The 127,474-nt window shown below is 48.5% G+C and overlaps 2 protein-coding genes across 2 annotated transcripts; one reads left to right on the top strand and one right to left on the bottom strand.

The window, feature by feature from the left end:
• Window positions 1-8,823: 8,823 nt before the first annotated feature.
• LOC141982002 (uncharacterized) lies at window positions 8,824-89,426 on the top strand. The gene is made up of 24 exons (XM_074943654.1): window positions 8,824-10,231; window positions 16,872-17,097; window positions 30,539-30,751; window positions 30,893-31,099; window positions 34,577-34,758; window positions 37,445-37,562; window positions 38,546-38,635; window positions 47,087-47,206; window positions 47,737-47,953; window positions 48,374-48,507; window positions 50,834-51,034; window positions 56,904-57,052; window positions 58,214-58,373; window positions 58,621-58,729; window positions 61,339-61,472; window positions 63,240-63,351; window positions 64,083-64,312; window positions 66,411-66,444; window positions 67,280-67,420; window positions 67,973-68,178; window positions 69,276-69,511; window positions 78,367-78,520; window positions 78,978-79,026; window positions 87,735-89,426. The coding sequence occupies exons 1-24, from the start codon at window positions 8,994-8,996 to the stop codon at window positions 87,875-87,877; spliced, it is 4,803 nt and encodes a 1,600-aa protein (XP_074799755.1). The 5' UTR covers window positions 8,824-8,993; the 3' UTR covers window positions 87,878-89,426.
• A 10,820-nt stretch (window positions 89,427-100,246) lies between these two features.
• On the bottom strand, window positions 100,247-118,276 carry LOC141983506 (NFX1-type zinc finger-containing protein 1-like). Its single transcript, XM_074946706.1, is given in 13 exon segments — window positions 100,247-100,357; window positions 100,837-103,481; window positions 104,430-104,721; window positions 106,042-106,137; window positions 110,375-110,485; window positions 110,941-111,086; window positions 112,837-112,991; window positions 113,566-113,685; window positions 114,281-114,413; window positions 114,973-115,066; window positions 115,660-115,794; window positions 116,430-116,575; window positions 117,940-118,276. Coding segments are annotated over 10 exon segments (3,891 nt in total). The 5' UTR covers window positions 115,055-115,066; window positions 115,660-115,794; window positions 116,430-116,575; window positions 117,940-118,276.
• Window positions 118,277-127,474: the final 9,198 nt, after the last annotated feature.

The following is a 127,474-nucleotide window of genomic DNA, read 5'->3' on the forward strand; positions in this document are numbered from 1 at the left end:
TGGTGGTGGTGAAGAGGGATTAAGTAGATATGAAATGTCAAGTTATCCATTCTACATGGGTTTCTGTTTTCACAATTAATATGTAAAACCAAAGTTCATTCCTTTTCAGTTACTTATACTTAGCATTTTATGGTGCCGTGACTCTTGTCTCTTTTCTACAGGTTCAGTTACCGCTGTTGACATCTCCTGAAGTACCACCAGTGTACAACACAGGTCTGGTCTTCGAGAACAATGTTGGCCTTCCCATTATATCCCAGCTGGCATGGACTTCTCAAGTAGTCCCAAATAGTGGAGCTCCATCTAAATCTAGCACACACTGTGGTGATATGCAGCCTCCCACGGTCACTGTGACTCTGCCATTAACATCAGCTGGCTCAGTACTCTCTTCAGCGAAGTCTTCTCTTTGTACAAATTCTGTTAATGTGACTTCAAATAAATTAGAAATGCCTGCAACATCTACATCAGCTGCAACAGCAGATACTTCTTTGGAAGACTACACTGGACCTAATTCTCAGATTGTACGTTCTTCTTCACCTGAATATGTCCATCGGAAGGACTCAACAGTCACCACAGAGGCTCCTCAACAAAGAGTCTTTGAAATTGCACAGTCTTCGTTTCGGGAAAATGCTGCAAGGACAGCAGAACTGGCTAATTCTGACGTTCTCTGTGTGAAACCAAGCGGAGCCCAACCATGCACATTAGGAAGCATGTCAAAGTTTTACAGACCATTCCTGGATGAGAGACAAGACAGTGGTGAAATAGAAACACAACCTCCTATAACTTATAATCTGGAACCTTCACCACCTTTTCCTCACTCAAGAGGTGCTGTAGAGACACATTACAGTGACCCGAGTGGAAAAGCAATTGTCAGAGCTAGTCTTTCTGATAACAGTCTAGATCTTTCAGACACTTTTCAAGTAGAAAGTGGAGGCAACCTTGATTCCAAGCCACTAGTTCCTGTAGCTGATAAGTCAGTGCTTGGAAGTTGTGCAAACTCTGATGACGATGACGTAGTGATGGAGATCAACGTTATTAACAGCACTGAAGAAACAGCTAAACATGAAACTTCGGGGCATTCAGAACCTTATATTCAAATGCAAGTCACAGAAGTGATAAATGAAGCTATGAAAAATGTTCAGGTGCCATCAGTCAGCGATTATAAGGCGAATTTAATGGAAAAGGAAAGTTCAACAGAAGAAAAGAATAGGTATTCATTGGAGCAGCATATTGTTGATGCTTGTGTACATGAAACTCCATGTGTGGCTGTATCTGTTACTGGTGCTGAAACTTGTGAATCCCATTCAAAGAAAAAGGGTCGTCTTCATGTAAATAGCCTGTCAGAGTTGGTTATTGTTGAAGTAGAAAACTGTTCAGAAAACAGTGACTGTATGGCAATAAGCATTGTCCCAGAAGACATTGCTTTGGGTAAAGATCCGGATGGTGGGTCTCCTGCAAAAGAAGTGGTGAGTCCGAAAAAACTAGTGAATGCAGATGGTAAAACCTGTGTAGAAGAGTTGGATTTGCCTTCTGAAACTGCTCTGACCATAGACAGAACTCGGGAAGTAAACATATCATTTGTGCCAGACTTAGAACTTCCACATAGTGTTTGGCATTCTGAGATGAAAAATGAGATCTGCAAAGATGAGCTGACTTCAGTTATAAAGCAAAACAGCCTTATGCCAAATGAGGAAGCAATAAAAGAAAGTAGTGATATTGTAGAACATGAAAGTTGTTCCTTGGCTGACGGAGAATTGGAAACTTTAAATAATACCTTACATATGGAAACTCAGAAGCCTGAAACTACTTTGGACATTCAAGAAGGAGCTGAACCTAACACTGATAAAATCATTACGATATCAAACAGAGAAGTGAGAGAAATACATAGAGATCATGTTTTTGAGGACAAGTTGCAAAATGCTTTAGATCAGGACTATATGTTTTCAGACACTGGAATAATTAACCTAGAACATCAGAACTCTTCTGATGCTCATAAAATTCTGACAATGTGTGCAGCAAAAGAAATGTCCGGTTCTGAGTGTAATATTGGTTCTGCTAAATTCCAAGAAAATGAGGATGACCGTGTCAGTGGGGTTGCCTTATTCCAGAGCTGTGTTACAGAACAAGTTGTCTCTAGAGCCAGTGGAACAAATATTGTCCAGTGTCTGGATATGCTTCATTCAGAAGAGGAAGAATCATCAATGGATTCTCATGTGGCACTGGATGGGCTTGTAACAAAGATACTTCAAAACAATCCAGATCCCACAGCACCAGAGAACCTGCCCTTGCGTACACAGAATATCTCAGACTATCATGTACATTCTCCTTCTAAACACCATATCCTTTCTCAAGATACATACTTGGAAGATGTAACTTATGATTCTCCCTGTAATTGTGTGCCGTCTTCCTCTGGCTCTTTGCACAGTGAGAGCTCACCTCACCAACCAGCTCCAAAGGAAGAGGAATTACGTAATTCAGGGGCAGTTGTCAAACCTTTGAGTGGAACATTTTGCAGTTTGCAGGCCACAGCAGTAGAAATGACTTCTCCTGAGTATCCTTGCAGGTATGAAGACTCTGGAGCTTTTACATCTGTCAAGAGGTCCATCAGTGAAACAACGAGCCAGGAAACAAACATCCAGCCGTTGTCTCAAAATGAAACTGAAACTTCTGTGGAACAGAATGCATGCAATAAGGCAAATATTTCTCATGCCACTGTGTGTATAGAGTCTGAAGGCTTTCAGTCAGACCATGTATATATGACTACATCCGTATCTACAAAAGGTGTGCCACAGGAGGTTAGTGATTTTGGTATCAATAAAATACATTTGGAAGTAAGTGCTTCTGAAGGGGATGAAGAGCAAACAGATATGAATGTAAATGCCATCTCTTTAACAATGGGTAGTCCTGTTAGATACGGAGACAAAGATGAGAGTGAATCAAAGATGGATTCCATGGATACAGAGACGAGAATATCTTCAGTTACAGATTGTGTTGAAATATCATATGCAGAAGTGGGAACTCAAACTAGGCTAATAAATGAGAGGGCCATAAACTTACTGGCTACAAAACCTGCAGTAAATGGAAACAAAAATAGTGTGTCAAACACTAGTATCTGTGAGGAAGAAGTAAATATGTCTGTGGACACACATTTGAGTCTTCAACAATTTTCAGAGGCATATGAAAGAACTATACTGTTTAACAATGCAAGTAAAAATTCCTGGAGAGAGTTCTCTAAACAGATGGAGATAGATTCCAAAGCAAAGGAAAAGCTGTCTTCAGAAACACGGATAAAAACCTGTGACGAAAAAACAGTATTTGTAGCTTCGTGTTCTTCTCCAAATAAAGTGACATTTTGGGAAAACACAGAGAAATTGGTGGAAGCGATGAATCCTGAGTCACCGATTAATGTAGGTGAAGAATTTCTTGATCGGTGTCTTCTACAGAAGAGTGACCGTACTTTGGAGAGAGAGAGGTCTCCAGGGAAAGAAGAGGACGAGTCATATGTCTCTGTGTTTTCTTCCAATTCTCTTTCAACCACTAACACCAGGTGTATTAAAACAGTTGAAATCCTTGTCAGACATACTTTGGATTCCGCTCTTACCGATAACGATGAGATGTATGATACTGATTGCCAGGAACTGAAAACTGCTTGCTCAGTAGTGGATGATACAGCATCAGGGGAGAAGCAGCTTGATCAACCAGCTAGTATTGAGGATACATTTTATAAAAAGACAGATGAAGATAGTATCAAAAGCAAAGAGATAATGAAAATACCAGGAGAGAGACATGACTCAGGAACAGCCATTAATGATAGCATATTTGAAGAACAGAAAAATATAGAAAACAAAGGTATAGATAAAGAGATGGAGATTATGGCAAATGTGCATGTTGGACAAACCAATCTTAATCATAGCAGCGTTACAAAAGCACCCACAAACAGGCTGGAAGGGAATACAGCATATTACTCTTCAGAATTAGAGGGAGGAATAGCAAATGATCTTTCTCCATTATGCTTATCCAAACAGACTTCTCTAGTAGCAGAAAGAAGCTCTGACTTTAATGATTATTCCTGTTCACAAACACAGTCCCCTTACTATGTGAATAAAAGGGACATGGGAAACAATCCAGAACCTGTAAATGACTACATCTTGCCCCAGCAGGACACCAGAAATGAAGAAGGTATGAAGTTGAATGATGAAAATACAGGTGAGGCAATAAACTGTAAATGGAGTGTAAAATCAGTTACATTGGAAAAAGATAATGCTGATGCACATTTTAGTGAGCTTGATTTGGGAACACTGAATAATTACCAAGAAGATAATGAGAACTCTTCTGTTAACGCTGCCCATTTGGAATTACGACAGCAGTCTAGTGCATTTCATGACCAGCAGGAGACAGATTCCCATGCCGTGGAGTCCCAGCATTTGGAAAGTAACATAGACTTGAAATCCAAAGAGGATCCTATGAAACAATCACTTTATCCAGAGGACTTTGTCATAGACTGTGATTTGAAGAAGCTATGTGAACAAAATATGACTACTGAAATCTTGACACCAACTGGTTTGGAAAGGAGTAATCAAAAAAGTATATGCCAAGAGGAAGGTGGAATCAAACTGCAAACTTCTGAAATGGACACACAACCATGCAGTGTAGACAAAAATGATCTTGCAGTCGGGATGCAGGCTATTGCATTTGGAAAGCCTGAATCTGCCAAAGAAAATATAGCTGAAAACCACCTAAAGGAAATTGAAAATGACCCTACAGAGGGGTCTGAGTTATTCAGTGCAGAGGAGCTTAATTTATATATCTCAGATTCTGAAGTGGAAAAGGAAAAGGAAGAAAACAATAGCATGAGAATGAAAAATGCAGTTGAAATGCAGCATGATAGAAGCAAAATCCTGAAGGAGAAGGATACTGTCATCTCTGATCCAAACAGTGTTTCTGGCAGCATTATTCTGCAAGCTGACCTGGACTGCAAGCCAAATGAAGATCAGCTTGAGAGAGTGATTGAAACGGCTGATATCAAATCAATGATAGGTACAGAAAAGTCAACAGATAGGAGTTTGGAGGGAAAATGCTATTCTCTTTGCAATGCAGAATATGATCTAAGTGAAGTTAGAATTGCTGGACCTGAAAATTGTAGCACAGGTGTGGTAGTTGGTGAATTCAGTCACTTAGTAAAAAGCCCAACACTGAGACAAGAAAAAACAGAGAACCAAATAACTGCAGAACGTGATCTTGGATTTTTACGTTGTCCATATAATTCTATAGAATTTCCCTGTGTACCGGGAAGCCAGAGAGAAATGGAAGCAGTAAAAGGCAATGCAGAGGTTGGTTTGAATAAGGGAGATGCAGGTTGTTCAGATGAACATATAGGAAATGCTGATTCTAATTCTATCCAAGCTGGAAAAAATCTAGAGGAGAATCCGGAGCCTGAGCATAGCTTGCTTGATGTTTGCATTCAAGAACTAGAGGTGGGGACACTAGCTGCGCCTCTTGGAGCCCTAAAAACTGTTAAAGACTCTCCAGTAAATGAAATGCTGACAAGCCTTTGTGCAGAAAAAGACAAATTTAATCAGAAAACAGAAACAAATGAACTGGTATATATGCAGCAAGAAAGCAAAGATTCTGAACCCCTAAAATCCCAAGCAAAGATACGCCAGCCCACAGGATGTGCAGACTTTTCTGAAGGCAGTAACGAAGATTTAACTGTTTCAGAGTCTAACTTTACGAACAGAGTGGAATCTCATAAAGAGGAGAATAAAGATTCTCAGAATAAAGAGGCAAACAAAAATAATTCTTTCAGGACACTAAAAAGACACATTAGTAGAAACGAATATTCTGGAACTTCAGTTTCTGAAGATGAGCAGTGCTGCTCCCAAAAGAGAAACTGTCCTTTGGGGTCTCTTTCCATGCAGGAGTTTGTATCTGACCTGCCCAGTCCTAATGTAATCTTGTTTTCCATTCCCACTGATTTGAAGGAGTGTCATGATCAGTTTGTTAGCAGTAGTGTTAAGCAGTTCTTTAAAAAATACCCCATTCTTCAAACAGCTCAGCATCGTGATGAAGTGGAGAAGGAAAACAGTAAAAATATTGCCCAGTTGGTGAGAGAATTTTTTAAAAAAACAAATGACTCTGAGAACCTGGTAAATGAAAACACAAAACCTGAAAGGTTTGTGCCATCCATTAAAAGTAAAGTAGAAGAAGACACTGACTGTAAATCTATAGGTGAAGTAGACAGTGAAAAGAGAGATGGAAGCAGTTTACTTCTGTTTTCAAGTATTGAACCTCAAGTAAATGGAAAACAGTCAGTTAAATTAATATCTGAATCTCAGAGTCTCCCCTTTGACAGTCAGTCCGGGTTTACTGAACTTGCTGCCAGTTCAGAAGATTCGTGGACTGATGTACTAGAAAAAGATGTGGTAAGTAAAATTCCAGAAAGCCCAAGTGCAGATTCCCTGTCTGAAGAGGAACAGTTTCAGTCTAGGGTGTGTTTAGCATTAGATAATCTATATACTTCTGCTAAATCTCCCCTGAAGTCTCCTGATATAAATTCTGAACAGAGCACCAAAATCAAAGATTTGGACTTCATATTCTCTGACATATCGAATAGCTCTGTTGAAAGTGAGCATCATCAACTTACCCGAAAACTAAGTAGCAGTAGTTCTAGTGGAACAGGTGACGGGCTCCATGAAGGTATTTGCAGTGACAGTTGCAAAGCAGCTGGTCTTGACACACAGTCAGGTTTTTCATGTAACTCCTTAGAAGCTTCAGCTGTGTATTGGAGTGATGAAGACACAAATATAACTTCAGATCTCATTGAGACATCTAGAGAGAGCAGCCAGTGTGTTATAAGTAACTTGGCGCAGCAGTTGGAGTCAGAAGACCATGTTGAAAGCATCAAAGACAAAAATTACATGCCAGTGCTGCACCGGGCTGAGAGAACACTTGATGGTGTCAAAACACCCAATATAGAAGACTTATCAGTTCCTGCATTCTGTGTGAATTCAATAACTGGGGCTGTTTCTAGTTCACAGAAGATCATCTTGAAGGTAGAAAGTGATGCAGACCAACATGAAGTCCCTGAATTTGATGGTCACAACAACACACAAAATAGTGAAATCTCCACTCTTCCAACAAAATCTGTATGCTCTCCCTGCAAAGGTGGTAATTTTTTTTTAAAAGCATAAAAAATACATGTCTTATGGCAGAAAAATGCATTTGAGAAGGCATATGTTGTGGGCTGGGTGTGTGGCTATGAAAACTGCCAGAAATAAATTAATTTGGCTATCACAGCACGTCATATTTATTATGGCGCATAGTCCCTATTGTATAGAGAAATTATAGTTGTCTGATTTCACACTGATAAACTTCCCTTTTTGTGTGAGGAATGTCTCTCACAGTGTTTTGGAACCAAATTTGCCTTATCCTACAAACTTGGAAGTAGCTTACATCAGTTGCTCTGGCTCCTGCATTTCAGTTATAAATTTAATGTGTTTATATTTTTATATAGACACACACTCTTTCCATCTTCCAGCGTGGTTTTTCTTGCATTCCTCGTGGCTGTGGACAGAGCAGCCTGAGTGGTATGGCTAATGCAGATTGAATTTGCTGAAAAGTTTACAAATATTGTAGTTCTCTAGCCTACTAGTGTTCTGGAGCACTGGCTTCCGTCTAAGGGTACATCTACTCTGCAGTCACGGGCTTTTGAGTCATCTTGTACAGTCCACACTGAGGTGCACGCTGCTGCAGCTTCACTGCTCTGGTACCTGAGGTAGCTACACTAAAGATAACTTAGCTATGTCTTCCTGAGCTGTGATTACAGCCTGGACCTACTCTAGCACAGATGTAACAGATGTGCTCAGCTGGCCTCATATTTAGGCAGACACATAAGCACAAGGCCCGTATGTTTCTCTATCCCAGAATTCATCCCTTAACTTGGAATTGTGCTCCAGAATCTCAACTTTCATTAAAAAAACAAAACAAAACAGTTTATAACCCGTATGGTTGTGAAGATAGCCTAAAAAATGTAAACCAGTGCCCCGTCTGAGTCTGTAAAGAGACAAAAACAAATAAAGTTGATCCATTTTCATCCTTAAATCTGAGGGTAAAAATGATATTCTCCACTAAGGAAGCCTCTATTAGTAGAGTCTAAACAAATGAAGTTGCTCACTCTAAAATGCAGCTGTTCTCTGTTGGTGCAAAACTAACATTGAATCAAGGGGTGAGGGTAGAGGGCACCCAAATGTTTCAAGTTATATTTTTTATTTGTTTGAACAGCCAGAAACGTGCCAGAGTACTCCACAAAAGCAAGTATACAGTCCCTGCCCCAGAGCGTGCAGTCTAAACTTGGATATGATGACAAGTGTGGGACATGGATAAATGAAATAGCGGAATTTAGGAGAGGAAAGGGAGAGGTGAAGCAAAAAGATCACGTGGTTACACAGTAAAGCAGTGATCCATTGTTGGCTTTAAATCTGCCTCGGCCTTTTGAGAGACAAGTCATGGGGGTGGGGTTTGAGAGTGAGAGAGAGGGAGGTGTCCTGGTAAACATTAAGGAGGGCATTCCACGTATGGGGGTGGCTTGGAAGAAGGCAGAAAGTAGCAGAGTGTGAGCGAGATGAAGGGGGTATCTAGGCTGGCATCATTGGCAGAATTCAGGGCACATGGGAGGGAAAGCAAAAGGAGAGAAGGTTGTAGCTGAGAAGCAAGTAGCAGAAGCTAGAATTTGATAAGCATATAAGGAGCCGAAGTGGGCATTGGAATAGTCTAGATTTCTGTGAATCCCAAATGAAATGTTTGGTGGTTTTTTCTTTTCACCTCCAGATTTAACACCTGCAGCCACAGTGGATTGGAATGCTAACTCACCTATACAAGAACAAATTACATCACATGTAAGACTAGGCGTTAATTCGCAGGCGCAGTTAAAAGGAGAGCTTTCTCATGAGGAGCATGGTGATAGTGGTAACAGAAGCAGCATTTCCTCTCCATCCAAAATGTGTCCCCCTGTTGTTGCAATTTCTTCAGAGTCTGCTGATGAGGAACCAGCACCAAATCAAAAGGAAATTGGCTCTCCTGATGCTTCAGGATCATGCAGCACTTCTCAGACAAGCCTTACTGAACATCTTACCCAAACGCCATCCAAGCCTGAAGCCAAACACTCTTTATCACTGAAGAAACTGAAAAGTTCATATGCATCCATCCCTCCTTCTGCAGTCAAAGTGAGCAGTTCTTCTCAAAAGGCTATAGATAGTAATGTAAGCAGATGTCTTCAGAGCTCTTATTTCAACAGTCAGTTGGAACTCTCTTCCTCTAAGCTTCCTCCTCCTGAGGCAAGTGATTCTGCTGAGGTGATTAATAGCCACCATGAGAGAACTGACAAAGAGGAGGACTTTGCTAAAGATAACCAGCATGGAGGCCAGCAAAACCAGAAAGGGCAAACTAATCTATATGATTACATGGATGGAAGACTTGCTTTGGAGCCTTGTATTGCAGTGGGATCGAAAGACCGCAGTTACTTACAGACTACTAATGATTTTAGTAGTATGAGCAGTGTGCCAAAACTAGAAGGTATGGATTTGTCTAGGTCAACATTGAACAGTTTAGCTTGTGAAGCTGCTGCCTTTCCTGGTTTCAAAGAAGAAAATCTGCAGTGTTCTCTGCAAGTACAGACGCTTTCTGACACTTCTGGTCATTGCAGCCTGGACTTCAAGGAGTATCCCACAACTTTCTCTCCGGTAATCTCAACTTTGCACAAATGTGGTGCCTCAGAGACTTCAGTAAGCTCTCTGCCAGACCATTTGTTTCAACCAACGTCTATGGCAAATCTTCAGATTCAAGACAGGGTCCTCTCTCCTTGTACGTTTGAGGCATGTACGTTTAGCCAACCAGCTTCAGAACATGTTTGCTCTTCGGATGAAGAAGCTTCCTGTCATTCCGAGGATTTAAGTGAAGATATGGAAGAATTTCCATCCATGTCTACAGAGAGTTCAAGTGCTATTGGCCTCTTGTCTGAAACCAAAAATCTGGGCAATCTCTCTGATGCTGAAAATTCTGCTCACAAAGCAAGTTCCAGTAATACAAATATAATGGAGAGTGAGCTTCAGAAAGCCTGGGCTTTATCAGAGGGAGACATTGAGTTCCAATTGAGTCAATGTCAAACTGTGCTTGATGACATTTCCCAGACTCTGTGTGCTGTGGAGGGCATTGATAAAGAGCACATGGAGGAATGGAGGTAAAGCTTTATTTTTGAGAGTCCATAGTTGTCAAACTCATGAGACCATTAGGGGGAGGCAGGGTTGTACTGGTCAAAGCATACTGAAAGGCAGGATTCATGACTCTCTGCATGACTTTAGGCAAGTCACTTTAACCTCTCTGCCTCAGTTTATCCATTTGTAAAATAGTGTTAGTAGCCACTTCACAGGGATGTTTTAGGCTACTGTGGCAAATTCGGTGTCATCCCAGTGGTGAATTTCTTAAGGAACTGTTGAGGAAATGGTATCCAGCCAATATGGGTTGTCAGTATGAAAACATAAATTAATGGGGTCAGGACAAGAAACTACTCAAATATCCAGGAACCTGTTGTCATGCTGTTCCAGTGTGCCCTCTTGTGGCCCTGTGGATGTATTACACTTAATGTACCTTGAGTCTTTTCAATTACAATTCAGAAACAGGTTTCAGAGTAGGAGCTGTGTTAGTCTGTATCCGCAAAAAGAAAAGGAGTACTTGTGGCACCTTAGAGACTAACAAATTTATTTGAGCATAAGCTGTCGTGAGCTACAGCTCACTTCATCGGATGCATGTAGTGGAAAATACAGTGGGGAGATTTTATATACACAGAGAACATGAAACAATGGATGTTACCATACACACTGTAACGAGTGATCAGGTAAGGTGAGCTATTACCAGCAGGAGAGAGAAACAACTTTTTGTAGTGGTAATCAAGGTGGGCAATTTCCAGCAGTTGACAAGAACGTGTGAGGAACAGTAGGGGGGGAGGGAATAAGCATGGGGAAATAGTTTTACTTTGCGTAATGACACATCCACTCCCAGTCTTTATTCAAGCCTAATTTAATGGTGTCCAGTTTGCAAATTAATTCCAATTCAGCAGTCTCTCGTTGGGGTCTGTTTTTGAAGTTTTTTTGTTGAAGAATTGTGACTTTTAGGTCTGTAATCGAGTGACCAGAGAGACTGAAGTGTTCTCCGACTGGTTTTTGAATGTTATAATTCTTGATGTCTGATTTGTGTCCATTTATTCTTTTACATAGAGACTGTCCAATTTGGCCAATGTACATGGCAGAGGGGCATTGCTAGCACATGATGGCATAGATCACATTGGTAGATGCGCAGGTGAACAAGTCTCTGATAGTGTGGCTGATGTGATTAGGCCCTATGATGATGTCCCCTGAATAGATATGTGGACACAGTTGGCAACGGGCTTTGTTGCAAGGATAGGTTCCTGGGTTAGTGTTTTTGTTGTGTGATGTGTGGTTGCTGGTGAGTATTTGCTTCAGGTTGGGGGGCTGTCTGGAAGCAAGGACTGGCCTGTCTGCCAAGATCTGTGAGAGTGATGGGTCGTCCTTCAGGATAGGTTGTAGATCCTTGATGATGCGCAGGAGAGGTTTTAGTTGGGGGCTCAAGGTGATGGCTAGTGGCGTTCTGTTATTTTCTTTGTTGGGCCTGTCCTGTAGTAGGTAACTTCTGGGTACTCTTCTGGCTCTGTCAGTCTGTTTCTTCACTTCAGCAGGTGGGTACTGTAGTTGTAAGAACACTTGATAGAGATCTTGTAGGTGTTTGTCTCTGTCTGAGGGGTTGGAGCAAATGCGGTTGTATTGTAGAGCTTGGCTGTAGACAAAGGATCATGTGGTGTGGTCTGGATGAAAGCTGGAGGCATGTAGGTCGGCATAGCGGTCAGTAGGTTTCTGGTATAGGGTGGTATTTATGTGACCATCACTTATTAGCACCGTAGTGTCCAGGAAGTGGATCTCTTGTGTGGACTGGTCCAGGCTGAGGTTGATGGTGGGATGGAAATTGTTGAAATCATGGTGGAATTCCTCAAGGGCTTCTTTTCCATGGGTCCAGATGATGATGATGTCATCAATGTAGCTCAAGTAGAGTAGGGGAGTTAGGGGACGAGAGCTGAGGAAGCGTTGTTCTAAGTCAGCCATAAAAATGTTGGCATACTGTGGGGCCCTGCAGGTACCCATAGCAGTGCCGCTGATTTGAAGGTATACATTGTCCCCAAATGTGAAATAGTTATGGGTGAGGACGAAGTCACAAAGTTCAGCCACCAGGTTTGCCGTGACATTATCGGGGATACTGTTCCTGACGGCTTGTAGTCCATCTTTGTGTGGAATGTTGGTGTAGAGGGCTTCTACATCCATAGTGGCCAGGATGGTGTTTTTAGGAAGATCACCGATGGATTGTAGTTTCCTCAGGAAGTCAGTGGTGTCTCGAAGATAGCTAGGAGTGCTGGTAGCGTAGTGCCTGAGGAGGGAGTCTACATAGCCAGACAATCCTGCTGTCAGGGTGCCAATGCCTGAGATGATGGGGCGTCCAGGATTTCCAGGTTTATGGATCTTGGGAAGCAGATAGAATACCCCAGGTCAGGGTTCTAGGGTGTGTCTGTGCAGATTAGTTCTTGTGCTTTTTCAGGGAGTTTCTTGAGCAGATGGTCCCTCTGATCCCACTGAGGGTTACCAAAAGAAACTACACCATCTGCTCAAGAAACTCCCTGAAAAAGCACAAGAACAAATCCGCACAGACACACCCCTAGAGCCCCATGCAGGGGTATTCTGGATGGGCCGCTCGTTTTTCTTCCATCCATCCATCCATCTCTCACTCTCCTTCTGTCTCTCTCTTTAGTATTGACATAATGTTGACGTTATGCTCAATGACCATAGCCTTCCTCAAATCAAAGGACTTCAAAGTATATCTCACTCATTAAAGTTGTATGAGTCCACTATGTTGCATTATTTTAATGGGGGAATATTTTTCTTGGGGGTAGATGCCTCCAAGGTGTGGATTAACTTAATTTTATAAATGCATGTTTAGGTTTCCTCAGATGTACGTTTGTTTCACACACAGCTTCCCTAAAAAGTTAAACACAAAAATACCCACCCTCTTGAAACCCAAGACTGGTAATTCAGTCCTGCACCAGAGACAGGTTTAAGGTCTGTTTATCTTGTGATATCTAAAAATTAGAAACAGAAGCTTTATATCACTGGAAATGCCTAATTAATGTGCATAACGAGTATGGCTGGAATACAGTAGTACAATATTGTGTCCCTCTTTTCCTTCCGGTAATACTGTACTCTGCCACCTCCACTCCCTCATACACTAAGACACACCACACACTGGCTAACAAAGTCTTTCCAATGTTCTGGGGTGCTTTATTTGGCATTCTTGTTCTGTGAAGGGCCTAAAGGCATACCATAGACTTCTCCTACCTATGCTTCTAGGCCAGTCTCTTTAACTACAGTCCTAGACCAACAACACCTGTTTTTTTTAAAAATGGAAACTTAAATTGCAAGCTCTTTGGGACAAGAACCATGTCATGAATTTGTGCAATCTACAGCAGACTGGAACACTCATCCTGATCAGGGCCTCTGGGAGCTACTGCAGGATAAATACTGCTAATAAACAGTCAAAACTGCAGGAAAAAAATCACTCCTCCTAACTCTATAGGCTAATGTTCTGACTGAAGCTCACTGGCTTGTCTCATTAAGCGTCTAAGGAAGGCTAGCAGCAGGTGTTATGATTCCTGCTGGGTTAATTGACAGGGCGCCATAGGTCACTTGCTAAAGCAAACCCACTTTGTGAACTCCTGCTAGTCCTTGGATAAATCCCTGCAATAGATGCAGCGGTAATGGATTTTCTTTCCAAAGGCTCATTTGGATTAGGATGCTGTTGTCACAGAAGATTCTTTGCTGAACCCCAAAGAGCTAGTACATCCCATCATACTTCATAAGTAAGCATAGTTCTGTAATTTGGAATTTATTAGATGCACAACTAAAGGAGTACTTGTGGCACCTTAGAGACTAACCAATTTAGTCTCTAAGGTGCCACAAGTACTCCTTTTCTTTTTGCAAATACAGACTAACACGGCTGTTACTCTGATAGATGCACAACTGTGATACTTTTCTGTTAGTCTGGAGCAGACATAAGTACCCTTTAGATAGTTGCAATTTTCAGTTTTCCTGTGGTCTCAGGAGCACTAAAATACTTAAAACTGTATCATGAATTGTTATATAAACCAAGAAAGCAATATATCTTAGCAAGGGATAAGCATAGAGGTCCCTCAAGATGACAGCACATAAATACTAGCAATAAGTTCCATGGGGGTGCGCTATCCAAATGCAATAAAAATAATTCTCCACTATATTGTATATAACTGCAGCATATATATATATACTGTATTCTCAGTGGTGCAGTGATGTGCTAGTATTTTAACAGAGCTCTTCAAATCTTAAAGAAAACCTGAGTTGAATCCTTTGCAGAAGATTGAGTCACACTTCTCTGATATTTATTAATTGCTTATTGCATCATCATCTTCATGTTCCTATTACGCCTCTGGCGTTTAGGGCAGTGACGATGCTCCTCCACTCCTGTCTGTTTCTGGCAAGTCTTTCCATGGTTCCCCAGGTTTTTCAGCTCAGCTTCCACAGCTCTTCACCATGTTGTTCTCTGGCAGCCTCGTTTTCACTTGTCTTCAGGTGTCCATCTTATTGCTACTCTGGTGATGGAATCAGTTTGGATGTGTCCTACTTTCTCATTCTGTGGATGTATTGTTTCTTGACTTCAGCAAAGCTTTTGACACGGTCTTCCACAGTATTCTTGTCAGCAAGTTAAAGAAGTATGGGCTGGATGAATGCACTATAAGGTGGGTAGAAAGTTGGCTAGATTGTCGGTCTCAACAGGTAGTGATCAATGGCTCCATGTCTAGTTGGCAGCCGGTATCAAGTGGAGTGCCCCAGGGGTCGGTCCTGGGGCCGGTTTTGTTCAATATCTTCATAAATGATCTGGAGGATGGTGTGGATTGCACCCTCAGCAAATTTGCGGATGATACTAAACTAGGAGGAGTGGTAGATACGCTGGAGGGCAGGGATAGGATACAGAGGGACCTAGACAAATTGGAGGATTGAGCCAAAAGAAATCTGATGAGGTTCAATAAGGATAAGTGCAGGGTCCTGCACTTAGGACGGAAGAATCCAGTGCACCGCTACAGACTAGGGACCGAATGGCTAGGCAGCAGTTCTGCGGAAGAGGACCTGGGGTGACAGTGGACGAGAAGCTGGATAGGAGTCAGCAGTGTGCCCTTGTTGCCAAGAAGGCCAATGGCATTTTGGGACGTATAAGTAGGGGCATAGCGAGTAGATCGAGGGACGTGATCGTTCCCCTCTATTCGACATTGGTGAGGCCTCATCTGGAGTACTGTGTCCAGTTTTGAGCCCCACACTACAAGAAGGATGTGGATAAATTGGAGAGAGTCCAGCGAAGGGCAACAAAAATGATTAGGGGTCTGGAACACATGACTTATGAGGAGAGGCTGAGGGAACTGGGATTGTTTAGTCTGCAGAAGAGACGAATGAGGGGGGATTTGATAGCTGCTTTCAACTACCTGAGAGGTGGTTCCAAAGAGGATGGTTCTAGACTATTCTCAGTGGTAGAAGATGACAGGACAAGGAGTAATGGTCTCAAGTTGCAGTGGGGGAGGTTTAGGTTGGATATTAGGAAAAACTTTTTCACTAGGAGGGTGGTGAAACACTGGAATGCGTTACCTAGGGAGGTGGTAGAATCTCCTTCCTTAGAAGTTTTTAAGGTCAGGCTTGACAAAGCCCTGGCTGGGATGATTTAATTGGGGATTGGTCCTGCTTTGAGCAGGGGGTTGGACTAGATGACCTCCTGAGGTCCCTTCCAACCCTGATATTCTATGATTCCCCAGCATTCTGCACCATAAAGTAGTGTTGAAAGTATGCAGCTCTGATAAATCTTGAGTTTGGTTTTGGTGTTGTATTTCAGTGATTTCCAGACTGTATTTAAGCTTCTGAAGGTGTTTCTGGCTTTACTGATTTTGTTCTGGATGTCCTGGCTTGTTCCACCTTCCTGGCTGCTTATTTACATAGGTATAAATCTTGGAGGCAGACAATTATTCTGTAGAATAACATTAAATCTTGTTGATTGCTGAAGAGAGGCTTATTGGGGGAGGGGAGGGAAGAAACCACAGTGTTTGAGAGAGATGAGATTTGCTCATGTGCCTAGGTTGTTAAGCTATGACCAAGCCTGGTAGTCATGTGGATTTGTCAAACATTGCAGCAAGTAAATAACAGAGTATTAGAAGGGGCAACGATCCTACCAGGGTAAGAACGGATGATACCTAAGTTCCAAGGCCAGAAGGGACCATGGTGATCATCTAATCTGATCTCCTGTATAACACAGGCCATAAACTACCCCAAAATAATTCCTAGAGCAGACCTCTTAGAAAAACATCCAGTCTTGATTTAAATGTTACCAGTGATGGAGAATCCAACATGAGCCTGGCTAAATTGTTCCAGTAGTTAGTTACCCTCATGATTAAAGTAGGTGGTTGTATTGCTGTACGTTGTAAGTGAAATGTTTGAGGGTGGCGGTGGGTTCAAAAATACCAGAAGTAGGATACAACCCTCTAGTTCTGATTTGATCTCTGGTGGAGTAATTTTGGGAGCGTGGTAGGTAGTTCATCTTATATGCAGCTATAGAGTTCATCTTGTATGTAATTTATGGCTTCAAAACTTCCATCAGTCAGAATAGCTGCTTATGCAAATTGAAAGCTTAAGTTAAATGTTGCCAGGTGACTGCTTCATAATTCTGCCTTTTTTTTTTTTAATAAAATAAAGAGAACAGATTGAAAAGTTGCAGAAAGATACAAAAATGCCAAAGACCTACATTGCAGTGGTGGGGAACACCGGGGCAGGAAAAAGCAGCTTGTTAAATGCCTTGCTGGATGAGGAAGCCGTGCTGCCTACATCTGCCATGAGAGCCTGCACTGCTGTGGTGGTGGAGATCTCCAAGACCGGTGGGAAGAGTCTATATGAAGCAGATGTGGAGTTTCTTTCTAAAGAAGTAGGTAGCAAAGATAAATCTAAATATCCCTAAAATGGCTAAATTCTGCCAGCAGAATGGTTGTATGACGACATTGGGAGCCTATGGTGTTAGGGTAAAGGGGTTAAAGAAGAGTAATTTCATTCCTGTGGAGTGCAGATGCATTTTGTGTTGGCACACAACATTTCATGGGCAAAATCTGAAATTTATGACGTGTCTGTCTGTTTCCCTCCCTCCCTGTCTCCTCATGGATGTGTCCTCTAACTTTGAATCCTGAAACCCATTAACCTAAGTTGTATTGTCTAGCTCCCAGTCTCCATCCTTTATGGGTTTCACTATACTCCTGAGTGAATGTTCCAGTTTGCAGAGACCCTTTAAAGCCAATCTGCAAAACTAACGGGCATGTTCTTCATTGCACGGGCAGGTTAGCAACTTGTCACGCAATCTTTTCAATGCCGTTTGAACAGTTTTACTATCATCTGAATGCTATTCATCAGAAAATATTGGGTACCCTTCTAGATCTTTGGGGTTGTATTATAATTTGTAGGGGTTTCATAGAGTCCAAGGCCAGAAGGGATGACTGTTATCATCTAGTCTGACCTCCTGTATGACACAGGCCATAAAACTTCCACAAAAATTCCTAGAGCATATCTTTAAGAGAAACATCCAGCCTTGACTTAAAAATTGTCAGTGATGGAAAATTCACTATGATCGTTGGTAAATTTGTTCTAGTGGTTACTCTCACTGTTATAAATGTATGTCTTATTTTTGGTTAGAAGTAAATAGGTTTCTAAACCCAGAGAGAAGTAACATAACTAAATATAATGAGATAAAAATCTCTCTGGCCTTGTTCCAAAGAGATGTTAAGGCTTGTGGGGTCTGTGATGATGGTAATTTGACCTTTTAGCTGGATGGTACTTTTAAGATTTACTGTGCCAGGGTTTGAAAATTCCACTTGTCCTTGGTGAGCTTGAAGTTTTTCCCAGGCAAGTGCCATTAGCCTCTTCCTAATATAAGCTTAGACTTGCATTTAATTTAAAAAATGGTTTTGGGTGCCTTAATTGTTGGGTGCCCATTTGAAAGAGCCTGATCTTCAGAAATTGCTCCCCTGTGAAAATCAGACCCTTTGAAAAATGTCTCAAGTTTTGTGCACACAGTCACGGCCTAAGTTTCTTCTTTGAGTGGTCTCACCCTTAGAATGTTTGAATGGTGAGGGGAGAGACTGGGGGAGCTTGTGAGCACTCCAGGAGGTACAGCTAGTAAAAATTCCACTGTCTGAGCACGCCCAATAGGTGCATCCCATGAGTGTGAATATGCAGAGCCCATCTTGAAGAACTTAGGTTACAGGTAAGTAAACTTCATTTCTTCTTCAAGTGCTGGTCTCTATGTGTATTCCGCTGTGAGTACACGTGTGCTCCATGTGTCTGAGACAGGAGAATTCTTGCAAGTAATGTACATTGGTCTGCATCTGTGCTCCTGCTGTCCTCATGCTCTGCACCAAAATCATAAGTGGTGGGATGGAGCAATTGCCTCTCCAGTTTCTTCATCAATTTTGTCTTCAGTGTAGCTATACTAATAGAACTATTAATACTAGTTAGTGCTTAGATAGCGTCCCCACCATGGGGAACCTTCCCAGCTTTCTGGTATTGAAATCAGATTGTATCCAGAATACTGGGCTTTAAAAGCTGCGTCTCCTGTCCCTCCTCTTTTCTTGTCAGTGATGACCATCAGCATTGTCTGCACTTGCCTCAGGGAGGCTCATCTCTTCACCAAGTGCCGTATCTGTTGTGTCTGCCCCAGCCGGACCTGTCAGGTGTGGGAATTCTAACTTCCTGGGGAAGGCTATAAGGCCCCAGTCAGACCCAGACTGGGGGAACCTCCCTGTACATTGGCCAGAGTCCTCAAGTAGCGCGTCTCCTAGCATGAGGCCTGATGCAAGTGTGAGGAAGTTCATACTTATGGACCCTCCATTAGGGTTTGTTCAGGAAAGCAGGGGACACTCTCATAAGCACAAAAGCAGACCACTCTGAAGAGGATGATCCTCCCTTACCCCCCTCCCCAACTCCATCCAAGTTAGGCATCTTCCATCCCCAGGTCCCGAAGACTTAGCATGTCCCAGGGCCACGATATAAAGATGCATAGGAACAAGGTTCTGCTGATACTAGACTCTGCACTGGCAGCATTGCCATCGGCAGGTACCATCTGTAGGCCTTCCTGGAGCCCTAGGCACGCCTAGCAGGATGAACCAAAGGTGGTGAAGCAAAGTAGGCTTTGTCAGAATAGTAACATCAGGGTATCAGCTAACCAGGTAAACATGTTCCTGACTGGAGAGGATGGTACAGGAACACGCAGGCCCCTCATAAAGATAAGGATGGGATGACAGAATAACGGACGAGGATGTTTTGTTCAAACTAGGAGGTACAAGTGTTACCCACACGCTCTAGGACACCCCACGTTTACCCTTTGGTGGGGTCAAGGGTTAATTTAGGCACCCCCACCCTAACCCAGTTCCTAGGCTCAAGGCCACCCATACCCAATTCCTAGGGTTCAGGGTGTAATCTTCTGTGGGTTTTGTGGGGTTTTTTACCAATGAAAGAGCCTTACACAGTAATATCCTTAACCTCTATTTATTAACAGTTACTACAACAGAATACAAATACTAAGCATACAATGCTCGCCACTCCCAATAAGTCAGACTAACTTTTCCTGGTGGCCAGTCAGGATCAGGTCATCCGGGGACTCCAGTTTCTGCACGGTGTCATTGGCAGGGTGCTGAGGTTTGGCAGCTCTGAGCTTGGGCTGTGTCTTGGAGTTGGTTCCCAAAGAATTTCCTTTTGGACCCCAGTTTATATAGTGAAACTTGAGTCCTGCTTAGCTGTGCCGTAACCAATCATTTTAAACTGAAGTCCTACAAAACAGTATTTTTCACCAGTCCTAGCCCATTATGAAACAATTCTTTAACCAATCAGACCCCAGCGCCTTAGTTGATTTTAATCTTGCAAGATTAGTTTCGCAACAGACAGAAGAATTAAAGAATCAGACAGAGACCCTACAGATAAATAGAGAAGTAGGGATCATAAAGGCAAAACAATAAGTATAGATTTCACAGTCACAACTAGTGAGAAGTGGTTCCTTGCCAGATAGGGTGACCAGACAGGAAGTGTGAAAAATCGGGATAGGGTAGGGGGGTAATAGGAGCCTATATAAGAAAAAGACCCAAAAATCGGGACTGTCCCTATAAAATTGGGACATCTGGTCACCCTATTGCTAGACAGATGCTATCAAACAAAGTTTTCTTTAAATATCTTCAGGTTTCAGAGTGAAGTGAGCTGTAGCTCACGAAAGCTTATGCTCAAATAAATTGGTTAGTCTCTAAGGTGCCACAAGTACTCCTTTTTTTTTTTAAATATCTTAAGATCTGTTTCTTTATCTGGTGGTGGTGGGTACTCTTGGGACAGGATCGCCACCTTAACAGCCCAATATTACATTGTTTTGATGGAATGTAGATGGAATGTGAGGATGTGACTTTCTGCTTCTTAGTTCTTGTCGTGGGCATGTGTGTTAGTGTACCTATAACTGTTGAGCCAGGGCACCTTCGCCACTGAACCAAGTCTGTGGTCTGTCTTTATGATTAACGTAGAGGTCTTCTGAATCTGCAAGCTACTCTGGTGCAGCTAATGCTGGAGCGCCACAAACAGCATAGGAGCAGCACAGACACCCAGCAGCATTAACACCACCTTTGAGGTCAAAAGGCAGAGAACCACCAGTACTGACAAAGAGCACCCATCGAGAACCTCAGCCACCGGCAGTAATGCTCCAACCCCATATGGATCCGCCAGCTCAGAGCCTTCCTACGTCAGCTCTCTTGGTGTGGGTGGACAGAACCGCACACACCGTGGGTAGAGCAGAAGGACTCCACTCCCGGGAATGTCTTTGTTTTCCTGGATCTGCAGTCTCCTCTGTTGCCAGGAGCAGCCATTACCAGAGAGATCTTGACCCCACCTGGAGACATGAGCTATGGGACCCCATCCGGTCTACCACCTATAGCTTTCCTTCAATAGAATCAACTGCACCATTGATTGTCAGACCTGACCTTGTTATTGGGGGAGTCAAATCTACTGGAGGAACTGTCATTGCCTCATTGATGGAGAACAATTCAAACAGGAGATCAAGAGCTTCCTGGAACCAACCTCCCCCACCCAAACCAGGACATCCCCCCCCTTTGGGACTGGTGGTACCCCCTATGTCTTGGGGACCTCTGCAACCCACCTTCAGACCTTTCTTCTGGCCCTGTTGGGTCCATGGGACCCATGCACACAACACCCAAGGTCTGTGTAATCGAATAAGGAGTCAGATCACCCCTCCGCTCCAAGAGAACAACCAGAACTTCCTTCTGAGCCTACAGAAGAGGAAGAGTATGGTTCTGCTGGTACTGACAAGGGTATCTTCTGTGGTTAGATGTTCAGCTGCGTGTGTGTGTTCTCCCTGTGTGCTGCCCCAGCTCTGTGAAGACAGCCGGCACAGCAGACCTCGAGCGAACCACTCAATGACCAGAAGATCCGAAGGTGCCAGGCCAGGTTTATTGCCGACAAAGCATGGTTATAGCACCTGGCAGACTCTACAAGGATACTAAGACATGTATGCCTGTGACAATGAATGCAGCCCAGTGGATAGTGGGACTTTCCTTTCCCCCTCGGATGGACCAAGACACCCACTCCGAGAGAGAGCTCTTTAGACCCTGACAAAAACAAGTTACGTACTGCTCCTCTGACGTAGTTACTGCCCCCGCACATACCTAGTTATTACCCAGCTCCTCGTACATGTTGGTTCGATCAAAACATCTCTATTCATCACCCTGTCATCCTGACCTTATTTTATTGGAGGGGTCAGTGTGTTCCTGTTATCCTTGGGGAATGTTTTTGTACCGTCCTTGATATCAGGGATGTTCTGGTACCACTTGAGATCGGGATACCGGAGTGCTCTGTGCTTAGCTCTTCTTAGGAGTGTGCGTTTCTGCAATATCGGCCCTGTGCTTGCCAGATTCTGTGAGCTTGCACGCAGGCAGAGCCTGATCTTTGCTTACAGCCTGACTTGTGCTAACTTTGCTTTATATCAGCAAAGCTTGGCCCGCAGCTTTAGCTGAGGCCTTTGATACGAGCGCTTATATCTCAGGCTCTCTTCCTACATCATCTTCCTCCTCTCTGAATGAGGCAGATGCTCCAGCTTCGCCATCCTCTCCGGGTGACCACAAGCAATTCCAGGAACTGCTACAGAGTTTTGCCCAAGTGCTCCATGTCTCCTGACGAGATCCAGGACGCTCAACATAAGCTTTTGGACATCCTGAAACCCGCAGGATCCAACTGGATAGCACACCCAGTGAACACAGACATACTGGAATTGGCAAGAGCAATTTGGCATACGACAGTAATGTGTGTCCTTCCCCCAAAAGGGCTGAGAAGTGTTCCTTTATGCTTGCAAAAGGGGCAGAGATTTTATTTACCCATCCTGCACTAAACTCTGGTTGTTCAGGATGTCACTGAAAGATCTAGGCAGCAACACCCAAGAGCCACCACCAAGAGCATGGTACTGACCAGGAGGCCAAACATCTGAATCTGTTAGAGAGGAAGGTGTTTAAATCTACTAACCTCCAATTTAGAATATTGGACTAAGTATGATTTTTCTAAATTATTCAGAGTTCCTAGATTTTAAGGACAAACTACCCTAGCAGGACAGGGCTAAATTTCTGGCCCTTATCGGTGAAGACACACTGGTGGCCAAATCTTTTTTTAAAATATATATATAAAATATATATATCCACCCTGAAGAGGAAATACCATTAATAACCATACAAATAGAGGCCTATGCCTCAACCATTTTACCATCAGCGTTCTTATGAACTGCCTCATAAAAGACAGAGAAGGCCCAAAGGCATGGTACCCTGCACCCTCCACTTAACCACATCAGCCCAACCGCACCTCCTGGCCAAAAGATACTTTTGACAAAATGTTTAGGAGTTGTGAACCAAAGTTGATGCCATCTCTACCCAATTCCCAGGTCTCCTTTGGTAGCTGCCTAGCACTCTTCTCCCTCCCAACCCTGCCCCACAGCTGGAGGGCAGTAACAACAAACAAGTGGGTGCAGGATATAATCCATTTCAGTTATACAATCAAGCTTCTCTCCTCCTCCTCCAAAACCTCCTTCCCCTTCCCTTTTCAGGGACCACTCTTACAAGGAGATACTCTCTCTCCTCCAACGGGGACCAATAGTGCAGGTACCTCTTCAGCATTGGGAAGAGGTTTATGTGTGAAATATTTCCTCGTTCCCAAAAAGAAGGCAGGATGGAGACCCAGTCTCGACCTGTGACAACTCAACGTTTTTATTCACAAACTAAAATTCCACACGGTTATATTGGTATTGATAATACCAACCTGGGAAAAGAACTCATGATTCATAGCTCTTGATAAAACATAAAATAATCACTGATAAATGTTTCAAATGACACACACACTGGTGGAGTGGTAAATAACTAAGTGGACAGGTCACTGATACAGTATGATGTGGATTGCTTGATTCAGTGGTGAACAACATTTTCACTCAGTGGGAGCCCCCACTTGGGACTCTTTCACCTCCCGGGAAAACAAGAAATGCAACACTTGCTGCTCCAGGGGTGACACACTCTTCCTACTCCATTGGACACCACTTGAACTATTCATTCTGCTGCTACCTTGGTTCTTTAGAAAATTCAGTCAGACAGAGCCTGAGTCATCTTCATTGAGGCCAAAGGACCCAAACAGTTCTGGTTTATAAGCCTCCTAAAAATGTCAGCACATCCTCTCATCAGCATTCAACCCTCCCAGATTGTCTGACTCAAGAGAATGGCAGGCTCGGGCATCCCAACTCAGGTGCCTTTCACCCCATGGCTTCGTATTTGGATGGGCCTGGAATGTGGAACGTTCCTATTCTGAGGCTGAGCAAGTCATTCTCAAGAACAGCAGTGTGACGCTGGCAGACCAGGTGCCAGCTTATGCCCAGGTCTCACTGAACACTGACAAAAGCATTACTGGAACCAGTCTGTCTTACCTCTGTGTTTGTGTTGTTGTGAAATAGATGTTAAGTCGATAAGAAGAATGTGTTTTAGTGTTTAGACTTGATGAAATGCTTGTAGGATGCTGTATGTATTGATCTCACTTAACCTCTGTTAGCCCATGGTATAAAGTTATATTGAGAGTTTGCATTTGTAATTGTGTTACTCACCAAACAGCAAAGAAGCATTCATTAATGTAAAGTGCTTGTTCTGCACACAAGAAGGTCCATTGAGGGTAAATGAGCCATTGTGAAACAACAAAGGACAGACTTTGTTGATTGCTTCCCTGCCCCCCATGGTCCCCCCTACCCATAAAGAGAGGCTTGCACTTGGACACTCTGCCATCAGTTTGAACTCTGGGGGAAGAAAATAAAAATGCCCGACCAGAAGGAACCATAGCTCTGTGTGGCTTGAACTTTTGAAGGGCAAAGATTTCTAAACATAAGCAGGGGATCCTCAAGTTGCATAGTTTGCCTTAGGGGACGTATGGATCTGGCATATACAGCAGTTACAATCACCTTTTGGAACGTAAGATTGTAACTCATTTGAGTATGTATATCTGCTTTAACCTTGCAAGTAACTCTTGTTTCTTTTTCTTCATTAATAAATCTTTAGTTTATTACACGATTGGCTACAAGTGTTGTCTTTGAGTGCGCATGGGTACAATTGACCTGGGATAAGTGACTTGCTCTTGGGGACTGGGAGTAACCTGAATATTGTGATTTTTGGTGTAAGGGACCATCTGTCACAAAGGCAGGCTTGCCTGGGTGTCAAGATAGACCAGAATGCCCAAGTGGACTGTCTGTGACTCCAGGGAAAGGCTGGTATAGTCATTGAGGAGTTCACACTTGTTACTTGGTTGGTGAAATCTAATTATAGAACCATCAATCAATCTGGGGCTTGTGCCCTGCTCCTTGACAGTCTGCCCTGAGGTTGGCACTCGTGCTCTTGACCCACTTGAGACAGCTTGACAAGCAGAAAAGGTTCCATCAGAAAAATGTTAGCTGTCCAAGTGGAAGCACTTCTCCCTCGGGACCAGCAGAATCATATATCTGCAGATACAGCGGATATTCTTGCAATCTCCCTCCTTACACACAAGGTTGGTCTTTCCCTTAGCTTGATACAGGTTTACCTGGTGGCAAGCAACTTTTATAAAAAACCAGCAGATAGCTACTTTATTTTTATTCACACAGTAACTTCTAGATTCCTAGATGGATTAACCAAACCTTTCTGCCAGTAACAAAATCAACTCTTCACTGGAACCTCAACTTAGTACTTTTTGCATTCACTAAGCCAGCTTTTGACCCCTTTGCTACATGTTCAGTGTCTTACCTATCAACGAACATTATCTTCCTTGTTGCTATCACCTTGGACAGAAGGGCAGGTGAGCTTGTGCTCCTAACGACAGACCCACCTTACGCAATTTTCCATAAAGACGCACAGTCTTGCTACAGCTGCACCTGAAATTCATCCCTAAGGCAGTTTCAGAAGTTCACGTAAACCAGACAGTTCTTCCCGAAGCCTCCTGCCTCCATTGAAGAGAAAAGGGCTTCGTTCCTTGATGTGACGAGGCCAATGCACATCTACCTGCAGCGAACAGAACAGATCAGAGAGTCACCTTGATTGTTTGTTGCTATAGAGGAATGAGTCTGAGGACAAGCTATTTCCTCCCAGACAATCTCTAGATGGATCTCTGGCTGCATCCTGCTTTATCATTTGGCACATCTTCCTCCCCTACATGTAGTATGGGCTCACTGGTACCAGAGCACAAGCAGCCTCTGTAGCATCGCTTCAGAAGGTACCCCCACTTGATATTTGCAAGGCAGCAATATGGAGTTCTGTGCATATGTTCACAAGACATTACCCACTGAACTAAGACTCCTCCACTGCCTTATCCTTTGGGACTGTGGTTTTACAAGCAGCTATATCACCTGCATCTTTGCATCACCTCCTCCGAGTATTGCTTGTCAGTCACCCATAGTGAATTACACATAGGGATCAGCACGTGAAGGAGAAAGGGAAGTCACTACCCTTTTGTAACTAGAACTTTTCCAAAATGCCTGGTCCTTATCCGTATGCCACTACCTTGCTTCCTTCCCTTGTGCTTTGGATCATAAGGTTCGCAGTAGAGAAGGAACTGGAGAGGCATTTGGTCCACCCTGCCTCTCAATCTCGATACAAAACACAAGGAGAGCAAGGATGCAGGCATGGACCAGTGGATGCTACTTGCAAGAATTTGCTGGTCTCAAGCATGTGGAGTGCATGCATACCCACAGGAGAATACAGATAGGGACCACACATCTCAAAGGACTTCAGTTACCATATGGTAAATAACTTCCCTTTATATCACTTATGGTTGACAAGATAGCCTTCCAAACTTGACTTGAGAGTAAACTGATGCAGTTGTTTGTGTTGTTTTTTGCAGATAGACTGCTCTGTTGCCTTTGCTGCTGCTACTTTTTAGTTCTTCCAAGATGCAGCAGAGCGACTAGCTTTTGTCATTGTCTGCTATTTAGACCTCTATGGGGAGCAGTGAAATGGAGAGGAGTCTGAGTTCACTCCGCTGCTGTTTGGCAAGGCTGTGAGTGGCAGTGGTGGCAGACATTGGAGCTTTTCAGTGGAAGGAGGCTCCAAAAACAGAGGCCGAGTGAGGGATAAAGTACAGATTTTATTTAGATTTACATCTCTACCCTAGCCCCTTGCTATCGAGCTGACATTCTGGATTACTAGTTACTACTTCCCATCCCCAAATCCTGAAGACTTTTTCAGCTCTCCATTCAACCGCCCTTGCACTCTTCTCTCTACCTTCCATAATACCTGCTGAGGGCACTGTTAAATGGCTTTCTTTTCTGTGTATAGCGTATAGTCTTTTCCCTTGTCTCCTTTTATTCCACTTGATGTTTCTTCTATGGGTCCTTCTCTGTATATTGTATCAGGTTTAGCTTCCCTTTATCATTTTCAGTCATTTCAGCTGCTGTTCAGATCTTCCTCCACTGCCTCCGGAGCAGAAATCTATTTAGGCTGGTTACCTAAGTGGTACTTGAAAGGCTGGATTCATCCTTGGTGCAGTGTTGGATTTGTTTAAGTTAATGTCGGAGATGAATTCATCCTGCAAGGTGGATAAAAATCAGTGATTTAAAAAAAATAATTAAAAATCTGATTTTATTGAATCAGATTTTTCAATTTTTTGTTTATTTAAATTGTTGGTTTTTTTCTTCTTAGCAATAAACCTGTTTAAAACGAAATCTGAATTTAGTACAAAATATGTGAAGGGCAACATTTATTATAATCTCTTAAAATCTACAGGCTTAATCAAGAGATGTTCAAGAGAGTCATACAAAAAGTGGAAACTAGGTCAAATTATTAAGCATGAATATAAAAAAAACAAACCCCAAGCATGTAGCAACAAAATTAGAAAGGCCAAGACACAAAATGAGATTAAACTAGCTGAGGATATAAAGGGTAACAAGAAAACATTTTACAAATACATTAGGAGCAAAAGGAAGACCAGACCGAGGACAGGTTAGGTCCATTGCTCAACAAGTAGGGAACGATAACGGAAAACACAGCAATGGCTGAAATGTTAAATGCCGTTTTTGTTTCGGTATTCACATGGTAAACATTGATTGGGTAGGATCTGAGGCTAAAATAGCGGAAGAGCAAGTTAAAGAATTAATTAGATAAGTTAGAGTCTTCAAGGTGGCAGGGCCTGACCAAAATGCATCCCAAGTACTTAAGGAAATTGCTGAAGAGATCTCTGAGCCATTAGCAATTATCTTTGAGAATTCATGGACAGCTGGAGAGATCCCAGAGGACTGGGAAAGGGCAAATATAGAATAGAATTTCAGAGTTATAAACCCCTCAGGAATTGAGGTAGTTAGTGACTCTGAAATGTTCGTAACTCTGACAAAACATTATGGTTCTTTCAAAAGTTTACAACTGAACGTTGACTTAATACAGCTTTGAAACTTTACTTTGCAGAAGAAAAATACTGCTTTCCTTTTGTTTTTTGTTTTTTAGTAGTTTACGTTTAACACGGCCCTGTACTGTATTTGCTTTTTTGGGCGGGGGTCTCTGTTGCTTCCTGATTGTTTACTTCAGGTTCCAAATGAGGTGTGTGGTTGACTGGTCAGTTTGTAACTCTGGTGTTCATAGGTAATACAGTAGAACCAGTAGTTATCTATTATAAAGGGAAATAAGGATAATCCAGGGAATCGTAGACAAGTCAGCTTAATTTCAGTATGCAGAAAGATAATGGAGCAAATAACCAATCAGTTTGTTAGCACCTAGCAGATACAGTGATAAGTAACAGTCAACATAGATTTGTCAAAAACAAATGTCAAACCAGCTTAATATACTTCTTTGGCAGGGTAATAAGCCTTGTGGATGGGGGGAAGTCGTAGATGTGATATATCTCGACTTCAATAAGGTCTCACATGTTCTTCTCATAAGCAAACTAGAGAAACATAGCCTAAACAAACCTACTGTAAGGTGGGTGAACAACTAGTTGGAAAACTGTACTCAGAGTAGTTATCAGTAGTTCACAGAAAAGCTGGAAGGGGTCTCAGAGAGATCTGTCCTGGGTCTGGTTATAATCAATGTCTTCATAAATGATTTGGATAATGGCATAGAGAGTACACTTAAAATTTGCTGCCAGTACCAATCTGGGAGGGGTTGCAAGTTCTTTGGAGGAGAGGATTAAAATTCAAAATGATCATGGCAAACTGGAAAAATGGCCTGAAATAAATAGGATGAAATTCAATAACTACAAATGCAAAGCACTATATTTTAGGAAGGAATACTCACTTGCACAAATATAAAATGGGAAATTACTTCCTAGGAGGGATCTGGGGATTATAATCTATCACAAACTAAATATGAGTCAGTGGTGTAACACAAGTTGCAAAAAAAGGAAACATCAGTCTGGGATGTATTAGCAGGAGTGTTGTAAGCAAGACATGAGAAATAATTCTCCCATTCTACTCAGTACTCAACTGGAGTACTGCATCAAGTTTTGGGCACCACACTTTGGGAATGATGAAGACAAATTGGAGAAAGTCCAGAGGAGAGGAACAAAACTGATCAAAGTTCTAGAAAACATGACCTATGGGGGAAGATTGGAAAAACTGGGTGAGGGGGGACATAATAGTCTTCAAGTGTATAAAAGGTGGTTATAAAGAGGAGGGTGATAAATTATTCTCCTTATCCACTGAGGATGGACAAGAAGTAATGGGCTTAAATTGCAACAAGGACGGTTTAGGTTAGACATTAGGAAAAGTTTAGGGTAGTTAAGCAGTGGAAAAAATTACCTAGGGAGGTTGTGGAATCTGTGTCATTGGAGGTTTTTAAGAACAGGTTAGAAAAACACCTGTTGGGGTGGTCTAGATAATTCTTAGTCCTGTCTCAATACAGGGGATTGGACTAGATGATCTATTGAGGTCCCTTCTGGTCCTACGTTTCTAGGATTCTAAAACATTTAAATAATAAATATGCTATTTTGTGTGTTTAATTAAATTCAAATTACCCTTCTAATGCAGATTGACACAAATTATGTGGCAAAATGTTTATTAATAAGTAAGCAATATATCATTCACCATTTTCTAACATACTAAAAATGCAGGTAAGAAGGATCTGAAAATATTAAGCTATATAACTGCTTAAATAAATGTATATAGTTATAGTGTACCCTCTTAGGTAGCAAAAAGATATATCAGAGCTAGTATAGAGGCTCAGTCTAGTTGTAAATCAACATATTTTAATGATTATATTAACCAGTGAGAATGCACCTTTCTTCAGAAAATAATTGAAGTACAAGTGGAAAAGTAGATTAAAATCAAGGATTGAAATGGAGGATTTCTACTTGGTGATTCAAATCATTATTTAAATTGATCCTCTGTCACCCTGTTTAAAAATAGGAATGTTGCTCATGCTATATGTTGGAACTATCTTGGATCTTTTCAGTAGCCGTTCTTTGTACCAGTCGTTGGTGATGCTGTTCATATTGTATGTTTAATTTTAGTGCTTAAGTACTGTGGTAAAAGGGAGCTGTATAAATATCTGAGGGAGAGAATCGGAGCTGAGTGGAAAACTTTCATCAGTCTTCAAGGGGAAAAAACAAACAAAAAAAGCTTTTAAAAATGTTTGAAAATATTTCCTGTTTTACTGACTAGCTGGTGTAATCAGTTAAAAAGGGTTTCTTGCTCTCAGCAGAGCAATAGTAATAGAACTCACTCCTCTGTATGTGGTAAAAATATCTTAGGGCAAACAGAGCATCTGGTCTTGATTCATTTTAACTTGAATAGTTATTCTACATGTAACAAATTACAAACTTACTCTTTTGGAGTATTGTCTCAATTGTTTCTGTATTTCCCACTTCAGGAGTGGGATAATGAGCTGAAAGCTCTCCTAGAAGATATGAAAGACAAATCTGGTAACTTAAAGAAACGATGCCCAGATCGCAAGACTGAAGCTGGCGCTGCCTATAGTCGTGTGAAAGCTGTATATGGGACGATAGCAGAACTTCCAAAGCTGAAGGAGATGAAGGAGGTGACTCAGCATCTTGGGACAGTAAAGCACATCTCTGCAGAGAAGGTAAACACAGCATGATTTGAGGTGTGGCCTTCCTATATCTTCACCCATTTAGGCTATTTCACACTGATATAGACAATAAATGGAGTAGCTCAGCCTATTGCCTGTAGTGAACCTAACTCTTGTTTTCTCTCCATTGCTTAGGCAGCAGATTTTCGCACAAAAATAGAGAAATTCATTGACTCTCGGACTGATAACTTACGCGACATGAAAGGTGGAGAATTTTGGCCCATTGTTAAATGTGTCAAAATCCGTGTTCCCGGTGCTAATGTCTTGAAGACTGGGGCAGTGCTGGTGGATTTGCCTGGAGTACGAGATTCCAATGCTGCCAGGGATAATGCTGCCAAAGAGGTACAATGGCATCTCTGAAATTTCAGTCTGTGGTTTGTTTTGTTTTTTTAAACCCTTATGTCCCTTTTGGTTCCCAGACCTGATCTGCATTGGAAGCAGCATCTTCCTCCTTAACTGCTATATAATGCTTTTGCACACATCATGTCATTCAATATGCATTGGGCGCATGAGCAACCTCTTCCCTTTTCCTCTGTTTTTCAAACATAAACATTTGCAACACCATGTAATTAACATGTGGCACTTGCTGCTGCATGATGCCATAGTGACAAGCTGATTACTAAAACTCTAGGGTTAGTAGCTTCTATGGATAAGTGGCATCCACAGTTGCACTAATTAGGATAAAATTACAAGTGCTATCCATGCTTGTGCTTCAGGGCATACATTGATTGTTATTTGAGGTCTGTAAGTAATCACCATAGATGCTATCATATTGCACTCTTAGGTGCCTTGAGGACATTTATCCCTCCCTTAGAAGGATGCATTGCTATTAGGGACTGATCATAGTACAGTCAGAAGTAATACATCTGTGTTTGTGTTTACGCAGACCTTTTCTGCCATTTCAATCCCTTTTCTACATCTCCATCAGCAACACTGCTAAATTGTGTTTGTATTAGTGCATTCTGTGAAAATCTGGGCAACTGTCTTATAGTGCCTCAGTAGATAACAGAGTGCAAAAAAACCGATGAAGTGAGCTGTAGCTCACGAAAGCTTATGCTCAAATAAATTGGTTAATCTCTAAGGTGCGACAAGTACTCCTTTTCTTTTTGCGAATACAGACTAACACGGCTGTTACTCTGAAACCAAAAAACCTGATTAACGTTAAATTTGGAAAATGGTTAACCACTGTTAGACACATGTAACTGTTATATAGTAACTCTGAAAGCCTTGGCTCGTAAATAGGTTTGGAATTCTTTCCTTTTGCATTATCCAGCTGGATATTAATATTAATATTACTAAGGGCTTGTCTTCCACTTAATATTTCTAAGGGCTTGTGCCCACTTAGCAGGGGATCGATGCTCGGCGATCGATCCACCGGGGGTCGATTTAGCGAAGACCCGGTAAATCGACTGCCGATCATTCTCCCATTGACTCCTGTACTCCCCCGGAACAAGAAGCATAAGGTAAGTCGACAGGAGAGTTTCTCCTGTCGACCCAGTGCGGTGTAGATACCACAGTAAGTTGATCTAAGGTACGTCGACTGCAGCTATTTGCAACTACAATGCATACAACACAACTAAATGCAACTACAGCATTTGCTCAAGAAACTCCCTGAAAAAGCACAAGATCAAATGCGCACAGACACACCCCTGGAACCCCGACCTGGGATATTCTATCTACTACCCAAGATCCATAAACCTGGAAATCCTGGGCGCCCCATCATCTCAGGCATTGGCACCCTGACAGCAGGATTGTCTGGCTATGTAGACTCCCTCCTCAGGCCCTACGCTACCAGCACTCCCAGCTACCTTCGAGACACCACTGACTTCCTGAGGAAACTACAATCCCTCGGTGATCTTCCTGAAAACACCATCCTGGCCACTATGGATGTAGAAGCCCTCTACACCAACATTCCACACAAAGATGGACTACAAGCCGTCAAGAACACTATCCCCGATAATGTCACGGCTAACCTGGTGGCTGAACTTTGTGACTTTGTCCTTACCCATAACTATTTTACATTTGGAGACAATGTATACCTTCAGATCAGCGGCACTGCTATGGGTACCCACATGGCCCCACAGTATGCCAACATTTTTATGGTTGATTTAGAACAACGCTTCCTCAGCTCTCGTCCCCTAATGCCCCTACTCGCACTATATTGATGACATCTTCATCATCTGGACCCATGGAAAAGAAGCCCTTGAGGAATTCCACCATGATTTCAACAATTTCCATCCCACCATCAACCTCAGCCTGGTCCAGTCCACACAAGAGATCCACTTCCTGGACACTACAGTGCTAATAAACGATGGCAACATAAACACCACCCTATACCGGAAACCTACTGACCGCTATTCCTACCTACATGCCTCCAGCTTTCACCCTGACCACACCACACGATCCATCGTCTACAGCCAAGCTCTGCGATGCAACCGCATTTGCTCTAACCCCTCAGACAGAGACAAACACCTACAAGATCTCTATCAAGCATTCTTACAACTACAGTACCCACCTGCGGAAGTGAAGAAACAGATTGATAGAGCCAGAAGAGTTCCCAGAAGTCACCTACTACAGGACAGGCCCAACAAAGAAAATAACAGAACGCCACTAGCCGTCACCTTCAGCCCCCAACTAAAACCCCTCCAACGCATTATTAAGGATCTACAACCTATCCTGAAGGATGATCCAACACTCTCACAAATCTTGGGAGACAGGCCAGTCCTTGCCTACAGACAGCCCCCCAACCTGAAGCAAATACGCACCAGCAACCACATACCACACAACAGAACCACTAACCCAGGAACCTATCCTTGCAACAAAGCCTGTTGCCAACTGTGCCCACATATCTATTCAGGGGACACCATCACAGGGCCTAATAACATCAGCCACACTATCAGAGGCTCGTTCACCTGCACATCCACCAATGTGATCTATGCCATCATATGCCAGCAATGCCCCTCTGCCATGTACATTGGTCAAACAGGACAGTCTCTACGTAAAAGAGTAAATGGACACAAATCAGATGTCAAGAATTATAACATTCATAAACCAGTCGGAGAACACTTCAGTCTCTCTGGTCACGCGATTACAGACATGAAAGTTGCGATATTACTACAAAGAAACTTCAAATCCAGACTCCAGCGAGAAACTGCTGAATTGGAATTCATTTGCAAATTGGATACAATTAACTTAGGCTACCTTGCATAATGACTAAGCCACTCCCAGTCTCTATTCAAGCCTATTTTCCCTTGTTTTTTCCCCCACCCACACCCCCAGACGTTCTTGTTAAACCCTGGATTTGTGCTGGAAATGGCCCACCTTGATTATCATACACAATGTAAGGAGAGTGGTCACTTTAGATAAGGTATTACCAGCAGGAGAGTAGGGTGGGAGGAGGTATTTTTTCATGCTTTGTGTGTATATAATAAGATCTTCTAAACTTTCCACAGTATGCATCCGATGAAGTGAGCTGTAGCTCACGAAAGCTTATGCTCAAATAAATTGGTTAGTCTCTAAGGTGCCACAAGTACTCCTTTTCTTTCTGACTGCAGCTATGTTATTCATGTAGCTGGAGTTGCGTGACTTAGGTCGACTTAGCCCTGTAGTGTAGACCTGCCCTAAGTGTCACTCTACCACTTAGACACCCATGCAGGTTTGGAGATTCTGAGACCGTGAACAGTGTTTCTTTAAAAAAAGCAAACTTTTTTGGACAGTTCTTCTGAATGTATTATTTCGTAAGAATTGGTTGAAACTCTCAAGCTTTAGAACTAATTACTGCAGTTTTCCTATAAACTGACTTTTCTTGCCATCCTTTAGTATTTAAAGAACTGCAATGCAGTATGGGTAGTAGCCAACATCACCAGAGCTGTGGATGACAAGACTGCCAAAGAGATGCTGAGTGCAAACCTGCGGAGGCAGCTGCTCATGGATGGCCAATATGGGAGTTTAGCTTTTGTTTGTACGAAGACTGACAGCTTTAATGTTACAGAAATAATGAGGTAATTTCAACTCTCCCGAGCCTGCTGCAATAGCATGTCTTGCATGAGGTAGTGGTTGATCACTCAAGCTCTGTTAAACTGGGAACCACTTCAGCAACTTGCCAGGGGTACAAGAGATGCTCTTAACTTTCATAAAATGGGACAGATTACAAGTAGAGGTAGAATGTAGAGGTGATCCCACTGAGACTAAGGGTTCGCAAGTTACTGTGCAGCAAGCCAGGGTCTGACTCTGCAGCTCACCAGCTTGCTGTGCGCTAACATTCTGTGTGGACAATGCTACGGTACAGTGAATGTCAGTGTGGCTCCTCAGCCTTAGGGCTTGTCTTCACTGTGGAGCTAAATCAGTGCTGCCGCAATCGATGCAGTGGCATTTCTGTACTCCACCTCAACGAGAGGCGGAAGCAGTGTTGGCAGGAAAGTGTCTCCCATCAACATAGCATAGAGTGGACCCCACAGTAAGTAGATCTAAGCTACGTCGACTTAAGTTATGCTACTAATGTAACTCAAATTGCGTTGCTTAGATCGACCGGAAGCAGTAGTGTAGACCTGCCTTTAGGGCCCTACCAAATTCACAGCCAGGAAAAACAAGTCATGCACCTTGAAATCTGGTCTCCTACCGTGAAATCTGGTCTTGTGTGTACATTTACCCTGTGCTATACAGATTTCACAGGGGAGACCAGCATTTCTCAAATTGAGGGTCCTGACCCAAAGGGGAGTTGCAGGGGGCGGGGGGGTGTCACAAGTTTATTTTAGGGGGGTTGTGATATTGCCACCCTTGATTCTGCACTGGCTTCAGGGCTGGGGAGTGGCGGCTGTTGGCCAGGCACCCAGCTCTGCCTGCAGCAGCGCAGAAATAAGGGTGGCAACACCATACCATGCCATCCTTACTTCTGTGCTGCAGAGCTGGGCTCCCGGCCAGCAGCCACGGCTCTCTGGCTACCCAGCTCTGAAGGCACCGCCGCTGCCAGCAGCAGAGCAGTAGTAAGGGTAGCAGTACTGCAGCCCCCCTATAATAACGTTGTGATTTCTCTTCCTCCACCCCCTTTTTGGGTCAGGACCCCAACAATTATAATCTGTAAAATTTCAGATTTAGATATCTGAAATGTTGAAATTTATGATTTTTAAAATCCTATGGCTGTGAAATTGACCAAAATGGACCGTGCATTTGGTAGGGCCCTAATCATACTACAACTTGTAGGGCTTGCCATGTAAATCAGCCCTTAAGTGTGCAGAGTTCAAAAAAAGATCAATTAAGTGTTCTGGTTTGGTCGGGGCTAGGTTGGTGGCTGGCTGTGTGGATTACTGGCCACAGCAGTGCACTAAGTTCATCACTATTGGGAAAAGTTGATATGTCCCTAACCTTTCAGTTGAATTACAATGGACTGTACCACCTTTAGCTTGCACTAGTACAGTGGTCTCAAGATATAAATGGCTATAAAAGTGCTAAATATTTATCTGTCCTCAGAGTGTCTGTGTGCTGGGCTTTCTAGTATCTTGGCTTGTGCTTTCTGTAGATCATTTTAGAGGCCCATAACAAGCAGGTTCTCTTTCTCTTGTCTTAAAATTCAAGAGCTTAGTTCTGTGAGGTGTTAGCATTCTCAGCTTCCTCTGATTTCACTGCAAGTCACACATCTGGATTGTAACCCCCCCCCACCTCTCCCAAGATGCAGTCTTTTTGTCTTTGTTCATGGTGGCTGATGTAAATCATTGTTGTCTTACTGTTCACACTCTAACCTTTAAAAGGCTAGAGTGGATTCAGGGAGCACACACTTGGGTACTGTCTGGGAAGCAGAATTGATAAGTATTACTAAGTTCCCTCTAAGCTGCACGGCCACGCCGCTGCCGGTTAAGCCCCACGCAGGGGCTCAGGGCTGCGGCGGGGAGAGATGCCTCTCCCCCAGCACAGAGCTGCTGTGGTGGGGAGAGGTGCCCCTCCCACACCCAGAACCCCTCATGCCTGGCCCCACCCCAGAGCCTTCACCCCTAGCTGGAGCCCCCTCCCACACTCCGAACCCCTCGCCCCCCCCCCCCATGAATTTTGTTATGTGCACCAATATAGAATCATAGAACTGGAAGGGATCTCAAGAGGTCATCTACTCCAGTCCCCTGCACACATCACCTCCATATTGGCGCACACAACAAAATTCATTCCGCACATGGACACACAAAATGGGTAGTGTCCTTTTGCCTTGTCATTAACCTTCCTGCCTGTGGGACTGGCTTGTTTTGGTATGCTACATGTAATCTTGGAAAATACTTGCCTGGGTTATTTATTTCCAGCAAGGAAACTTACGTTTTTACATGTAATGTCCCCAGCTTTGATGGCTGTGAACCTGATCCAAAAGCTATTGAAGTTAAGAGGAGTCTTCTCCATGACTTCAGTGGGCTCTGGATCAGGCCCTATTGTATGAGGGCCCTAGATTATAATGTGATGTGCAAACCAAAGAGCCATGGAACTCACCCATCTTTGAAAAGCTTTGCAAACAAAATGAGTGGCACAGGATTGTCAAATTTGTTCACAGTGAATTGCTGTTAGTAATCAAGCAATTAAAGAAAAATATCAGTGTAATTCTTTTACAGAAAAAATATCCACTTAATTCAAGTAGAATATCAGTGCATGCAATGTCTTTTTTGTAGCGGGTCACTTTGTTTATAGCCTAACTTTTAAGTATCCTGGATCTTGCAGTGACCTGGATTTAAGAGATGAAATCCAGCCCATGGAAAAGTCACTGGAAGAGCTGGAAAATCAGCGGGTGCAAATGGAAATGGAGAAGGACACACTTTATACTCAGCTCCAGCAAGAGGTTGGTAACTCTTTCCCCCCTCCTAGTACAAGACAGTGGGTGGCAGGTATGTTTGGGTCTGGAAACAGCCTCCAGGCAATAGAAAGTCATGTTTGTTAGTGGTTAAAACAGCTATTCTCCTCCAGCTAACTTCACCCCTGCCACTCAGACTCAGACGGGCTGTATTTCAAACCCGGAGAAAGGCTTTTCATGGTTAGTTGCCCCAGTGGGGAGAAGAGGAGGATGGATAATCCAGAAATCTCATATGAAGAAAATCTAACTCAAGCCTTGGGAGCAGCGCAATAAGAGAAGATGTAGTGGGATCCTCAGCTCTCAGATTGCCAGGTTAGAGAGGAAAATGCTCTTAGATCTAGTCCATCATCCAGGAGACAGTGCTGAACTGTACTCTACAAAATGTTCCTCCAGTGTTTTGTCCCGTAGGTTTGAAACAGCCTAAGCAATAGAGCTTCCTTGTCTCTTGGAAGGCTATTCCATAGTCTAAAGATGAATGAAAGTTAGGCATTGTACTTTATTAGTACGATTGTATAGGGACCTTTTATAGAGCAAATAAACAAACTATCTCTGCCTCAAGAGCTTGGAGCCAACCTTAGATACCTGCTTTCTCTTCTTGTGTCATGTCCTCAGGCAAGATGGGTAGTGAGGCTTACACACAATAAAGTTGAAGTTACTTGTCTTTTACTTAATCTCAATTTTATCACTATAACATTGGTGGGGAGTGCCAGTCACTGCTGTGCTTGGGTGTGATGAGTCTTGAGGACTCCCTCAAGGTTCTCTTCTGGGAACTTCGTGATTTGTGCAGTTGAAAGCTTTGTTGTGTTCAGTTGTGTCTAGCCAAATGTTTCTAGTTCATGGAATTTTTCTGATTTAAACACTCTCCACCCCCCCACCCCCATTACCTATGGGACACAGCCTGGTGATTGGGGCAGTGTGGAGCTTTAAATTTCTAATGTTTTTAATGCTTCCGGTATTCTGTTTTTTCATAGCAGCAACGGCAAGGACCTGGTGCAGAAAATCCAGCCTCATTCCAGAAAGAAAATGACCTTAGGAAGAAAATCCTAGAGAAGGAATTCAGAGTGAGTGCCCTTGGGAGCCATGATCTGACCAACTTTTTGTTCAAACAAGGAAATGTGGATTCTTCTTCAAGTGATGATCCATAACATGTTCCACTGTGGGTTATGCGCTGTGTACCATGTGCCTGGAGCCGGAGAATTTGAAAATATTGTCCGCTAGTCTGCACATGTGCCCTGGCTCAGCTCGTGTTTCTGACCAAGTGGATAAAAGGCGGGGCAAATCGACCGACTTCTCACTGCTGCATGAGCCAGGTCGGAACCTCTCTGTGTCCGTAGCTTTGGCTTCATCCCTTAAGATACTATTTAGCTTTGTAAATAGTTTTTAGCGCCTTGTACAGTTAATAATGTTAGTGTTTTCATAGTTTTTAGTGCCAGATTAATCTTTGGGGGAACACTTCCCTTCCCCCTAATGCCCCATGTGGGTACTGGACTCAGCCCAAGACTCAGGGCTTCAAACTCTGTTTCCTGCCTGCAATCCTTCTTTGTCAGTGACAACCACTATTGCTTTGGGAAGCTCACGTTGCAGTGAGGTGCAGTATCTGCCACTCATTCCCCAGCCGTGCCTGGGAAGGGCAGGAACTCCACCTTTGAAAACACCTCCGTGGAAAAGACTGAGAGGGTTCAATTCAGCCCAGACGGGGGAAACCCGCCCTGTACACCAGCCTGACGAAGCAAGGCCCGGGCTTCCTGCTGCGAAGTCTGACACTGGTTCCAGAGGTGTTACCCCCATAGACCCCCATAGACGCCCCCGGCAGGACATTCTCGGGAACCCAGGAAGCATTCTCATATGCCTGGGACTTCAACAACACCGGATTTGGCTCTGAAGAAGCCCAGCACCTCAGCTGAAGAGGACTTCCAGTAGAACCTCAGAGTTACGAACACCTTGGGAATGGGGGTTGTTCACAACTCTGAACAAAACGTTAGGGTGGTTCTTTCAAAAGTTTGCAACTGAACATTGACTTAATACAGCTTTGAAACTTTACTATGCAGAAGAAAAATCCAACTTTTAACCATCTTAATTTAAATGAAACAAGCACAGAGATTCCTTACCTTGTCAGATCTATTTTTTGGTAGTTTACATTTAACATAGTACTGTACTGTATTTGCTCTTTTTTGTTGTTGTCTCTGCTGCTGCCTGATTGTGTACTTCTGGTTCCAAATGAGGTGTGTGGTTGACCGGTCAGTTTGTAACTCCGGTGTTTGGAACTCTGAGGTTCTACTGTAGTACATCCTAAGTCCCAGAAGCTTGACAAGAAAGTCCATAAACATCAAGCTCCATAAATACTGTAAAGCGATTAGTCTGTATTGTTCTCGGCACCTCCCAGACCTCAGGATCTGTTGGCTCTGACAATGACCGTTCACCTTCTACTTGTGGCACAATCTTCGACAGCACGCTCTCCAGCTCTGATGGTCCAGACAAAGACAGCCACTCTCACACTGGGGGAAACTGAGTCCCAGGCCTCTCCACAGGACATCTTCACACTCCCGGTTCTGGCATCCCCTCCACTGGGTCTGTTCCTTTCCAGAGATGTTATAACACCACCTGGAAATCAACAGCTCAGAGAAGTTTATTGCCTGTTCCTTCCTCAAGATGCACCTTCCCTTCAGTGGCACCACCTCTGGAACAGGAATCGGCTTTCTCCGCATCTGGAGACTCCAAACCACCCGAGGAACCTTCGTTTCCTTACCCTACATATCTTCCACCACCCAAAAGACTTACACCTGCTTGGGAACAACCTCTGTATTTAGCTTGGAGCCGCTGGCACTTCATGCCATTGGGGCTTCCATGTCCCCCTTTTAACCCTGCCTACTGGCCATACTGGGGGCCCTGGGACCAGTACCGCTCTGCAGTGTCCCTCAGGTCTGCTAGGGAGTCACTCCTTGCCTCCTCTTGATTTGAGACACTCTGATCCCCCCCGGATCCTTTTAGAGGAGGAAGAGCAATATGCACTGGACCCAACAGTTCTGCCGGAACCAGCAAGACTGCTATCTTCATCTCTGGACGAAGTGGTAACTCCCACGTCTCCCTCCCTCCCGCCCCCCAGTGAATTCAGGCAGTTCCAGGGTCTTTGTTGTAGGGTTGCTGGGTAACTACAGATTCCTCTTGAAGGGTTTTTCAGGAATCCCAGTACAAACTCCTTGACATCCTCCACCCATCTGGATCCAGCAAAATAGTGCTCCACGTAAACGAAGCTATAATGGAGCCCATTAAGGCTGTTCGGTTCACTCCCGCCGCCTGTGCTTCCATCCCCAGCAGGGTGGGGAAATGTTGTGCACTGGCCAAAGGGGCTGAAATTTTGTTTTCTCGCCCTCCTCCCAAGTCCTTGGCATAAGCCACTTCTGACAGGGCTCTACGGCCACACCCAGGGTCTCCTCCTGCAGACAAAGAGCGTAAGTGCCCAGACTTACTGGGGAGAAAGGTCTTCCTGTTATCTAATCTCCAGTGCAGGATAGCCAACTATCAGGCAATAATGATCGAATGTGACTTCTTGAACTACTCTAAGTTTACGGAGTTCACCGACAGTCTTCCACAACAGGACAGCGTTTGTTTCCAGGCATCGATAGACGAAGTCAAACTAATAGCCAAGGCTGCCCTCCAGTACAGAGTCGATGCCACTGACATATCCTCTAGAGCCATGGCTACTACCATTGTCATGTGCAGAGAATCGTGGCTCCATGTGTCAAAGTTCCCTTGAGAGGTCCAGAATACTGTGGAGGAAATCCCCTTCGATGAACCACAATTACTCAGTCAGAAGATGGATGAATTCCTCCGTAGTTTGAAGGACTCTAGGGCTATCCTCCACACTCTGGGGACATATACACCTCCCAAGAGAAAGCTCCATCGATAATCATCTAGACCTAGACGTGCGGGGAGGGATAGCTCAGTGGTTTGAGCATTGGCCTGCTAAACCCAAGGTTGTGAGTTCAATCCTTGAGGGGGCCATTTAGGGATCTGGGGCAAAAATTAGGGATTGGTCCTGCTTTGAGCAGGGGGTTGGACTAGATGACCTCCTGAGGTCCCTTCCAACCCTGATATTCTGTGATTCTATGTGGCTCAACAGGTTTTCCACATCAGATGCCCTATGGAGCACCATGCAAAAGGCGGAATGTTCAAAGAACTCACTTTCCTGCACCTTCTGCAACAGGGTTGGCCTTCCAATCTCAGCCGGCAGCGAGGCACAATTTTTGAAGGGACCTTGAGAGCTGTGAACCACTAGGCCAAACATTGTCCGACCTTCACATGCCTTTTGTAGATTGTCTGGTGCGCTCTCAACCCTTAGAATGTAGTACCAGACCAGTGGGTGCTGAATGTCATCCGCGCTGGCTCTGTGATTGAGTCTGCTTTCCTACCTCCTCCACAACCCCCTTCTCCTACCTCCTTTAGGGACTACTCTCCCAAGACTATTCTCAAGCAAGAGGTGGGCTACCTATTAGAGCGAGGAGTGATAGAACATGTCCCCCATAGATACCAAAGAAATGGCTTTTACTTGACTTATTTTTTTGTATCCCAAAAGAATCATAGAATCATAGAATATCAGGGTTGGAAGGGACCTCAGGAGGTCATCTAGTCCAACCCCCTGCTCAAAGCAGGACCAATCCCCAATCAAATCATCCCAGCCAAGGCTTTGTCAAGCCTGACCTTAAAAACTTCTAAGGAAGGAGATTCTACCACCTCCCTAGGTAACGCATTCCAGTGTTTCAGCACCCTCCTGGTGAAAAAGTTTTTCCTAATATCCAACCTAAACCTCCCCCACTGCAACTTGAGACCATTACTCCTTGTCCTGTCCTCTTCTACCACTGAGAATAGTCTAGAACCATCCTTTCTGGCACCACCTCTCAGGTAGTTGAAAGCAGCTATCAAATCCCCCCTCATTCTTCTCTTCCGCAGACTAAACAATCCCAGTTCCCTCAGCCTCTCCTCATAAGTCATGTGTTCCAGACCCCTAATCATTTTTGTTGCCCTTCGCTGGACTCTCTCCAATTTATCCACATCCTTCTTGTAGTGTGGGGCCCAAAACTGGACACAGTACTCCAGATGAGGCCTCACCAATGTCGAATAGAGGGGAACGATCACGTCCCTCGATCTGCTGGCTATGCCCCTACTTATACATCCCAAAATGCCATTGGCCTTCTTGGCAACAAGGGCACATTGCTGACTCATATCCAGCTTCTCGTCCACTGTCACCCCAGGTCCTTTTCCGCAGAACTGCTGCCTAGCCATTCGGTCCCTAGTCTGTAGCTGTGCATTGGGTTCTTCCGTCCTAAGTGCAGGACTCTGCACTTATCCTTATTGAACCTCATCAGGTTTCTTTTGGCCCAATCCTCCAATTTGTCTAGGTCTCTCTGTATCCTATCTCTGCCCTCCAGCGTATCTACCACTCCTCCCAGTTTAGTATCATCCGCAAATTTGCTGAGAGTGCAATCCACACCATCCTCCAGATCATTTATGAAGATATTGAACAAAACCGACCCCTGGGGCACTCCACTTGACACCGGCTGCCAACTAGACATGGAGCCATTGATCACTACCCGTTGAGCCCGACAATCTAGCCAACTTTCTACCCACCTTATAGTACATTCATCCAGCCCATACTTCTTCTAAGAAGGGCATATGGAGACCAGTTCTCAACCTCCACCACCTCAACCACTTTGTCCGTAAACTCAAGTTTTGTATGGTCTCACTGGCCTCTGTAATACCATCCCCAAAAAAGGACATGTGGTTTACAGCTCTTGATATGAAGGACATCTACTTTCATGTAGATATTCATCTTGTTCACAGATCATCCTCACATTCATGATGGGCCCTGACCATTTTCATTACAGAGTGCTCCCTTTTGGCATAGTCTTCACGGTAGTGAGAGCTCACGCCAGACTCCTTGGTCTCCTTGTCTTTCCCTACCTCGACAACTGGCTCCTTGTTCGTAAGTCATGCCAGAAGGCCCATGCATCAACTCTAATGATTCTACACTTCCTTTTCAACCTAATAGCTTTCTTTGACACGGGTAAAAAGCCTTGTGGATAGGGGGAAAGTGGTAGATGTAGTGTATCTTGACTTTAGTGAGGCTTTTGATACTGTCTTGTATGACCGTCTCATAAACAAACTAGGGAAATACAATGTAGATGAAGCTACTATAAGGTGAGTGCATAACTGATTGGAAAACTGTCCCCAGAGAGTAGTTATCAGTGGTTCACAGACAAGCTGGAAGGGCATATCAGGTAGGGTCCCATAGGGATGAGTTCTGGGTCCAGTTCTATTCAAAATTTTTCATTGATGATTTAGATAATGGCAAAGAGAGTACACTTATAAAGTTTGCGGACGATACCAAGCTAGGAGGGGTTGCAAGTGCTTTGGAAGATTGTTTTGAATTTTAATCCTATCTGAACAAACTGGAGAAATGGTCTGAAGTAAATAGGATGAAATTCAATAAGGACAAATGCAAAGTACTCCAATTAGGAAGGAACGATCAGTAGCATGCATACAAAATGGGAAATGACTGCCTAGGAAGGAGTACCGCAGAAAGGGATCTGGGGGTCATAGTGGATCACAAGCTAAATATGAGTCAGTTTAACACAATAGCAAAAAAAGCAATCATCATCCTGGGATGTATTAGCAGGAGTGTTGTAAGCAAGACATGAGAAGTAATTCTTCCACTCTACTCTGTGCTGATTAGGCCTCAACTTAGAGTATTGTGTCCAGTTCTGGGCGCCATATATCAGGAAAGATGTGGACAAACTGGAGAAAGTCCAGAGAAGAGCAACAAAAATGATGAAAGGTCTAGAAAACATGACCTATGAGGAAAGATTGAAAACATTTGGATTCTTTAGGCTGGAGAAGAGAAGACTGAGGGGGACATGACATAGTTTTCAAGTACATAAAAGGCTGTTACAAGGAGGAGGGAGAAAAATTGTTTTCCTTAACCTGTGAGGCTAGGACAAGAAGCAATGGGCTTAAACTGCAGCAAGGGAGGGTTAGGTTGGACATTAGGAAAAACTTCCTAACTGTCAGGGTGGTTAAGCCCTGGAATAAATTGCCCAGGGAGATTGTGGAATCTCCGTCATTGGGGATTTTTAAGTGCAGGTTAGGCAAACCCCTATCAGGGATGGTCTAGATAATACTTAGTCCTGCCATGAGTGCAAGGGACTGGACTAGATGACCTTTCGAGGTCCCTTTCAATCCTGTGATTCTATGAGTCTTCCTTGGGTATAAATGCCAAAAAACCGTTCTTAGCCTCCAAAATTCGGCAGGACAGGGCACAGGTTATCCTGATCACTCCCTACTGGTCTAGACAGTTTTGGTTTCCAAATCTTCTGCACATGTCATTCTGAATACCAATCATCCTCCCAACATTCCCCAGACTCCTGACTCAGCAGAATGGCAAGATCAAGCACACCAATCTGCATTTTCTTCATCTCAAGGCTTGATTTTTGGATGGACGTTGTTCTTGAAACATGCATGTTCTGCAGCCAAACGAGATGTACTTTCTAATGGTAGGGAGGATTCCACTGGATGATTCATCCTGGCTAAGTGGAGATATTTTTCTTCTTGGGCACATCAGATATCTCTCTCATTTTAGACGATACCTTTTCTCTAAAGACATCAGGCCTATCCATCAGATCCTTGAGAGTCCACCTGGCAGTGATTAGTGCATACTGTCCTCCTTCTCAGGGTTACTTGGTCTTTGCTCATCCATTGATCACCAGATTTTGGAAAGGCCTACTTGGAACCTTTCTGACTATTCACAAGCCTACCCTTGAGTGGGACTTGAACCTTGTTCTCTCAGCACTTACACGATCACGCTTTGAACCTTTAGCTTCCTGCTCCATGTCTCTTCTCTCCATGAAAGTCACATTCCTTGTAGCTATCATAGAATCATAGAAGATTAGGGTTGGAAGGGACCTCAGGAGGTCATCTAGTCCAACCCCCTGCTCAAAGCAGGACCAGCCCCAACTAAATCATCCCAGCCAGGGCTGTCAAGCCAGGCCTTAAAAACCTCTAAGGATGAAGATTCCACCACCTCCCAAGGTAACCCATTCCAGTGCTTCACCACCCTCCTAGTGAAATAGTTTTTCTAATATCCAACCTAAACCTCCCCCACTGCAACTTGAGACCATATCACCTTAGCCAGAAAGGTTGGCGAACTTGGAGTGATGATGGCGGATCCTCCTTACACTGCATTCCATAAAGATAAGGTTTTGTTATGTTTACACCCCAAATTCACTCCCAAGGTTGTCTTGGAATTTCACTTGGACCATTCAATCCACTTACCTGTGCTCTTCCCTAAACCGCACACTTCCTCAGAGGGACAGATGTCTGGCAGGCCTTAGCCTTTGTTCTACACAGAACACGACCAATCAGGAAGTCCCCAAGACTATTCATCGCTCTAACAGAAAGACTAATGGGACAAGCGATCTCGACTCAGAGGATCTCCAAATGGATCTCTGGCTGCTTTCTACTGTTACCAAATATCGAGCCTCTCTCCCACATGGGGGAAGAGCTCATTCCACGAGAGCACAAGCCGCGACTATGGCATCTCGTCAGGATGTACTCTTCCTTGATATCTGTAATCCAGCCATGTGGGACTCTGTTCACACCTTTACGAGACACACTGTCCTAGTGCAGGACTCCTCTGCTGATGCCTCCTTTGGGACAGCAGTCCTTTGCTCAGCCCTATCATCAACATCCTCACACCCGCCTCCTACTTAAGTACTGCTTGTTAATAACCCACACTGGAATACAATAGGGACCATCACTCTAAGAACAGGAGTTTACTTACCTGTAACTGGAGGCTCTTTGAGATGTGTAGTCCCTATTGTGTGGTCCCTATTCAACTGTCTGCTCTCCTTTGGATCTCCTCCAATTCATGATGGAGAAGGAACTGGAAAGGCAGTCGGTCCACATTGTCCTTTATCCCCTTGATTGGAGAGACAAGGTGATCCAGGGGGCATGCATGGATCAGTGGACTCTACTTTCAAATTCTCCAGTTCCAGGCGCCTGGTGCACATGCGTAATCCACAGTAGAATACAGGTAGGGACCACACATCTTGAAGAACCTCCAGTTACCAGTAAGTAACTTCCTGTTCCTTTAAGTTACTTCCTTTGGCAACCTTTTTATTTGAGCGTGAGCTTTCGTGAGCTACAGCTCACTCATCCGATGAAGTGAGCTGTAGCTCACGAAAGCTCGTGCTCAAATAAATTGGTTAGTCTCTAAGGTGCCACAAGTACTCCTTTTCTTTTTGCGAATACGGACTAACACGGCTGTTACTCTGAAATTTGGCAACCTTGTCATTCCTCACCCTGAACAGCAGTGACACCCCAATAAAATAACAATCTCTCTGTGCAGGTCACATGCAGCTTCAGCTTTTGGTTGCAGTTGGAATTTTGTTTTTTTTTTTTTTAAATGATGTCGCCTGTTCTGGGTATAACCTCATTTCTCCCCTTTCTTCTTTACTTAGATTAGTAAATTGCAGAGAGAGAAAGATATGAAGCTTCGTGACATTAGTCTGATCTGCGTTCAGTCCCGAAACAGATTTTCCAAACAGCGGATTTGGGTGGATTTCAACAACGGCCTTCAGGTAGGAATCCATGGGAGCACCACCTCTATCTCTGCAGAAGGGGAGACAGCACTTCCGGGCCACCATCTGGATTTCGCTGCTCTTATGTAGTGAGTGGATGCAGTGAACCATAACTGAAATCTGAAATGTCGTCAACTTTCACAGAAAAGTTGAAGGGAATCCATATGTTTTTGGTGCTACCACTCCTTTTATCTGAATCACTGATGTTTCTATGTGTACTACTAATGAATGGTTAGGGCACCTTTTTAATGAGAAGCACGTTATCTAGCAGAGGGCACCTCTGTGTTCTTGTTTGGCTGATTTCGGGAGACGAGTTGTATGTTCATCCATAGATTGCCATTATGCCTTTCTGAATAACACAGGCCAGAGAACCGGACCAAATGCAGCTTGTGGTAGAACCAGCACATGTCTCTTAGAAAGACAAGAAATACTCATTCTAGCGTCTAAACTAGATTTTAGCTAAAGCCTCTGCAGCTGATCAACGAGTCTGCTTTGAGTAGAGGTGAAATGGAGGCTGTTCTTTGTTGCAGGAAATGAGAAGGAAAGCAGCATATGATGAAGATGAGGAAGAAGAGGACACTGAGGATGAAGAGTTAACTACTTCAGACACAAGTGACCCTGGTGAAGTTGAATCCCAGCATGGGAAACTTCTGGTTTTCACAGTCAGCTCTACAGAATATCTAAAATTGCATGGAAAACTGCTCCGAGATGGGCAGCCGCAAGTCTTCCACAATGAGGAGGATACAGGTATTAACACCTGCTAACTTGAGCTCAAGTATCATGCTGCTGAGTTAGTGGTCTGTTGTCTTGATTGCTCACTAATACAATGATCTGCCCCCTGTAACTTTGAGGTCAGTTTGAGTGTTCTCCCAGGTACATGGCCAATAGGCATTACAGATATCACTTTTTTGTTTTATATCTTCTTCTTTAAAAATATCTCTACGTCAAGTTCTTGCAACAAAATGTTTCCCGATCACTGTTTTCCTAGTCCTCTTCCCCGAGTCTTCCTTTTCATATTTTGTCTGTTAACTAGGTGTTTGTACAGAGCCTGGCACAATGGGGTCCTGATTATGACTGAGGCTTCTGAGTGCTAATGTAACTTAAATAATTTCTGAGGAAGAGGGTCCATGCAGGGGAATGGTCATGTTCTCTTGTCTCTTTGTCCAGAAATACCGGCTCTGAAGAAGTTTGCCATTCAAACTGCTTTGCAGCATAGCATGGTGGCAACAGAGAAGGTGATCAGAAATGTGGCTCGTGTCATAAGTCAAGTGGTCAATTATCTGACCAATCAGAGAGCAGAGGTAAGCATACACTAATGTTTTTAATTTACTTTTATTTGGGTTGAGCAACTATTAAAAGTTCCCTCAAAACTGATAAGTATTTGCAAATGCATAATATGGAATAGACCAGTGGTTCTCAAACTTCATTGCACCGCAGCCCCCTTCTGACAACAAAAATTACTACACAACCCCAGGAGTGGGGACCGAAGCCTGAGCCTGCCTGAGTTCCACAATCCCAGACAATATGTCTATTCCAGTGGTTCTCAAACAGTGGATCGGGACCCCAAACTGGGTCAGTACCCGGTTTTAATGGAGTCGCCAGGGATGGCGTTAGACTAGCTGGAGCCCGAGCCTCACTGTCCGGGGCCAAAACCAAAGCCCGAGCCCCATCGCCCTGGGCGGGGGGGACCAAAGCCGAAACCTAAGGGCTTCAGCCTCAGGCAGGGGGCCTGTAACCTGAGCCCTGCCATGCAGGGCTGAAGCCCTGGGGCTCTGACTTCAGCCCCGGATGGTAGGGCTTCAGCTCCGGCTTCAGCCCTGTGCCCCAGCAAGTCTAACGCCATCCCAGGTAACTCCATTAAAATGGGGTTGTGATCCAGTTTGGTGTCCTGACCCACAGTTTGAGAACCGCTGGAATGGACATATTGCAGTGACTTGCATGGACTCTAGGTTTATTGCATGATACATGTTGCTGGCTGTTAGTGCTGTTGTCCTGGGTCCTACTCAAGATGAAGAAGAAATGCTGGAATGGCGGCCAGCAAAATGAACAGTATGGCCTAGTAGACTCCTGCTTAATATACATATTTAGGGAACCGAAGAGACTGTCTTCTCACTTTTTCTCTCTGTTTGCAGCACAAGCCCTGAGTTTCTCTCTTTTAAAATTAATCTTTGTATTTTACTTGTTTAATGCATTTCACGTTGACTGACTTCTAGTACATAACCCAAATGGAACTCCTCTGTGACAGCAATGATGGCAGACAATGGGCAGTCATTAGTTTGAACCAAAGACAAACTCATACATGAGAAAAAATTGTAACTACAATAGAACCTCAGAATTATGAACACTTCGGAAATGGAGGTTGTTTGTAACTCTGAAATGTCCCTAACTCTGAACAAAATGTTATGGTTCTTTCAACAGTTTACAGCTGAACATTGACTTAACACAGCTTTGAAACTTGACTATGCAGAAGAAAAATGCTGTTTTTTTTATTTTTTTTTTTAGTAATTTAACACAGTACTGTACTTGCTTTTTGCGGGGTGGGGTCTCTGCTGCTGCCGCCTGATTGTGTACTTCCAATTCCAAATGAGGTGTTGACTGGTCAGTTTGTAACTCTGGTGTTCGTAACGCTGAGGTGCTACTGTATGCCATTGTTCTTGGTCCAGTACTGGCCTGTGAAGTATACTTGTTGGATGGGTCCCATAGGTTCACTTTGTAGCAGAGTGAGGAAGGCAAAGGTATTTAATCATGTCACTAAACCAAGGGATGCCAAATGGCATTCTCTGCATCATATCCAGCTCCAAACATTCTGAAGTGCAGCCTGTGCCCACTTTATTGTTTTTCATATGGAGTTGTGGCCAGAAGACTCCAGGTCCTAGCATATGAGGTGTGGCCTGAATGCTTGGGTTAGGGTTAGGGTTCCGGCTGGGACCTGTAGTTTCTGTAGGCTGTACCTCTTTGTTAAAGATGTGGGTGGCTAAGTAGCTGTAGCTCTTTGGCTCATGGCATCTTGCTGCTGCTGCCCTGTGTTATGCTGCCTTTGAATGTAATGCAGGGTGCCCACATATCTGTGGTGTGTGCATGCTTTGATGGTCACAGGATCTTCCACTGGAGAGATGTGTAGACTTATTGGATATAGGTCTGTATGCAGTGTTGTTGCTGCGTCGGTCCCAGGATATTTGAGACAAGGTGGGTGCAGTAATATCTTTTGTTGGACCAGCTTCTGTTAGTGAGAGAGACCAGCTTTTGAGCTTACACAGATACCTGAAGAAGAGCTCTGCATAGCTAAGAAGCTTGTCTCACTCACGGAGAAAAGTTGGTCCAGTAAAAGATATTACAGCATCCAACTTGTCTCTGGATGTGGATCTAGTAGGCCAGCAGAGCTGTGGGTTCTGTACGAAGTTAGCTCTCAGTTGTGTTCTTTAATTCTTCTAGGTGCTGTTTAGCCAACATCCAGTGACTTGAAGCAATGTAGCAGGCGGCCCACGTTGATTGCTTGCATTGTGTGCAGGCCTCTGGATGTTTCTGAAGCAACTGGCGGAGCTCAGCAGGGATGTAGATGGCCTCATGTGCCTGTTGCACTGAGCTTTTTACATTGCCCTGTTAGGATCTTCTCTGTTTGCCTTTCAGGACAATTCTCACCGGGCCCAGGTTCAAGAAATCGTGCAGGAGTGCCTGTCGAGACTACCCACGCTCTTTCAGGAGGCCGTGGAAGACAGCCTCCATGACATCAAGTACTATTTTTCTGTCCTCATTCTCGCCAGCCTAAAGAAAGGAGCCAGAAGGGCAGAGGAGCTGTGTGAAGACAAAGTCAGAAGTTGGGGTTTACCTGTAAGATACGTGCTTCTGTTTGCCAAACCCTCTCCTATGCTCTCACTGTCAACACCCTTGCCATCCTGCCTGCCTCTCAAGCTTAGTGCTGTCTTTCACTGCTCTTTCCTTCTGCACTTACATTATTGTACCCCTCTGCTCTCCATGTACTGTGTTCTGTACAAAGCCAAATATAAAACAATGCTAATGCTGATCTATGTTGGAGCGGTGTGTTGAGGACTATCTAGTGTTTTTTTGCATCACTCTAAAAATGCTATGTAACTGGGGTGGGGTATTGGTGGTGGTAGTTTTAAGGAAAGAATCTATACATCAGAATGGATGAGCTCCACCTAAACCAAAATGGAACCAGATTGCTGGCACTTAAAATTAAAAAGGTCGTAGAGCAGTTTTTAAACTGGGGGGGGGGGAACTGACAGGTGCGGAGGAGCATGTGGTTCAGACAGAGACATCCCTTAGGGGAGGATCTGTTAATGGGTATTCTCTATATCCTTGTAAAAAGGAGAGGATGGAAGATAAAATATGAGTAGGATCTGATGAGAAACAGTCAAATGAAAGAGTCCCATTCAATTACATCATGTAATGGCAGAGAGCTAAACAGTGACAGTTTTTAAGTGCTTGTATACAAATGGTAGAAGTCTATAAATAATAAGATGGGTGAACTAGAGTGCCTCGTATTAAATGAGGGTATTGATATAATAGGCATAACTTGGTGGAACGAGGATAATCAATGGGACACAGTAATACCAGGGTACAAAATATATCAGAAGGACAGAATAGGTTCGTGCAGGTGGGGGAGTGGCACTATATGTGAAAGAAAGCGTAGAATCAAATGAAGAAAAAATCTTAAATGAACCAAACTGTACCATAGAATCTCTTTGGATAGTAATTCCATGCTTGAATAATAAGAACATAGCAGTAGGGATATATTACCGACCACCTGACCAGGATGGTGATAGTGACTATGAAATGCTCAGGGAGATTAGAGGTGCTATAAAAATAACAAACTCCATAATAATAATGGGGGATTTCAACTATTCACATATTGACTGGATACATGTCACCTCAGGATGGGATGCAGAGAGTCTCTTGACACTTTAAATGACTGCTTCTTGGAGCAGCTAGTCCTAGAACCCACAAGAGAAGAGGCCATTCTTGATTTAGTCCTCAGTGGAGCACAGGATCAAGTCCAGGAGGTGATTATAGCTGAACCGCTTGGTAATAGTGACCATAATATAATTAACATCCCTGTGGTGGGGGAAACACCGCATCAGCCCAACACTGTAGCATTTAATTTCAGAAAGGGGAGTTATACAAAGATGAGGAAGCTAATTAAACAGAAATTAAAAGGTACAGCGCAAAAAGTGAAATCCTTGCAAGCTGCATGGAAACTTTTTAAAGACACCATAATAGAGGCTCAACTTAAATGTATACCCCAAATTAAAAAACATAGTAAGAGAACCAAAAAAGTGCAACTGCAGCTAAACCACAAAGTAAAGGAAGCAGTAAGTGGCAAAAAGGCATCCTTTAAAACATGTAAGCTAAATCCTATTGAGGAAAATAGAAAGGAGCATAAACTGAAGTGAAAAAATAGAATTAGGAAGGCCAAAAAGAATTTGAAATATAGCTAGCCAAAGACTCAAAAAGTAATAGCAAAAAAATTTTTTAACTACATCAGAAGCTGGAAGCCTGCTAACTACCAGTGGGGCCATTGGATGATTGAGATGCTAAAGGGGAACTCAAGGCTGATAAAGCCATTGTGGAAAAATTAAATGAATTCTTTGCATCGGTCTTTGCAGCTGAGGATTTGAGGGAGATTCCCAAACCTGAGCCATTCTTTTTAGGTAACAAATCTGAGGAACTGTCCCAGATTGAGGTGTCCTAGAGGAGGTTTTGGAATAAATTGATAAACTAAACAGTAATAAGTCACCAGGTATTCACCCAAGAGTTCTGAAGGAACTCAAATGTGAAACTGCAGAACTACTAACTGTGATATGTAACCTATCATTTTAATCCGCTTCTGTACCAGATGACTGGAGGGTAGCTAATGTGATGTCAATTTTTTAAAAAGGCTCCAGAGGTGATCCCGGCAATTACAGGCCGGTAAGCGTAACTTCAGTACCAGGCAAACTGGTTGAAACTATACTAAAGAACAGAATTATCAGACGCATAGATGAACTTGATTTGTTGGGGAAGAGTCTGCATGATTTTTGTAAAGGGAAATCATGCCTCCCCAATCTACTAGAATTCTTTGATGGGGTCAACAAGCATGTGGACAAGGGGGATCCAGTGGATATAATGTACTTAGATTTTCAGAAAGCCTCTGGCAAGGTCTCTCACCAAAAGCTCATAAGCAAAGTAAGCAGTCATGGAATAAGAGGGAAGGTCCTCTCATGGATTGGTAACTGGTTAAAAGACAGGAAACATAGAGTAGGAATAAATGGTCAGTTTTCAGAATGGAGAGAGGTAAATAGTGGTGTCCCCCAAGGGTCTATCCTGGGGCCAGTGCTGTTCTACATATTCATAAATGATCTGGAAAAGGGTAAACAGTGAGGTGGCAAAATTTGCAGATGATACAAAACTACTCAAGATAGTTAAGTCCAAAGCAAACTGTGAAGAGCTACAAAGGGATATCACAAAACTGGGTGACTGGGCAAAAAAAGGGCAGATGAAATTCAGTGTTGATAAATGCAAAGTAATGCACATTGGAAAACATAATCCCAACTATACATATAAAATGATGGGGTCTAAATTAGCTGTTACCACTCAAGAAAAAGATCTGAGTCATTGTGGATAGTTCTCTGAAAACATCCACTCAGTGTGCAGCGGCAGTCAAAAAACGAACAGAATGTCGGGAATCATCAAGAAAGGGATAGATAATAAGACAGAAAATATCCTATTGCCTTTATATAAATCCATGGTACTCCCACATCTTGAATACTGCATGCAGATGGGGTCGCCCCATCTTAAAAAAGATATATTGGAATTGGAAAAAGGTTCAGAAAAGGGCAACAAAAATGATGAGGGGTATGGAACAGCTTCCATATGAGGAGAGATTAATAAGACTGGGACTTTTCAGCATGGAAAAAAGACGACTGAGGGGGGATATGATAGAGGTCTATAAAATCATGACTCGTGTGGAGAAAATAAATAAGGAAGTGTTGTTTACTCCTCATAACACAAGAACTAAGGGTCATCCAGTGAAATTAATAGGCAGCAGGTTTAAAGCAAAAGGAAGTATTTCTTCACACAACACAGTCAACCTGTGGAACTCCTTGCCAGAGGATGTTGTGAAGGCTAAGACTATAACAGGGTTCAAAAAAGGACTAGATACATTCATGGAGGATAGGTTCATCGTTGGCTTTAGCCAGGATGGGCGGGGATGGTGTCCCTAGTCTCCATTTGCCAGAAGCTGGGAATTGGTGACGGGATGGATCACTTGATGATTACCTGCTGTGTTCATTCCCTCTGAGGCACCTGGCATTGGTCACTGTTGGAAGACAGGATACTGGGCTAGATGGACCTTTGTTCTGACCCAGTCTGGCCATTTTTATGTTCTTAGTAAATATCTTATGGAAGGAAAGGGCAGTGCTGGCACTCCCATTCCATTGAAATGAAGAAAATTCCAAGGGTTGTTAGTAAAAATGTGTATTGCTCTAGGTAGATGGTGTAGACTTTAGTCATATAAGGGTTTTGTGGGTAACAGAGATGATGTTGGCTGCTGTAGCTCAGTTAATGACTAATTGTGCTAAGATGTGTTTCATTTACTGTCACTGTTTGCTTCACCTCTCCCAGTTAAACAGCATCTTGCATTTTAAAAATGCTGCACAACCACTAGTAAATCTACACAGCCATTTGTGAGTTTCATCCATCTGCCAGTTTCACTTGTAATCTAGACTTCTGAGTTTTGTATTAAGTGTTTTTGTACAGTGCCCACTACAATGGAGCTGTGATTGGAGCCGTTAACCACTACCTGAATACAAATAATAGAACATTGTATGGGTGCTGCACTCCTGCCTCTTAGTCTGCTCACTGTTCTAGTGTATCTCACGCCACCTCCCTGCAAACTATTCTGCATTGGCACGTAGTTGTCTTATTTCTGTAGGGGAACAGCACCTAGTAGTCCATAAGTGGGCAAGGAATTGTCATAGTAAGCTGAGTATCCCTTTTGAGCTGCTCTTTTTATTTGTATTACTTTACAGCACTCAGAAGCTAAATCATACACTGTCAATGCCTTGCACAGATATGATATGGTTATCCCAAAGGTACATTTCTCACCTGTGAGCAACCAAAGAGCATATTCGTGTCTTAGCCCTGGTCTACACTAGGACTTTAGGTCGAATTTAGCAGCGTTAAATCGATGTAAACTTGCACCCGTCCACACGATGAAGCCCTTTATTTCGACTTAAAGGGCTCTTAAAATCGATTTCCGTACTCCACCCCTGACAAGTGGATTAGCGCTTAAATCGGCCTTGCCGGGTCGAATTTGGGGTACTGTGGACACAATTCGACGGTATTGGCCTCCGGGAGCTATCCCAGAGTGCTCCATTGTGACTGCTCTGGACAGCACTCTCAACTCAGATGCACGATTGTTTGCCATTGCTCTGACACGGGGGGGGGGCGACTGACGACATGGCTTACAGGGTTGGCTTCAGGGAGCTAAAATCAACAAAGGGGGTGGCTTTACATCAAGGAGTATTTCAGGCAGGACTTCACGGAGGGTTCCAATAAGAAATGGTGCACCTGAGTTATTGTTCTTATTGGAACAAGGAGGTTAGTCTGGCCTCTGATTGATACATGGCTAGATTTACCTCGCTGCACCTTCTCTGTGAGTGACTGCAGTGTGACCTAGAGGAATAAGTCCCCTAGACGGGGGGTGGGGGGGGGGGTTGTAAATGAGTACAAACCAAATCTGGTCTATTTCTTGTTTTGATACACTCCATCTATCTTTTACATCTTTGGCTGGCAGCAGACGGTGCAGAAGGACTGCATGCCATCCACATCTCATGGCTGCTCGGCAGAAGATGGTACAATAGGACTGCTAGCCATCCTCATCTCTTGCCTGCCCGGCAGAAGATGATGCAATAGGACTGCTAGCAATCCGTATCGCCTGCCTGCTCACCATAAGATGGTTCAATAGGACTGACTGCAGGACTAAAGAGAATGACTTGATCAAGTCACTCCAAATTTAATCCCTGCGCCCATGTCTGCCCAGGCGCTCCTGATCGACCTCACAGAGGCGACCAGGAGCACCTCGGACATGATGATGATGGCTATCAGTCCTATTGCACCATCTGCTGCCACAAGGCAAGGGGTTGCTGCTGCTGTGTAGCAATGCAGTACCACGTCTGCCAGCACCCAGGAGACATACGGTGACGGTTACCTGAGCAGGCTCCATGCTTGCCGTGGTATGGCGTCTGCACAGGTAACTCAGGAAAAAAGGCGCAAAACGATTGTCTGCCCTTGCTTTCACGGAGGGAGGGAGGGAACGGGGGCCTGACGATATGTACCCAGAACCACCCGCAACAATGTTTTAGCCCCATCAGGCATTGGGATCTCAACCCAGAATTCCAATGGGCAGTGGAGACTGTGGGAACTGTGGGATAGCTACCCACAGTGCAACACTCCAGAAGTCGACTCTAGCCTCGGTACTGTGGAAGCACTCCGCCGAGTTAATGCACTTAATGCACTTAGAGCATTTTCTACGGGGACACACACACTCGAATATATAAAACCGATTTCTAAAAAACCGACTTCTATAAATTCGACCTAATTTCGTAGTGTAGACATACCCTTAGAATTGAACCGCTGTCTCCTGTGTACGTTGAAATACTGTGAGAGACCCTCTCTCTCCTTGCTTTCCATTTCACAGGTTATTGGATACCCCTATGCTACGTATCGAGCTGTGTGCGCTCGTCAAGGTGTCTACAGCTCTGGAGCATGTGGGTTTGTTGATTTCAATGAGCAACTCACAGAGCCAATATCCAGTGCAATCTCCATGACATGGAATGACGTCTTCAGGTACCCTCCTTTTCACTGCACACTAGGACATTCTAACTAACACAAGACACTTGCAAACCTCTCTGGTATAAAAACAAACACAATTTTGTGCTATCTGCCAAAAACTGTGAGATGAGCTGGTACAAAATGCATGGCCTCTGTTCTCTAATGTCCTCAGGCCACTTTATGCCGTAGGTGAAATGATATTCCAGCATTTGATACAGGGAATGGCAAAACTTCATGATTTCTTCCCCTGAGGGGCTGAGCCTTCCAATTCACTTCCTGTCTCCCAAAAGGTGGAGATCACTTCATGGCTGATTTAGTGTCTAATTTGCATTGCTTCCTAAATGGGAAAGGATTAGTTATGTACTCGTTTGTATTTTTGTATTAAATTATATCACACAGTCCCTAGTCTTGAAACCAAATGCCAGAGTGCTGGTGCAGAGCCCAGTTTTCTTAAGTGCAGTTGCAGAATGGGGACCATATTCTCTAGTCGCTTCTTGCAGAAACGTATTCAATTACTATTTTAAAAATACAGTCTTTATACACTGTATCTATGTACTAGTTATAACTTGTATTGTAGTGCAAGTCTTAACAAGGATGAAGGTGTTAAATTCTGAAACTCTTAAGGGAACGTAAAATTTACTAATCCTTTGGAGAATATTATTTATATCATGGAGTAACCGTACTTATTTAAAATATCCTCTTCTGAATTAAGAAATCAATCACTTGTAGCCTATGTGATCCAAACTTTGGAACAGTAGATCCATAATATAAATTGCCATACTGAATAGTGGTCTATCTTTTATAGGTACTAATACACCGCTTCGTTAAAAAGTATAAAGTGCTTTGAGATCCTCTGATGGAAGCTGTTATAGAAGTAGGAAAGCCCAGGACAGAAACAGACAGATCTGATGCAGCAAGGGTTCCCTGAAAGGGCATCTAGCATTTGTAGTGGGACTTTAGACCCTGTGGAAAAAAATGCAGATGTTTCATAGAACTCATTTCTCTGGACATAACTTCATCATTTGGTCATCAGTATGACCCCACCATTTTATCTCCTCCAAGAGCAGTATAAGTGCATGGTGATCATGCCCCCAAATGCCCCTTTTGGCATTGCAGCATGTTACTCATGCCCTTAGGTGCCTGGATTAATCCTTGAATGTATTTTCCCCCTTCCAGTTGTAGATTGGGGGAGTCCATCAAACAGTTCAGCAAAGCCATCTTAGATAAATTGAAATACTTCTTCAGAGATCTCAAGAACAAGCTCCAGGAAAAAGGCAGAAACACAGAGCCAGTAAGCGTCATTCAGAGGCATCAAATGGAAGCTGTCCAGGCTTTGGTAAGATTGGCAAGGGGGTCCATGCAGTGGATGCCCTTCAAAACTTGTCTGTTTTGTGTTGGGTAAATATGGTGAGGATGCCTCACTGTTTGCAGTTTGCCCTGTGCTTACTATAGGGAATCTGCAAATGCTCAAGTAATATAACTGTCGTGGGTAATTGGCAACGTTTGGTAAGCAGCCACTTCATTTGAAATGAGAGAACTTTTTGTAGCAAACCATACTGATTTTTCCTTCCTTCACTTCTCAGTTGTGTAACTTTCTCCTGGATCAGACGGAGTACATCAATAAAAGGCAGCGTGGTATATCCCGTGTCCTGACGCCAGAAATACAGGCTAGCATGAAACCAATATATGCAGGTAGGAAAATCCTATAGCTGGGCTAAGTCTGGCTTCCTGTGCATTGAGTTCCTGACCTGGGAACCAAATTGTAGCAGTGACGCTAAACATCTGTGCAGTGGTGAATTCTGCCAGTTAGTACTGGACGGAATGGTTCCCAAGCTGGTAATATGGAAATCTGTATGGTGGTAGAGTCACTGCATGACTCCGCCTGTTGAGTCTGCTTTTCCCACTTTTATTTCTTACATTTCAAAGGCCTAGCTCAAAGGGATCACTTTACATTCTTATTCTTGAGCAGCCGAATAATAATGTTGTGTATTTGTAGATCACTTAGCATCTTCAAAAGGGAGAGGAGGAGCAGAGAATGAAATTCCACAGCAGTGCTGTGGAACTGCACAGAGCTAGAGCTGGAGTCTGTCACAGCAATGGAGTAGCACCCAGGTGTGGTGCGTGCCTCCATCTGACAGTGAAATCTAATGCTGAAAACACCCACTCGGTGTGCAGCGGCAGTCAAAAAAGCAAACAATGTTGGGAATCCTTAAGAAGGGGATAGATAATAAGACATAAAATATCTTATTGCCTCCATGTAAATCTATGGTATGCCCACATCTTGAATACTGCGTGCAGATGTGCTCACTCCATCTCAGAAAAGATATATTGGAAATGGTTCAGAAAGGGCAACAAAAATGATGAGGGCTATGGAACAGCTTCTGTCTGAGGAGAGATTAATAAGACTGGGACTTTTCAGCATGGAAAAGAGACAGCTAAGGGCAGATAAGATAGAGGTCTATAAAATCATGACTGGTGTGGAGAAAGTAAATAAGGAAGTGTTATTTACTCCTTCTCATTACAGAAGAACTAGAGGTCAACAAATGAAATTAATAGGCAGCAGGTTTAAAACAAACAAAAGGAAATATTTCTTTGTACAACACACAGTCGACCTGTGGAACTCCTTGCCAGAGGATGTTGTGAAGGCCAAGACTATAACAGGGTTCAAAAAAGGACTAGATACATTCATGGAGGATAGGTTCATCAATGGCTATTAGCCAGATTGGACAGGGATGGTGTCCCTTGCCTTTGTTTGCCAGAAGCTGGGAATGGGCAACAGGGGATGGATCACTTGATGATTACCTGTTCTGTTCATTCCTTCTGAAGCACCTGCCATTGGCCACCATCAGAAGACAGGATACTAGGCTAAATGGACCTTTGGTCTGACCCAATATGGTCATTCTTACGTTTTTATGAAATGGCAGTCTCACCAAAGAACAACAGTTGAAATACAGGAAGGCTATCCTCTTCCTGTAATCCTTCTGGATGTTAGGAGCCACACCAAAATAAGTCTCTGGAAAGTTTATAAAGGACTTAAGAGACACTGTAGTGATTGCTTCATATGGTGGCATGTATGAAGTAATACTTTGCTGCTGTGTTTATGATTGCATAGGTCTGGGCTAATTTAAAATTGGAAGCATGTGATGATGAAAGCAGAAGAGTGGTAGGTCAAATGCTGTCCACTGTTTTGAGATTAGAAGTCTAGGGATTGTGGAGACCTTATGGGTTTTGAAATGTACTGGTATGTTTTAAGGGTGCCAGAAGACAACCTAGCAACCAATCCACTACCATATTCTACTGAAGTTGCTGTCAGGTCTGTAGCTTCTCACATTCCTTGGTGAAAAGAGCTTGAGGGATCAACGTGTAATACCCTGGCTTTTTTTTATGTGCTGATGACTCCCCCTACCGACTAGCTGCAGAGCATACAATTTGCTGCTTTCTCACAGCTAAAGAGGGTCAGTAATGCAGGTAGTAGAGGTTTGTATGTTTGGTGCTGAACATCCTGAGTTTAACCCACAGTGACGGTTATGATGCCGGTATATATGCCGCTATGGTTTGCTATAAAAGCACTAGAGAAGTGCTCCGTGTCATGACCACAAAGCTTCTGGCTGTGTAGTTCAGTCTGTGTGGTCTACAAGCTAAATATAGCAGAGTTCTACAATGAAGATTATGTCCCACCTTATCTTCAGTGTGGAGCCCTGTTTTGCATGCAAGCTTTGCCCCTCTTGTTCCCAAGAGGGAGAACTTCTCTCCTCATGACAGCTTGGGGCTTCACGAATCGTAAGGCTGTCTAGTGCCTTCAACGCCGTCCCAATGTGCAGTTTAGTATGGCCACTTGGATCAAAATGAAGCAGCATATGCTGGGACCAGAGGCAATATGTGTGTGTGAGGGGGGGACCTGTAGGGTCATGTGCCCCCCTCCAGAGGCTTGATCCCATGGTGAGGTCGGGCCTCCTCCCTACAAGACAGCTGAGCAGGCAGGAGGAACAGCTGGGAGGTGCAGGGAGGGGCCATTGCTTTCTGGGAGGGAGGCACTGCTTTGGGGGCGGGGCATGACTTGAGCTGTTCTGGGGTTGTCACCCTCCACTATCAGCAGGCATGGGTCATCTCTGGTTGGGACCTGCGGTCTCTGTAGGCCACACCTCTATTAGATTGCCTTTTCCATTTTAGTAGTCATTGTGTGGCACCAGGCGTCCTGACAGATTGCCATTCTGGCCGTTGGTTGAGTAGCATGTGGGCAAGGCTGCACCAACACTTGTAAGATTATGTGCTGACATTTAAATACCATCTCTCTTCTGTAGTTTGTAGCCAACTGAATGGTCCTGGCTGTTTCCAGAGAATGAAAGATCTTATGCAGAGGCACGTCCGCAATCAGAAGGAGACCATGTTTAACTGTGTCACTGATAAGTTACGGCACCAGCTTGACCTGCTCCAGGTGAGATGAAACAGAATTAGCCCTCTTCTGGAAAGTAGCTGACCTTGTACAATGTGATATAACTGCTGTCTCTCAGGTCACGGGACCATGCTGTTTAGTATGACTTGGAAGAAGCATTGTAGCTTTTCCATTTGCAGTTAAGTAGCAAGAATGGCAGCCAGTATTAGAAGTGGACCCCTCCCGTTGTGTTTAGTTTGACTCTTGTTGCAGTATTTACTGGGATTTTAGCCCTGGTGAGATTCCAGTGCTATTAATAATCCTGTCTAGTGTGGAGAAGGGAGAATAACTTGCAAGAAACTGTGACTGGATGGAAAGATTTCTACTGTCTGTGAAAGATTTTGTGTGAAACACCGATAGACAAGCTTTTTGCAGGATGCCTCCTTGAAGTGAGTCTCTATGTGGGGACAGTACCATAGGGCTACATACCATGATTGCTGTCTCCAGTTTCTTTCACACTTGACTCCTACTGCTTTTAGGTTGTTTGAATCAGTAAGCTGACTTATTGATGAGCTACTAGTAATCAGATTTCTGTTATTACAAACAACTCTTCATAGTGTCATACATGCCTGTTACAGGAGAGCCTCAGAGTTACGAACTGACCAGTCAACCACACACCTCATTTGGAACTGGAAGTTCACAATCAGGAACAGCAGAGACTGGGAACAAAAAGAGAAAATATAGTACAGTGCTGTGTTAAATGTAAACTATAAAAAGAGAAGGGAAAGCGGCATTTTTCTTCCGCATAGTAAAGTTTCAAAGCTGTATTACGTCAGTGTTCAGTTGTAAAGTTTTGAAAGAACAAACATCACGTTTTGTTCAGTGTTACGAACAACCTCTATTCCCGAGGTGTTCAGAACTCTGAGGCTCTGCTGTATATTTCAGTGTGCTTTAGAATTAAACCAGTATTTATATTTCATTTATTTTTTAATTCTGTCTTCGAATGAGGTTTGAAAAGAAGTGAAGAGGCAGAGAGATACAGGAATCTACGGTTCAGACAAAGCATTGCATGCTGGTTTTGGTCATCTCCAGGGGTCAGACTTCTATATTAAAGACGATGATAAAATTGCGGTTGTAGTACTTCAGCAAAGTTGAGTACCACTGCATGAGCAACCGTATAATTTGGACCTGATTTTAAACATGTCAGATTTTAAAATTTATTTGTAGTCTCACTAACTGGTTGTTTGCTCGCTAAAATGGTCCTCAAACTGCAGTCCATGACCTGCAGGGGTCTTGATAGGTCACATTATGCAGATTCTTCCTCTTTGCTTCCAGCTGTTTCTTGGCTATTGGTGGCAAAGAGCCCTGGTGCCCTATACAAGTAGTTGGAAATAAGGAAGAGGAGCCAGCCTAGCCTATGCACATTGTGTAACTGAGAACTGGAAGAGAGCGGGTCCATCGGGTTGCAAATGGGAGAGGAGGCAGGTCCACAAGACTATAAAAACATGTCCCATGCCATGAAAAATGTGAGCTCACCAAGTGACTATGTGTAGATAAACGGGAGAGGGAGGCTTGTGTCCCAGATACTTAATGTACAAGGTTTCCGTATAAAACTGCAACCTGAGCCTTCTCCCCTCTGAGTTTCACTTGTTTTGTTTTGGTTGTTGCTCTTATACGGGGATTATCAAAGAGATTTAGCCTGATTAGAGTGATCTAGTGGTGAAGCAGCCTACTAAACAAAAAGGGCCCTGCTGACTAAAAGAGAATTAATATCCATTTTGAAGAAAATTAGAGTGTACCATGAAACTTTGAAGCCTTGTCTTGTTTTAGATCGACATCGGTGGTAGTTTTGAGTGCTTGGTTCAGGAGCTGACTAAATCCTTGACTCTGCAGTTTGAACCAATGCTGAAGCTTGTCCAGAAAAATGATGGAATTATTCCAGGTAAAGAGGCTATTGCTTACACGTAGGCTTCCTCTCGTCCCTGTAAACAATGTTTAGAGTGAATGCTGCACATAGAGACAGAACATCACAGCACTCAGCACCGTCTTGTGGAGCAGTTAGAGGCTGGTTACATATGTGAACTCTAACAAGTAAGCATTGCTGCAGCTAATTCAGTAATCTCATACTTCAGAGTGTGCTGATCGAAATTGTGCTGTCTTTAAGTTTTGAACTGTAATGCTCTCATACTAAAAAGGGTGCTGAACTGTACTTTACCATCCCTTAAAAAAAAGAGTTTTGCATTTGTCAGATTTGGGCTGCGTGCCTGCCCCTTCTAGTGGTATGTCCTCAGAGGCAAACTTTTCACACACAAGCATAATTGTATATACATCAACTGAAAGGGGAAGATCCACAAGGATGGCAGACATTACCAATAGTACCTCTACTCTCCTGGGAATGGGCTGCCAGCCACACCAGGTGTGTCTTCTACATAGATACCAGGTGCCCTGTATCCACTGGAAAGCCTTGCACGAAATTGGTTACTTGGCAGTGTTCCAGTTTAAGCGGTTACATAGCTTATTGGGAGCGGCACAAGTCGTGTTAATGCTACCCATTTCTTGCTGTGGAAAGCCTGGCTTCAATGTGTCTTGCATTTATAACAGGTGCAGCTTTGAACCGGTAGGACTGCTGGTCAGCAGAGGGAATAACATTTGTTCCTTTAATGTTTTGTCCAGTTTTAGTGAACATCTGTGCCAAAGTCAGCAAGATTTGTAAAATATCCCGTGTAGATTATGTTCTTCCCAACCTCAACCAGACAGAGAGCTGTTCTGTACCTGCTTCTCCTGGGAGAAGGCTGCCATTAAAGAGGGAGCTGCAGGAAGGCTTGGATCCCCCAAACTTCTTGGGAAAGTGCAATATCATCCGCATTGGGACCATGTCACTTTCTCACATTAATCCCATTCAGGTACTGAATTTAAAAGCACCTCTTCCCTTGGGTTGGAAGGGATGTTCAGTAGGAGCAGATTTGTGTGTCCAAGAGAGAAGGCACAAGAGAAACCAGCAGAAATATTTCTGCCAAAGTGGTGTGAAACTTTGAGCCCTATTATTCCAAGTGCTACACAGTCAGAATATATGGTATATCCTATTTCCCTGTCTCAAAAGAATCACTGGCGTAATATAGTATACCCATGGATTCCATGCTAACAGGGAGGATTTTCTTTTTCTGCGCCGATATTAGATGAGAGAGATTCTCCCTTTTTCTCCTCTTGAAATTTATCCTCACTGGAAATGTTCATTCTTTCTGTGACCACTGTCTGCCCTCAGGCAGGTTTGAACACATTTCGAAGCTGTTTCTCCTTTCAGTAGTTGAGTTTTAACTAGATTTCCCAGGTAAGTTTGATTTTGGTCCCTTGCACAGCCCTAACTTGTTCAAAATAAATCCTTTCTACCAGAAACTTCTTGTGTGGAGCATTCTGCCACAGAGTTTTTTTTCTTATGTTTGTGATTAATTGGAGATGTGAGAAGTTGGAAAACAGACTTCAAGAAGATAAGTTAACTTTTTTTAAGACCCTAGGAACCCAGCCCCCCCCCCTTTATTCATTCCTATGGTCCTCCATGAAAGTTAGTGCCTTTGAGTACTTCCGAAATGCCGCTGGCTGACTGGCTTTTAGATCGTGATTTATCTACCACAGACCTGGAACCACTGTGGCTTCCTTCAGCACTTTTTATAAAGTTTGTCAGTTGCAACACTTGGCTTGAATATTTTACAAACCTATTAATTGCCATTCTAGACCAAACTAGAGTACAGTCTTCTGCCTCTCAGGTCTTGTCTGTACTTACAGCTAAATCGGCACTGCTACTATCGATGCAGCAGTGTCAGTTTAGCGGGTCTGGTGAAGACCTGCTAAGTCGATGGCAGAGCATTCTCCTGTCGAGTCTGTACTCCACCTCCCCGAGAGGCGGAAGGTAAGTTGGCGGGAGAGTGTCTCCCATCAACACAGCGCCGTGTAGACACCGCTGTAGGTCGACCTAAGTTACGTCAACTTCAGTTACATAACTGAGGTAGCATAACTTAGATCGACTTACAGCTTTACTGTAGACCAGCCCTGAGAGTGACCACTACCAAATGCTTCAGAGGAAGGTGCAATGTCATACACAATTGCAGAAAAGCCTCTTATGAGAGACTTTCCAAAAGTATTTGCAATGTCCAAAGACATTATGTTGCCAGATTCCCCTTTATCCACTATTTTGTTGACATGCTTAAAGAATTTTAATAGAGAGGTGCAAGCTTCTTTTACAGAAGGTGTGCTGGCTTGGCCTGTCCTCGTTCATGTAGGTGTTTTTATAATTCTCTTTAGTTCTACCAATGAGCCTTAATACACTCCTGGATCCACAGCTACTGCCAACTAGACAGGGCAGTCAACTCCACCTATCCTCCAAAGTATACAGTGAACATTATACTCTGCATTACCTTCCTTATGCACTTCCAGATAGAGTTCAAGGTCTTCATCGTAAAAGTTTTTTATAAATATATCAAATTCTGGCCTGAAAGTACACAGAAACCGTACAATGAATGGTTGCCATTTGCATCTCCTGTATCTATATTGCTGAGTAAACCCAGGGTTTACTCAGCATTGGTTGGTGGAATTATAGAGTTAGTGATAAAGTTGTTTGGGGGGTCTGAACGATGAAAATCTGGAAATTGAAACATGAGGGTTTTTTTTTCTAAAACTAATAAAATGTATCATATATTTACACCCTTAACAGTTTCTATATGAAATGTTTTAACTGCAAAATGTATTATCCAGTTCTCTGTTGCAGTGTACTTTATTAACTCATAGAGGCTATTAGCAAAATAAATTCAAAAACTGATCTTCAGGAGAAAGCAAAGCCTGTCATCCGTTTCAGGGCTTCTCTATGAAAATATCTTAGACTTCCATTCAGGGGTCAATACTGTAAAATGAAAGAGAGCCACGAACCTTGATTTTAAATGTCTTTTCTCACTGTTCTATTCGCCAGTCAATGAGTTATCACCTAACAAATCTGTCTCTTGTATTTTTAAGATATCTGTGCAAGAAGTCGCTGTCACTATGACAGGTCAGTAGCCTACATCATTTTTAACTTTGTGCACGCCCTCCCTTTTCCACCCCACCCCCCCATGTATAAACTGCAGAAAAGAAGGGTTTTCTTCAATCCCTTGAAGTTGGTATTTAAAACTCCCAAGAAAGAAACTGTTTTGACCATTGCTTCTGCCTTGGCTATGTAGCATTGGGACTCAGCACACAGAAGCAAGGTCCCTCTAGTGTGGGGACATTCCATGGGCAGTATGAATTGGATCAGAATGATTGACTTTTAGAATCATTGGTCTCACTGAATCCATTCACGCTTTTCTGGCACAGCTGGAAACATTCCTGTTACTTCTCCATCTGTACTCTCAGAAGAGACAGAGACTAGAACTTCATGCCACTCTTTTTCCTACACACCATTTTAGGGCTTGGTGCACCTTGGGGATACCCTGTAGGTAAATCTTAGTAACCAGGAGTTCCCAGCCCGGCAGATTGCATTGATGCTCCGAGAAAGCTCCTGGTCACTGACTTCAAGGAGTTAGTCATTACAGTGTTTAATACCCACTGCCATTCTCCATTGAGGGTTTTTTCTTTGTACACTTTAAAATTAGACTTCATTTTAGAATATTAAATGAACAGATAGTTAATCTCTCGTGTGGGAGGCTTAATTAGGTTTTTGACATGAGGATATTTATTCTCTTTCCACCTGGACAAAGCACATAATACAAATAGAGCAGTGACAGCACCATCCTTTGGCTGTGGCACCATATTATGTTCAGAGATTTTGAAACACTGAGTACAGTTTGGCTATCATAGGAGCATAAATGTGAGCATACTTTTAAATTCTCATCTTTCTTCCTCCAAAGATCATACCACCATGACTCTTCCGTTCAGCAGCGTGTATCTTTGCGAATGTTGCTTCCACCTGTATTATTTGATCCTTCATGTCTCTCCTGAGTTTGCCAAGAACATTTACTCCAGATTGGGAGCCCAGGCATCCAACCCAAGTGAGTGGAAATGGGAATGCTTCCCAGGTGGTGGTGGTGTCTTGAAAAACAACCTAGATAAACCTGTGAACTATTGAAGGGCTTTTTGTTTGTAAAATGTTTGTTTTCCATATCTTCCCTCACCTCCACCAGACAAATGTACCATATACTGTAATTTAGAGTCTGAACCTCTACAATGGGCTAATGTGTTTTGCAGTGATAGGTGTGCCTTGTCTTCCCTGTCCTAAGGGGGAAACCACACATACACCCACATTAGCTTTTTCTATCTGTCATTATCATCATCATGTGTGGAGCCAGCAGAAGTTTCTTTGAAGATCTCCTGCTGTGTCTTCTGTACGGAGCAGTATGTATGCTAATTTGAGTTACTCCATAGACCTAGTATCGCTGTGCTACATAAACCATATAAACATCCTGAGACTACCTCGGAACATATTGGATTCCTAGAAACAACAGCTAGTAGGAAGTGGGGGGAGTGATAGAAGAAGCTCCTTCACACTTCTGAGATTAGTTTATGTTGTGCTATGTAATGTAGTTTAATTGTACTGTCTTTAGACCTAGGTAACCAGGAGGTGCTCATTATCCTGGACAAGCCCCAGGACCCGTCATCTTTCCATAGCTTGGTAGAATTCATATCGGCAAGACATGGGGGCATACCGTGGTTCCGGGAACTAAATCTGCAGCAGGGAAGAGAGAAACTGGAATCGCTGGGAGTGTATTACACTGTCAAAGTGAGCCATCATGAGTTCTGCATGCTAGAGGTGGGAATTTCAGGGTGACTATCAGAAAACAAGCTTGTTTCCAAAGAGAGAATGAGTTAGAGGCTGTTTGCTGGGAATGCTGGTATTATCAGATACTTGAGCTCCACAGATGAGAGTCAGCCAGTCCTGAAGAGTTGTCCTGGAAGACTGGGGGCTTCCCCTACATGTTAATAGATCACCTACTCTTGAACAGATTCTTCAACCTCAAGTAGACTCTAGTTCTAGTGACACAGTGAATTCTCACTGTCTTACAATGATTTTTGGTTTTTTGGGTTGGTTTTTTTTTTCGTATTTATCTATCAGACCTACTTCCTAATCAGACAGACGTGCATGACTTAACTACAAACTCAATATTGTATTTGTGCCTTTAGTTTAGCTAGCCACCACAACAAGCTTTCTGTGCTGTTCTTGCGAGGCTTCGCTTCTGGGAGACTCTTGAATGTAACCACTCTAACATCCACAGTTTGATCATGGATCTCTGCCCCTGCCAGCTGTTGGATGATATCCCACCTGCAGGAATTCTCATTTGATTTGAATCTTGTGATGATGGAGATAAAATATTCTTTCATGGTGTTTAGTCACTCATCTTTCAGGAATCCTGACCTCTTGAGTTGAAATTATTGAGGGTTGATCTCTATCTGATGGTGAATTATTTTTGGAAAGTCTTTAAACAAAAGCTTTGTAATTTAACTGACTTATGAGCCTTTGAAATATTTGTACTGTTTTTGCAGTAGACTTCTGCATTCATCGTCTCATTGTTTTTATAAAGCGTGCAGCAAAAGGCGGCCATGCTGTGCATGCATATGCAGGTATCATAAGCTGCATACTGTTGAATTGTAAACTGTTGCGGGCTCAGCTGCTATTCATCTTGTTCAGTGCTCCTGGAACTCTTGCTGTGTTTTTGCTGAATTCTGGGGGGGAAAAAAAAATCCATATTCTTTTTTTAAACCAAAGAGAGAACCCGTGGAAATTCCATACAAAATACGTTAAGAAAGCCTTAGAGATGCATGGTTAAGAATGCAAAAGTTAAGGTTGCTGCAGGCTGCATTTTAGTACTTTCAGTTTAGCAGGTATTTAATTTTTTTTCTCTTGCCTAGGACTTAAAATATGATGATGAAGAAAAGACTCTTGAGGTCTCACCTTCCAGTTCGCCATCAGATCAACCAACCGTCTTCACCATTGCACAGCAGCCCCTGCTCCCTGGCATGAAGTTGTATCCATATGGCAGAAAGAGAGGAGGAGGAGAGATCCAGTCACAGCTGGAGAAGAAGCACAAAGGCAAAACCATAGAACAAAGCCCAGAAGTGGAGCCTGCTGGGTTCCATTTACCGAGGTAACTGCATGGTGATCTCGGGGCTTCACTGCTCACATAGCAGTACTTTCAGTGAAAGGTCTCAACAGCATCAGCAGATATTGCAGCACACTATCATACTTGACCCCCTGTCTCAGCTACAGTGTAAATACAGAGCAGGCCCTGTCAGAAAATCACATTTTTAGAAGCTCAAAAGTCTGTACAAAAATTTCAGCTCAAGATTGAAATGTGCCCTGCAAAGGCCAAGCTCAGAAGAGAGACTTGGTGACAAAATGTAAATACAATTAAAATGGGATATTTTAAAGTGTATAGGCTTCAAAGCTGGAAAACTCTCATTACTGGTTGCTCAGCCAATCCAGCCCTCCACTTTTCCTCTGCCCCTTAAAGTGTAGTTTCCTATAGTCATTCCGTGTGGGAACCATGTGGAGATTTACCTCCTACCTCCCAATAGGCACTCGCAGTACACTGTGACTCATGGAGGTAGAGCCCTCGTTGGTGCAAGGGGAAAAGATGAGCCTGTCTCCTCTGTCCCTTCTTGATTCCGCACCCTTATTAAAGCAAAAAATTGTGTTAACTTGAAAAACTGGCTTCATCCACCTAAAATGTTATACTTCTGTTTACTCGGTTATTGTCTTATGAAGAGAGGAATAGATTAATAACACAATCCAGTTCATTTTCCTGTAGAAGTTGATTGCCTAAGGCGATAGCTACCCGGCAGCTGGGAGGGCGCTTCCCAGCACTGCTAGACAGACGCACTCGCTCTCCTCAGGCTCGTGCACTAAAGAATAGCAGTGTGGCTGGGATGACTGGGATTAGCTCGCCGAACCAGAGGGTCAGGTGGGATTGTGTTCAGGCAGTAGCCTGGGCAGCCTCCTGTGGCTGAACTGCTATTCTTAGCGTGCCAGCCTGAGCAGTGCTAGCGTGTCTCTGCCTGCCTGCTCTGGGAAACCCTCTCCCAGCTGCTGTGTAGACATCGCCTAAGACAGTGTCTTCCCAGCTAACCCACGATATTCCGTTTTAGTCCAGTTCCCGCAAGCTGCCCAGTCTTTGCGATATAATGCAGTTGGGGCAAGAGTTGGTTCTTCCGCCTTCAGGCAAGAGAAAGTAGAGCTCTGGGGTGTTCCCTCATCTGGCAGGCTTTCTTAAAGACAACAAGGAAACACAGATAGGTCTTGGGTCAAATGACTGGCTCCAGGACCTTCGTTCCATCATCTTCTGTGCTGACGGCTCCTCCTGTTCTGCCAGCGCTGCCTCAGGACTCCAACTAGCTGTCCTCAAGCTGGAGGAAGTCCTTCCGTGCCAGGGCTGCTTCTGTCCTGGATTGTCTGTAGGTTTGGATACAAGCTGTCATTAAGATCTGGATGGAAGCGTTTGGGGGATAGACCTGCTGCAGTTCAGCTAAAGCTCTAGTTTTTCTTCGAGTGCTTGTTCATGTCAATTCCAGTCAGGTATGCGTGTGCTGCGTGCACAGCAACCGTAAGATTTTTCCCGTAGCAGTATCAGTAGGGTCGGCCTGGGTGCCCCCTGGAGTCGTGTTTTCATGGTGCCCAATATAGTGCCTTGCCAACCCGACACCATCCCCCCTTCCCCCAATAATTCTTTCTTACTGCCTGTGACAGCTAGCTGGAACTCCCTACCGCTCTTGCCTCGGCAAACACATGCTTCGCAATATCTCTCTTCGTGTACATAGTTAGATTTTGCAGAAGAGTAGTTTATCGTTAGCTTTTCTTATAAGTTTCCTTTGCGGGGGGTGTTTCCCCCCAACGTGTTTTCTCAGGCAGTGGGCTATGCCTCGGTCCCCAGGAATTAAACTGTGCTCAGACTGTGGCACGTTTATGCCAAGAAGCAACCCGAACTTGTGCCTTAAGTGTCTTGGCAAGAGGCATCTCAGGAACCGCTGTAAAATCTGTAAGAGTTTCCGCCCCAGGACCCTTAAGGACAGAGAGCAGTGACTCCAAGTCTTACTTATGGAGGCAGCACTTCGGCCACAGTCGGAACCCCACGCCGGACCTGGCCTCGAGAGTCGCATCCTTGGTGTGCAGCACGCCAGCACTGAGGAAGGATTCAGTTACAGACCCTCAGCACCGCCACGGCTCCACCCACAGGCAGGCATCAGTAAGACACTGCTCTCGCTCCGTGATGCCCCATAAAAAGAAAAAGGCAGACAGAGGCGCTCCCCAGCTAGATCCAAGGACCATTTAACCAGCAAGCCCCCATCGGGCGCTCAATTGGCTGGGATCCTATCAACTCCTGCCCCAGGAGGGGTCCAGTTGAGACCGGACCCACATCGCTCACCGGCCTACTGCTATGAGGATATACAGCTCCCCTCCACGCCAGAGGCATTCAAGGCAGCAGCGGACCTGTTAGTACTCACGGCTCTGCCTTTGTCCCCTAGGAGGGAGAGGTCACCAGCACGGATACCAGGCCCTGTACATTCTGTGGGCAAGCCAGCGATGATGTCTGCCATGAGGCCATCCCCATTGCGTCAGCCTGCGGCACTGGGGGCCATGCAGGAGAGCTGCTCCGGTCCCCAACTTGGCACCAATCCCTGGCACCAAGAGGCTCCGTTCCTCCCTGGTCCTTTCAGTCAGAGACCTTGGAATCGGAAGTGGAGTCCTTGCATCCTAGTAGGAGCAGAAGATCCTGCTCTCGATGTGATCGACGTCCCTACCTGGCGCCATGGCTAGGCTAGTGGCAGGCTCCTCAGTGGCACTTCTGGACACCCTGGGCCTATCATCAAAGCCAGGGTTCCAGATCGGTGTCGATGGCCTCAGCCAACAACAGCGTCAGCTGCCGCACCGTCCTCGGCGTCATCCCTGGCCCCCGATCCCAGTGCTGTCCACAGTGCCATTGCTCCTTGCCCCGCAGGACCACAGAGGGGCTGAGGGCAGTGAACAGAACCCGGTTCCCACCACCTTGTCATCCTAGTCGTCGGACGAGGTGGTGGTGGGTACCTCGACTGCTCCGGCCTTAGAGGACCTTAGGGTCCTTCAGCAGCTGCTGAGTGAGACAGGTAGCCCAGAACCTGAATATCAAAACGGAGGAGGTGGTGGAGAAAACTGATCCAGTAGTTGATATTCTCTCCCCTCCTGGGCCACCCCGAATCATGCTGCCACTGATCAAAACAATTAGCGATGTCACCAAGACTCTGTAGCAGACCCCGTCCTCACTGCCGCCAACCTCCAAAAGATACGAGCGGAGGTATTTTGTTCCCTCACATGGGTATGAACATTTGTACACCCACCCCCAACCGGACTCCCTGGTCGTTGATGCTGCTAACCTGCGTGAGCAGCAGGGCTACCAGGGACTTTCTCCCAAGAACCATGAGGCCAAGAAATTGGACCTTTTTGGGGAGGAAAATATACTCGACTTGGGGTTGTAGCTCCATATTGCTAACCATCAGGCGGTGGTTAGCAGATACACTTTTAACACCTGTGGGACTATGCAAAAGTTCTCTGAACTTCTGCCTTCTGACTCTTGTGCGGAGTTCTCCGCACTAGAAGAGGAGGGCAAATTGATCTCCCTTGTGTCCCTGTGGGTGGCGTTGGACGCAGCCTCCCGTACAGCAGCTACCGGGGTGGCCATGAGGAGTTCCTGGCTGCAGCTCTCGGGCCTACCATACATGGTGCAGCAGACAAGTCAGGATCTCCCTTTTGAAGGTCGGTCAGTTTTCAGAAAAGACTGACTCGCGTCTGCACAGCCTCAAGGACTCTCAGGCCACCCTGAGGCTGTTGGGCCTCCACATGCCTGCGACCCAGAGGAAGCACTTCAGGCTTCCTCTCTTCACTCCCCCACCTCCCCTGAGGAACAGGAACTCGAGAAAGAGACCTCATCCGGCCAGGGCTCTGACTAGCCTAAACCCTCCTCAGGCCAGAAGCAGGCCTTTTGAAGGTGCGCTTGGGGGCGACACAACAGTGCAGAGACTGGCTCCATCCCGCCTTACCTTTTCGTCCCGTCTATCCCCTTTCTACCCTGTGTGGGCTCGCATTACGTTGGACTGTTGGGTGCTCTGCACAGTAGAAAGGGGATATTCACTCCAATTCTCGGCCCTCCTGCCCTTTCACTCCCCTACCCCGTCCCTCTTCAGGGACCCCTCTCACGAGCAACTCCTTATCCAAGAGGTGCAAACACTCCTCTCACTAGGAGCAGTGGAAGAGGTTCCTCAGGATTACAGGGACAGGGGTTTTTATTCCTGGTATTTCCTAATACCAAAAGCCAAAGGTGGGCTAAGGCCTATTCTAGACCTGCGCAAACTCAACAAGTTCATGAAGAAACTCAAATTCCGCATGGTCTTGTTGACCTCCATCATCCCTTCCTTGGATCCATGGGACTGGTATGCTGCACTAGACTTGAAGGACGCCTACTTTCATATAGCAATAACTCCGTCCCACAGGAAATATCTCAGGTTTGTGGTGAGCAACAACCACTACCAGTTCAGTCCTCCCTTTCAGTCTGTCAGCAGCGCCTCAAGTATTTACCAAGTGCACGGCATCGCAGCCGCGTTCCTGCGCAGGCGCCAGGTACAGGTGTTCCCGTACCTCGACGACTGGCTGATCAAGGGCCGCTCCAGGGCCCTAGTGGAGGCACAAGTCGAATTCATCACGGCAACATTCAACGCACTGGGCCTTCTCCTGAACACGGGGAAGTCGACTCTGTCCCCCGTTCAGCGGATAGAGTTTTTAGGGGCAGTACTGGACTCAACCCAGGCCATGGGCGATGACATTCAGAGTCTCAGGCAGTTTCCCACCTCCACAGCACGGAATTGCCTCGGACTCCTGGGACCCGTGTCAGCGTGCACCTGTGTGGTGCAATACGCCGGGCTCAGACTGTGGCCGCTCCTGTGGTGGCTGGCCTCGGTGTATCGGCCAGTTCAGGACAGTTTGGACAGGGTCATGACTCTGCCTCGCCTTGTCCTCGACTCTCTTCTGTGGTGGCTTGACCCACAGGTGGTGTGCTGGGGTTCCCTTCGCCTGCCCCCAGCCAACTCTCTCACTGGTGACTGATACATCAGACTGGGGCTGGGGAGCACCTCTGGGAGACCTCAGGACACAAGGCCTCTGGTCTCAGGTGGAACTGGCTCCCCACATCAATGTCAGAGACCTGAGAGTGGTGCGCCTAGCATGCCAGACTTTTCGAGCCCACCTAACAGGGAGATGTGTATCAGTTATGACAGACACACCACAGCAATGTTTTATATCAACAAATGGGTGCACGCTCTTCTCCCCTGTGCCAGGAAGCCTTCATGCTGTGGGACTTCGGTGTAGAGCATTCAGTCCACCTGCAAGCATCGTACCTAGATTGGAGCACAGAACTAGTTGGCGGACTACCTCAGGAGGTTGTTCTACGGCCACGAGTGGTGCCTACGCCCAGATGTGCGAACTCCATCTTCCAACGGTGGGGCTTTCCCCAGACAGACCTCTTTGCCACATGACTCAACAGGAAATGTCAGCAGTTCTGCTCCTTCCGGAACCACAGTCCGGGCTCCATAGTGGACGCATTCCTCTTCCCGTGGGGAGACCATCTCCTGTACGTATTCCCGCCCATTCCGCTCGTTCACAAGGTGTTCCTCAAGATATGGAGGGATCAAGCTTTGGTGATATTGATAGCTCCAGCCTGGCCCTGCCAACACTGGTACATATCACTCCTGGAAATGTCCATGGAAGCCCCAGTCACCTTGCCATTCTTCCCGGACTTAATAACTCAGGACCACAGCCGCCTTCAGCACCCGAACCTTGAGTTGCCGCACCTCACGGCATGGAAGCTCCATGGCTGAACCCAATGGAGCTTGCCTGCTCGGACCAGGTTAGACAAGTTCTCCTTGGCAGTAGGAAACCCTCCACCAGGGCTGCCTACCTTGCCAAGTGGAAGAGATTTTAAATCTGGATGGCACAGCATCATTCATCCTCGACGCTGTACTGCTTATATTGGACTACCTCCTCCATCTCAAACAGCAGGGGCTGTCCATGTCGTCAATAAGGATTCACCTGGCTGCCATTTCAGCCTTCCATCCAGGTGCAGAGGGATGGTCGGTCTTCGCCAACTATGGTTTGTCATTTTCTGAAAGGACTCAACAGGCTATATCCACAGGTCAGGCAGCCGATCCTGCCTTGGGACCTTAACTTGGTCCTTTCCAAACTGATGGGTCCACACTTTGAACCACTGATGACGTGCTCCCTGCTCGCGCGCGCTCTCTCTCTCTCTCTCTCTCTCTCATATACAAGGTGGCGTTTCTGGTAGTGATAACCTCAGCCAGGAGGGTGTCTGAGCTCAGGGCACTAATATCAGAGCCCCGCTACACTGTGTTCTATAAGGACAAGGTGCTGCTCAGGCCTCACCAGGCTTTCCTCCCGAAGGTTGTCTCCCATTTTCACATCAACCCGGACATCTTCCTCTCAGTGTTCTGTCCTAAGCCGCACTCAAGTGGTAGGGAGCAGAGACGTCGCTCATTGGATGTCTGCAGAGCGCTAGCCTTTTATATCAAGAGAACAAAACGGTTCCTAAAGTCCATCCAACTCTTCGTGGCTGTGGTGGACAGAATGAAGGGTCTTCCTGTCTCTCCTCAGTGGATTTCATCACGGATCACATCCTGCATACATGAGTGCTATAACCTGGTAGGTGTTGCTGCCCCTCCACCAGGGTTCAGGCCTCTTCAACGGCGTTCCTGGCTCACGTTCCCACCCAGGAAATTTGCAGAGCAGCGACATGGTCCTCCATACACACTTTCACTGCGCACGATGCAATCGCCCAGCAGGCCCGAGACAGCGTGGCCTTTGGTAGAGCCGTGCTCCAATCAGTGGACAGCTCCGACCCCACCTCCTGAACTTGAGTTTGGGAGTCACCTGACTGGAATGGACATGAACAAGCACTCGAAGGAGAAAAACTGGTTACTCACCTTCTCGTAACTGTTCTTCAGGATGTGGTGCTCATGTCCCTCCCAATACCCACCCACCTACCCTGCTGTCTGAGTCGCTGGGAAGAAGGAACTGAGGCGGGTATCAAGTCGGCAGGGCCCTATATTGGACGCCATGAAGGCGTGACTCCAGGGGACGCCCAGGCCAACCCTCCAGATACTGCTAAGGGAAAAATCTTCTGGCTGTCATGTGCACAGCGTATGCACACCTGGTTGGAATGGACGTGAACGTCACATGTCGAAGAACAACAGTTGCAAGAAGGTGAGTAACCATTTTTTCCTGAGAAGACTGGGGCTTATTCCATTAGGGCAAAGGCTGTATTAGTGCCCTGCCTTCACAGGACTTCCATACAGCTCCTTGGAGTTGAGTACACAGGCTTACTCAGGAATACCATCGACTTGGCATCTGTGGAGGGTGCTTACTTTGGGATGGCAATTGTCCAATCTCTCTCCAGCTAGAATCCACATTCTTAGTATTGCTGGCTAAATCCCTGCAGATGGGAATATGCAGAAGACATTAGAAAGTAAAAAGGCAAAAATAAAAAAAAACCCAAGTTTGTTTGACAAGTCCTCTTTTACATAAGCTACTATGAACTGGTATTAATTATACTGCTTTGGCCCCGAATGTTACAGTACAATGTCTCTACAGCCTCTCTTTGTAAATGAAGAACCTCTTCCAGTTAAGGTCTTTTTTTGGATGTGAAACAATCTAAATTTAAATGTATTGTTCAGAATAAATATAAGAGGCCATTCAGGCTCATTGCTTTCTCTCTTAGGGTTTTCTCTGGCGCATCACCATGGTATCTCTGCACCTTTGTCCTTCTTCTGAGGCCTTGTCTATGCTACAGAGTTTTGTCGACGCAAGTTATGCCGACATACACCACCGCTTTAATTAAACTGTTGTTTCATGTCAACGCTATGTTCCTTGTGTCGGCAGAGTACATCCACACTAGCTGCTCTTGCATTGAGACAGAGAGCAGTGCTCTGTGGGTAGCTATCCCACTGTGCAACTGGCCGCAGGATGCTTTGAGAAGGGTTTTCAGTGCTTCATGGGGCAGGTACACCATCACATGGGGCAAGTTTCTCAATTCCATCCTTCCATGGGCATCCTATTAGGTTGCCAGCTGCTTTTCATCTGAAGTGGGGGACGGGAGCGGGGGAGTGTGTGTGACGGGGCGGGGGGGGAAGAGAGAGACAGTGCATGTGTTGGGGGAGAGTGAGTGTCAGCATGCTGTCTCTTTTAAGTTCAGAGAGCAGCCAGAAGCAACTAATCCTGAGGCAGGGGGAGGGGGACACACCACCCCCCATCAACCCCCAGCTCTGCACAGCAGTGTCTCTCCCGCCCTCCACCCTGCCTACCTGCCACTGTGTTCCTAGGGCAGAGGAGAGCAGGATTCCACATTAATGATTCTGAGATTCCCTCTGAGTTCTCCCACAGCCTCGTCTGCCTGCAGACCAAGAAGATCTACCCCTCCCCTGTAGTCTAGGCAGGAGTGTGTTTGCTGCTGTAGTGCTCAAGGGGGCCTTAGCTATGTGAGCTCTGCACACTGAGGAATTTCCACAGCTCCTGGAGCTTTGAAAGGGGAGGAGCACGTGCCTGTGTAGCTGGATGCAGGGCTGTGGAGTTCAAAATAGTGAGCAGACTGGTCACAGTGGGCACTGTGGGATCCTTCCTGGAGGCCAGGTGAACACAGTGTCTACCCTGACGCTTCATAACTCTAACTTTGCCACAAAAATCTCTACGCCTCTCGTCAAGGTGGTTTTCGGCAAAACGAGAGAGTTTTGCCGCCAAAAGTTGCACTGTAGTGTGTACCCCTCCACTGTTTTGCCGACAAAACTGTGTAGTGTAGACCAGGCCTATGTTTCCAGTGGGTATCGAATTAGCAGTGATGTGACCTCTATTTTAATCTCTCTCAGCCTTCTGCTGTTTAAATACCCCTCCTTGATGTTTTTTTCTCTAATTCAGCCAACACATTCCTGGCAGACTGGTGGTCTCAGCCAGACAGTCCATGGCCAGTCACCCACAGAACGCAAGCAGAGAGTGTGCGCCTGCGTTTTATGAGTGGAATACAACCTCCTTTCCAGGAACGTCCATGTCTGAGGCACCATCCAGCTCTCATGTAAGCAGCCTGCTAGGAGAGTGTTACAGCTGTCGCGGGGGGGCAATGACAGTCCCATCAGCTGGGCTGTGGTTTTCATGGGAGTTATGCAACTGGAACCTTGTGCAGTACTATGAACACTGACTTTGGTCTGGAGGATTTCATCCTTAACTAGGAACATAGTTCCATGCATCTTTACTGGTGAGAGCTTCTTATGCCTTCCCACATGAGAGCTTCGTTTCCTTGTCAGAGCCCTGGGCATCCCTTCTATTTTATAACACCACCTTGAGGGCTTTCTCTTTCCTTGCAAACATAGGTCCCAGCCCTCTCTGATTTATTGGAGTCTGACAGGCCATAGTTGAGCAGTTAATTAAAAATGAACCACTTCTGTGGTGGCTGGTAAAGAGAAGGGTGAGAGACATGGGAGCTCATATTGTTGGGTGTATACTGAACTTTAACTCTTGGTTTATTTCCTCAGGTAACTGTGAAGGATGAAAGTGATCTGTTTACCATTCCAAGTGCAGCAGGTGAGCAAAGGCAACTGTTAATGGTTACTGTGTCCTTGCTAGGCAAGGGACATCCAAAATGTGCCCAACCAGGAACTTCACCACCTTTGCAGCCTACAGTCAATTAAGAGATGCAGCCTGTGGGGCATACATGTCTCAGCATGTCTGCTCTGATCAAGGCAAACTACACTGGACTTGTCATCTCTGTGAGCCTTGCTTCCATATTGATAAGGGTGGCTGCAGTCTGAATCTTAACTGGCTTATTGCCTTTTCAGTGGTCCATTTCAGAGGACCCCACTCTGTTTCTGAATGTGTTTGGTTAGGTGTATGGACGAGTGTGTGGTTCTTCGAGTGACGGTCCCTATGTGCGCGTGCACTCCATGTGCCTGAGACTGGAAAATTCTTACTAGCAGCATCCATTGGTCTGTGCCTGCATCCTGTGTGTCCTGGGGCTCTGAATCGAGGGCATAAGGGGAGGTGTGGATTGACTGCCTCTCAGATTCCTTTCTACAGCTTACGGTCTGAGACCGAACTCCTCGGTGTCTGCAGCTTTTGCTAGCATTCCTGCTAAAAAAATCTAGGGGGACATGGGGGTGTAAATAGTTTGTCTTAAATAGCTAGTTCTAGTATTTTAGTAGTTAATTTTGTTAGTGTTTTGTGGTCTGGGTTTTCCCCCCCATGTCTCTCCCCCATAACATTTAGGGTTCTCAGGATGCCTAAGATCCCAGGCTTTAAATCCTGCATGACCTACCTCTAGCTTTATATTGCCTTGGAGACTCCCACGTTCTCTCCATGTGCAATATTTGCTGTTCACTTCCACCTTGAACATGACAATCCCATGAATTTCAGCTTCAAAGATACCCTAATGGAGCAGTCAATGAAGCCCCAGTCCAATCCCACGTCCCTCTCTCTGTCCCTGTCTCTCTCTCTGTCATGCACAAACACAGACCCCCTCGTGCATCGTCAGCAGTTCCCTAGTAATGCCCTTTCAGGCTGACACTCTCCAGCTCTGGATTGTCTGATACCAAGCCTGAGAACTCTAACAAGAGACAGGAGGAGGGTAAGATTAAACACCCCATAAGAAACAGGAAAGGTCCGCTCCTAAGGCCTCTGAAAAGAGAATCACTTCTCCTCCACCTTCCAAATCACATCCCGGTATTGGTATGTTCGGAGCTCACTGGGACCCAGGGGCTGATCTGTCAATGCTGAGGGCCAAGAGCAGCCCTAAACAGCCAGCTGCGGAAGGGGCAGGACCAGCCCCAGTACTGGAAACAGGAGGGAGTGAGCACCAGCTGCACTGTCAGCACTGCACCACAGCAGCAAAAGGGACTTGGTGGTTCCATCATCTACCACCCAACTTAAATCACTACTGTCAGCTCCACTGGGAGGTAGCAATCCCTCCTGCTCTCCTTCTGGTAGACCTGGGCTCACTGTCCTGGAGGATCTGGCTTTTATTCCAACACAGAGTTGCTGATACTTGTGGAACCAGTGATCTATAAGGAGATACCCATACCTTTGAGGCACCATTTGCCAGTACTGTCAATGGCTTTATCCGTGGAGTCTGAAGAATCCTATTCTTCTGGTGAGATAGAGACTGAGTCAGTGTCCCTCTGCCTGCTTCAAGAAGCAATGTTTACTCCTGGGGGAATTCTGTGCCTAAAAATTCTGTAACAAAAATTTTAAAATTCTGTGCACAATATTTTCAAATTCTGCATATTTTATTTGTCAAAACAACACAATATAATCACACCAGTTTCAATTATTTTTGGTCATTTATTTCAAAATATTTGTCAACAAGTGTGTCTGTAACAATACAGACAACAAAAAAGATTCAGAAAATGTTTTTTGGCAAATAGATTCCTTACTAGGCATATTAATACAGAACTCTGAGTAATAATTGATTTAAACTACAATACAGAACCATATTTCCTGCACCCCCACAGAAGCAGTGCAAAGTCTGCGGGGAGTGAGGGGTAACGGAGAAGCTGAGGGAGTGGGAAATAATTACTTGGAAGGAGACTGGGTGTGAACTTGGAGGGTTGTTGGGTATGGGTGGGAAAAGTATGGAACAGGTTTTTCGGGGGGGGGGGGCGAGGAGGGACTGCTAGAGAGTGTTTCCCCCATGTAGAGCCTGGCTGACCCCTAGTCTCACCCATTCAGTCAGGCACATGTGTCCCTCCACCCCCACTCAGACACTCACTCCCCCCCATCCACATGTGTCCTTGCACCCCCGTCCACATGTGTTGCACCCCCTCCCCCATCCCCATGTGTCTCTGTGCCCTCACCCAGCCACGCCTTGTCCCTGTGTGGCTCTATACCCCCTCCCCCTGTCCCAATGTGTCTGTGCCCCCACCCAGCCACCCCCCTATCCCTATGTAGCTCTGCACCCCATCCCCCATTACCATGTGGCCCTGTGCCTCCACTCCCATTCAGCCCCTGCCCCAGTCTGTCCTCCCACACTAGTCCTTGTGAGCCCCTATCTGACCCCCCGCCCAGCGCCCCATGCTCTGTCTCTCCATAGCTCCTGACCTGGCAGGTGCTGCGAAGAAGGCAGGCTCTTTCTCTTCCCTAGCTGGCTGGGAGCTGCTGCTGTGTTCTATTGCCACAGCACCCTCTGGTGGGCAAAAGATGGAACTGAAGCCACTTTTCAGCAGAAGCTTTTTTCTGTGCAACAATATTAAAGTATTCACTGCTCATTAATTATGCGCACCTGCAGTGGCGCGGAATTCCCCCAGGAGTAAATTTTTGCCAAGATAGGGGCTCCAGACTCTCCTGGTACCCTCCCCTTTGTCACCACTTCCTTATTATGATCCCATCCCCTGGACATTGGAGTTCCTGAGATCCCTACTGCAGACCGCCTGACTTAAAGGGATCTCTGCAGGTGTCTACACAAGGATCACTGCAAAGGGAGTATCCTCAGCTCCCTCATGAGTACTGTGAGGAAGATCAACCCAAGCAGACAGAACGGCTCAACCCCCATGCAGCACTCTCTTCCACATTCCCTGATGAGGTGGTGATACCAGCCACATCATCACTACCCAATGACTACAAGCAATTTCAAGGTGTGAATTCCAGAGTCTCTTCAGATTCTTCTGGAGGAAGCCCAGGATTCCACTCACAAGCTTCTGCAGGACCACAAGTGGGAACTACACAACTTGGTGGTACAAAACATCTTCCAGTGGGGATTCCCATTGTGGGATCTCTTCATGCCCAAGGACAACAAGAAATGCCCGACCTAATGTTCCCAAGCAGCTTGGGGTCACGATTCCAGAGGGGATTCTTTCCTGGTTCAGTGGTTGGAGCTGCTGATGTATGCCTTCCCACCCCGCCACCCTTTTGCCCTGAGTCCTAAAGAAAATCAAGGAGGACTGTGTGTTGGTGATTCTCATGGCATCCTACAGGCTGAGGCAGTTCTGGTTCACCAGCATCCTTCAGATGTCAGTGTTCCCGTGCATGCATATCCATCCATTTCCAAACCTTCTAACACAGAACAGAGGTAGGAACAACTATCCTAACCCAGCATCCTTCTAACTAACAGCCTGGTATTGGGAAGGATGACGAGCTTAGAGGAATCGTGCTCCAAGGAGGTACAATCCGTACTCCGTAATAGCAAAAAACTCCCCATGAGACAGTATTGTGGGCCTAAATGGAAGAGATTTTTTGTCCGATGCCAACTTTGGCGCATAACCCCAGAGGATTTGGACATTCCTACTCTCTTAGACTACCTTCTTTCCCTGAAGAATCTGGGGCTATCTCTGTTTCCAGTGTGTGCATTTGACATCAGTTAACGCCTTCCAATTCCTGGTTGACGGCTACTCAGTCTTCACCCAACCTACAACTCGGGGCATGGCTACACTTGCAGATATAGAGCGCTTTGAGTTAAACCCGCCTTGGGAGAGCGCAGTAGGGAAAGCGCTGCAGTCTGTCCATGCGGACAGGAACAAGCGCATGTGGCGTGGCCACATTTGCGGCACTTGCAGCGGCATTGGGAGCGGTGCATTATGGGCAGCTATCCCAGCATGCAAGTGACTGCAACATGCTTTTCAAATTGGGGGGGGGGGGGGTGGAGTGTGTTGTGTGTATGTGGGGGGGGAGAGAGTGGGTTTTGGGGGGGCTGAGAGCATGTCAGCATGCTGTCTTGTAAGTTCAGACAGCAGCAGACCCCCCCCCCTCCCCTCCCCACCCCTCTCTCTCACACAGCATTCCACAGTAAGGGTTGCTTTGTCTTGGAGCAGATAAGCAGCTGGCTGTCAGAAACTGAGCTTTCAAAGGGCATATCCACATTCCTACAGTGATTCAAAAACAATGAGAAGAGTGGCCACTTGACCTGAGGGGATTAGGGGACGTTTCCAGAGGCTGATCAGAGCGCAATAATGCAACACCTCATTCACACTGGTGCCCGGGCGTTTCAGCCAAGGTGCACCAAGTGTTAATCTTCTCACCGAGGTGGAGAACCAGGAGCGCCCTAGTGGACGGGTAGTGAGCTAGGGTGCCTGGGGCTGCTTTAATGCGCTCTAACTCGCACGTGTAGCCCAACCCTAAGATTCCTGAAAGGCCTTGCCAGAACTTTTCCTCCAGACCAGCACTGTCTTGGGACCTCAGCTTGGCTTTGTCAACACTCATGAATCCTCTATTTGTACCATTGGCCCCTTGCTCCCTTCTTCACCTGAATATGAAGGTAGCCTTCCTGATTGCAATCACCTCTGCCAGAAGAGTGGGTGAGCTCAGGGGCCTTATGGCAGACTCCCTATGTAGTGCTCCCTAGAGTAAGGTAGTTTTGAGGTTACACCGCAAGTTCATTCCAAAGATTCCCTCTGAATTCCACATTAACCAGGTCATACACCTTTTGGTCTTCTCCCCAAAACCTCACGCCATCAGGGAGAACAGGAAGTTCCACTTTCTGGACGTCCCTCAAGCCATAGCTTTCTACCTACAAAGGTCTGAACCCTCCCAGAAATCTGAGACTCTTGGTTTCCTTTGCTGAGCAGATGAAAGGAGAAGCAGTTTCCTCTCAGTCTTTCCAAACTGATTTCTGGTTGTGTGCCTTTGCGATGATCTTGCGGGGATGATGACTCGTCAGAGTGAGGGCTCACTTGACCAGAGCCCAGACTGCTTCAGGGCCATCTCTTCAGGGTTTTTCCCTCCTGGAGATCTGTAGAGTGACAACATGGAACTCTGCAAACCTTTACTAGACATTCTGCACTGGTGCAAGCCTCTTCTGCGGTTTCGTTCTTCGGTACAGTGGTCCTAGAGATGATGGTGCAATACAGGTCCTCTCGCGCTCCTCCTTGCTGAATACTGCTTGGGAGTCACCCACAGTGGAATACACATAGGGACTATCACTTGAAGAAAGAACAGTAAGGTAAATGACCTGAGTTCTTTGAGATGTGGTTCCTATGTGTATTCAACTGCCCACCCTCCTCCTCTCCTGTGTCAGATCCTTTCTCTACCACAAATCACTCTCGGAAGGTATTGGAGAGGCTTTCAGTCCACACCACCCCTAAAGCCTTCGGATTGGAGCACAAAGAGATACAGGGCACAGGTGCGGACCAAAGGACGCTACTAGATTAGTCAGGCATGACCTTCCCTTGGTGAATCCATGCTGACTGTTCCTGATCACTTTACTCTCGTGTAAGTGCTTCAGGATTGATTCCTTGAAGACCTGCTCCATGATTTTTCCGGGGACTGAGGTGAGGCTGACCGGTTACAGAGACAAACCATCCCGATGAGTCGAAAGAATAGTAAATATGGCAGGCGACCAGCTTGGCTTAATGGTGAAATCCTAGCGGATCTTAAACATAAAAAAGAAGCTTACAAGAAGTGGAAGGTTGGACATATGACCAGGGAAGAGTATAAAAATATTGCTCGGGCATGTAGGAATGAAATCAGGAGGGCCAAATTGCACCTGGAGCTGCAGCTAGCAAGAGATGTCAAGAGTAACAAGAAGGGTTTCTTCAGGTATGTTGGCAACAAGAAGAAAGCCAAGGAAAGTGTGGGCCCCTTACTGAATGAGGGAGGCAACCTAGTGACAGAGGATGTGGAAAAAGCTAATGTGCTCAATGCTTTTTTTGCCTCTGTCTTCACTAACAAGGACAGCTCCCAGACTGCTGCGCTGGGCATTGCAACATGGGGAGTAGATGGCCAGCCCTCTGTGGAGAAAGAGGTGGTTAGGGACTATTTAGAAAAGCTGGACGTGCACAAGTCCATGGGGCCGGACGAGTTGCATCCGAGAGTGCTAAAGGAATTGGCGGATGTGATTGCAGAGCCATTGGCCATTATCTTTGAAAACTCGTGGCGAACGGGGGAAGTCCCAGATGACTGGAAAAAGGCTAATGTAGTGCCAATCTTTAAGAAAGGGAAGGAGGAGGATCCTGGGAACTACAGGCCGGTCAGCCTCACCTCAGGTCCTCAAAGAATCAATCCTGAAGCACTTACACGAGAGTAAAGTGATCAGGAACAGTCAGCATGGATTCACCAAGGGAAGGTCATGCCTGACTAATCTAATCGCCTTCTATGATGAGATTACTGATTCTGTGGATGAAGGGAAAGCAGTGGATGTATTGTTTCTTGACTTTAGCAAAGCTTTTGACACTGTCTCCCACAGTATTCTTGTCAGCAAGTTAAAGAAGTATGGGCTGGATGAATGTACTATAAGGTGGGTAGAAAGTTGGCTAGATTGTCGGGCTCAACGGGTAGTGATCAATGGCTCCATGTCTAGTTGGCAGCCGGTGTCAAGTGGAGTGCCCCAGGGGTCGGTCCTGGGGCCGGTTTTGTTCAATATCTTCATAAATGATCTGGAGGATGGTGTGGATTGCACTCTTAGCAAATTTGCGGATGATACTAAACTGGGAGGAGTGGTAGATATGTTGGAGGGCAGAGATAGGATACAGAGGGACCTAGACAAATTGGAGGATTGGGCCAAAAGAAACCTGATGAGGTTCAATAAGGATAAGTGCAGGATCCTGCACTTAGGACGGAAGAACCCAATGCACAGCTACAGACTAGGGACCGAATGGCTAGGCAGCAGTTCTGCGGAAAAGGACCTAGGGGTTACAGTGGACGAGAAGCTGGATGAGAGTCAGCAGTGTGCCCTTGTTGCCAAGAAGGCCAATGGCATTTTGGGATGTATAAGTAGGGGCATAGCCAGCAGATCGAGGGACGTGATCGTTCCCCTCTATTCGACATTGGTGAGGCCTCATCTGGAGTACTGTGTCCAGTTTTGGGCCTCACACTACAAGAAGGATGTGGATAAATTGGAGAGAGTCCAGCGAAGGGCAACAAAAATGATTAGGGGTCTGGAACACATGACTTATGAGGAGAGGCTGAGGGAACTGGGATTGTTTAGTCTGCAGAAGAGAAGAATGAGGGGGGGATTTGATAGCTGCTTTCAACTACCTGAGAGGTGGTGCCAGAAAGGATGGTTCTAGACTATTCTCAGTGGTAGAAGAGGACAGGACAAGGAGTAATGGTCTCAAGTTGCAGTGGGGGAGGTTTAGGTTGGATATTAGGAAAAACTTTTTCACTAGGAGGGTGGTGAAACACTGGAATGCGTTACCTAGGGAGGTGGTAGAATCTCCTTCCTTAGAAGTTTTTAAGGTCAGGCTTGACAAAGCCCTGGCTGGGATGATTTAATTGGGGATTGGTCCTGCTTTGAGCAGGGGGTTGGACTAGATGACCTCCTGAGGTCCCTTCCAACCCTGATATTCTATGATTCTATGATTCTATACTAGGAAGAATTTTCCAGTCTCAGTTGCACAGAGCACATGTGCACCACAGTAGAATACAAATAAGGGCCACACATCTCGAGGAACGTTGGTTACTGCAAAGGCGAGTGATCTTTCTTTTTAACCCAGTCCTTGTGAAGAGGACTTTCAGTAGCTGCCCATGGAATAGCAGGACAAGGGTGCACCTACATTGAGGGGCTGTATGCCATTGTAAACAGAGCTTTGCACAGCGGAATGCTTGCCTCGAGCAGGAGTAAATCTTCATACTAGCTGCAAGCCAGAGTTTTGTGTGGCTCTTCGCAAACTATTGCCAGTCTTAATTATGACATGGCTATCAGGAGGATTGTTCAGGTCTAGGAGTTTTCTATAGCAGCCCCTCATGCATGTTAACACCCTGTTTCCCCTCAGCTATCGGTGGCTCCTGCATGTGTTTGACAGGTAGCATTGATCGTGGTAAATGATGGGAGTACTGGGACGTGGGACCCCTTTGGGAACCGTGAGGCTTGTTGAGGGGGAAGGCAGCAGAGAAGAGGAATAACTGGAGGCAGGGAAAGTTGTTTGGCCCCAGAGAGTGAGCTGCATTCTGTCCCTGCACTGCTCCCTGCTGTAGCCAATGCTGGGAGCAGCTCATGTGTACATAGGTTAGGCACAGCTGTCTTTTTGTGGACTAGGGAGAGGATAGACAGTTGCCAGATAAGAATTAAAAAAATAGTAATAAAAAGAGAAAAATACACAGAAGGAAGAAGCAAGACAAAAAAGGCGGAGGGGATGGGATGGATAAAGACCCGATGAAAGAGAATGGACAGAGGGGAAAGACAGTGTTGTTTTAAAGGGTGCTGCAAGGGGGACCGAACAGAAGAACACACCCAGCCATTAGTGTTTCCCCAGTGGGATTCCAACAAAAGGTTGGGAACCACCAAACGAGAGCACCAAAATTCACAGGTGCCAAAGCAGGACTGGTGTGTCTCAATCTAATGTTTTGTTCTCCTCTTGCATACAATAAAGGTATCCTTCATGTCGGAGCCAAAGAGGGTGTTTGGGGAAAGTGGCAAAATCCAAATGCTCAGGAAGACAACAGTTCTGATGTGGATAAAATGGAGACCAGTGGAAACACGCACACTGCAAAAGATTCATGGAGCCCACACTAGTTAGTTATAATTCAAAGACTGTTACCTGACTTGTGTACACACAGTATATGTACATATATCATGAGTACCCAAAGGCTGTAGAAACAGACTCCTTCCTGTTGAAAAATTATTCTGAAACTGATTGTCATGTAATCTTACACTGATAATTTAACACGATTGACGGAGTGCGTTCTGGGCACCGTCTCTGAAGTAGCCTGCTGCATCAGTGCCTCTTTTCAGAATGGAGGCATTTGCATACAGCAGCAAAGCTGAAGTATCCATTTGGACAATGGTTGGCTGTTTCTTTGAAAGAGAAATGAAGTGAGTCAGCTGCATGCAGAAATGATATTCACGGGACTCCCTCTTTGCTAAGACACTTGACTCTAGAGTGTAGCCAGCAGCTCTCTGCCAGTGAAAGCTATATTGGTAAAGAAAAACTTAGAGTAACAGGCAAAGACTCATCCAAAATGCATAGAGTCAAATGCTAAGACGCTGTAGCCTACATATTAATCCAAAGCAATTAATCCAAAGCATCGACCCACTGATTTTTGGAAAGGAAAACAGATTGTGATTTGATCAACAGAAAACTTCTGCAACAATAAAGAACAGCTTCTTGTTGTTCCTTGTAAATTGAGGGTATGGATGAAGTCCAAATTGAGTTAGGATGGTGCTGGAGAATCAGCTTATCCTGCCTGTTATGGAGCTTTTCAAATACAGACAGGTTGTGCTCGAAGTTCAGCAGAAGTGGAAAGAACGTAGGAAAGGTCTAACCTGAAAAGATAATGTTTTGTTTACTTAGGGGGTTATGCTAATCTACATTAAAACCTCTCCCTGGCCTTCTGGTGAGGTGTAACCAAAACTTCCATCTGGTGAGAGTGAGTTCTTGGAGTTACTGTGTGTCAAGTGTGAGAAATTGCTGAGTTTTGTGTCCCATAAGGACATTGTTTCTGAGAGAGCCTGAAGTCGGATTATACTTTTCTGTATCATAAAGCCCTGCAGTGCTATAGTGGCAGTGGATGCAAGTGGGGCTTGATCCACAGCCCACTGAAATCAAGTAGGGACTCTCAGTGATTTCAGTGGTCTTTGCAGCTGGTCTCAATGAAGATGAGAATTTTGTTGAAGAGGAATCTGTGCAGTACAGTTAAATCTTCCTGGATTAACTGTTCAGTTTTGCTTTCTCTAAATATTCCCAGTTCTGATTAGGTTCATAATGGAGTCTTTGCTGAACAGAGCTATGGAGCACAGTGATCTGTTTAATAGTATTGCCCCCACCCTTTGTGTTTAGTTCACTGTCTTGTTTCTCCTTTTTAATGTGTTTCCATCCTTTCCCTGCAATGCTGCCTCACTGCAGGATGAGTAGTGCAGCCTGCTGCTAAATTTGCAAGTGCTGTAAGAATTTTTATGCTGTTGGGCAGGGTTGTTTTTTTGTTTTGTTTTTAACTGAATGCAGGACGCTTTGAGGTAAAGCAGATAAACTGCTATGATGTCAGAGACCCAGCCTGACTGAAAGTGTCTCTCGGTGCATCACTTCAACTGACAAACTGTTTTTGCCTTATACCAATATGATGATTTCTAGCATTGCTTGAATCATGCATTGTATTTGTGCCTTTTTGTGTTTATAAAATAAAAATACTTGATATTCTTCCAAAAAAAAGTATACAAGTATTGGTGGTTGTACGTGTGTGTGTGTAGAGGAGGCGGGGACATGTTACATACTGAGAGTGGCTGTCACTGCATCTATTCTTCATCCATCCTCCTTCCCCACCACTGGCTCCATTTTCCCATCCTTGGTACCCTCACCTTTCTACAGTTCCCACCATCCCTACCTGCTTCTCTTCCCCTCTCCATACTAATCTCTCCTTTCCTTCCACTAGCACAGACCAAGTCCTACCTTAACCCCCTTTCTATTTCCCATATTCATCTCCCCATGACCATCACACCCACACACACACACCCACCCCCCCTTCCCCACTGTCTCTGGAACACCTACTGTCTCTGAAACACCTACTCCTTCTCTGAAAAGATTTGTCATCCATGACCTCTTTGTATCTTGTTCCCTCCAGTTCTTGGCTTTCTGAGACCTAGATCCCTTTGTCTGCCATGTCCTCTGCTGCTGCCCTCTTCGGAGGTCTCTTCTTTTCTCTCATTCCCTGCCTGGAACAGACCAGGGTGGGGGTGTTGGGCTTTTTCTCTCCTGTTCCTGCTGCTTCAAGTCCCTCCCCCTCCACCCTCTACCTTCCCACTTTCTCCTCTTTTTGAACAGCACTGTACCCGACTCTCCACTCCCCCCCCCCATGTTGCTGTCATCTACTGTCCATCCAGTTCCTCCCCCTCAGCCTTCCTCTTTGATTTCAGATCTTGGCTCTCTTACCTTCCCAGTCTTTCACACTCATCCTTGGTGACTTCAGCTTCCATATTGAAGACCCATCTGACCCCTTAGGTGCACATTCTTCATAGATTGATGGTCTCTACGTGTATTCTAAATGTGGGTATGAGTGCGCACCATGCACCCCAGTCCAGAAATTTTTCAGAGCAGTGTCCATTGGCCCGCACATGTGCAGTCATTTTCCTCATGATCCTGATCGGGGTGTAAGAGACTGTGTGTGTGTTGATACCTCTCCAGTTCCTTCTTACCGCTGCCTGGCCCAAGTCAGAACTGTGCCCTCCACTTTGGTGCATAACCTATAAAGAAAGCATTTGTAAATAGTTATATTCTGAGATTAGTAGTTAGCAGTTAAAGTTTATAGTACAGTTTAGAGTATTTCTTTCTCCCTGGTTGGGAAACGCCTCCCCAGCGCCAGGACTATGCCCAGAGTCCCTCGATCCTTCTCCATCAGTGATGAACATCAGTGTTGCCTATATTGTCTGGGTGAGGCGCATATCTCTGTTGCTCCTTCCCACCCAGAACTCAAGAAGCCCAGGAGTTTCACCTATGGAGTCACGTGATGGAGAAGGCTATGAGACCCCTCTCCGATTTGGGCCAGGGAGACCCCCTGTAATCAGCCTTAACTGATCAACGGTGCCCCTCCAAGTACGTGCCTTGGAGCAAAGCCCTCAACATCTAAGCCTAAGATCTCTTCTTTCAGGGCTGCCCTTGATGGTAGAGAGCACTCTCCTGGGTGTAAGGACAGATCCCCATTGAGGACTGTCCATGAAAAACACACTTCCTCCCTGAGTCTGTCCAGCTTGGGTAAGATGTCACATATGGAACTTAAGGAACTGACTCTATTGAAGACTCCTGGATCAGAGTGCAAGACACATAGAAAGAAGGATCCGCTGGTTCTGTTGGTCACCTTGGTACAGAAGCATAAGGATAGATATTCACTGGTTCCATCTACAAGTGCAGGTCCAAACCTATTGTCTGTATCGCTTCGTCTGTCTAAACACCAGCTGATGAACCAGGTCAATCAGATTTAACTACGGGAACCTCTTGAACACCAGGGTGTCCCGAGACTTATACAACACCAGAGGATATATTCCTCCCTTATCTGTAGTCTCCACTTCTCTCTGGCCCAGCCCTCCTGAGGGATGTTCTTACTCCGGAGGAGGAGTCTGCACCATTGTCCCAGGATCCATCTCCCTTCCGGCCATCTGGCAGGAGTGTCCCAGTACCAATGGCACCACGTCTACCAGTGGAGCAGGTCTTGGACTCAGATGACTCTCTGAGGCAATTGAACCCTGATAGTCAAGGGGTTTGTGACGAACTGGGACTGTTCTTAATGTTTCCTCTGAATAGTGTAGGGGTGCCTCGTTTCCCCCATGCAGTTCTTAAGTATCTAGGGGGCGGGGTAAGGGTGTACGATCCTTGCAGAGCCCTAGAGGGCAGGTGTGTGCAGGGTCTGGACACAGAGAATGGCCAACACCCTGTTTCTTGGCAACTGATGGCCTGGGCCCTTCCCCCCTGCAAGGTGAGAGCTAAAGGGTTGGAGAACAAAGGAATCAGGTGCCCTCCTGGCCCAGCAAAGGGACAAAGCCCAGAGGAGGGGGGGCTGGAGAGTGAGTCAGTTTTGGGGCTGGCTGGGGACATGAAGTGCAGACGTGGTTGTCTGGCTCACTCCCCCCCAAAATGGACCCAGCTGAGGGGTCCAGTTCTCTGCACCTACAGGCTCTGTTTTAGACCATGTTCCTGTCGTCTATTAAACCTTCTGTTTTACTGGCTGGCTGAGAGTCACGTCTGTCTGCGAAGTTGTGGGGCAGGACCCTCTGGCTTCCCCAGGACCCCGCCTGGGTGGACTCACTGTGGGAAGCGCAGGGAGGGGCAGAGGAGGCTGAATGCTCCGAGGTCAGACCCAGGAAGGTGGAAGCTGGGTGAGCTGTGTGTCCTGCAGACAGGCTGCTCACAGAGAGGAGACTTCCCCAGAGTCCTGCCTGGCTTCATGGGGAGCAGTTCCAGAGTATCACCCGGGGACTCCGTGACAGGGTTACCCTCGCCATCTTGCTGGATACGACACCCCTTCTCCCCCAGGGACTGCTGGTACAGATTTTCTTGGGGTTCTCCTGCAACCAATCGATCCCTCTTTCTTGCATTATTGGGATCTGTGAGTTCCTTATGGCAGATATCTGCGCCCCTATCAGGAGTCCCACTGCTCCTCGCCTCCCGGTTCTGTCAGTAGACGAGGAGGAGGAGTGGAACTGGGTTCGCAGGTCCTGATGGGTGCCTCTGCATCATCCTCGGATGAGGTGGTCACTCCTCCTCTGTTTTTGTAATAGGGAGAGAGAGCCCGGGGCCTGGTGCGAGGCCTGAACCAAAGTGAGCAAAAGTTACACTCTGAGCAGCAGTCCATGTGCTGTACCAGCTCTGGTCAGGTTCAGCACACAGAGAGAACACAGGCAGCCAACAACTGATAACCGCCTTCTCCACCGAATGACCACTGCCATTACCGGGGCTATTGCAACAAGTTGCCAGTGATCTATAGATACCACTAACGGGGGTAAACAGTGAGGTGGCAAAATTTGCAAATGATACAAAATTGCTCAAGATAGTTAAGTCCCAGGCAGACTGTGAAGAGCTACAAAGAGATCTCACAAAACTGGGTGACTGGGCAACAAAATGGCAGATGAAATTCAGTGCTGATAAATGCAAAGTAATGCACATTGGAAAATATAATCCCAACTATACCTATACAATGATGGGGTCTAAATTGGCTGTTTCCACTCAAGAAAGAGATCTTGGAGTCAGTGTGGATAGTTCTCTGAAAACCTCCACTCAATGTGCAGCGGTAGTCGAAAATGCGAACAGACTGCTGGGAATCATTAAGAAAGGGATAGAGAATAAAACAGAAAGCATCATATTGCCTCTGTATAAATCCATGGTACGCCCACATCTTGAATACTATGGAATATGTTGGAATTGGAAAAGGTTCAGAAAAGGGCAACAAAAATGATATGGGGTATTGAACAGCTGCCTATGAGGAGAGATTAATAAGACTGGGACTTTTCAGCTTGGAAAGGAGACAACTAAGGGGGGATGTGATCAAGGTCAAAAACTCATGAGTGGTGTGGAGAAAGTAAATAAGGAAGTGTTATTTACTCCTTCTCATAACACAAGAACTAGGGCCACCAAATGAAATTAATAGGCAGCAGGTTTAAAACAAAAGAGAGTCTTTTTTCACACAACGCACAGTCAACCTGTGGAACTCCTTGCCAGAGGATGTTGTGAAGGCCAAGACTATAACAGGGTTCAAAAAAGGACTAGATAAATTCATGGAGGATAGGTTCATCGTTGGCTTTAGCCAGAATGGGCAGGGATGGTGTCCCTAGTCTCCATTTGCACTGATTCCATTGGTGAGCAGGGGCTGGTCCCCCGCTGAAGCAGGCTGCTGCTTGGCGCAGGGGAGATCAATTGCATTCAAGCTAATTTCACTGTTGCCAACTCAGGATTTTGTCTTGAGTCTTATGATAATTATTGTTTTCCTTAAAGCCCAGCTGACTTCAGCCTTTGTTCTTAAAGAAAAAGTAAGTTTCTAGCCTTCGTGGTTGCAGGGAAAGCTTCAACACGTGACCCCCGTGCACCCGAAAGGCTCAAACAGCGGGAGGCGAATACAAAGCGCCCCAAATCTGTTGTTTTTACATAATCTTGTAAATTTAATGATTTAATGATACATTTAATGATAAAAATTAATGAACTCTCATGATTTTTGGTGAGCCTGACTCAGGATTTTTGGACATTTGGGGTTGGCGACGCTGCGATTTGGCTGCCCCCACGTTAGCAGCTCTATGGCAGAGATACAGCGGGCAGGGGATGAACACACAATCTTGCTTGAGTTCTGGCTAGTTTAATTAATGGACTGTTTTGGGCTGTGACCTGTGATTTGGGCCTGTATCCCTTTTGCTGGAAAAGCAAGCGGTGGCACTACTGATTGATGATTGAAGGAGCTGGCCCGTGCCTGTTGTGAGGATTGGGTAGGATTTTCAGGATGTTGTAATCAAATTACCCTGTGGCTCTCTTGCCAGGGCCTTGGTTTTGTTGATTGTACGCCACCACACAAAGGGAGAGAACTCAACCATTGTATTTATGAACGACACATGCAAAAAGAGGGAAGAAAGTGAAATGATCCAGTGTGAGGCAGTGATGCTGGGCAATGCTCCCTGCCTTGCATCACCCAAGCAAGATGCCAGGTGCACCCAGAAAAAAAATGCCAAAAGGAAGGGGGAGGCAACTGGTGCATCAAAACTGGCCAGTCACACTGAGCTGGGAAGTGTCTAACCGTTGGTCTGGGGATGCTCAGGGCAGTCACAAAAGCACCCCAGGGCCTGTGTTGTAGACATACTTCCCTCACCTTCAACTATGGCCGGTCAACTTCCCATACTTAAACCGGGACTAGGTCAAATCCATCTCAGGGAGCCTTACAGAATGGGGAGCGACCACTCTGCCCCAGACAGCTTAGAGGCCAGGAGAGCTACGCAAGGGAGAGCTTAACAAGAACTAAAGGGAGTGGGCAAAGGGGTGAGTGTGGGGCAGAGGGATATAGTTGTTGGGGCAGGGACCCGGATCGGGCTCATTGTTCCAGGTTGTCTGCAAGCGCTGGAGGATGGTGCCATTCTTAATTAGAATGTTAACCTGGCAACCATGATGTACGTGTCTGTGATCATCATTTTAAAAGAGTTAGGGCCACATCAATCCATCAGTGCAGGCTGGATCCATGGGCAAGTCCTACGTTTAACACCTGTCCTCCAGGCGTACACAGGACCTAGCACAATGCACCTCAATCCTCTGGGTGGCCTCTCGTGGTCAGCGTGACTTCTGTGGGATGGCTGTTGGCTTCTAGATTGTTTAGGTCTAAACAGCTGGTTGCATCCTTCCTACCTGCCCAGTTCTTAAGGAGCATGTGTCATTTTGTTTATATGTGGAGGTACTAGTCACTTTGGTGTGAGATTAAATTGACTGTAAGTTATTATTTGTATTACTATAGCATCTAGGACGCCATCGTGTGTCACATGCTTCTTCCTACAGAGCTTCAATTAAATGCACTTTAGGTGTTGTTGAGAATAAGAGGACAGAACAAAGTGAATAAAGCACAATCTGTCAGCTGTACTTAGAGAGCCCATTCCCCAGCCCTGAGCGAAGAGAGCTGAGCCTCCCAAAAAATCACACGGGAAAATCCTCACCCTAACTACAGAATCCAAGAGGAAGTAAAATCAGTAAAGAAAAAGCAAAAAGGTGGAGGAAGGGAGGAGTGGAGAAATGCTAGTAATGGTCCCGTGCCTTTTGTTCTTACTCTGTTGTACTAGGTATGTCCATCCTTCATCAGAGAGTGCTTCCTTTACCTGCCCTTTGTCCTACATCATCTTCCTAAGTCCTTCTGCATCTGGAGGACTGAAGGCTTACTGTGTCACTGGGGGGAGCTGGGTGCAGGACTCCATGATCTACCCTTTTTCCTTCACAAAGTCCTTGAAGAACTTTTTAAATTAGATTTCTTAATGTTTTCTTCTTGTCAGCACAACTCGGGACCAGGTGTTCTAGCTGGTTTGCTTTTCAGGAGCAGATATTTTGCTCTTGCCCGTTCTGTTGTGGGGTCATAATCTAAAAACCATCTCTCTGACCACGGTGGCATCCTTTTCTGCCTCCTCTCCCTCCAGGCATGCCCAGCACCTAACACCTACAGGTCATTCTCTTTCCTCCAGCCCAGCCCACACCTTTGGTTTTGTTCACTTCTCTATTTGAATCCTTTTCCTGGAACCAGCCCTGATTACCCCCCCCCCCCCATAAGACTTTAGTCGCCCCTCAATGGCCTGCCTACTCCAATAACTCAGTCTATTCATTTGTCTGTTTTGGTAGGTAAAAGGGGGTGGGCCCACTTTAGAGGATTTACCAGGGTTTTGCCAGGGGGTTTCTCTCCAACCTGTGGAGGACTCCCCAGGACAGACTAGTTCTGTTGATCCTTGGAAGGACATGGATCCAGTCTTCTGCTCAAAGGATTGAAACTCAGACAGTATTCTTTGAAAACAAAAATATTGTTTATTAACACAATATTCCCTAATACAATAAATTTATTAAGAAAATAAAGAATCCATAAATTTTCTTAACAAGGCATAATGTGTATCTATCCTAATTGACTTTAAGTATTCAAAATTGCAATATCATACAGTTTTTAAATTGCTTCAAGTGGTCACATTCCATATGTGATGACCAGTCACTCACAGAATACTGACAGCAAATCCTTAAACATCTAAATCATAACAAACACAAAAACATCCAGCTTTATTATCCCAAACACTTACATTCACACAGTTTAATTATTCTTTATAGGAGAGTTATTTTGCTTACTTTCTCTATCTTCTTTTCCCTGAGAGCGCCTTCTCTCCTGTCACTGTTACCAGTGTTAACTATTAACCCTCCACACTTGTAAACTATCCATGTCTAAGTAGACCCTAACCCTGACCCTGCCAACAAGTTTAATTCCAATCTCTCCCTGCTTCAGCTGGTGGTGGCCATGCAGCGCTCTTAGTGCTGTCTTCCTTACACAGAGCAGCTGAAAAATCTCATCTCACCCTTTAACTTTGGAGGCGGATCCTGACATGAGATTTTGCTCAGCAGCGTTGCTGAGAACATGTGGTAGGAGTTTACCCTGAACCAAGTGTAAGTTTCTTGTTAAGCTTTAGCTACTAGAAAGTATTTTTGTCTTTATTTCTCTTGTAACCATCTTTTACTTTAATGCCCTACACTTGTACTCACTTAATCACTATCTCTGTAGGTAAATAAACTTGTTTTATAAACCTAAACTAATCCAGTGGTTAAACTGAGCTGTTTGGTAACTCTGGTGAAGGTAGAAAACTGTCGAATATTGACCCTTGACCTTTACTATCTGAACTGTCCAGGAGAAGCTGGACCATGCAGAAGAGAGTCCTGTAGCGGGACTGGGATCCCACAGAACCCACTGCTATAATAGCAGGAGCAGGTAAAATGTACTTTGTTGCAGGCGGGACTCGGGGAGCAAAAAACCAGTCTGCGGTAGTTTGCAGAGAAACACTAAATTTTTTTTTAAATAAAGGTTTTAATACTTAAATTTTAGCGAGGAATAGAAAGCGATTTGATGTCTATCATCACAGGAGTTAAAGGGGTTTTTTACATGGTTTAAGCATGATTTGCTTTATTCTTTTAGTGGTAAAACTTATGTCTGAATTCTGTTTCCATATACAGTAACTCCTCACTTAACATAGTTATGTTCCTGAAAAATGCGACTTTAAGCGAAACAATGTTGAGTGAATCCAATTTCCCCATAAGATTTAATGTAAATGAGGGGGTTAGGTTCCAGGGAAATTTTTTTCACCAGACAAAAGATATATATACACACACTGTCATATATATATATATATACACACACACACACACACACACACACACACACACACACACACACACACACACACACACACACACACACACACACACACACACACACACACAGTCTAAGTTTTAAACAAACAATTTAATACTGGTACACAGCAATGATGATTGTGAAGCTGAGTTGAAGTGGTGAAGTCAGAGGGTGGGATGTTTCCCAGGGAATGCCTTACTGCTAAATGATGAACTAGCATTTGGCTGAGCCCTCAAGGGTTAACTCGTTGTTAATGTAGTCACACTCTCCAAGGCAGCAAGCATGGAGGGAGGGGAGGCAGCATAGCAGACAGAGACGCACACCCTGTCTGAGAGAGAAAGATGCGCATTTCCCCTTTAAGTAGTTGACCCCAGGCTTAAGTACATTGCCTTGTTAATTAAATCAGCTTGCTGAGACCTGAGACAGCAGCTACTGCCTAGAAGCTCCCTCTGTTCTGAGCCCTGTCATGTGTGCCCCCTGCTCTATGGAAGATGGGGTAAGCGGGGTGCAGGAGCAGGGTGGAGGGGGACACTCTGACATTAGCCTCCCTCTTCCCCCCTTCCTCCATACAGCAAGCAGGAGTCTCTGGGAGCAGCTCCAAGGCAGAGGGCAGGAGCAGCACAGGGCAGTGGGGGAGGGACAGCTGAACTCCCGGCAATTGCTAACCTGCTGGGCAGCTGTTGCACAGGGAACTTAGGGGAGCGGGAAGCTGATGGGGGGCTGCCGGCCCACCCTGGTTCGAATCCCCCCCTAAGCTAGCTGCAAAGGGCTGCTTTTCCTGCAAGCAGTGGACAAAGCAGGTGGCTGCCAAAGGACGTTAGAAGGGAGCATTGCACAACTTTACACGCGCATGTTCCCTAATTGATCAGCAACGAAGCAATGGAACAATGTTAACCGGGATGACTTTAAGTGAGGAGTTACTGTAAATAATATTAACTGACCTTTTGGAGGGGTGGGGGGGGTTCAGGAGCTTGGGGGAATCAGTCTTTCTTGCGGGATTTGCGGGATCTAAGGTCTTTGCAGCGGGAGCGGGATTAAAAAAATAGTCCCACGCAGGGCTCTTGTGCCAAATACCTCTTTTGGGGGGAAATTTGGGACTGGGAGTGTGCTAGGGTCACCCTGCAGTTAGTAACCAAGGCTTCTGGAAGCCACAGGGCGGCTGGTGTGTTGCTGGCAGGCTGTGGGGGTCAGAGCTGCTGGCCCAGGGCTGTGGCTACACACAGACACTCAGGGTGTGACTGGCAGGCTGTTTGTGAGTGGCCTAGGCTGGGAGCTACTACAACAAAGCGTTGTGAGGCACCCAAGATTGCAGGGCAGGTGCTGACACAGCCCCTCACTGGTCCAGATTGCACCCTGGAATGTGACATTGGGCTGTGAAAAAATACATGAAATTATCCCCCACTCCCGAGTCAGTCAAGGCCCTTTGCATAGGAAGGACCCATGTGTCCTGTGCGATCTGCAATTGCAGGGGAATTTGTAGAAGTGGGGAGGAATCCCCTTGGGATCTGTCAGTGGTGGTGCCCAAACTCAAGTCGGGACCTTAGCTGAGCCTGGGGGGCAATCTTTTCCCATCATCAAGCTGGTGGAGATTTTGGTCAGGCTCATGGATGCTGTGTCCCGCTCCTCCACAGGAGAAACAGGCTTTCCCATCTCTGGTGCACTCACATGCCTGGAGACAGGTGGGGCTGCACCACATCTATCTGTGTGGGCTTGACCAGGGCCAGGCTTCCTTGAGTCTGAGGGCTGAATCTTGGGCAGGTGCAGAATGTAGACGGAGTCTTCCTGCGTTCCATTTGTCATTCATGAAGCCTGGTGTCTGTCCTGATACACAGGTCCATAAAAGCCTCCAACTTGGCAGGAGAGCCTACCCATGTCAGCTCGTCCTTTAATTCATCACACTGATTGAACTGAAACTGATGGAGGAGTGTGACATCATCCCAGAGGCTGTCTGTGGCCAAGTGTCTAAACTGGGCGACATAGGAAGGGGCCAACCCCAGAGTTTCCCGGTGCATATGTAAGGCAGTCTCTGCGGTGTGAGCTTTAGCTGATTTGTCACAAATGGTAGCAAATGCTTGCAGGAAAGAAGCCCAGCATGTCAGCATGGGGTGATCCTGCTCTAGCCTTTGCTAGACCCTCTGCAGTAAGCAAGTTAAGTAGCTGCCCCACCTTGACCTGGTCCATGGCATATTCCTGGGGTTGGAGCATAAACAGGAGTCTGCACTGGGTAATAAACATGCAAAACTTGCAGATGGTGCCATGGTATCTCTCTGCGAGCGGAACTCTAGCTGGTGTCACAAGGGGAGACGTGGGTACCTGCAGCTGCTCCGAGAGCTGCAATGTGTTCCCACAGGGAGAAATTTTCTGTCTGCAGTTGCCATACGTGATCTCTCAGGCTCTGGTTCTCAGCCTGGAGGACAGTGGTGTGTTCCCGCAGATGCACAGGCCCCTGGGGCTTCAGTGTGGCGGAAGACCCAGCAGTGTCCATACTCAGTTCAGGGGTTCAGCAACAAGGCCTAGAAGAGACCGAGGTGGTCTGAGCAAACTGTCAGGACCCATACACGGGCAGTCCCACCTACCGGTCAAAGCTCAGAGCAGAGTCGGCTCGTGGGCAGGAATCACACCAAGGGTGGCAGGACAAGTCAGAGTCAGAAGCCACGTCAGGTGTGAAGGCCGGCGTCAGTAACTGGGGTCAGGATGAGGCATAAGGAGGGGGAACCGGGCAAGGAGCCAGGAACTTGGTTGTAGGGGCCCGGTCAGCGCCAGGCCTGGCCAGATTGCTCAGGCAAGGGGTGGCCCAGGCACGCCAAGCTTTATGCCCAGTGGTGTCCAATCAGCAGCTGCTGTTAGTCCCCGGACCCTGCTGACGCAGCAGGGGGAGCATTAGCAGCCGTTTCCCTGCCTTGCCGCGCGGTGGCAGAAGGAGTAAGGTTCCCGCTTGGCGTGCCCACGGGCCTGGGTTCGAGGCCTGCGGTGCCTGACAGTAGGCAGGGGGTTGGCAAGGCCAGCTGGCAGGGGGGTTGGGGGGCTGAGGGGTTGGCAAGGCTGGCAGGCAGGGGGAGCTGGATTGGTGAGTCGGCCTGAGGGTGGGGGGCTGGGTGGACGAGAGGGGGGTGAGTCTGGCTGAGGGTGGGGGCTGGGCGGGCGAGAGGGCGGCAAGACCACTTGAGGGCCGGGGCTGGGCGGGCGAGGGGACGGCGAGTCCGGCTGAGGGCCGGGGCTGGGCGGGCGAGGGGACGGCGAGTCCGGCTGAGGGCGGGGGCTGGGCGGGCGAGGGGACGGCGAGTCCGGCTGAGGGCCGGGGCTGGGCGGGCGAGGGGACGGCGAGTCTGGCTGAGGGCCGGGGCTGGGCGGGCGAGGGGACGGCGAGTCTGGCTGAAGGTGGGGGCTGGGTGTCTGAAGGGGCGGCGAATCTGGCTGAAGGTGGGGGCTGGGCAGGGGAGGGGGCGGCGAGTCCGGCTGAGGGTGGGGGCTGGGTGTCTGAAGGGGCGGTGAATCTGGCTGAAGGTGGGGGCTGGGCACGGGAGGGGGCGGCGAGTCTGGCAGAAGGTGGGGGCTGGGTGTCTGAAGGGGCGGCGAATCTGGCTGAAGGTGGGGGCTGGGCAGGGGAGGGGGCGGCGAGTCCGGCTGAGGGTGGGGGCTGGGCGGGCAGCAGGTGGGTGACCATGGCTGATCGCTGGAGTTGGGCAGAGCTAAGATACTATCCTGTAGACGTGGTTCTCGCTCCTGTGATCTAGCGGGTTCCAGTATTTGATCGTCGGCGACGTTATCCCGAGTGAGAGCGTGGTTTTGCCCCCCAATGGTAGCTCCACACTCGGGGCAGCTGCTCTGCTGCATTGGGCGGCCGCATTCCCCAATAGTGTACAAATGGCCCTGAGGGCATCTGTACCAGTGGCCCCTGCCGAATTGCATGGCCTCTGTTATCATGACCCTCTCTGCCTCGGAGAGCTGCAGTCCTGTAGCAGGAAGCCACTCCTCAATCTTCTCCAGCACCCTCTGGAGAGATTCCTCCCGACTCTGGGTGAAAGGGTCCTGCCGCTGGAGGACGCCTATGGCTTCGTTAGCAAGTGCCACGGCCTCGGTGGATAACGACGCTTGTTTGTTTTCGTAGCCACTCAGCCGCTCGAAGATGTTTCCCAGGTACGATATCCTCGTGATCTCATTCCTGCATTCCCTGAGCTGCTGCGCCGTGAGGGCGTGTCTGTTTCTGATGAGCCAGCGCTCCACGGCCTCTGTCTTCCTTTTCAGGTTGCGTTCTCTCGCCACTGTGCACTTCTGTGCCTGCTGCTTCAATCTGGAGAGACTTGCGAAGAAATTTAGGGTGTTCTCCAAGTCCAGAAGGCTCTGACGGGAGACAGTGTTCATAATGCTTCTTTCCATACCCGCCCAGGCCACGAGGTCTCTGTCGCTGTTCAGCCGAAGGAGCAGTTGCTGCTTTCCAGCTTCAAGTTCTTCCCTGTTTCCCTGAATCTTCAATTTGATCGCCTCGATTTTTTGCTGTATGGCCTTGATCACGTTGTTGTAACGCGTGTTGTGCTGGATGGGTGTCGCGCATCTGGGGCACGCCTTCAGCTGGACGTGTTGGGTCTGACTGTTGTCTGGCTCACCATCCATCCAGCGATCCAGGCCCTGCACCTCCAGAACGTGTCCACGGTCTTCTAAGACAACGAAATGGGCATCCGGCTCGTCTTCGGCCCCAAAGAAAATCTCTGCCAGCTCGTCTCTGTGGCATGTGCGACACTTGGGAGGACACGGCTCTCCACAGAGGCCTGCGCAGGGGTGGCTGCAGCTGAGTGATTTTTGGCAGGGCTCATTGCAGCGGGGGCGATTGCACTTCTCGGAGCACAGCTGCGTACACCGGTAGTGCCTGCATTTCCAGGAACAGGGCTGTATACAGGGGAAACAGATCTCCCCGCAGGGCTTATCACAGCAGCTGTGTCGGCACTTGTTGGAGCATTTCCTCTTGCATGGAGGACAGTTCTCAAAACACGATTCCTGGCACTGGTGGGAACACAGAAGGACCCTTGTGCACTTGTTACGGCAGTGGACGTGCAGCCTGCCCTGCACACATTCATAGCAGTTTCCTTTGCAGTGGTGTCCACACTCAAGTTTCTGTTTGCATGTCTCAAGGCAGATCGGAGGCATTTTCTGCTTGTAGCATTCCGTTCTCATTACGTGAGAACAGGGCAGAGTAACATCAATCATTTCCTTGCACCTGCAGGTGCTGCAGGCTTCCCCACAGCGGCGCGTGCATGGGTGTTTGCATTCCAGAAGCTGCTTACATGGCTCCTGGCAGAGCCAGTGATCAGCTGGCATGTGACAGGGGACTGTCTGGAGGTGCCCACACTTTGGAATGACTTTTTCCACTTCCACGGAACAAGGTTCGCAAGGTTCCTTGCACTTTCTGGGACACCTGTGGTTGAGCTCACACAGCTTGGAGCACGGGAACTGGCAAACGTATAGGCCGTGATCCCTGTCGTGTGGGTGGCAGCGGCGTGCGCAGGGGTGGCCGCATTCCAGCCGGGTTTGGCACTGGAGCGTGCAGCCTCCGTCAGGGATTTTACTGAAGTCCGAACTCTCCTTCACCACTGTCTTGGTATCGGGGTGATTTTGACACACCAGCGTCAGCCCTTCCCCGGTAAGTTTATTTCTCTTTAGGAGACGTAGAATATCTTTCCACAGTTTGCTGTTGGACCCAGCTGCAATGCCGGCTAGGTTTCCAATGCAATAGAATCCCTTCCTGGCCCATGACAAAGTCACACAGAGCCGTTTTTTATCCTGGAGGAAACCAATCCGGTTTTGTTCAATATCTTCATAAATGATCTGGAGGATGGTGTGGATTGCACTCTCAGCAAATTTGCAGATGATACTAAACTGGGAGGAGTGGTAGATACGCTGGAGGGGAGGGATAGGATACAGAAGGACCTAGACAAATTGGAGGATTGGGCCAAAAGAAATCTGATGAGGTTCAATAAGGATAAGTGCAGGGTCCTGCACTTAGGATGGAAGAATCCAATGCACCGCTACAGACTAGGGACCGAATGGCTAGGCAGCAGTTCTGCGGAAAAGGACCTAGGGGTGACAGTGGACGAGAAGCTGGATATGAGTCAACAGTGTGCCCTTGTTGCCAAGAAGGCCAATGGCATTTTGGGATGTATAAGTAGGGGCATAGCGAGCAGATCGAGGGACGTGATCGTTCCCCTCTATTCGACACTGGTGAGGCCTCATCTGGAGTACTGTGTCCAGTTTTGGGCCCCACACTACAAGAAGGATGTGGATAAATTGGAGAGAGTCCAGCGAAGGGCAACAAAAATGATTAGGGGTCTAGAGCACATGACTTATGAGGAGAGGCTGAGGGAGCTGGGATTGTTTAGTCTGCAGAAGAGAAGAATGAGGGGGGATTTGATAGCTGCTTTCAACTACCTGAAAGGGGGTTCCAAAGAGGATGGCTCTAGACTGTTCTCAATGGTAGCAGATGACAGAACGAGGAGTAATGGTCTCAAGTTGCAATGGGGGAGGTTTAGATTGGATATTAGGAAAAACTTTTTCACTAAGAGGGTGGTGAAACACTGGAATGCGTTACCTAGGGAGGTGGTAGAATCTCCTTCCTTAGAGGTTTTTAAGGTCAGGCTTGACAAAGCCCTGGTTGGGATGATTTAACTGGGAATTGGTCCTGCTTCGAGCAGGGGGTTGGACTAGATGACCTTCTGGGGTCCCTTCCAACCCTGATATTCTATGATTCTATGATTCTCTGTTGCTTCGTACCAGCGAGAGAAGAATGATGTCATTCTCCTCCCCTTGGAAGTCATCCACGGCGTGGACAGCCACCTCTCCCATGTCCCTGCGCCTCATCAGCGTGCGGATCTTCAGCACCTGGCCATGTTAGGGGGTCAGAACGGTGACTTGGCTCTGGTCATATCCCTGATCCAGGAGGTATCTGCTCAATGAGACCAGGAAGGAAGCCTCAAACTCGTTCCTGTAGCTCTCGGAGTCAGCGCTGTGGCTCTCGGCCGCTGTGTGCTGGATGAAGAAGACGCTGTTCTCCACGCCCTGCAGACAGGGAGAGTTGGCACACTGAGCATTTCTTAAAATGAGTGGGAGGAGGCAGAGCTGTCCCACCCGAGGCAAAGGAGCTGGGATCCAGTAACCGCCCTGTAACTCTTGCTATTCCTTTAACCCCCTTTGTCCCAAAGAGCTTTACAGGTGGTACCAGCTCATTTGGCCGCAGCCGAGGGGAGGGACTGAGCGGCCATTCTGTGCCAGTAACACAAGGGCCGGTGCTGGGCGGGCGAGGGGGCGGCGAGCTGCTGTTACTGTGGGCTGCGAATGGCGCCCTGCCTGCAGCTTCTGCACCCCTCCAGCATTCAGTCATGAGTCATTGGGCTTTGCCTGTTTGCAGCTCATCTCCCATGGAGACGGGTTCACATCCCAGTTCCTGACACTGCCGGTCACACCTCAGCGGTAGCATAGAATTACGGGTCTGAGACTTGTTTAAAACTAAGGTGCAGAGGATGAGCATGAAGGAGCCTGTTCCCTCTGGGAGGAAGGAGGATTTAGTGCTTAGGGCACCCCATGTGTTTATTTTTCCTTCAAAGCGCCTCTTTTCGTGTGTGTATATTAACCATTAAAACTCCCCTTGGCCTCCCCAGCCAGAAGGAAGGGCCCCCACTCCAGACACCTAGGCGCGCACACAGAAAAATGACTACGGCTGGTTGGAAAAGTTTTTGAAATTTCAATTGTTTTGCAGAAATCCTCCCTGAATGGTTAGCTGAGCACATTTCCTTTTGTTTCCCTCCAGCTTCCCGAGCAGCCAGAAATTGCTGAACGTTCAAAATCTCCTCAAACGTTTTCTGGGATATTTTTTCCCTGCATTCTCCAGCCAGCCCTACAGATGAGGATGAGAACAAACCGAAGGAAACAAGCCAGCCCTGGGCAACTCCCCCATTCACTGCACCGTGGGGCTGCAGTCCTGCCTGACAGGGCTAAGTGGGGCAGAAATAGCTGCACTCACAATGCCCCAGTCACAGGACCCAACAGAGTCTCCACCAGCCGGTCCTGTTGGCTTCATCTGGATCCAGAGGAAACCTAGACTGATAAATAAACACTGCCCTGAGGCGCACGTGGCAGGCTCCTTCAGTGAGTCAAGGCAGAAGGATGGGAGAAATGAGCCCTGCAGTTGGTTTCTTGCTCTACCTTGGGCTTGTTAACAGCTTCAGTGGGATGCGTCTAATAAATTAGAATCCCTTTGGTAATAACCATGCCCTCGTTCCCCGCACTCCCCGAACACTCTTGCCCGGGCTGGCAGGTGGCTCTGTCACGTTGTGACACGGGCAGCCGGATTTCCCAGCTATGGAAAATGTTTCCACCTACCTTGATCTTTTCATATTCAGCAACGGCATTGTGGTCTTTGAGCTGTTTGTAAAAGAGCGGCACCAGCAGCCGGGAAATCTCTGGGCGCATGCGGTGCTGTTTGAGACAAGAACGGGACACCCAGCTGAGCGCCAGCGAGTCTCCAGGGATAGTTACTCTTTGGTAACTCTTTACAAAACCTCCCTTGGTCCCGGATTAACCCTTTGCTCCATGTTTGCTACAGTTCCACCCGCTTCGCGGGGGCAGCTGCTAGCTCTTTGACGAAGATTTTGGAGCATTCCTCAAAGCCAGCACGAGATTGTACTATGGGACTGATGGACCTGCATCTAGCAACAAAATCCTAAAGCTGTTATCACCCCCCACCCCCGGCAGCCACCCCTGCTACGTCCAGCCACCATTTCTGTTCCCCTGATGGTGTCACCGAGTGTGTGGGTATGTTAACAGCATTTCCCTATACCTAGGGGTTTGTCTGAGTTATTTATTAAACAGGACCCCCTGGGTTGCTTGGTTACTGTTGCGGCTGGATGCTCCAGCCACCGTGGAGTCTTGAAATCTGCCTGTTGCATGGGGCTTGGGAGAGGGGTGTGGCTGTTTTTCAGCAAGCCAGCCCAGCAGCTCGCTAGCCCCCAGGAGTGGGGGGGCTCCAGGATCCTGAGCGCATCATCTCAGAAGAGGTGAGGGCGGATTCCCCATCCACTTTCCCATAGCACCGCGGGCTGCAGTTTGGATTCTCTGGGCTTATGCGGACCTGAGTGAAGCAGTGGGGCCTGTTACACCCATGATGTGCCAGGCCCTGCTGCTCCCAAGGGGTAACTCCGGCACAGCCCCTCGGGAGGCGCCGGGAGCCTGGGTATGGGCTCATCACCCTTCTAGGTGAACTGGTCAGGTGACTCGGACACCAGTGCCAGGGATGTGCAGCTGATCTGCAGCTCTGCCTATCCATCAGGGGACCTTGCCACTGCTCTCGGCTGGCCCGATGCCTGGATCAGACCAGCTCGGGGCTGCCGCTGAACCAGAGTTAGTTGCTGGGGGCAGAGGAGGGCACTCGGAAGGACACTTTCTACCATCTGTGCTGGGCTAGGAGATTCTGTCCCTCCTGGCCTGGGTTAGGGGGAGTGGAGGGGAACTCCGGACTCTGTCATCCATTCGGGGGCTAATCTAGGGCGAAGGGGCTCTGCACATGTGTGATGTGGCCCATTCATCTCCATGAGATGTTCTCAGATGAGAGAGAACACCCCCCTGGAGACACAGGCACCAACTCCGTGGGTGCTCCAGCACTGGAGCACCCATGGGGAAAAAACAGTGGGTGCTGAGCACCCAGCAGCAGCTCCCCACCCACCCCAAGCACCTCCCACCCACTGGCAGGCCCCATGAATCAGCGCCTTCCCCAGGCCTCCCACAGTCAGCTGTTTCGCGGCAGGAGGCTGGGGGAGGAGCGAGGATGCAGCATGCTCAGGGGAGGGGGCGGAACTGGGTGGGAAGAGGTGGGGTGGGAGTGGATGGGGCGGGGCCTTGGAGGAAGGGGTGGAGTGGGGGTGGGAAGAGGTAGGGTGTGGGGGTGGCCTTGGGGGAAGGAGTGGAGTGGGGGCGGAAGAGGCAGGGCATGGGTGTGGCCTGGGGGAAGGGGTGGAGTTGGGGTGGAAGAGGCAGGGCCATGGGGGAAGGAGTGGAGTGGAGTGGGGGCGGGAAGAGGTGGGGTGGGGGTGTGGCCTTGGGGAAAGGGGTGGGATGGAGTGGGGGTAGAAGAGACGGGGCTTGGGGCTGGCCTTACGGGAAGGAGTAGAGTGGAGTGGAGTGGGGGCGGAAGAGGCGGGGCCTTGGGGGAAGGGGTGGAGTGGGGGTGGAAGAGGTGGAGCATGGGGGTGGCCTGGGGGAAGGGGTGGAGTGGGGGCGGAAGAGGCAGGGCCTTGGGGGAAGGGGTGGAGTGGGGGCGGAAGAGGCAGGGCCTTGGGGGAAGGGGTGGAGTGGGGGCGGAAGAGGCAGGGCCTTGGAGGAAGGGGTGGAGTGGGGGCGGTGGGGGCGGAAGAGGCGGGGCCTTGGAGGAAGGGGTGGAGTGGGGGCAGAAGAGGAGGGGCCTTGGAGGAAGGGGAGGGGTGGGGTGGAGTGGGGGCGGAAGAGGCGGGGCCTTGGAGGAAGCGGTGGAGTGGGGGCAGAAGAGGCGGGGCCTTGTAGGAAGGGGTGGAGTGGGGGCAGAAGAGGAGGGGCCTTGGAGGAAGGGGTGGAGTGGGGGTGGGAAGAGGTGGAACCTGGGGGTGGCCTTGGAGGAAGGAGTGGAGTGGAGTGGGGGCAAGGGCAGGGGCGGGGATCGGGCACCCCCCAGCACTTTGGAAAGTCGGCACCCGTGCCTGGAGCTGAAAGCAGCCTGACACAATCGCTCTGCACACCGTGAACTGCCCCGTTCATCCCCTGGGCTGTTTGCCCCCCTCCCCCCCCCCCCCCGGGAAATACCACTCTGCGAGACCATTGCTGTCACCGGGACGGGCCGGCTGGTGGAAGGGGGCATTCGACTTCCCACTTAGCGTGGGGCCCAGGGGACGAGCGGAGGGTCAGAGCCAAATGCCGGAGCCGGAGGCTCTCCTGGAGCTGTAAGCTAGAGGCAGAGCTGGGGATTGAAGCTAGAAGCTGAACCCGGAGGGGGGCAGGGGCAGGGGCAGGGGCCGGGATCAGAACAGGCTGAAGCAGGAACAAGGGCAAGCCCAGCTGCGGGGCCAGGATTATTGGTAGCAATTTGTGGGGGGAAAACATCAATTGAGATTTGCTATGAGTTTTTTTTCCAGTGTCCCACATTTCTTCAGCCCCCTCTTCCAAGGAAGTTCAGCACTTTGAGGGGGTTTGAAATCAGTGAGGGGCAAACCCTTGGTTTGTGTAGATTGGATGAGTTAGTGCAGAAATTGCAATGTATTTGCTGCATTTGTTTCTCGTGATAACCCTAAGATACAGTTCTGACTGAGGCCTCTATCCTGGTACCGCATCAGCCGCTGGGCTCCTTATACCCATCCTTACGATAGGGCTCTCCATTACGGATGCCTGTCCTGATGCGTCATTAATGAGAGTCACAGGTACCTGCTTTTCTTTGATCACACTCAGTCCCATTGTTCAGGAAGTGGGTGAAGCGCATGCGGCCTGGTTACATTATTCTAATGGTGCTGCTGGCTGGACACTTGTCTTCCCTCTCTTTAATTAATGCTAGTTCCCTTGGCAACGCCTCTGACCTAAACTCCGAGTCTGCCTGTGGCTTTTCGAGCACTTAGGAAAACTGGCTGTTAAGCAGAAAGCAAATCACAAGGTTAACTATGTGATGCTTGGTCCTGCTTCGAGCAGGGGGTTGGACTAGATGACCTTCTGGGGTCCCTTCCAACCCTGATATTCTATGATTCTATGATTCTATGCTGCTGCCCCACCATTATTTAGGCCCCTAAGTGCCCAGTTGCTCAAAGGGGCTGAGCAGCTCCCAGTGACTTCAGGCAGCGGGGCTCTTGCTCAGCCCTTTCGATAACCCAGACGCTTATTTCAGCAGACATGGAGAATTCTGCCCATAGTTCTGCCCATCAGCTGCGTTGGTGAAACACGTTTTGTAGATCCGGCCTGGGGAGCAGCCCAAGGCCTCCCAGTGCATGCGGTGTCCTGGCTTGGTGTCTGTTCAGTTACTCGCCGTTATTCCCCACCCTGACGCCGTCAGCCCTCCCCAGAGTTGTGACACAGAGTGAGGATCTTCCGGAGACCGTCTGTGTTCGCAGCCAGGCCAGTGCAGTTACTCAGAGGCTCTCCAGGTGGACAGGGATGATAACGCACATTGTCACTGTACAACCCTCCCACCAGCTACCTGAGAGGGTCACCGGCTGCAGCGAGCAGCTACCCCTGTGTCACGGAGTGTGGGGGAGTCCAGGCCCTGCACCCCTCTTCCTGGGATTCACTGAGACTCTCAGCCAGCCAGTAAAACAGAAGGTTTATTGGACAACAGGAACACAGTCCAAAACAGAGCTTGTGGGTACCCCCAGGACCCCTCAGTGAAGTCCTTCTGGGGGAGCAGGGAGCTTAGACCCCAGCCCTGGGGTTCCCTGTGTTCCTCCACCCAGCCCCAAACTGAAACTAAACCCACCGAGCAGGTTCCCTGCTGCAGCCTCCTCCACATTCCTGGGCAGAGGTGTCACCTCCCCCTCCCCCTCCTGGCTCAGGTGACAGGCTCTCAGGTCTCCCGTCCCCAGGGCACATTCCCAGGTCAACACTCCCCCCTCCCTGCTGCGTCACATCGTCACACCCTGCCACAGGGAGGGGCCTGGGGAGCGATCGGTGCAGCTGGGCCCCTCCCAGAGACATGGACAGCGTCCCTCACCTGATAGAGCAGCTGCACATAGGGGATCTGATTATTTATCATGCGCTCGAACAGGGAGATGCCGAGGAAATACTTCTTCTCCAAGGTGTAATCGGCGGGTTTGGGTCGCAGCTGGAAAACACGGAGCCAGTGCTGGGTGCTTGGCCAGTGGGAAGGGGCTGGAGTTTGATATCGGCAACCAGATTCCAGAAGAGCGGAGCTCCCAGGGAGCTGCGGAGCTTTAACCTCCTGCGCTCCTGGATCAGCTCTAAGGAAGTAGCGGCCATCACACAGTTCCCCTTTAATACCTCAGCAAACGCACAAACTCCGCCCTCGCCCCTCTCGGCTCCTCCCCGCCACTGATCTCCTGTGGCCCGCTGACCTGCCAAGGGACCTACCTCACAGGTGGCTGTGCCATTTCAGCAGTGCCACGGCAGGGCCTGTCATGAGAGTGTGCCGGGGAGGGATGCCAGGGGAAAGGAGCAGTCCCTGGGGGCAGCAGGGGACTCCTGGGCTACACGGGGGCAGCTGTAGCAGGAAGTGCACTAGGGTGGATGGGCTTGGGAGGCTGGTTTTGTTGCGTTTACCTGCTGGTGATCGCCAATCAGGATGAGGTGCTTGCAGGCCGGCGTGAGGCAGGTTAGAACGTGAGCTTCCAGGATCTCTGCTGCCTCTTCCACAATCACCGTGTGGGGCTGGATTTCCTGCAAGAGCTTTCAGTACTTGGCAGCCCCTAGGAGCAACGAACAAGCAGGGTGAGTGCATGGGGAGAGGGCAGCGTGGCACAGGTGGGAATTCCCGCTAGGGCAAGGACATGCTGTGCCCAGTGGGTGCCCTGGCTATTCTGGTGAGGCCCTTCGGAGACACGACACTCGCCCTGCGCGTGGTGTCCTTTATTTCCTACCATCTGTAGCATGTGCTCATCACTCCTGGAAGGCTGGCATTGGCAGGAGGGGCCGTGGGGTCTCGAACACTGTTCTGCTTTGTGCTTTTCACACCTTCTGTGGTCCCAGGCGTGTGTCTGCCCCGCAGCAGGAGAGTCACGGGGATCGGTTACTGGATGTCAGGCCTGCTCCAGCTCCTGTTGACGTCTGTGTCAGAGCTCCCATTCATGGAGCTCGGGGGCCCTCCACCAGCACAGGCTTGTGAGAGGGCGGGTCGGTCTGTGTAGCCCTGTCCGAGGGCAGGGCCTCCTCCAGAGGGACGTTCCTTCAAGGCAGAGCTTAGGCAGTTTGCTTTGTGCTCACCCCGGGGAGACGGCCTGGCCTGCGTTGCTTGCATTCTGTCGCTCTCAGCACTCCCCAGCTCCCCGGCTGTCTCTGGTGTCTGGCCCACAGACCCTGTACAAGCTGGGTCTAGGCGGAGACCTGTCCTGCCATGGCCTCCGGGGCAGACAGATCCTGCCCCCCTGTCAGTGCAGTAGAAAGCCCCAGTTCCCCTTCCAGGGGTCGTGTTCTTCAACCCATCAGCCACCATCCCCCTCCCTGCCTTGAAATCCTTTCGCAAGAGGCAGTTTCTCTAGGAGGATTGAAACCTTCCGCCACTTCTGGACGTGCAGCACCAGGACCCCTGAAGAACATAACGGCCACACTGGGCCACACTATCCTGTCATCCAACAGCCAAGCCATTGTGCTGTCCCCAAGCCTGGCTGCCTGACCTTCCTGTCCCCTCCCCTCCTGTGTCAGGCCGTGGCTCTCCCGTGCTGACCCCGTTTAGCCCGGAGGTTCTCTGGAGCAGGGATTATGTTCTGGGGCTGGGTGCTGCCTGGTTTGGGCCTGTCTGAGGGGCTGTGCATAAATTAACACAGTTTGGGGTGATTTTTCAAGACACACCTGCCTCTCCTAAAACTGAAACAAACATGCGCAATTAGGGACCCTCTCCCCCAGTGCGTTTTGTAATGTATGGACAGCCCCTGCCTTGAAAAATAACAGTAGCATGTGGGTCCCTTGCCAGGATTACCTGGGGGTCTCACTTCATCCTCTCCCTGCCACGGGGGGCCTCGGGCCCCGGCGCCCCTCGGTGTTCACCGCCTGTGGCACACGCCAGCCGGGTCTCCTGCCCTCCTCCCAGGTGCTGGGGTTAGTGAGCAGGCGTGGCTGGGGTGGGGTTGGTGAGCAGGCATGGCGTGGCTGGGGTGGGGTTGGTGAGCAGGCGTGGCTGGGGTGGGGTTGGTGAGCAGGCATGGCGTGGCTGGGGTGGGGTTGGTGAGCAGGCGTGGCTGGGGTGGGGTTGGTGAGCAGGCATGGCGTGGCTGGGGTGGGGTTGGTGAGCAGGCGTGGCTGGGGTGGGGTTGGTGAGCAGGCATGGCGTGGCTGGGGTGGGGTTGGTGAGCAGGCGTGGCTGGGGTTGGCGGCCTGCGCCACACAGGAAAGCAGATGATCTGCTGGTCCTGTCTGACCTCACAGGCTGTGGCTGTGAACATCTGTCCGTGGCTGAGGCTGTCTCAGGTTGTGCGTGGGGGGAGCAGCTGGGAGCGTTCTCACCTGTTGTCGTCATGCCAATGACCCGGCTGCGTTTCAGCACCCTCAGGTCTTCCTGGAAGGTGAACTCTGCTAGCTGAGCTGCTTTCTTCTCATACTCCTCCAGCTTCGCCACCAGCGTCTCCTTCAGCTCACGCTCGTAGGCCAGCATCCACCTCCTGCGTGCATGGTGCAGGGAGAGCGGCTCAGCTTGCTGCGCCTGGAGTCGGGACCCAGCCCTCCCCCGGGGCCCCTGGGGCCGGGGCCGTGGTAGTCCAGTGGTCAGCATGTGACCATCCCCCTGCCCTCGCCACAGGGTGCCGTCCGGCTCAGCCAGCCAGCCTGGCTGGCTCACATTCCCGCAGGACTCCTCAGAGCAAGGGTGCCCCTCGGGCTGGCTCCGGCCAGGCTTGTCCAGCCCCGGGTGGCAGGGTGCGACTCACGGGCTATGCCTGGACCTGCCTAGAGAGTAAGGACCTAGCTCCTGCTCCCCGGGGGCCCCCTCCCACCAACGAGCAGGGCCTGCACTGGCTGGAGCTGTGTGATTGGGGCCGCCCTGAGTATTAACCTCCTCTCTCATGTGACCAGGGCTGGGCTAGCGCTCGGGTCTCTGGGGTCAACGGCTGGTGTGTGTCACCCTCCTCTCCCAGAGGTCCCGGCTCCCCGGGAGCTTGGGAAGGGTCCTGGCAGGACCATGCCGTGGTTTGGAGGGCTCGGGGAGGGAGGCTGCTGCCCGGAGGGGGGGCGGGAGACCTGTAGAGACGCCAGCGATCCCTCAGCCGCAGCTCCCCGACGTCTCTCACGTTTGCGACGTCCTTGTCGGTCATGATGTCGCCTTCCTCCAAGCATTTGCGCAGCCCATCGTGTGAGGAGCTGAGGGAGAGACTGGGCAGTGACTGAGCAGCGCGGGGAGGGCTTGGGGGGCTGCGGCCCCTGCTCTGTGTGAACCCCAAGCGTGACAACAGGGCACCAGCCGCAGCTGGGGTGACCGCAGCTCCCACACCCCTTCCAATGGCCGCGGGCTCCTGGCACGGCCACCCAGCTGTCCCCTGCCACGGCGGGTCTGACGGGCTGGCAGGGGAATGCAGGGTGCAGAGCAGGGACAGGAGCCGGAGCTGCCATTCCCGGGGTGACACCAGAGACCGCGGCAGCGTTGTCTCCCTTTCAGAGCAGGATGGGGCGCAGTGCCAAGCAGGGCCCGGGGCCGTGGTGCTGGCGCAGGGCAGTGAGGGCTGAGGGCTTTGCGCAGCAGCGAACGCCGTGGCTGCAGGAGGGGCCGTGGGGCCTGTGCTCCCGGCTAGTCCCAGCGAGGCTCCCCTCCCCACTGAGGCCCGGCCGCGTCGGCCCGTCTAGCAGACACAGGGCGGCATGAGGCTGGCAGAGCAGCCGGGCCTGTGCCCGCGCCCTGGGGCTGTGCTGAGCTCAGTAACAGGCACGTGGCGTCTCTGCCCAGGGCCCCGGACTCTACCTGCCCTCAGCGGGGAGGATGTAAGCGAACTTCTCCTCCGCTGTGCTCCGCCGCCACTCGGAAGGGTCCAAATCGTCCTCGTCATCCAGGGCCCGCTCATCCCTGTGACGCGGCCAGGGCTCTTCCTCCGCACCTAGGGGCGGTGCAGGGTGACCCCGTGTCCCGAGATTCGGGGCTTTGTCTTATGCAGGCACCTGTGACCCCCACTCCCATCCGGTCACCCTAGCGGGGTGGCAGCTCCATGGGGACCCAGGCCCGTGAGCTCAGGGCCAAATCCTGCCCCACAGGTCCAGAGGCAGGAGCTGCCCCGGGGGGCATCAGCAGAGCAGGCCAGCTCTCACCTCGTGCGGCTCAGCCTCAGGGACTGGGGCCTGGCTCTGGCCTCCCGGCCCCAGGTCCTCAAGGCCCACAGCTCGCGCTGGATTACGGGGCGGGTGTCCTGCCCCCTACGCCCACCATCACCAGCTGCAGCAGCCCCCTGAAAACCTGGCATGCAGGTCGCTGCCCTTCCCCCAGCCCGGGCTCGGTCCCCTGCTCAGATGGGGTGAGGGCGTAAGGGGCTGAGCCGGGCCGGGCCCCGGGGTTGGGCCAGTCACCCCGCGGGGAGGCCGGGGGTTCGTCTGCCTGGGCTCCGCAGGAGGAGCTCCGAGCATAGCCTGCGGCAGCTCACAGCCCTTTGCCCAGCCACTCACCTGCCTTCCTGCCCCTGCCCTGAGCCGGGGCCGGCTTCCTCTCCTGCACTGCCCCGGGGTCGATCTTCAGCCAGTCGCACATGTCGAAGCACCCCTGTGGAGCGGCCGACACTGAGACGGGGTGTGACGGAGCGGGACAGTTCTTAATGTTTCCTCTGAATACTGTAGGGGTGCCTCAGTTTCCCCTAGGCATTTCTTAAGTCTCTAGGGGGTGGGATAAAGGGGTGGGATTGTTGCAGAGCAAAGGGCCAGGGTACATAAATGGCCGACACTCTCCTGGCCACTGATGGCCTGGGCCCTTCTCCCCTGCAAGGTGAGAGCTAAAGGGTTGGAGAACAAAGGAATCAAGTGACCTCCTGGCCCGGGAAAGGGACAAAGCCCAGGGGAGGAGGGGCTGGAGGGAGTTTCAGTTGGGGGCTGGCTGGGGACATGGAGTGAAGGGCAGACGTGGTTGTCTGGCTCACTGCCCCCCCAAATGGACCCGGCTGAGGAGTCCTGTTCTCTGCACCTACAAGCTCTGTTAGACCCTGTTCCTGTCGTCTGCTTCGTAGGGAGCAGTTCCAGAGCATCGCCGGGGTACTCCGTGACACGGGGCCCCAGCCGCCCACCCCAGCTGGGCTCGGGCGGGGGAACCCAGCCCTGGGGAAGGGGCAGCGGGGTCCTATGTCCTCCCCACCCCCGCCTCACCCAGGAGCGCGCCAGGTTGTCATCGCGGATCTCCGCGGCCAGCTCTGTGTCCGTGAGGATCCCTCAGCGGAGGAGCTCCAGCACCGCGGTGCGGTAGGCGATGCTCTCCTTCTGCTTCTGCAAGGTCTTCCGCATCTGGGGTGGAACAGAGCGTGGGCCGGGGGCAGCCTCCTGGCCCGGGGCACGGGGCGGGGCGGGCAGGGAGAGCCGTGCTCTCGGGGGAGGGGGAGAGTGGGGCAGGGCAGGGAAGGGAGTGGGACGGGGGAAGGAGAGCTGTGCTCTGGGGGGGGGAGTGTGGGGCAGGGCGGGGGAGGGAGAGCCGCTCTCCAGGGGTAGGGGGGGTGCGTGGGGCACGGCGGGGGAGTGAGTGTGGTGGGGGAGGGGAGAGCAGCGCTCGGGGGTGGAGGAGAGGGGCAGGGCGGGGGAGGGAGTGAGTGGGACGGGGGAAGGAGAGCTGTGCTCTGGGGGGGGGGGGGGAGAGCCGCTCTCCAGGGGTAGGGGGGGTGAACGGGGCACGGCGGGGGAGTGAGTGTGGTGGGGGAGGGGAGAGCAGCGCTCGGGGGTGGGGGAGAGGGGCAGGGCGGGGGAGGGAGAGCCGCGCTCCGGGGGTGGGGGAGTGGGGCCTCCTGCCCAGCGCCCACCCGATCACTTGGCTCTCGCTCCCCCACACCTCTGTTCCCGGGGCATGCAACGGTGCTCACCCCAGAGCCTGCTGGGGCCGCAGTGCGAGAGCTGCCCCACACCCCGTGCCCCACGTGCTAGCAACGTACCCAGCCGTACTGGTGCTTCTCCACGGCCCCCAGGAGCCCTGGCAGCTGGTTTTGGCGAAGGTTCCTCAAGGAGCAAACTGCCACCTTGTCACTCCTGCTCCTTCCCCCAATGCGCACCACGCCGGAGGGCTGGAACCGCAGGATCCCTGCGCGGGGGGCAAGAGGCAGGGCTGGCTGCACTGACCACACAGACCCCCATCCCAGAGCCTGGCCTGGCCTGATGCTGCTAGTCTGCTCAGCTGGGAACAATGCAGGACAGCGAACCTCTTCCCACCCCTCACAAGCGCTGGAGGTCACATCAGCCCCATGTGGGGGGCTGGAGGTCGAGCCTGGCCGCTAGCCCAGCCCGTGTCCCACAGGGACAGGGTGGATTGCGCAGGGCTGGAAGCAGGGGGACTGTTCGGTGCATTGTGCAGGGAGAGGCAGCGATCGTGCCGACGTGAGATGTCCGGCAGTGCTACAGCCTCACTGGAGAGGCTGATAATATAGCTCCAGCCAGCTGGACCCGGAGCTCAGCGCCCGCGAAGGGACCGGCCGTGCCCAGAGCTCAGCGCCCGCGAAGGGACCGGCCGTGCCCAGAGCTCAGTGCCTGCCGTACCCGGAGCTCAGCACCCGCGAAGGGACCGGCCATGCCCAGAGCTCAGCGCCCGCAAAGGGACCGGTCGTGCCCAGAGCTCAGCGCCCGCGAAGGGACCGGCCATGCCCAGAGCTCAGTGCCTGCCGTACCTGGAGCTCAGCGCCCACAAAGGGGCCGGATGTACCCAGAGCTCAGCACCCGCCATGCCCGGAGCTCAGCGCCTGCGAAGGGGCCGGATGTGCCCGGAGCTCCGCGCCCGCGAAGGGGCCAGACCCCTCCAAGGGGCAGGGCAGAGGGATGGCAGCATTGAGCTGTGCCGCAATGACAGGGTTTGCTGGGGGAACAGCTGCAATCTCACCGTGCAGGGGGGAAGGGCCAGGCCATCAGTGGCCAGGAAACAGGGTGTCAGCCATTCTCTGTGTCAAGACCCCTGCACACACCTGCCCTCTAGGGCTCTCCAACGATCATACACCCTTATCCCACCCCCTAGATACTTAAGAACTGCATAGGGGAAACTGAGGCACACCCACACTATTCAGAGGAAACATTAAGAACAGTCCCAGTTAGTCACACCTGGCAACGGATGGCCTGGTCCCTTCCCTTCCCCCCTGCAAGGTGAGAGCTAAAGGGTTGGAGAACAAAGGAATCAGGTGCCCTCCTGGCCCAGGAAAGGGACAAAGCCCAGAGGAGGTGGGGCTGGAGAGAGTTTCAGTTTGGGGCTGGCTGGGGACATGGAGTGAAGGGCAGACGTGGTCGTCTGGCTCATTGCCCTCCCAAATGGACCCGGCTGAGGAGTCCTGTTCTCTGTACCTACAAGCTCTGTTTAGACTGTGTTCCTGTCGTCTAATAAACCTCTGTTTTACTGGCTGGCTAAGAGTCACGTCTGACTGCGGAGTTGGGGGGCAGGACCCTCTGGCTTCCACAGGACCCCACCTGGGTGGACATCTGTGGGAAGCGCACGGAGGGGCAGAGGAAGCTGAATTCTCCGAGGTCAAACCCAGGAAGGTGGAAGCTGTGTGAGCTTCTTGCCCTGCAGACAGTCTGCTCATGGAGAGGAGACTTCACCAGAGTCCTGCCTGGCTTCTTAGGGAGTAGTTCCAGAGCATCGCCCAGGGACTCCATGACAACTGGTGGCAGAGGTGGGATGTACTGCACCCCGTGGATGGCGCTTCCTGCAGTAAGTGACTGGGGAGCAGTAAAACGAAGGGGGATTGACGAGAACCAGGCGTGCTGAAGGCTCAGAGAGGAGTGGTTTCGGGGGGGCGGAAGAGCCTGCGGCTTGGCCCTTGGAGAGAGAAGGACTTTTGCAGGAACAAGGTTCCCCCGGGGATTACAGCGAGCGGTCCCAGGGCGGAGGAGTCTGCAGCTCGACCCTGGCAAAGAGGTGGTGACCTCGAGAAGGGCTGGCACACTAGAATCATAGAATCATAGAATATCAGGGTTGGAAGGGACCTCAGGAGGTCATCTAGTCCAACCCCCTGCTCGAAGCAGGACCAATCCCCAGCGAAATCATCCCAGCCAGGGCTTTGTCAAGCCTGACCATAAAAATATCTAAGGAAGGAGGTTCCACCACCTCCCTAGGTAACCCATTCCAGGGCTTCACCACCCTCCTAGTGAAAAAGTTTTTCCTAATATCCAACCTAAATCTCCCCCTCTGCAACTTGAGACCATTACTCCTTGTTCTGTCATCTGCTACCACTGAGAACAGTCTAGAGCCATCCTCTTTGGGAACCCCCTTTCATGTAGTTGAAAGCAGCTATCAAATCCCCCCTCATTCTTCTCTTCCGCAGACTAAACATGCCCAGTTCCCTCAGCCTCTCCTCATAAGTCATGTGTTCCAGTCCCCTCATCATTTTTGTTGCCCTCCGCTGGACTCTTTCCAATTTTTCCACATCCTTCTTGTAGTGTGGGGCCCAAAACTGGACACAGTACTCCAGATGAGGCCTCACCAATGTCGAATAGAGGGGAACGATCACGTCCCTCGATCTGCTGGCAATGCCCCTACTTATACATCCCAAAATGCCATTGGCCTTCTTAGCAACAAGGGCACACTCTTGACTCCTATCCAGCTTCTCGTCCACTGTAACCCCTAGGTCCTTTTCTGCAGGACTGCTGCCGAGCCATTCGGCCCCTAGTCTGTAGCGGTCCATGGGATTCTTCCGTCCTAAGTGCAGGACTCTGCACTTGTCCTTGTTGAACCTCATCAGATTTCTTTTGGCCCAATCCTCTCATTTGTCTAGGGCCCTCTGTATCCTATCCCTACCCTCCAGCGTATCTACCTCTCCTCCCAGTTTAGTGTCCTCTGCAAACTTGCTGAGGGTGCAATCCACACCATCCTCCAGCTCATTAATGAAGATATTGAACAAAACCGGCCCGAGGACCGACCCTTGGGGCACCCCACTTGATACCGGCTGCCAACTAGACATGGAGCCATTGATCACTACCCGTTGAGCCTGACAATCTAGCCAACTTTCTATCCACCTTATAGTCCATTCATCCAGCCCATACTTCTTTAACTTGCTGGCAAGAATACTGTGGGAGACCGTGTCGAAAGCTTTGCTAAAGTCAAGGAACACCGCGTCCACTGCTTTCCCCTCATCCACAGAGCCAGTTATCTCGTCATAGAAGGCAATTAGATTAGTCAGGCATGACTTGCCCTTGGTGAATCCATGCTGACTGTTCCTGATCACTTCCCTCTCGTGTAAGTGCTTCAGAATTGATTCCTTGAGGACCTGCTCCATGATTTTTCCACGGACTGAGGTGAGGCTGACTGGCCTGTAGTTCCCAGGATCCTCCTACATCCCTTTTTAAAAGATGGGCACTATATTAGCCTTTTTCCAGTCATCCGGGACTTCCCCCGATCGTCATGAGTTTTCAAAGATAATGGCCAATGGCTCTGCAATCACATCCGCCAACTCCTTTAGCACTCTCGGATGCAACGCATCCGGCCCCATGGACTTGTGCACATCCAGCTTTTCTAAATAGTCCCGAACCACCTCTTTCTCCACAGAGGGCTGGTCACCTCCTCCCCATGCTGTGCTGCCCAGTGCAGCAGTCTGGGAGCTGACCTTGTTCGTGAAAACAGAGGCAAAAAAAGCATTGAGTACATTAGCTTTTTCCACATCCTCTGTCACTAGGTTGCCTCCCTCATTAAGTAAGGGGCCCACACTTTCCTTGACTTTCTTCTTGTTGCTAACATACCTGAAGAAACCCTTCTTGTTACTCTTAACATCTCTTGCTAGCTGCAACTCCAGGTGTGATTTGGCCTTCCTGATTTCACTCCTGCATCCCTGAGCAATATTTTTATACTCTTCCCTGGTCATTTGTCCAATCTTCCACTTCTTGTAAGCTGCTTTTTTGTGTTCAAGATCAGCAAGGATTTCTCTGTTAAGCCAAGCTGGTCGCCTGCCATATTTTTCTTATTCTTTCTACACATCGGGATGGTTTGTCCCTGTAACCTCAATAAGGATTCTTTAAAATACAGCCAGCTCTCCTGGACTCCTTTCCCCCTCATGTTATTCTCCCAGGGGATCCTGCCCATCAGTTCCTTGAGGGAGTCAAAGTCTGCTTTTCTGAAGTCCAGGGTCCGTATTCTGCTGCTCTCCTTTCTTCCCTGTGTCAGGATCCTGAACTCGACCATCTCATGGTCACTGCCTCCCAGGTTCCCATCCACTTTTGCTTCCCCTACTAATTCTTTTCCGGTTTGTGAGCAGCAGGTCAAGAAGAGCTCCGCCCCTAGTTGATTCCTCCAGCACTTGCACCAGGAAATTGTCCCCTACACATGCAGATGACCTGGCTGGCAGCAGGGAGGAGTGGCTAGGCTCAGGATACCTGCCTGCCTGTAACCAGACCCCTGGGGCTGAGTGGGACAGAGAGATGCTCCCTGCCCCCCTGCACACCGGAGAGGGGGCTCACGCTGGCTCTGAAGCTGTAAGGAGAGCAGCGAGCTCACTGCCTACCCCACTGGGACAGCAAGGGCAGCGCTGAGCAAGGGGGGAGATAAGACCCCAGCTGAATGGGGGGACCCACAGGCAGGGCAGGACGGCTGCCAACCAGGTTTGCCTGGTCCAGAGGCGCTGCTGGAAAGTGATCCCACAGCAGGGAGGGAGCGACCAGGGACAGGGCTCAGCGGGACTGTGACCCCAGGCCCAGCCCACGAGAGGGAGCAGGTCCCACTCTCACCCCCAGCAGCTGAATTGCAGACCGAGCCGCAGGAGGATCCCTCCTTGGAGGAGCTGAGGGGACTTGCTGGCCACAGCGCTGCAAACCCCCGTGGGGAAGACTGCAGGGACAGATCCCTGTGGGAGAAGGGGTTCCTGTACCAGGAAGGGGCTCCCGCAGGGGAAGTAGAACTGTGCGGGATTAGGAGGCAGCTGGGGGTGCCCCAGAAGTACCCCTGCAGGCTGTCGTACCTGGCCCACGATGTCCCTCTCTCGGGACACCAGGGGATCCAGGCCCCAGGCAGTGGCTGCTGCAGAACTGTGACAGGCCCGGAGTCTGGGATGCGGCCTAGTGGCACGGCAGGTCCTGCGACCCCGGCCAGAGGGTGGGGAAGGCCGGGATAAGGGTGAAGCTCCCTTGAGACCCCTGCCCATCATAGAGGAACCTTTCCAGAAGGGGGCTATGGACATAGTGGGGCCCCTCAGCAAGGCGACCCGCTCGGGGAACAAATATGTCCTGGCGGTGATGGATCTCGCCACCCGCTACCCAGGGGCGGGGGCTCTGTCCTCCACCGAGGCAGACACCAGGGCAGACGCGCTGCTGACCATCTTCAGCAGATGGGGGGTCCCCAGCGGGGTCCTTACAGACCAGGGGTCCCATGTCCTGTCAGCCCGGCTCCAGGGCTGGTGGGAGAAATGGGGGGGTCTGGCCCACCTGGGCCTCTGCAGGTGACCCTCCGTCCCACGGGCTGGTGGAGAGAGTCTATGGGGCCCTGGGGATGGTGCTGAGGACTTTTATGAATCAGCATCCGCAGGATGGGGACAAGCACCTGCCCCACCTGTGGTACGGGGACGTGCCCCAGGAATCCACCGGGTTCTTCCCTTTGAGCTGCTGTGCGGGAGGAGAGTGAGGGGACCCCTGAACCTGGTAAGGGACAGTTGAGAGGTGAAGGGGGGAGACCCCCTGGTGGATCTCTTCCCTGAGGTGGGAGCCAGTCCTCCCATCAGGTGTCCCCCGTTCAGAGTCACTGGGAAAACAGCCCAGAGCCTGCAGAGAGGTCAAGGACATGCTGGCTTTAGAGGTGATCCAGCCATTCAACAGCCCACAAGCCTCACCCGTGGGGCGGGTCCCCAAGGAAGACGGGTCGATCTGGTTCTGTGGGGAGTATCGAAAGCTTAAGGATATCACCGTGTCCGATGCCTACCCCAGGCCTAGGCCTGGTGAGATTCTAGACAAGCTGGGGGGGCTCATTACCTCCTTACTATGGATCTCACTAAGTGCGACTGGCAGGAGCCTTTGGACCCAGATGCCAGGTTGAAATCTGCCTTCACCACCCCTTTGGGGCTCTCTGAGTTCCTGGTCCTGCCTTTCGACCTCGAGGGGGCGTCAGCCACCCCCCCAGCACCGGGTGGATCAGCTACTGAGGGGGATGGAGAACGTGGCCCTGGTGTCCATTGATGATACCTGTGTCTCTAGCCAGACCTGGGAGGAACACGTGTCCCAGGTGAAGAGGGGGCTGGGTCGCCTGAAGTGGGCCGGACTGACAGTAAAAGCTGGAAGGTGTAAGGTGGGGATGGCAGAGGTGTCATACCTGGGCCACAAGGTGGGGAGCGGCTGCCCAAGCCCAGAGCTGGCCAAGGTCAAGATGGGGGCTCTTAACCAAGAGAGCCCGAATTGCAGCCCTCCAGACTGGAGCGCTGGGAGAAAACCTGATCTCAGTTTGAACCCCAGGGGTATTTGGGTGGCAAAAGGGCACAGGCCGCATAAGCCTTCCCACATGTGGCCTGCAAGTGCCATCGGGCACACCCGACCTAAGGGAGGGCGTGAAACAGGAAGAGTGTAAAACTGGAAGGGCCTGGTGTAACTCCCACCAAGGAACAGGAGAGATGCTGGGGCATCCATGGGAACGTTGGTGGGTTCAAACTTCCCCAGGTCACCAGCTAAAGTGACCCCGCTCGGTTCGGTCTTGAAGGGGGGGAGATGTGACAAAGTGGAGCTGTTCTTAATGTGTCCTCTGAATACTGTAGGGGTGCCTGCATTTCTTAAGTCTCTAGGGGGTGGGATAAGGGGGTGTAATTGTTGCAGAGCAAAGGGCCAGGATACATAAATGGCCGACACTCTGTCTCCTGGCAACTGATGGCCTGGGCCCTTCCCCCTGCAAGGTGAGAGCTAAAGGGTTGGAGAACAAAGGGATCCGGTGACCTCCTGGCCTGGGACAGGGACAAAGCCCAGAGGAGGGGGGCTGGAAAGAGTTTCAGTTTCGGGCTGGCTGGGGACATGGAGTGAAGTGCAGACGGGGTTGTCTGGCTCACTGCCCCCCAAAATGGACCCGGCTGAGGGGTCCTGTTCTCTGCACCTACAAGCTCTGTGTTAGACCATGTTCCTGTCATCTAATAAACCCTCTGTTTTCCTGGCTGGCTGAGAGTCACGTCTGACTGCGAAGTTGGGGGGCAGGACCCTCTGGCTTCCCCAGGACCCCACCTGGGCGGACTGGCTGTGGGAAGCGCACAGAGGGGCAGAGGATGCTGAATGCTCCGAGGTCAGACCCAGGAAGGTGGAAGCCGTGTGAGCTGTTTGCCCTGCATACAGTCTGCTCCCAGAGAGGAGACCTCAACAGAGTCCTGCCTGGCTTCGTAGGGAGCAGTTCCAGAGCATCGCCCGGGGATGCTGGGACACCTGGAAGCCCAGGGCCTGGGGGTAAATGCCAAGAGCCTGGTAGTCATAGGTACCTTCCATAAATTGGTCCAGAGCATGGTTTGTGTAGCAGACGACCAGGAAGGGTCTCTGGTCCTCCCACCACTGAGACTGATTCCTCAACAGGATCTCCACGATCTGGAGCCCAATGAAGGTTTTGCCTGGAAGGAAATGGCCTGTGGTCACTGGTGGGGCAGGGGCCCGGGAACGGTTCGGTCACACTGACCAGATCACAGGCCCTGCTGCCACAGCGGGAGGCCCCAGCGAAGATGCTCTCGGGGCTGCTGTTAACACCACAAAGGCAGCATCTCCAGCAATGCCAGGGCTAGAGCTTCTCCTTTGCACACAAGCCCCATTAGGGGATGGAGTGGGGTGGACTCCTCAGAATCGGAGCACAGGGCCCAAGGATGGGCTCAGCCCCTCCTGCGGCTGGGCCAGGGAGGATAAAACCCACCCCTGGGTCAGGTTCACTGGCAATTGTGCAGCCCTCGCAGGCAGGGTGAGGAGCAGGAGTCACTGAAGCCGCAGGGCAGCCCAGAGCCATTGCAGTGGTGGGCAGGGAAGCAGAGCACGTACCTGTCCCAGGTGGGCCCTGAATCAGCACAAATTCCCTGCTCAGGGCCATTCGAATGGCCAAGATCTGAGACTCATCTAAGTGAGGAAATGTCTCTGGAGACCAGATATAGGAGTCGCAGGGTCTCACGGCCGTCAGGTCCACCGCGGTCACGTGCCCCTGAAAGCCAAGAGCCAGGCATGTTCTCAGCCGCCTTCGAGGAGCCCTCCATGGTGCTCAACCTGCCGGCCGCACAGGTGTGGAGAGAGACGCATGCGCTGCAGCCCTCTCCTGGAAGGACTCCGACATGTGCAGGTGTTTCTGAGCGTCTACACTGGACCGGGGGGGGCGTAATTCTGGTTCAGGTGCACACGCCCCTGCCGGTTCTGAGCGAGGGGCAGAATGGGTGGCAGGCGCCGGGGAGAGCGAGGCAGGGTATTGATGGGGGGTCAGAAAGGAGGGGGTTGTGGACTGTCACAGGGTGGCCGGCCCTTTGAAAGGGAGGGTGGCCTCAGCCCGCCTGAAGGCTTGTGACAGAGGGTCCTGTGACTACACCCAGCCTCCGGGGCGGGGCGGGGGACAGGACCATGGGCCAGCCGGGGCATGGCAGAGCAGAGCGAAGCTGTGGGGGAGAGGGGCTCTGGCAGCGCTCCGTGGGGAAGGGGGACTCTGGGTCAGATCGGTACGAGGGAGTGGTTGGGACGGCAACGTCGGGCTCGGGCGTCCGGCGCAGTCTAGTGGTCAGACTCTGAGCGCCGGGCCCATGCTGGGCAGCCCGGCGGAAGGAATAACAGGGTGGGTCTGCATGTCGAGCTGGGGGCGATTGCCTGCTCCGGGGGGGACATGCCCGCGCTAGCTCTGATCAAGCTCGTGTGCTAAAACGAGAGCACAGCCCCCGCCGCGGCACAAGGAGCTAGCCGCCACGGGCGCGGTCCCATCCCAGACGCTAGGCACGCACTGCGGGGGCTAGTCCCTCGCGCTGCATTCCCCCAGCGCCGTGCGTCCTCCTGGGCTCAGCAGGAGGGCGCCGGGAGGCGGGGCGGAAGCGGGCAGCTGGCGCCCGCTGGGTGTCGTGGGCGAGGCCCCGAGGCAGCGGGGGGGGCAGGCAGCTGCAGCCAGGTTTTCCCATTTGTCATGTCTGGTGAGCTGGGAGGAATCGGGGGTCAAAACTAGCCTGGAAAGCGAGTCACTGAACTAAGGAGTCACTGCTGTGACCTCATCATCTGAGCCGAACGGCAGTGCCTCTCCCCTCAGCCGCCGGCGCTGCGCCTCACCGCCTCAGAGAGTCTGGGCCCCGCTGCCTGGCTCTTTAAAGCCCGGGGACTGCGCAACCTCCCGGTAACCAGGCCTGCGTCTCCTTGCCGGCATTCCCGCAGCAGGGCTCAAAGCTGCTCAATGTGTTTATCCTCATGCCCTCGGCAGGGCAGTTACCCCACGTTCCAGATGGGAAACTGAGGCCCAGAGAGACTGCCCAAGGTCACTCAGGAAGTCCATACTGGTGCAGCGAATTGACCCCCCATGTCCTAAGCCAGTGCCCTAACCCCTGGCCCAGCTTTCCTCCTTCCTGCCCCTCCCCGCTACCCCAGACCTACCGCAGATGTGTCCCCCCGGGTCTCTTTGTCGGCTCGCCCAGTGGGACGCAGAACAGAGAGGTCGAAGGTGACGGCATCTCCGAAGTGCGCGGGTGGCGCGACGGGGGTGCGGCACTGCACGACGTAGCTCTGGAACGGCACCTGGGCGGGGTCCATCTCCTGCAGCCCCTCCAGCACGTGCCGGTAGGACTCGAAGAAGGCCGGCGACTCCACCATGATGAAGTTGGTTTTCCCCAGGTGCTGCCGCAGGACGTCGCTGTGGTTTGCCTTAATGTCCAGCCACACGGCTCCCTTCAGGAGCTCAGGCCTGTTGCCCCCCACCACGGTCCCAAACAACACCTGGCCACAGTCCCTGGAGATGAGGCAGGTCAGGGAGCCGCTCAGCAGCCGTTTGGAGGAGGCGTGGGCGGAGCCCTGCGGGGCCTGGAACCGGGCCATGTACATGGCACCAGCCGGGGAGGTGCCCACCTTCACCAGCTGCACGTTCCTGTAGACCCGCAGCGCCCCCCTCTGCTTCCCAGCGCCCCCGAACACGTTCCGCAGGGAGAAGTGAGCCGAGATCCCGGCCCTCAGGGGCCGGATGAAATCCTCCCGCAGCAGGCGGAAGTGCGTGTCCAGGTAGGCCGTGTCGCTCGCGAACTTCCCCACGGGGAGGTTACGCTTCAGCTTCTGCCCAGGGTCGACGAATATCTCCTCCGGGGTTGGGAAGACGGGGATCGTGTGGAAATCCTCCCGCCAGGCTGGCGAGGCGAGGGGCGCACTGCTCCGCGGGAAGGTCGCGTCCACCAGGCTCTTGGTGTCGTGAAGCCGTTTCTGGATGATCCATGTGAACTCGAAGCCGCGGCTCTGCAGTCTCTGGACCGTGGCGAAGAGAAGGTCCACAGGGTAGCAGAGGAGGGTCTTCGTCTGCTTGGGGGACGCCGTCAGCAGATGGTGCAGGGCCGCCACTGTGTCCTCCATCACCTCCTGGGAGATCTGCCCGTCCTGGTGCTGGAAGCTCTCCAGCTCGGCAATGAAGCCCAGCAGGCTCCTGAGCACGAAAGCTGGTCTCAGCACCAGGGCCAGGACCTGCTGGACCTGCTCCGGCTCGCCAGCGCTCTCCATCGCCAGTTTCAGGGCCCGCAGCAGCGTATACACCCTGGCAGGGCTCAGGCCTGGGCTCTCCCCGAGCTGCTCCAGCTGGTAGTCGTGCTCCAGCAGGAAGGGCAGGAGTTGCTGGGGTCTCTGGTCGCAGAGCTTTTCCAAGTCAGTGAGGATGGCGCAAGGATCTGTCCTCCAGCTGGGCCCTGGCTCCGGGGAGAGCCGGGCCGCTTTCGGTGGCCCTGGCTCCCAGGCGCTGTCAGGCCAGTCCTGCCACCTCCTCTTCTGGCCAGACATTTCTCCGCAGGGCAGGAGCTGCTCAGAGACAAGAGGAGTCGACGCTGCAGAACAAGCCCCCAGCCCCACCCTGCCTGGGCCGAGTCATGGG

This window comes from Natator depressus, chromosome 2 (genome assembly GCF_965152275.1).
Source record: "Natator depressus isolate rNatDep1 chromosome 2, rNatDep2.hap1, whole genome shotgun sequence".
Taxonomy (NCBI): Eukaryota; Metazoa; Chordata; order Testudines; family Cheloniidae; genus Natator; species Natator depressus.

Excerpts from the sequence above, each read along its gene's own strand:
- LOC141982002 (XM_074943654.1), top strand. The coding sequence starts at position 8,994 with ATGTGTCCCCCTGTTGTTGCAATTTCTTCAGAGTCTGCTGATGAGGAA. Across the intron at positions 48,508-50,833 it reads TGACCAATCAGAGAGCAGAG|GACAATTCTCACCGGGCCCA; the intron begins GTAAGCATACAC and ends TTTGCCTTTCAG. Across the intron at positions 64,313-66,410 it reads CTCACATTAATCCCATTCAG|ATATCTGTGCAAGAAGTCGC; the intron begins GTACTGAATTTA and ends TGTATTTTTAAG.